Here is a 144,179-nt window from a genome sequence, read left to right as displayed (position 1 = left end):
CAATATTGATGTTCGCCAATTATTAGATTCTGGGTATAGGAAATCGATAAAAGACTTTAACGACCAAGTTAAAAAAAATCGTTACATTTTATCCCGTCGTGTCGATTGCGTAAAATCTTGTGGCGTCTTCGAAATAGCTTTGAGGGGACATGACATCAGAGTCATCAGAAAGCCTAAATCCAGGAATATACAGGGGTCTCATTGATTTTGTATCAGAAATCGATATGGCTATAAAACAACATTTGGAGGGAAATACTGTCTTTAAAGGTACGTCAAAGTCAGTTCAAAATTACATATTAGATGCTATTCTAACCGTTTGCCAGGACTAGATTAAAAAACAGGTTTCAGAGGCACGGTTTGTATCCATTCATTGTGATGAAACTACTGATGTTTCTACCCATCAGCAACTTGTCGTTATTTTAACATATGAGCGGAATGGCCAAATTTACGAACGTTTTTGGAAATTTTTAGAACCTGTTTCACATAGTACAAGTGACATAGCCACAGAAATTAAAAAAGAGTTGGAACTGCTAAATATTTCCGTAAATCAGCTAGTAGGTCAAAGCTATGATGGAGCGGCTGTAATGTCAGGAAGGGAAGGTGGCGTTCAAAGTATAATAAGGAAAATTTTTCCTTACGCATTTTATGTACATTGTTATGCACATCAATTTAATTTGATATTGCAGAAATGTGTTTGTGTTCATGCAAATGTAGCCAACTTCTTTGCCAATTGACATGCATTTCCGCCTTTTTTTTTCAAGATCAGCAAAAAGAACTAGCATGCTAGATGACATAGTTAAAAAAAGGATTCCAACAGCACCAGCGACAAGATGGAATTTTAACATACGCACTGTCAAAACAATTTTTGAAAACAAAGATCTTTTAAAAAGTTGTCTAGAGAGTATATTAGAGAGCAGCGGGAATGATTTTACCACAATAAATCAAGCAGAGACGTTACTGGGATATTTAAATAATGAAACTTGCATTTATCGGCTTACATTTTTCGCGCAAATAATGCCCCACTGTGAAATCCTTTTTAAGGAATTTCAATCTCGGTCTTTGGATGCCGTTAAAAAGAATGGATTTTTAAACAGTTTTGACAAAGCCATTTCAAATATCCGTAACTTGGATTCTCCACCTTCACCACCGAAGAAGCACCATCAGTCCGCATCATATTCTGCACAAACAAAAGAAGTGTGTGATATCCTGATTAATCAGGCCAAAGACAGATTTCATTTTAAAGAGCATCTTTTGGTTTCAAAACTTTTTTTGCTGAAAAATTCAACGAATATGAAAAAGTCTTTCCTACCGATGATTTTGATACCGTTACGCGAACTTATAACTTCTTTCAGAAAGAAAAACTTAAAAGTGAATTGTGTCTTATTTATGGCAGAGAAGATTTTCATCATGCGGGAAGTGCGTTGGCAATCTTACAACTCCTTATTGATAGAAACCTGACGGAATGTTTTAGTGAAACTGTCATGTTATTAAAATTAATCTGTACAATTCCAAAGACCAGTGTCGAAAGTGAGCGTTGTTTTTCTACAATGAAAAGAAATAAATCTTTACTAAGAAATACAATGCAGCAGAATAGATTAAATTCTCTTGCTATGTTAAGCATAGAAAAGGAATTGATTTCCACAATTTCAGACTTTAATGCTCGCGTTATCGATGTTTTTGCAAAACACAAAAATCGAAGAATGGATTTTTTGTATCAATAAAATGATTAAATTCAATAAATTTAACACAAAAATCCCATTTTTATATGATTTTTAATGTTTAAATTTTATTTCTGATTAGCTTTGATTTAATGTATTTAACGATTTTAGACCTTTTGAATACCACAACTTGATTTTTAAATTTTTCTATATATATTTGTAATAATTAATGACAACATGGATTAGGCCTAATGGGGAAACCATGCAAAAAAACGTACCTTGCATTTTACCTCAATGGTGGTGTGGAAATGAATGCATTATTTAATCGAAATTAGTTACAGATTTTATGTATACCTACCATACATAAATAACAAAAAATGATTAGTATTCCACAATATTTAAACAGGCGAAGGACTCTTGATAATTTTTCACGAACGCCTATGCATTAAGTATATATAATTTGGTCAGAAGTACGAAAGTATAATAGTTTCACTAATCCGCTGGTCCGCTGGGTTTAAGCTATTGATTCGAAATGTTGATTAAATTCGAAAATATGATTTTGATAAACTTTTATGCGATTGCGCGTCTAAATTAATCATAATTAAGAGTTGGCGCAATGATAAGAAATGACCGTTAAATTGAGACGAATCAATTCATGTAAGTTTTATTGAATTTAAGTAACATTGTATATTCCATAAGATGTGCGCGGTGTCCTTTAGACAAAAAGGGGGCGAGGTCCCAAAAATTTGTCGCCTGTGCCGCAATTGCCCGCGGCTTTTATTCACCGTTTCTTTAATTACATTCCTCAATTGAACACCCATTTTAAATTACCACGAGCCGCCACTGCGCACTAAACAGAATAACCGATGGAATGTATTATTTTATAGTAACGTTATCGTTACATGACGGTTTTTCATTGTGTTGGACCAAACCTATTATTTCGCACTTTTATGTATTTTATCGTTCTGATGTATAATGTATTTTTTTCAGCGAATAACGACAGCCTACCCGCAGAAAGCAGATGATGTGTTCGACGAAGTTTACGTGGAAGTAGACGTGGCCGTAGTCAACCACCGGTTAGAGCAGAAGGATGTAAGTACGATGTTCTTTCTAAAATGCTGTTGCCTCGGAAATTATAGCTCCTGATGGTACAGTTTGGAAGATCGAATCACTATGTAATGCATCGGCTGGTAGAAGAACACACCAAAACGTGTTCAAAGATATTTCCGGGTTTACACCATAGGCCAAACGTCATGTCGATGAAACGTGTAACAGTGCTTGGTGACTTCTTATTGACAAGAACATTTTAAAACATATCACCGACTGTACTATTCAAGAAGCACGCCGAGTTCATTCAAACACTTGGTCCCAACAATAGAGGAGTTAGAATCATTTATAGGTATAATATACAGGGTGAGTTTTTAGTGCGGGATCGGTCTATAACTCCATTATGGTATAAAATATCGAAAAAAGTTATTTAGAAAAAATGTAGGTAATGATATTCTCCAGGCTTGGAAAATATGTAAAATGCTACAGGGTGATCAGTAAGTGCGTGGTATAGCAAACATATAATTTTTTAAATGGAACACCCTATATATTTTTTCATATTTATATTCCTCCGATAATTCTTGTTCTTTTAATATAGGGTTTAACATTACTATACAGAGTATTTAAAAAGTTATGACCAATTTCATTTCGAAATCCCTATGAGATTAACACCTTGTATATAAAAAAGTACTTTATAAACAATTATTTGTTTTATACAGTAAGATAAATAATATACTGTAGTTTCTAAATTAAGTTTAATTTAAATCATTGACGAATATTTGTATACAGGGTGAACTATTAAACAACATTAAGATTTTCTCAATTTTTTTAAATGGATCACCCTGTATTTTATTTTTTTGAAATATTGCATTTATTATACTCTTTCTTTTTTATATAGCATTCCCTATACCTAAACTGATTATTTTCCGAGATATTTTTCATTGTGAGAATTCATTCAATTTTTGTAAGTAGAAATAATAAAGTATTGTGATAATATAAATAATATAACAAAATTATTTTTATTTTATAAATAACTAACAAAAAATATAAACTATAGCAATATGTAAGGAATGTAAAAATTAATATGATAAGTATTAAGGAAATAAGTCTAGAGTAAATGTTCAAAATGTATATCTTCAACGTCTATACAAGTTTGTAACCGATTTTCAAATGACCGAGACACATTTCTTAACATTAGGAAATTAGTATTAGGGAATAATATAATTAGTATTAAAATATGAAGAAAAAAAATTAAAAATTTGTGTAGTTAATCTGACGTTATTTATTTACTTCTACGAATCATCAAGGGAAAAGCAATAAAAAATGACGTTATTTTTAATATTTGTTATAATTTTAAGTATTAAAATTACTTTAATGTTTAAATAAAAATACAATTAATTAATTTTTAGTAAAACATTCCTAGTTGCCGATTGTGACGTGCAATTATTAAATCATTTGTGTCAGTTACAAAGGTGAAACAGTAGGCTTTGAAAAAATGACAGTTTTCACATTATTAAATCCTAAACCGTAGGCTTTGAAAATGACAGTTTGCATATTATAAACTTTTTAATCGGACTGTGTGGCTTGTCTGTGTGCTTTATTATTAAAAATGAATTTTTCTGTAGAAGAGTTAACAGATATGATCTGGATATTAGGTGAAAGTTTTAGAAATTCCCTACTTGCGTCTAGATTATATCATGAGCAATATCCAGAACGGAAGAAGCCAACCGCAAATGCATTTGAAAAATTAATGGATCGTTTTACTCGCACTGGGTCAGTTGCATATGAAAAAAATGGGAGAACCAAAACTATTCTGAGTGAAGAAAAAGAATATGATGTCCTTATAGCCACTACTGAAGATCCCCACATCAGTACTCGTGAAATTTCACGTCAACATGACATTAGTCGGCGGCAAAAATTCTGCGTAAACACAAACTGCATCCTTACCGCATACAGTTACATCAAGAATTGACGGCAGATGATTATCAACGCAGATTAGCTTTTTGTGAATGGTCTCAGCAGCAAGTGCAACGAGACCGATTTTTTTTCGATTATGTGCTTTTTGGAGATGAGGCTACATTTCACAAAAATGGAACGGTAAATCGGCATAATTTTCATTATTATGCATCAAGCAATCCATACCTTGTTAAGACTCATAGTCAAACTAGGTGGTCCATAAATGTTTGGGGTGGTATTGTTGGCGATCATGTAATTGGCCCACATTTTTTTGACGGCCGTGTGAATGGTGCCATATATCTGGACTTTCTAAACAATCACTTGCCAATATTACTGGAAAATGTACCTCTTAATATTCGACAACGAATGTGGTTTTTACACGATGGTGCTCCAGTTCATCACACTGCTCCTATTCACAATCATTTAAATAATAACTTTCCTGAGAGGTGGATAGGAAGAGGAGGACCAACTGTTTGGCCACCGCGATCACCGGAATTCTCCAAAATAGATTTTTTCATGTGGGGTTATATAAAAGACCTTGTATACCAGAAGCCTCCAACAACGCCAGATGATATGAAACATAGAATCAGAGAAGCTTTTAATAACATTGACGTGCAAATGTTACGAAATGTAGCTCGGTCATTTGAAAATCGCTTACAAGCTTGTATAGACGTTGAAGGTGGACATTTTGAACATTTGCTTTAGACTAGTTTTCTTAATACTTATCACATTAATTGTTAAATTCATTACATATTGCTATGGTTTATATTTTTTGTTAGCTACTTATTAAATAAAAATAATTTTGTTATATTGTCTACATAATCGCACAACTTATTTCTACTTACAAAAATTGAATGTATTCACGAAATTTGAAGAAAACTAAAAATATCTCGGAAAATAATCAGTTTAGGTATAGGAAATGCTATATAAAAAAGAAAGAGTATTATAAATTCAATATTTATAAAAAATAAAATACAGGGTGATCCATTTAAAAAAATTGAGAAAATCGTAATATTGTTTAATAGTTCACCCTGTATACAAATATTCGTCAATGATTTAAATTAAACTTAATTTAGAAACTACAGTATATTATTTATCTTACTATATAAAAAAAAATAATTGTTTATGAAGTACTTTTTTATATACAAGGTGTTAATCTCATAGGGATTTCGAAATTAAATTGGTCATAACTTTTTAAATACTCTGTATAGTAATGTAAAACCCTATATTAAAAGAACAAGAATTATCAGAGAAATATAAATATAGAAAAATATATAGGGTGTTCCATTTAAAAAATTATATGTTTGCTATACCACTCACTTACTGATCACCCTGTAGAATTTTACATATTTTCCAAGCCTGAAGAATATCATTACCTACATTTTTTCTAAATAACTTTTTTCGATATTTTATACCATAATGGAGTTATCCACCGATCCCGCACTAAAAACTCACCCTGTATGTACGAGGAGCCATGGGTGCTAAAGGTATAGATTTGGATTCGCTGTGGTCCGAGAAGTGGGGCAATGCTTTTGTAAAAGCGGCAATGTCACGTGACAAATTTCGAGAAATAATGAAATATCTAAGATTCGATGTCAAGTCTACACGATCGCAAAGACTGAAAGACTACAAGTTTGCATTAGTGTCGGAAATTTGGTACAATTTTATTGCAAATTCACAGAGCAGCTACGTTCCAGGACCATATATCACTGTCGACGAGCAACTGTTTCCATCAAAATGTAGGTTTACTCAGTTTATGGCCTCAAAACCCGATAAATATGGTCAAAAATTCTGGATGGCTGTGGACAAAGACACAAACTATATTGTCAACGCGTATCCGTATTTAGGGAAAGACGAAACGAGACCAAATAACGAGCGTCTCGGTGATGATGTAAAAAAGTTGATGCAACCATATTTAAAAAAAGGAAGACATGTTACGTGTGACAATTTCTTCACGTCACTATCACTTGCTGAATTTTTGAAAGCGAATAGTACTAGTCTCCTTGGCATTATAAATAAAGCTCGACGTAAAATCGCGGATTGTGTGAAGTACGCGAAAGAAATTTTGTACAGTACAATATTTCGAAAGAGAGGTGATATATCATTGACTGTTTATCAGGCCAAAAGTAACAAAAATGTGGTCATGCTTAGTTCAATGCGCCCAGATATACAATTTGCATCCACTGAGAAAAAGAAACCTGAAATAATTGAATGTTATAATAAGACAAAATATGGTGTTGATGTAGTGGACCAAATGGCACGCAAGTATTCATTGAAGGCATCGTCTAGGCGTTGGCCTGTTCACGCGTTTTACAATTTACTGGACTTAGCTGGAATAAACGCCTGGATCTTATATAAGTCCTTGAACAAATCGAAAATAAGTCGCATAAATTATATTCTGAAGCTAGGAGAGGAACTCTCAGAAAAACACGCCAGGACTAGAGTTGCCGCCAAACGAGCTGCCATCCCAGAGGAAGTCGATGAACCTCAAAAAAAGCGAACACGTTGTGAAATCAAATCAGAGTGCTCTGGAAACAAATCATTTGTAAAATGCCACGCGTGTAAAAAAACAGTTTGTAAAAAATGCACTTCTACGCAATATTTTATATGTTCATTATGTAGGTGAAAGCACTATCTAGTAATGTTTTATATTAGTTTTTCACTTTGTTTATTACCATTATTAATTATCAAATAAATATATCATATTTTGTTTAAAGTTTCCTTTTACATTTTCGACATATATCATATGGGTCAAAAATGACCCGCTCGCGCTTATAGGAGTAGCCGAAATGTCCCCGCTTCTAGTGTTAAGCCTATTTTCAATCCCAAAAAATCAGGAAAGGTATGTAGCAATTTTGTTATACCTTATTCTTTATCGATAGAGAAGTTTGTTATGTATACATAATGGTAATAATACTGCAGTATAGCGACACGAGTTTTGTTGAAATCATATGAGAGTGAGTACAAAGACACACACAAAATAATTTTTTTCTAATTCCACTTTAAATTTACCGTACCTTTCATCAAAACTCTTACCCAAGAAAGTTATCATTATTATCACAAGAGAGTGAGAGTAAATTAAAAATAATGTAAGGCATCTCTATACTGCAGAATTACCAACTAGGTACCTAGGTGGTACTTAAATGTTCAGTATTTTAAACTGTAAATTTGATCTTACTGTATCCTTCATTTATTACGTTATATTTGTATTTCAGGGCTGATCTGTGGTTAAGAGCTGCCAATAGGATGGACTTGATGGAAAATAGTATTGAAAGCTTGCACAAGTATTTAAAATTGTGTGAGCTGCATTTTGAATCAAAAGTCATATCATGTGGTAATGACAGAAAAACTTTATTTCTGAATGCTTGATAATTGACAATACACTCTTCATAATAGGTTTACATTCTCTTGATTGTACTTGCGCTCCAACAAAAAAAGCTAAAGGCTGCTTTCATGGGGAATATAAGCTTCTGGCCATAATGATCAAAACGCTTCCATATATGCATGATTTTTTTTTCATCTCCCATGTCCTCAATTCAAACTATTTCATCGTTACCTACATCATAAAATACGTTAGACTTTAGGGACATTTCATCGATACATAAAATGCAGGCTTGTCTTGTTCTAACATTGTCCGTGATGATATTTTCCAAATCGAACGTTCGCTATATTTGTCATACAACGCACTCAGTCGAACAGAATGTAGTGACAAACAACGCTATGAAATATTTGACACTGCAGATTGAGTTGTTTATTAAATAATATTGATTGTATATTTGATACATAATTGATTAAGGCGTGAAATTAATAAAAAGTTATTGTTTATTATTTATGGAATATCTAAGCAGAGCATAAACCAATATATCGACACCCCCATCGAACAAGGTTGTAACTCAAGTTACGTCTATTTTCATATTTTAACACATGCGAATTCAGTAAAAAATTGCGCACACGTCAATATAAACGACACAGTTAAATTCTCAATAGTTTCGCTAATACTCCGTTGAAAAAAGTTGTACTTTAACTTACGTTTATCATTTTAGCGTGAAAAAGGCAGTAACACTGTTACTCCCTATGTTATATATTTAGTTTCTATATATTTGACGATTAATAAGGTTTTTAAAGGAGTTACAGCTTTGTTGCACGTATTTTTAATTTATAAAGTCGTCAAACATACGGTGTATCCCGTAAGTCAATCTTGTTTGAATAGTTTAGCGGGGAATCCATATGCTATATGAGATGCTGCTTTATTTATGTTCGACTAGTTACAGTTCGATCATTTACGTGAATGTTACTTGTGCATTATTTAGTTTAGTTGATATTTTTACTATAATAAAAGTGTTTTAATATCGAGATATATTTTCAAAATGAATCGTAATACGCGTATATTAGAATTAGATTTGAAAAATAATGAAATAAACGCTGAACCTGGTACTGGTAAGTATACTTTTGTAGTAAAAATAAGTATTTTATATATTGTTATAGATATAGAACAATATGTATTTTCTGGCGAGATGGGCTAGATATTGTCGCAGAAGATTTTGATATCACAGAAAACCCTTTATTAGCAAATACATCATATGTATCACCCGATGAAATACTTATTTAACATGGCAATGATTTAATAGAATTTAAAAGAAACTTACGGCCTGGTTGCAGCAAATTTCTAGACTTGAATGGTAGTGATGTAGAGTCTAGTGGTCATAGAGAGCCTTTCTCTGCTTATGTGTCCGAAGATGTACCTTCCAGTTCTGAAGGTAAGATGTCAGTTTTTAGAATACCCATTTACTTTTTTAAATAACTCATACAGAAGTAAAAAGCTTCGATTTGTATACTGGTATAAAATAGTTTATTAAAAAACTTCTCAAAATGTCATCCAAATAGATTGCAAAACGTTTTCGATCTAAATTAGATCATCTTCAGTGCATTCTGCTGAATAGGTGAAACTAGCACACTATTAAAAGTGGTAACCTCAAAATATATGGTTTACATAGTATTATTTTTTTAAATATAGCGACTCCTCGATGTTAATGGGTTATATTATGCTAGGAATGATCAAAGGGCAACATGGTTCCCTGCTTAAAAAAATGTGAGGTTCTTACCAGTTCAATGGGCACAGACCGTGCCCATTTTTTTAATAAACTATTTTATACCAGTATACAAATCGAAGTTTTTACTTCTGTATGAGTTTTTTAACTATGGTATACAGCCAGCTACTGGGATTTTCCCATTGATTTTATAATTACTTTTTTCTTTTTAATAGACAACCACAATTTTCTTTTGTTACGAATTTTTAATTTCTGTTTCTATTGTTATTTTGTGCTCTTCAGGTGGATATACCAATACTTTTGTTGTAGGAAGTAGCTATTTGGATGGACCAAAAGAAAAGAATCTACAAGAAATAGATAAGGATAATATAGAACAAAATTCACATAAGAAAAAGAAACGAGATATGCCGAGAAAATGTGCTCCTGGTCGTAAGAGAACACGCAATACCAACAATTGGAAATGCAATTTGAATAAAAAACCCAGATTTTTTCACAATTTTGGGCTCTTGGGAATCATGATCATCAAGTACAGTTTGTAAATAATTATGTTGAAAGACTACCTAAAAAACAAGCAATACTTGCAACACTTGCAACTTCAAGGCGCCGCTGGTCATATATATTGTCATGATTTTAAGTAGTTATTATGATTTTAAGTAGTTATTATGATTTTAAGATACCCAAACCATAGAATAGTTAAAATAATAGATAATTTAGTAATTTTAGTACAGCCCAAAGCATGTGGATAAGCATTTTAATTATTATCACTTTTGGGGGGTATCGTTGATTGGAAGGTTGAGAAGAATAAGAATGTTAAAAAGAACTAAAGTTATGAGAGCACTTAGTAATGATTAAATAGTTGTAAGATGATTTTATTTAGGATTATAAAGGTAGAATTATATAAAAAAAAATATCAAAATAGGCAATCCTATATTAAGGAAGATATTGGAATGGCATATAAGTTAAAAATTTGTTACTAGAACCTATAATAATTTAAAAGTTGAGTCTTACCAAAGAATTACTTATAGTTGTATCACATAATAGCCTTATTTATTGGTAATAATCATCAAAATGTTCCATTTTTCCAAAAGTCACTTCGAAAGGAACTTCGTTGAGGTGGCACGTCTTGTATCACTTAGCTGCATGTGTAAATTTATGAAATTATGTTGAAATAGACATCAATCTAAAATTTAAGAACAATAGTTAGTGCAGTATTAAGATTATTAGTAGAAATTTTACCAAAATGTGGAAAATAGTTCAATAGAATCATAGTTTTGACAAGTGTCGAAACTCTATGTAATATTTAACGTATAAGAATGATATTTTGAGGAAATGGCTTATGCATATTCAACTGCTAATTTATTTGTGTGTAAATTGAAAGTTATTTCAATCCTTTGTTTGTAGTAATTGTTTAAATATTTATATTTTAATGTGCAAGTGTAAGTGCAAAAGAAACTATAAATGGAGTGTCGAACGTTGCAGAAAACGATTATAGAATTTTAATAGAAGCACCTAAGAAGAAGGAAATTATATCAAAATAAACTAGAAAGTTTAATCTATTCAATTCCCAGATTCGATTATACCCAAATAATAGAATAGAATCATGGGTTCATATTTCCAAAATTTTCATCAAAATTATCATTTTGATGAAATGTCAAAGTTGTCAGAATTATTTCATTGGTGGATTCAAATTTCCACAGCATGGATTGTTAATGTTATTTAATTTTCATTGGCTATGAAGGCACGTCAAGCCTAGAAAAATCGATTTTGAGGAGATGGTTCCAGACTGTCGAAGAGGCAAGAGCTTGGTATAGCTGCTCCTCAAAAATTTGGAGAAAAATGTGGTGAATTTAAAAAAACAATGTTAAAAACTTTTGTTATACTAACCTGAATAGGTAATCTTCGTTTTAAAAGTAATTTTGTCAAGTATGATATTCAATTTAACCAGAAAAGTGAAGTAGTATTCTGCACATGCCGGTATCTACCAGAGAATCAAGAATATCGTTGCTGTTCTGGAAACTGGGTTGGTTTTTCCTTGGATCCGAAGAGATTTTACAGCTGTATTTGATGGTTTCGTCGTAAAAGGTTGTACTGAACAGTTATTTTTATGGATCATGATCAAAATAAATATTTTTTATTATCTAGCCTTGGCATAACAAATTTTGAATAATGTATGTAGATAAGGACACACCATTAAACTTGATAAAAATAATAAACTTAAAGATAAAACCCATAACTAAATTAAAATTCATGGTGACGTTTCAATTATTACTTTAATCATCGTCAGAATAATAAGTTTCTTGAGCGGATGCTTTAAAATAATTTTAAAGGAACAAACAATAATAATGAAAACGTAAAAAATGACATTGACAATCATTGGGTTAAGTCAATAATTTCAAACACGTCATGTCTTGTTGCGTGTTTAAGGGTGGCTTCAAAAGAAATATGGATAATGCCTCCTTGATGCTGAGTTCCGTTGGAGAACTTGCATGACCAATGATTGAGAAGTCCTTACGACTAATAGGGTGGTTAGAATCAGTCATATGTTGGAATACTGTTGAATTTGGAACTGTTCTTGATCGTCTTCCTAAGTGAGGAGTGACACCTAAGTGTTCGCAACATCTGACATTAAAGTGACGTCGAATCTTCCCGACGTACGTAGCTGCACAGCTGCTACATTTGAATTGGTATATAATGTTAGATGCGAGATCACTAGGAATCATGTCTTTCACATGGAAACGAGATCCTATCCTTTCCAAAGTCGTGAAAGCAAATCTTAATTCTATAGAGGGAAATGCTTTTTTAATTATTCTACGGATGTTCCGTCGGATTTCTAAGCTGTGGTAACCAGTATAGGGAAGTTTGATATAGATATTTTCTTTGATTTCTTCTACTTTGCTGTTTGGTTGGAATTTGTTATTGAAAAAACGTCTGATGTATTTTTCTAAGAAGTTCAACGAAAAACCATTTTTACTTAACGACGTTCTACACCTTCGGCAAAGAATTAAGGATTCGCATGAAATTTTAGTATGTTATAGTTTACTTCAAAAAACTAAGACTTGATTTTTTAAAAATTGTTTTACCGTGCCGTTTAATTACTATTAAGGTTCAAAGTTAAGTTTTATCATGGGCTCTTATGGGAATTTTTAAAAAGTTAATAACTTTTGACCAAAATTTACGATTTTTAATTATTTTTGCTTAAATTAAAGGTTTCCTTGTAAGGAATAACATATTAAAAAATGAGAATTGTTTACCGTACCATTATTAACACGTTAAGCCCCATGTGTACCACACTGGCACACACTCTACAGTCGGAAAAATGAAAGAATACCCATGAACGAACATATAAAACGCGCTGTATTTTCTGTCACCGTGTCACAAAGAAAATTGCCCAGCTCAAGTACATGTAATAATAATTATTCCATCTACTTGCGCTGGCCAATTTTTTGTGTGACACGGTGACAGGAAAATACAGCGTGTTTTATATGTTCGTTCATGGGTATTCTTTCATTTTTCCTACTGTAGTTTTATCTGGGACCGTGTGTACCTATCAGGCCACAGCGAAGTGTCGTGTTCCTAATGCCGTGGCTCGTCGAGGATCGCATTTGCCGTGCTTTCTTATGTATAAATGTGTGTAAACGGTCTGTGGTAAACAAAATCAGAGGTTGGTCCGTTAAACCACGTGTTCACAAACAGGTTAGGTTATAATTTCTAACATGCTTCAGTCAGTATCGGTTCGAACGTCTAACGAGGCTAACACTATTTTCTCTTCAGTTTTTTGTTAAAAAGTGGAACTAAAAAATAAGATAATGTTCCGTAAAGGACTATCGGAAGACGAACTTCGCAGACTTGCTGAGGAGAGTGACTTTAGTGATAGTAGTATGTCTGAAAGTACGTTTTATGATTCTGATGCCGATCCAGTGTACAATGAAAATGTTACTGATGGTTCTTCAGACTCATACAGTAGTGAATATGAGTCTCGTAGAAAAAAAGCTAAAATTTGCAAACAAACACAAAATTGCAAAGAATTTACGGCAGGTTCTAGTTCTAACCAAAAGGAGGCTGATACAAGAAGGATAGGTAAATTATTTAAGAATGCACAAATTCGGTTTGTACTTTACTTTTTTTTTTGCTTTGTAGAAAAAGCTGAATCTGCAAACGTTAGCCTGGAAGCTGTTATTGACGATGTATCAAGAAATAAAATAACTGCAGGTCCTAGTTGTATCCAAAAGGAGGCTGATACAAGAAGGATAGGTAAGTTATTTAGGAATGCACAAATTCTGTTTGTAGTTTACTTTTTTTTTGCTTTGTAGAAAAAGCTGAATCTGCAAACGTTAGCCTGGAAGCTGTTATTGACGATGTTGTATCAAGAAATAAAATAACATGGAGCGATGTGCCAAATCCAGATGATCTCAATAAGTTCGAACTATCATTTACTTCAGGAATAAATCAGGAAGAACTCGCAAAACTTACAGACCACAAACCAATAGATTTCTACCTACTGTTTATCGACCGTCAAGTGCAAGATTTGTTGGTTACTGAAACTAATAAATACGCCGAACAAACCATAATCGCTGGTATTGTAAATGAGTCAATAACGAAACATTCGCTTATGAGTAACTGGAGACCAATTGACAGAAAAGAATTGCTTCGATTTTTGGCTCTCATTATTTGGATGGGGTTAGACAGAAAACCGAAACTCAGAAATTATTGGAGTAACAATTTACTTTACAAAAATGAAGTTTCTAAAATGTGTGAAATAAGTAGAAGTCGATTTGAAATATTATTACACTTCTTTCACATTTCAGATAACGAGAGCTGCCCACCTGGAAACAGACTCTACAAAATTTCTCCTCTTGTACAAATACTAAATGAAAAGTTTCAGAAAATGTGTACTCCTAGAGAATCGTTATGTATTGACGAAACTATGGTGCCATTTCGTGGTAGACTTAGTTTTTTGCAATACATTCCTGGAAAAAGACACAAATATGGAGTCAAATTGTTTAAACTTTGCGTCGCAGATGGATATACGTACGCCGTTAAAGTGTACGGTGGAAAAGAGATGCAACCATCTGAAAAGTCGTTAGCATCCAGAGTGGTGATGGAACTTATGCAACCGCTTCTAGATACAGGCAGAAGTTTATATACTGATAATTTTTATACGAGTGTTGACTTGGCTCATGATTTAAATAATAGGAAAACCCATTTAGTCGGAACATTACGTTCCAATAGGAAACATAATCCCAAAGCGGTAGTCAATGCAAAATTAAAAAGAGGTGACATGAAGTATCTACAGAGTAATACAAAAGTTGTTATCGGAAAATGGAAAGATAAACGGGACGTTTTGTTTTTAACGACCAAGGATATTCCTTTGATGATAGATGTTCAAACAAAACGTGGACCTGTTCCCAAACCATCGACCATTGTTGACTATAATTCTGCAAAATCTTTTATCGATGTGTCGGATCAAAAGGCTGCATATAATTCCCCTGTTCGACGAAGTATGAAGTGGTATCGTAAATTGGCTGTGGAATTACTAACAAATACCGCACTTGTGAACTCTTTAGTTCTCTACAAATCTGTTACTGGCAAACATCTCTCAATTACTGAGTTCCGTGAACAGATTGTTCAAAGTCTTTTAATGCCTCAAACAACTTCTGAAAACTCTTTAACAACTTCTGAAAACTCTTTAACAACTCTGCATACGTTGGACGAGAAAGAGAAAAGGGGAAGGTGTTCAGCATGTTACAAGAACTTTTCGAACCGTGAAGGAAGAGCATCAGCGATGAAGAATGCCAAAAGGGTATACACTTTTTGTCCGGCATGTGCCGTTAATACCGCATATATGTGTGTTAAGTGTTTTGTGAATATTCATACATGTTCTTTGAAAAAATAAATTGTTTTTGTATTTTTAAACTTAAAATATCTTAGGGAGAAGGTATTTGATTATCTTCCTGGTGTGAGCCAATATGGCACACATGGTCCACATTAAAACAAATTACAAAAATAATTATAAATAGACCGTGTGTACCCTGTTGGTACATGCTGTTTTTTTACTTAAAAAATGTATTTTGTTTTTATTTTAGAATAGAAATAAATAGTTATACACATTCTTATTTCAAAATTATTAAAAAAATGTTCCGGTCTGACAGAAAAATTATGTCATGATGGTCCGGGGCTTAACGTGTTAAATAAAAGTGAAAATACTGTTTCGAAAATACTGTTTCGCTCTTAAAAAGTTAATAACTTTTGACCCAAATTTACTATTCTTAATTATTTGTGCTTAAAAATTAAAGGTTTTTTTGTAAGGAATAACATATTAAAAAATGAGGATTGTTTACCGTACCATTATTAAATAAAAGTTAAAATACTGTTTCGAAATCATGTTTGGCTCTTAAAAAGTTAATAACTTTTGACCCAAATTTACGATTTTTAATTATTTGTGCTTAAATTAAAGGTTTTTTTGTAAGAAATCACATATTAAAAAATGAGGATTGTTTACCGTACCATTATTAAATAAAAGTGAAAATACTGTTTCGCTTGCATATAAGTTTCCCCCCTTTCCTCTGAGAGGCATACCCCGCAACGAAGGTGTAGAACGTCGTTAAGATCACCTTTATGTTTTCTAACTCTTCATGTAGGAATTGCCAGGTTGAACAGATAGTGAAAGCGCGGTGAACAAGTATATTGATTAAACTTGTTTTGTATTTGTTGGGAATGAAGCTATCTGCGTTTATATATAGGCCGGTGAAGGTTGGTTTTCTATGTGGATGATATTTTTCTCATCTTCAAACATACCGATCACATTCAACATTTTTTAGATTATCTCAACCAGAAACACCACAATATGAAATTTACTAGTGAAATTGAAGTCAATGGAAATCTGCCCTTCTTAGGAATTAACATCTTCAGATCACCTTCAGGTTTTTCCAGTTCAATATACAGAAAACCAAAACAAGTTTAATCAATATACTTGTTCACCGCGCTCCTTTCCTCGGTCTAATAGGATATTATCGACGGTTCATTCCGGATTTTGCAAAAATAACATTTCCTCTAAATAAATGCACAAGAATAAAAGAAAAAATTGATATTAACCTTCCAGAATATAAAGAAGCTTTTGAAAAATGCAAAGAACTAAACGTTAATTCTCTAATTCTAAATTATCCCGATTTCTCTTTACCTTTTACGTTAACCACTGACGCATCTGATATAGCTTTAGGTTCTGTTCTTTCACAAGAAAATAAGCCAATAGCTTTCTTCTCCAGAACGCTGAATGCAGCAGAACGAAACTACTCTACAATAGAAAAAGAGCTATTAGCAATTATAGATTCTGTAAAACATTTTAGACCTTACTTATATGGTAGACATTTTACAGTACTAACAGATCACAATCCCCTCGTATGGCTAGCGAAATTAAAAACTCCTAACAGTCGCTTAATACGTTGGAAAATTAAACTAGATGAGTATGATTTCGATATCAAACATTTAAAAGGTTCCACCAATTTTGTAGCTGACGCATTATCGCGCATGGAAATAAATATTCACGAAAAAGATAATGAAGATAATGAAAATAACTAAAATGATGAAACGAGTTCAATGACCCCTATGGTTAATGATGTACAAGAAGCCAATGTAGAAAATGAAGCACGAAATGAATCTCAAAGTCCTTGTGATCCTGAACAAGTCTTAGACGAATTTTTAAGATTCAGATCCTCACGTTCTTTAACTTGCGAGACGATTCATTCTCAAGAAGAAAATATTTCTGCAGGACTTCCTATTTCCGAAAAATCTGTAAATTTATTTAAAAATCAGATTATAGTAAATATTACGCGAACATCTCGATACGAGTTCGTCAAAAGATTCAATAAAAACGTATATTTAATATACTTAGAAAAAGATAATTTAGAAAATCAAATAATTAATCACCTTATAGAAATAATCGACCCCAATAAAACTTATGGTATATTTTTAACGCAAAAACGAATTTTAAGACCAATTTTAGAGAAAATTCTACGTGAGAATTTTATCTCTACAAATATTGTTCTTTGTTTAACAAAACTACTTGACATTGAAGACGAAAATGAACAAACTAACTATATTAAAAATTATCACGATTTAAATCACAACGGTATTAACGAAACCTATCTACACCTAAAGAAATCCATATATTTTCCAAATATAAAAGATATGATTACAAAATACATAAATTCATGTGACATATGTTTAAAAGCTAAATATGAACGACACCCTTACAAAATACCATTCAAAGGCCCTATGTTACCTACTAAACCTTTACATACTTTACATATTGACGTATTTCATATTAAAGCAACACTGTTCTTAACTATAATCGATCCCTTTTCTAAATACGCACAGGCATATTTAATAGAAGACCAAACAGCCATCACAATTCTAAATAAACTAAGACATTTCTTTTCGCATCATAACTTTCCAAAAAGAATAGTAGTCGACAGTGCAACCAACTTTGGATCAAATGTCATAACTGAATATTTAAAACTCTATAAAATTGAAAAACACGTTACCACCACTGCTAATTCCACTAGCAATTCACCTATCGAAAGACTACACTCTACACTCCTAGAAAAATTAAGAGTCTTACAAATCCAAAATCCCAAAGAAAGAATTGACAATTTAATGATTACCGCTATTACCATATATAATCAAAGTATTCATTCGTCTACTAATTTTACCCCATTTACTCTCTTATACGGTCCTTACGAAGACGAAGTTCTCTTCGACAATGATTTAACAATATACGAAAATTATAACGAAAATAGAAAAAACGAACTTCAACCATTCCTAGAACACGTTTATAAAAATACAAAAGAAAAAATGACACAAAACTTAACGAACGCGAATCAAAATCGACAAGAACAAATTCCCGAAATTAATCCTGAAACTACGGTATATAGAAATAAAAAACAAATAAATAAAAATACCCCTTACGAAAACGTTAAAGTTATCGACCAAAACGAAACGCAAATTACCGGCTTAACTCCCGCTAATCGCAAAATAACTACAGATATTAAAAATATAAAACGAATCAGAAAACAATAAATTCTCATTTTCTTTTCAGACTCCTTCTGTCTACTTATCTGCTATACACAACTCAAGCCCAAATTCAATGTTTCAACAATCCAAACGGATTCTTTCAAGAAGAAACAGGCTTTCAAACAGAAATTATCCAAAAACATAGATTTTTACTTTCACTTAATCTAACTCGTATAAAAAGTCTCATAAATAAATTAAACATTAAAATTAATCATCCCGTATTACAATCTCAATATTCTACTTATCTAAAAGACATTAAAGACCAATTTGCTCTTCTTAATCATAGTCGTAACAAACGTGGTTTGATAAACGGACTTGGAACTGTCATAAAATTCATAACTGGGAATCCAGATAATAATGACTTAAATTTGATTACCGACAGTCTCAATAAAAATAAATTACTAAATGATAAAATGATATCTCTTGCTCAAGAAACCCAAACTCAGTTACATCAAACAATTAAGCAATTTAATGAGAACATTAACGAGATAAAAGATGCACTTAATAATATCACCAATGTTGAAAACTCTATTATCCACTATCAGACATTAAATAATCAACTAGAACTTATCTTAGACTTTATTAGGAAAATAGTTATGACCATAACTTTATCAAAGGCCAATATAACTAACATCGAGCTCTTTGACATCAACCAGATAAATTCTCTTCAGGAGATATTGCTAAGTAAATATGATAAAAAACAAATTATTTTCTCTGATAAGTATCCCTTTAAACTCTTAGAATATTCCGAACTAATAACTTATGTTCAACAATCTGAATTAAAAATTATTTTAAAAATACCCATACTAAGTAGATTTGAGTTTAAATTATATCAGATATTTCCTATACCGAATAAAAATGCGACACTGCTCCTAGCACCTTCAAGGTATTATTCCAATGAGAAATGGTTTTCTCAATGTTGGCACTTAGAAGAAAAAACATATGTATGCCAATACCAAAAAACTGACCGATGCAATTTAGCACAACTGAATACTTGCACTTTTGCAAAAACAGATATACAACAGTATTCATATATATCCTTGGAACAGACGTCAATAAGTACGAGAAATCCATCAACACAAAGATGTCCTACATCCAAGAAGTGCGATGTTTTCGTCATGCCAGTAAACTGTTTGCAAACACAAGAGTTTACCATTCCCGATCCAAAAGAAGTGAAGATACAAGCCCACTACACGTTAAAGTTAAGAAACATTTCTATTCCCGAAGGCCACATCTTAGAATCCTTCCAAGATGACAAAATTGCAGTTCATCACTACATTTCCTGGACTTCTTTATTTTTAGTGTGTGCAATAATTTTGACAATTTTTAGTTTATGTGTTTATAAAAGAAAAAGACTTCAAATTTTGTTCCTGAAGCCACGTCCTACCAGAGAGTCCATAGCTTCCGTCTTAAGGGGGGAAGAATTAAGGAATCCAGACCTGGAAATACAGTAGACAATCAGTAGTGACCTTTGTCTACAGATAAGGGAAACCTAGCCTACAATTAGAGTGTAAACAAACTTTAGATTTAGACTTAATTCAATCTTCATATGTAATAGTTGTTCCTTTTTTTGTAAAAATAAATTTTTTAAAAACTCAAAATTCGAAACGAATTATTTAATTTTAATGACAGACAGGCGCATTCTGAAAATAATATAATATTTAGTTTTTAACGTACCAGCATAGCAAACAGATAACAGATTTAAAGTCGAAAGCGTGTTATTTTAGAGAAGGTATTTAGTGAGTCGTTTATTACTTTAACAATGGCTTTTCGCAAAAGAAGTTTAAGGATATTAGATTTGTCGCTCTCCGACATACCTAAGTCTTTAAATACAGACCCCAGATTACAAAAAGGTAAGTTTTTATCACTAATTTACTATTTTTTTTCAGTCAGTCGTGAAAAAATAAATGCAATATTTACTGCTTTTCTAAATGTTAATAAAAATATCTTTAATAATAATCATTTTATTTAAACTCTGCTTCCGTTGTAACGAAACTTTCTATTGCAGGTGAAGATAAAGAAACCCTACCACATCACGAACTTAGCGATATATGCGGCCAAGATGCAGCCATCAAATCGGCTAGTGTTGCAGAAGAAAATCACTCTAAACAAAGTTCTGTGGAAAGTGCCAACCTTTATTTAAGTGGCAGCGATGACTCAATAAAGGATAAAGATTATCAACCAGATTCGGACACTGATTCAGATGAAAGTGGAAGTAGGTTTCCTGTACCTTTATCGGCATTTCCAGAAGGTGTGCCGAGTACATCTAATGCTATACCAGACTCTTTACCTAAAAGTTGTCTCCATTGACTCATAGAAGAGAGAGAGGTGATTTAATATCTACTTACAGAATTCTTAGGGGAGAATTTTGGGGAACATCGAATTTTTTTAATATCAGCGAAGATGCTAGACTACGAGGTCATCACTATAAATTGAAAAAGGAACCTTTTAAAACTACTGTAAGGCAAAACTTTTTGGTAAATCGAGTTTTTGATAAATGGAACAGTTTAGGTGATGACATCGTAGGGGCTATTAGCTTAAATAGTTTCAAAAACAGGTTTGATGAGAACTAACTGGACATTGTATGTGTAATGTTAGCAATTTTTGTTAAAATAGTTGTTGTAAAATATAAGGATATATTTTATGTTTTTTTTTTATGAGAAAAAAAAATTTGTAATTTTTAGGTATACTTACTTTCTAGTTTTTGTATCTTTTTTAATTTGCTATTGTTGTAACAACTTTTATGAAAACCAATTCTTTTGAATATTTACTTTAATTTAATTTTTATTTTGTAAGAATTTGTTTTATGTTATATTATTTAGTTTAAGACCTACAATTATTTTTGTACTTTGAGCCATATAAGCTCTGCTTTGGCTCGATATTATTGTATAATAATAATAATAATAATAATAATAATAATAATAATAACTGTGGGAGTTTTATGTCAGTTCTTCTATCAGGCGCGGCCCCCTGCGAATGGGGGATGCTTTCTGGGTATTCGTAGCGCCAATACCCAGAGAGTAGCAGGAATACTTGCCGTGGAACAAAAACTGACACCTGGCAGTAGGTATAAAATGCACACCCATGAGAATGGAGACTAATAGTTTATGTTTAGGGCCGCTGCCTGGGGATCGCCAGGGCACGTCTGGAGCCGACGCTGGACGTGACAGCATGCGGGACGTCGGTGGCAGGGTGTTGAGGAGGCGGGCCCCTGTCACACAAACAGCTACAGCCCAACAACAAGAACAACAACCACAAGCGAGCCAAACAACAGCAAGAGCTCCACTCGCTGAAGGTGCTGCGCTGGAACATCAGCCGGCGCTCACTCAAGCGGGACGACCGAGGCAGCGCATGAAATGGACTGTGTCCATTAACGAAAGCATTTTGCGCTTCTATTATAAGGTGACAAACCTCGGTCAAGAAACGATCGGCTACAGACAACAGCTGTATGCCGAATTTTGCAGGGAGTACCCAGATATTCAAGTATCGGAGCAAAGAGTATCAGATCAATACCGGGTAATCGTAAGAAACAACCTTATCCCAGAGATTAGACGCAATACGATCAAAAGCGAAGTCGAACGGGAGATTAATAACCAAGAGCTAGTTTTAGATCAAGTCCCTAATGAAATCATTGATGAGCAGATTCCTGAGATTCCCATACCAGAAACTCAACCTGACAATACACAGCAGGAAAACAACGAAATGCGCGATAGTCTAGAGAACGAAATGGCTCGTGCCGTACAAGAGTTTAATGGAACAAATCCACTTAGCAGACCACCGCTACCACGAATAAACTCTTGTAAGAAACTAGGTGCTCTGTTACAAATTGTGAATACTGAAGTCCTACCCAATTATGTCGTAGAAGCCCACACATTGGAGTATCTGCATATGCTAATCTACTGTGCAGCTACAGCAATTGCCAATGTAATGGGCGTTAAGATCAGAACACGACGGGGGTACTAATAACGGAAGGACTGGTAACAGAATTGCACCCTGGGAAAAAAGACTTCTCGGAAAAATTGAATTACTGCGTAGGGATATTGGTCAAGTCACAGAATATATAAGAGGTGTTACAAGTAGAAAAGTCATTAAAAGAGCTGAAGAAATAATGCGGAGCACTGCAAGACACTCGAGATACGATCCAGAAAATAACACAGCCCAACAGTGTCTGGATACATTAAAACAAAAACTCTCCGTCTATTCAGGACGATTAAGAAGGTATAAAATTAGTAACAGCCGAAAATGTGACAATGCACTTTTTGAGAACTCTGAGAAGGCGTTCTACCGAAAACTCAATTCCACCGTAGAAAGTGTCGACAAGTCTTACCCAAGCCAAGAAGAAATTCATGAGTTTTGGGGAAATCAACTTTCCACACCAGCTGCTTTTAACAACAATGCTGGCTGGATAGAAGATACGACGCACAACTGTCACCACTACGTCACTGCTAACTACGAACCATTCACGACTGAAGAAGTCTCAAATGTCATCAAAGAGCTTCATAACTGGAAATCTCCTGGACCAGACGGAGTTCAGAACTTCTGGCTTAAAAAGTTTTGGAGTATTCATGAGTGCTTATCAACATTAATTAATCATGTTATTTCTAATCCGCAGGAATTACCATCATTTCTAACTCAGGGAACTACTTATTTAATACCCAAGGATCAAAATAACACCCAAGATCCATCCAAGTACCGCCCAATTACTTGTCTTCCAACTTTATATAAATTGGTCACATCCTGTGTAACCCGGCGTATCTACCAACACTGTGCTCTAAACAATATCATAGAGCCTCAACAGAAAGGATGCGCTAAGGGTTCCATGGGTTGCAAAGAACAGCTTATCATCGACTCAGTCATTTCTAACCAGGCATTCACTAAAAAAAGGAACCTTTTTACTGCTTTCATTGACTATAAAAAGGCCTTTGATTCAGTACCGCATGAATGGCTAATAGATATATTGAAAATATACAAAGTAGATGATAACATAGTGACCTTTTTAAGGCATATAATGAGAGATTGGAAGACTAAAATTCACCTCCAAATACCTGGTGAAAACAATATCGAAACCGAAAATATCGCAATCAACCGGGGCCTATTTCAAGGAGACTCGTTGAGTCCATTGTGGTTCTGTTTAGCTTTGAACCCCCTTTCCCAACTATTAAACTCCACTGACTCAGGTTTTAGCATTAAAAGCAATAATACTGTGGTAGCGAAGCTCAATCATCTGTTGTATATGGATGATTTGAAATTAATGGCTTCCACTCGAGAACACCTAGAAGAGATGCTAAAAACTGTAGAAACATTTTCTAATGATATTAGTATGCAGTTCGGTCTAGACAAGTGCCGTGTTTTGAATATAGTCAGAGGAAAGGTACAGCCCGGTGGATTCGATATGCAAAATGGCCAGAACATCGAGGCCATGGGCGACAACGATATCTACAAATATCTTGGAGTAAAGCAGGCGCGGAAAATTGACCATAAGCAAATGAAAACTGAGATAACTACTGAGTTTATAAAAAGGGTAAAACAGCTGCTTCGTTCACAGCTTAACAGTAAAAATTTGTTTAAGGCACTAAACACCTACGCTTGTTCCGCGCTTAGCTATTCATTTGGTATTGTTAAGTGGACAAAAACGGATATAGAAAATCTTCAGCGAAAAGTACGAACACACCTCACAAAGGCACAAAAACACCACCCTAAAAGTGCAGTAGAACGAACGACATTACCCCGGTATTTAGGAGGAAGAGGACTTATGGATATAGGTGAGCAATTAGATAAACAAATTGCTAATTTAAGAACTTATTTTCAGATGCAGGCTGAGACATCTACTCTACATCGCGCTATCTGCGCAGTAGATGACACAACACCGATCAAACTGAGGGAAGCAGAACTGCGCATAAACCACCTTACTAAGGACGAAAAAGTGCGCGCCTGGATGGGTAAACCTTTGCACGGGCGACATCCCAATGAGGTCAGCCAAGATTATGTCGACAATATAGCGTCGAACTACTGGTTGACATCAGGAAAGATGTTCCCTGAAACGGAGGGTTCATTACTGGCCATTCAGGATCAGGTTATACCAACCAGAAACTACCTGAAATATATCATCAAAGACGCTCAGGTTCAAAACGACAGATGCCGATATGGATGTCAAGCCCAAGAAACCATCCAACATCTTACAGGGGGCTGCCAGGCATTTGCTGCAACTGAATACAAGGAACGGCATGACGCAGTGGGAAAAATCCTTCATCAAGAGATAGCTATCAAGCTGGGACTTCTCCAAACGGACCATCTCCCGTATTATCAATACGTCCCTGAGAGTATGCTTGAGGATGGCAACTACAAGCTATACTGGGACCGCACTGTGCTCACAGACCAAACAGTGGCACATAATAGACCAGATCTCGTACTAGTTAATAAATTAACAAGACAAACAACACTAATTGATGTGGCGATACCTAACAACAATAATCTACGTAGTAAATTCACTGAAAAGATCGCCAAGTACAGAGATCTAGAAATTCAAATACGAAGGCAATGGAGAATGCAAAGTACCCAGACGATACCTATTGTTATATCTACTACTGGAGTCATTCCGAAGACCCTCCTCGAAAGCATAAAAAGGCTGGGTCTAAATGAACATCTTTACAAGACCATGCAGAAAGCTGTACTACTCGCAACGGCCAGATGTGTACGAAAATTTTTGGGAGATACTCCAGCATACCAAGTCACCTAGGGCTCGATAACACGGAAAGAGTCCCACCAGAGCTCAATCCTTTTGATACCGTAGGTATCTGGGATGAGTCAATTTTCCCCTTAGAGGGAGTGTGAGCCGTATGGCTAAATCTGGATAATAATAATAAGTCTGTGGGAGTTTTTTGTCAGTTCTTCTATCAGGCGCGGCCCCCTGCGAATGGGGGATGCTTTCTGGGTATTCGTAGCGCCAATACCCAGAGAGTAGCAGGAATACTTGCCGTGGAACAAAAACTGACACCTGGCAGTAGGTATAAAATGCACACCCATGAGAATGGAGAATAATAATTTGTGTTTAGGATCGCTGCCTGGGGATCGCCAGGGCACGTCTGGAGCCGGCGCTGGACGTGACAGCATGCGGGACGTCGGTGGCAGGGTGTTGAGGAGGCGGGCCCCTGTCATACAATCAGCTACAGCCCAACCACAACCACAAGCGAGCCAAATAACAACAAGAGCTCCACCTGCCGAAGGTGCTGCGCTGGATCATCAGCCGGCGCTCACTCAAGCGGGACGACCGAGGCAGCGCATGAAATGGACTGTGTCCATCAACGAAAGCATTTTGCGCTTCTATTATAAGGTGACAAACCTCGGTCAAGAAACGATCGGCTACAGACAACAGCTGTATGCCGAATTTTGCAGGGAGTACCCAGATATTCAAGTATCGGAGCAAAGAGTATCAGATCAATACCGGGTAATCATAAGAAATAATCTTATCCCAGAGACTAGACGCGATGCCATCAAAAGCGAAGTCGAACGGGAGATTAATAACCAAGAGCTAGTTTTAGATCAAGTCCCTAATGAAATCCTTGAGGAGCAGATTCCTGAGATTCCCATACCAGAAACTCAACCTGACAATACACAGCAGGAAAACAACGAGTTGCGCCATAGTCTAGAAAACGAAATGGCTCGTGCCGTACAAGAGTTTAATGGAACAAATCCACTTAGCAGACCACCGCTACCACGAATAAACTCTTGTAAGAAACTAGGTGCGCTGTTACAAATTGTGAACACTGAAGTCCTACCTAATTATGTCGTAGAAGCCCACACATTGGAATATCTGCATATGCTAATCTACTGTGCAGCAACAGCAATTGCCAATGTAATGGGCGTTAAGATCAGAACACGACGGGGTACTAATAACGGAAAGACTGGTAACAGAATTGCACCATGGGAAAAAAGACTTCTCGGAAAAATTGAATTACTGCGTAGGGATATTGGTCAAGTCACAGAATATATAAGAGGTGTAACAAGTAGAAAAGTCATTAAGAGAGCTGAAGAAATAATGCGGAGCACTTCAAGACACTCGAGATACGATCCAGAAAATAACACAGCCCAACAGTGTCTGGATACATTAAAACAAAAACTCTCCGTCTATTCAGGACGATTAAGAAGGTATAAAGTTAGTAACAACCGAAAATGTGACAATGCACTTTTTGAGAACTCTGAGAAGGCGTTTTACCGAAAACTCAATTCCACCGTAGAAAGTGTCGACAAGTCTTACCCAAGCCAAGAAGAAATTCATGAGTTTTGGGGAAATCAACTTTCCACGCCAGCTGCTTTTAACAACAATGCTGGCTGGATAGAAGATACGACGCACAACTGTCACCACTACGTCACTGCTAACTACGAACCATTCACGACTGAAGAAGTCTCAAATGTCATCAAAGAGCTTCATAACTGGAAATCTCCTGGACCAGACGGAGTTCAGAACTTCTGGCTTAAAAAGTTTTGGAGTATTCATGAGTGCTTATCAACATTAATTAATCATGTTATTTCTAATCCGCAGGAATTACCATCATTTCTAACTCAGGGAACTACTTATTTAATACCCAAGGATCAAAATAACACCCAAGATCCATCCAAGTACCGCCCAATTACTTGTCTTCCAACTTTGTATAAATTGGTCACATCCTGTGTAACCCGGCGTATCTACCAACACTGTGCTCTAAACGATATCATAGAGCCTCAACAGAAAGGATGCGCTAAGGGTTCCATGGGTTGCAAAGAACAGCTTATCATCGATTCAGTCATTTCTAACCAGGCATTCACTAAAAAAAGGAACCTTTTTACTGCTTTTATTGACTATAAAAAGGCCTTTGATTCAGTACCGCATGAATGGCTAATAGATATTTTGAAAATATACAAAGTCGATGATAACATAGTGACCTTTTTAAGGCATATAATGAGAGATTGGAAGACTAAAATTCACCTCCAAATACCTGGTGAAAAAAATATTGAAACCGAAAATATCGCAATCAACCGGGGCCTGTTTCAAGGAGACTCGTTGAGTCCACTGTGGTTCTGTTTAGCTTTGAACCCCCTTTCCCAGCTATTAAACTCCACTGACTCAGGTTTTAGCATTAAAAGCAATAATACTGTGGTAGCGAAGCTCAATCATCTGTTGTATATGGATGATTTGAAATTAATGGCTTCCACTCGAGAACACCTAGAAGAGATGCTAAAAACTGTAGAAACATTCTCTAATGATATTAGTATGCAGTTCGGTCTAGACAAGTGCCGTGTTTTGAATATAGTCAGAGGAAAGGTACAGCCCGGTGGATTCGATATGCAAAATGGCCAGAACATCGAGGCCATGGGCGACAACGATATGTATAAATATCTTGGAGTAAAACAGGCGCGGAAAATTGACCATAAGCAAATGAAAACTGAGATAACTACTGAGTTTATAAGAAGGGTAAAACAGCTGCTTCGTTCACAGCTTAACAGTAAAAATTTGTTTAAGGCACTAAACACCTACGCTTGTTCCGCGCTTAGCTATTCATTTGGTATTGTTAAGTGGACAAAAACGGATATAGAAAATATTCAGCGAAAAGTACGAACACACCTCACAAAGGCACAAAAACACCACCCTAAAAGTGCAGTAGAACGAACAACATTACCCCGGTATTTAGGAGGAAGAGGACTTATGGATATAGGTGAGCAATTAGATAAACAAATTGCTAATTTAAGAACTTATTTTCAGATGCAGGCTGAGACATCTACTCTACACCGCGCAATTTGCGCAGTAGATGACACAACACCGATCAAACTGAGGGAACCAGAAATGCGCATAAACCACCTTACTAAGGACGAAAAACTGCGCACCTGGATGGGTAAACCTCTGCACGGGCGACATCCCAATGAGGTCAGCCAAGACTATGTCGACAATACAGCGTCGAACTATTGGTTGACATCAGGAAAGATGTTCCCTGAAACGGAGGGTTCATTACTGGCCATTCAGGATCAGGTTATACCAACCAGAAATTACCTGAAGTATATCGTCAAAGACCCTCAGGTTCAAAACGACAGATGCCGATATGGATGTCAAGCCCAAGAAACCATCCAACATATTACAGGGGGCTGCCAGGCATTTGCTGCAACTGAATACAAGGAACGGCATGACGCAGTGGGAAAAATCCTTCATCAAGAGATAGCTAACAAGCTGGGACTTCTCCAAACGGACCATCTCCCATATTATCAATACGTTCCTGAGGATGGCAACTACAAGCTATACTGGGACCGCAGTGTGCTCACAGACCAAACAGTGGCACATAATAGACCAGATCTCGTACTAGTTAATAAATTAACAAGACAAACAACACTAATTGATGTGGCGATACCTAACAACAATAATCTACGTAGTAAATTTACTGAAAAGATCGCCAAGTATAGAGATCTGGAAATTCAAATACGGAGACAATGGAGAATGCAAAGTACCCAGACGATACCTATTGTTATGTCTACTACTGGAGTCATTCCGAAGACCCTCCTCGAAAGCATAAAAAAGCTGAGTCTCAATGAACATATTTATAAGACCATGCAGAAAGCTGTACTACTTGCGACGGCCAGAAGCGTAAGAAAATTTTTGGGAGATACACCTGCATTCCAAGTCATCTAGGGCTCGATAACACGGAAAGAGTCCCACCAGAGCTCAATCCTTTTGATACCGTAGGTATCTGGGATGAGTCAATTTTCCCCTCAGCGGGAGTGTGAGCCGTATGGCTAAATCTGGATAATAATAATAATAATAATTATAATCGCCTGTGGCGATACCTAACAACAATAATCTACGTAGTAAATTTACTGAAAAGATCGCCAAGTACAGAGATCTGGAAATTCAAATACGAAGGCAATGAAGAATGCAAAGTACCCAGACGATACCGATTATCATGTCTACTACTGGAGTCATTCCGAAGACCCTCCTCGCAAGCATCAAAAAGCTGGGTCTGAATGAACATCTTTATAAGACCATGCAGAAAGCTGTACTACTCGCAACGGCCAGATGTGTACGAAAATTTTTGGGAGATACACCTGCATACCAAGTCACCTAGGGCTCGATAACACGGAAAGAGTCCCACCAGAGCTCAATCCTTTTGATACCGCAGGTATCTGGGATGAGTCAATTTTCCCCTTAGAGGGAGTGTGAGCCGTATGGCTAAATCTGAATAATAATAATAATAATACAGTAGAAGATACTAGAAATCCCAATCGTCTAGTGACCAAAAGAAAAGTCGTCAATAAAACAAAAATAAAGCAAACATGAAAGAAACGAACACGACATGTTCTTAACTGGAAAGCGAATGAGAGAAAAAGAAACTATGCTGGTGGAAGGGCCTATGTTAGTAAGAAGGGTAAAGAATATTTACGAAAAAAGATTATAAGGTGATGTAGTGATTGAATGGTGGCTATAACTGACTATAATGGCTATTACAGCTCTTTATTTAAAAAGTATTATTGTTCAAATGTCCGTCTCTGCTGTGTTTGTATGGTTTTTTAGTATAACAATAAATCCTTTTTCTACTTTACTTTTTATCTTATATGACATATATTATGTAATAGTTCCAAATTGAAACTTTGGAAACATATTAAATGCCCTAATACCATTTCAACGGGCGGTAGAGGGCCAAATATGTTAAAATATTTCAAAACATCATTTACCTTTTATTTTTAGGATAATATAAGGTAACTTTTTGCAGGTATGGCAAAGTGAAATTTTGCAAAAAAATTATTACTCCTTTAAGGGATGGTAGATGGCCCAAGATGTTAAAATAATTCAAAACATCATTTACCTTTTATTTTTAGGATATTATAAGGCAACTTTTTGCGGGTATTGCAAAGTGAAATTTTGAAAAAAAAATTATTACCCCTTTAAGGGATGGTAGAGGGCCAAAGATGTTAAAATAATTAAAAACATCATTTACCTTTTATTTTTAGGATATTAGAAGGCAACTTTTTGCGGGTATTGCAAAATGAAATTTTGAAAAAAAAATATATCTCATTTTCACTCCACCCTAGTATGCACCCTCGGGAAACATGCAGGGTAGTTGGGGGTAGTTACCCCCTACCAATAGGGGTTGCTGAATTAAACAATATGTATAACTGCTTATTTATTACCAACTATAAATACCACAGTAAATAGTTGATGTGCTCGCGGTAAAACCATCTGCTAGAGCATCTGGATTGAGAATGTTCTTTTTTAATAATACGAATGAATTAGAATGAATCACCATACCTTCGTGTTTATATAAACAAACTTATAACATCTAGTTTGTTTATATTGTCGACTCAGCGTGGCCATGACATACGAAAATATGAATTAGTTGACTATGCAATATCGTCGACTGGTGCTTCTAACAAAACTAGGTGACCCAGTAAAAATGTAAACAAATGTGTATGTTTTGGTTTTCGTTTCTAGTACATTTAAGAATTAAATGAATATGTGTTGATCTCAATTTTGGATGTTGATAAACCCTTACAAAATGCCTGTCACTCAACGTTCTTCAGCTAGGAAGTCAACAAAAAAATAAGAATGAGCGTATCACCATGACAGATATACCTCCCGTTTATTCTAATTCTCTCGCCATATCGAAAGACAAATATAAAGATTTAAACAGCGTTTGTAAGTCAAATGTCATACCCGAAATATATCACCGTTATTATAACAATTAAAATTTTGTGACCCTAAAAATATTCAACAATCGGACTTCGAATAAAAATTTGAGATAATTATTTTATTTTCTTCATAGTATTTTGTTTGTATTTTTAGAATATTGCTGTTTTTGTAAAATTTATAATTTTCCATTAAAATTGTGAAAACTACGAGTTGATATTTTATTTAAATATAACATAAAAACTAATCTCCTATTTACATTGCCAATAACTTAAAACATACAACCATTTAATGGTAAAACGATAAAAAATAATTAACACGGATAGTGTAAAATGGTTGTTAAGCGAGTTACAACCTTTTTCTACGAAGAGTCATGTTTAATCTCAAGGTTGTAACTCAGTCAAACTGAAGATTTTCAATAGTTAATAAAATTACAAAACATATATCTCAAAGTAATCCCTATTATATTATAAATATCATATCACATTAGTGTTAAAGCGTTTAATCATTTCGCTACAAATTTTTAACAATATATGTTGTCGTTTTTTGTCTCCTGAAAACTGAGGTACAACTGAGTTACAACCTTGTTCGATGGGGGTGTCGATATATAAATACTGGTACACTGTACACTGAGCCTTCCATTTCAGCTGTTATCCCCATAATTTGTAAATTTATACCGTAAAACCGGGTGAAGTGATACAATGAGGTGAACTGATACAAACTGCAGCAGTTGTCAAAAAAATCACAGTAATTAAATTTGAAAGTATATGTTGGCAACATTGGTGTTATAGAGTCCATACAGGTCAGTATTAATGTCCTTGACAGTCACCTGATTTTTCCCGCTAACGGTCATGCACATTTTGGTTTGTTTGTTTTTGAGGTTATATTGTACAGTTTTGAAGGTGTCGGAAACTTTGCTTGCAGAACACTGACCAAGCATTTCAATAAGGCTAAATTTGTCACATCAGGTAAGGAATATATCAAAGATTCATGCTATATAATGGCAATTCCAAAATCAAAACAGGTTTTTTATGAAAATAAAATTTTGAACTTTTAGTCTCTACCGGGGTGAAGTGATACATGTATCACTTCACCCCAAAATAAAATTCAAGTAAATTAATTTTCTTTTGTTTCTTTTTTCAGATTAAACAAACATGCCAAGGTTTTACAAGAGGCTCCCTGGGACAAAACCTTTAAGAGAATACAATTCAGATGATTTAGAAAAGGCAGTGAGATGCGGAAAATTAACTTTGCGTGCTGCTGCGGAAAAATATAATATAGACAAAATGAAGATTTTCCAAAAAATCAAAAATATCCACCAAAAGCAGCATGGAGGGCAGTCAACTTTGAGTTTCATGGAGGAGTCTGTTTTGAAAGGTAGGTAAGGCTGCATAGCCATATAAACATAGACATGTTATAATAAAAAGGTTATCAAAACATTTATTTTTTCAGATAAAATCATCCTTCTCGAAGAATGGGGTTTTCCATTAACGTACTTGGATCTGCGTCTTGTTGTCAAAGGATATTTGGACAAACAAGGCAGGACTGTAAGGAAATTTAAAAATAATCTACCAGGTGAGGACTGGGCTATTTCCTTCCTCAAGAGGCACAAAGATCAGCTTAGCTCAAGAATAAACCAAAATATCAAAAGGGCACGAGCAGGCGTTTCTGCGCAAACAATAAATGAGTATTTTGACAATCTTGAAGAAACTCTTAGGGGTGTTCAGCCTTACAGCATCTTTAACTACGATGAGACAAATCTGACCGACGATCCAGGCAACAAAAAAATTAAGGGGTGAAAACCATCCGGAAAAAGTAAACGACTTTGCAAAATCTGCAATGAGTTTGATGTTTTCTTGCAGTGGTATACAAAGCCGAAAATTTGTATGATTCATGGCGTTTGGGAGGTCCTAAGGGCACACGTTATGGCTGTACAAAAAGTGGCTGGTTTGACCAAATCCATTTTGAGAACTGGTATTTTACAGTAGCATTACCATACTTGCAGAAACAGCCGCAGCCGAGAGTTCTCATAGGGGACAATCTCTCAAGTCATTTTTCCGAATCTGTTTTAACATCATGTGGAGATAACGGAATCATATTTACTATGCTTCCCAAACACTCAATTCGTCTGGCCCAGCCTCTAGATGTGGCCTTTTTTAGGCCTTTAAAATGTAAGTGGAGGTCACTGCTTCAAAAGTGGAGAAATCGGGGTAACCAGGGCTCGCTAAGTAAGATCCATTTTTCACCAATGTTAAAAAAAACTTATTGACGAGCTGAGTGAAAGTTGTGGAGACAACATTAGAAGTGGTTTTAGAAAAACAGGTATTGTTCCGTTGGACCGCCAGGAAATATTGAATCTGCTACCCAACATAGGAGTTGGTGCGAATCCCGTTCACATTGAAGAAAATATGAATGATTCTGTGATAAGTCTGCTTCGTGAGCTACGCAATGGAAAAGAAAAGCCCAGACCAAGAACTAGCCGGAAGGAAAAGCTCCAGATTGAACCAGGAAAGTGTTGCAAATCTTGAAGAGCAGGATGTCTAATGATACAGACGAAGAAGACTTTGATACAGTTGCCTTAGGAGAAAATGACGAACCAATTCCAGAAATTGATTATATGCTCATATATGAAGGAGACTTCATAGCAGGGTGGGGCAAAATCTGAGTTTTATTAAAAAAATCAAAAACCATTGATTTTTTTTTAAATCACGATTTATTTGATTTTTTTTGATTTTTTAAATTTGAATATAAAATTTGAACATTTTGATTCTTTGAAATTATTGTTAATTATTTTAATGTATAAGTATAAAAATTATAATACAATTTGCGGCTCAAAAACTTAAGACAACGCATTTGTCGCGCTTCTTGCGAGAAAATTCTTGTCGCGATTTGTTTTCCTTCTGCCCTATACACTCGCTATACAGTGCCGAGTGAGGCGAGGCACGAACACGAACGCGTTTGTTGTGTTTTTTGCAAGAATATTCCTGTCGATGCTTGTTTTCCTTCTCAACCTATAAATTGACGTTGCCCAACAATTTCACGCATTTCGCTAGTTAGGTCAGTTAAGTGAAGTGAAAACATAAATAAAAATAAAGTAAAATGAGTGGAAGAAAAGAGGACCCAATATGGCAGTTCTATATTAAGATAACAAATCCAAATAAATTGGGGTGTAGGGCTATTTGTAGAAAGTGCAGGAAAGATATTCAAGGGTTAGTCCAAAGACTTAAAGCACACCACGATGTTTGTAATTATCAAGAGAGGAATACAGGTAAATAAATTAATATTAATTATCATAGTATATACAGGGTGAGTCAAAATAATTGCAAAAAATTTAAGGACGTGATTCGTTGTTAATAATTAATAAGTATTTTCTTAATAAACATATAGGTTTGCATGTTTCCCCAAGAAGTTACATCCACTTAAAGTTGAGGAAAATAAATTATTTTTATTTTTTTTTCTCGAATATTAAGTAAAATTAAGTAATGACTGGTAGGCGGCTGTCAAGTCGGTCTGACTTTTATGTCACAGTAAAATTTGAACATTATTATCACATTGTGTATCAAATTGTTAAGATGAATAATTACACAAATGCAGAAATGACCGACATGCATTTTGTGTATGGCATGGCTAAGGGTAATTCTTTGGAAGCTACCCGTCTTTACGCAGAGATGTATCCTGGACGTGCAATACCGTATCACAGTATGTTTGCAAGGATCCACCAACGTCTTTCAGAAACTGGTACATTTAATAAGAATAAAAGAGATTGTGGTCGTCATCGCGAAGTCAGGACAGTGGCGTTAGAAGAAGCTCTTCTTAATATAATTGAAGAACATCCTGAAACAAGTACCAGGAAGATAGCTGGTGAACTTCATACAAGTCAGGCTTCAGTGTCACGTATTTTGCGCGAACAACAACATCCATATCACTTGCAACGTGTACAAAAACTTTTGCCACGTGATTTTCTTTCAACCTCGGTTACATTTTTCCCAATGGCTAATACAAAGAATTTGTGTAATTATTCATCTTAACAATTTAATACACAATGTGATAATAATGTTCAAATTTTACTGTGACATAAAAGTCAGACCGACTTGACAGCCGCCTACCAGTCTTTACTTAATTTTTATTATGAAACTTACGGAACAACCCGAAAATGCATGACTGCAAATTTTATTTATTTACTTAAAAACCACAAACTATCAAACAGACAAATTATTTTTTAAATAAATTGGGGATAATAATACATATTTTTTTATTTTTAAATTGTGTCCTGTTAAAAAGTTCTGTAAAAAGAATTGTTAGGGGTTATAAGTTTCAACCCCTTAGATAATTAGAAAGCGATTAAAAAAAATACCTGTAGATAGCCAATTTATCGATAGGAATAACTTGTAAAATTTGTTATTGTAACATCACCCATATTTGAGAAAAAAAATTAAAAAAAATTATTTTCCTCAACTTTAAGTGGATGTAACTTCTTGGGGAAGCATGCAAACCTATATGTTTATTAAGAAAATACTTATTAATTATTAACAACGAATCACGTCCTTAAATTTTTTGCAATTATTTTGACTCACCCTATATAATATATATAAGTATTCATTTATAGATATTTTAGGATATAGATTTTAGATAGGATTGTTTTTAAATGTTAGGTGAAATCTAACATCTAAATCTAACACGTGAAATCTAACATCTAACACGTGGCCTTTAATGTAACTTTTTTAACGCAACCTTTCCCAGTTTAATTAATTAAAGATTATCTTTACTCTTCTATACTTACTTAATTTTTAATTTTTTTCAACTTAAAAAAATAAATTTGCTTTTACATCTCTATTAAACATTTTCACTTTATTTTAAAATCAATAATTCAATACTATATCAATCGATATATCATCAATTAAACAATTTCAACTTTCAATTATGTTTTTCTCTTTCCAGAGAGTCGAATGTCGCTTGACAGTTTTGCTAGCACATCATCTGCCTCAAGTTGTAGTTCATTCGTGACGGATAGTTCATATGAATTTCATTATTGTGTGCAAATCAGGTTTGATGGCCCCCTTTATATGCGGATATGTTGGCCTAGGGGACCATCATACCTGATACTGATTTTAATATTTACCTACTGTTTACAACTGATACTCAGTACCTAACCTTTTTTCTTTCTATTCAAGATCATGCCTGGGACCGGAAATCAACGGCACCTCTGGTCAGAAGATAACATGAAACAGGCTATTGAGGCAATTAAGTCCAACCGTATGGGATTCAAACTCGCAGCCAAAACATACGTTGTTCCCAGAAGTACTCTCAAGAGACGATGTCGGGACCAAAATAAGATAGCTAAAAATAGCCAAAAAGGATTCTTAGGGGGTCATTTGACTGTTTTTCCAGCAGAGATTGAATCAAGTCTCGTAAGCCATATACAGAATATGTCGGATCGTCTATTTGGGCTAACTTCCTATGACATTAGGCGATTAGCTTTCCAATTAGCTGAATCATTAAAACTTAAACACACATTTAGTAGAACCAATAAGATGGCAGGATGGCAGTGGCTAAAGGATTTTTTGAAACGAAATCCGGAGCTAGGTTTTAGAACCCCGGAAGCGACATCCATTGCACGTGCCTCTGCGTTCAACAAAGTTCAGGTGGAAAAATACTTCAATGAGTTGCTGAAACTTTTAGAAAAATATAAATTTCCCCCAGAGTCGATATATAACGTGGATGAGTCGGGCTTCTCAACCGTTCAATCAAAGACGGAACGTATTCTAGCTACCAAGGGACGCAAACAGGTTGGAGTTCTGACAAGTGCTGAAAGAGGACAAAGACTTACAGCGGTTTGTGCAATGAATGCCGTTGGTAACTTCATACCACCGGCTATGATTTTTCCAAGGAAATACATGAAGCAGGAACTAATAGATAAAGCTCCAATCGGCACAGTGGGATTTGCGCAAGAAAATGGTTGAATGACAACTGAGATCTTTTTAAAGTGGCTCTCTCACTTCAAGGAATATGCCAAACCTTCAGAAACCAAAGAAGTCTTACTTTTATTGGATGGCCACAGCAGTCACAAAAATATTAAAGTGCTGGAGTATGCGAAGAAAAATCATATCCTACTATTTTGCTTCCCGCCCCACTGTACTCACAGAGTTCAACCCATTGACGTGAGTTTGTTTGGCCCTCTAACGACCTTTTATAACCAATCCATAAGAACATGGATGTTACAAAATCCCGGCCGTACACTAACCCACTTTCAAGTTGGAGAAATATTTAGCCAGGCATATGCCAAAGCTGCAACACTAGGCAATGCAACGAGTGGGTTTCAAAAAACAGGAATTCACCCCTTTAATGCAAACATATTCCCTGAGTGGATGTTTGCTCCATCAAAAACAACTGATATTTCAGATGGGATAGCAGCTGAAATGGTGAATAATAACAACTATGATCCAGAAAATTCAGGTGTTACATTAAACGAAGAAAATTCGTTTGCAGAAGATCCTGTACAAGAACAAGCCTCAACTTCTACAGTGGTCCAAGCAACTCCAAAAAAAATAAGTACGACTATGGAATTGATAGAAGAGCTATCACCTATACCAGTGGTTACTCAATCACAAAAGAGAAAAAGGACCAACAAGTCGGCTCATGGAGCTATCAACACAACACCCAATTTGGAAGAGGCCAGAAAAATTCAAAGGGAAAAGGAAGAAATCGAGCAAAGGAAAGCCGCCAAAAAGGCAAGAAAGGACCTCAAACTTGACGACGCACCTGAACAAAGGAAAGCCGCCAAAAAAGCAAGAAAGGACCTCAAACTTGACGACGCACCTGAGGATATCGAGCCATTTCTGCAACATGATGACGAGGATGCGGCTTGTATCTTTTGTAACGGCCTATATTTACAGTCAAGAAAATCTGATTTTTGGATAAGGTGTCAATTATGCAACATGTGGGCGCACACGGAATGCGCCGGTGTTAATAAGAGGGCTAAAACTTACATTTGTGACATCTGCAAAAATTAAGTTGTCTTCTACATATTAAAATATTCTATTTTGTTTATACATATTATTATCGTTATTTGACTTTATTATAGGTGAAAACAGGTATCAAAAAGTAGGTATTGTTATAGTGATAATATACGTTAAATAAAAAAGCTTCTAACCAATTATTAACCTTAATGTCCCATACATCATCATATCCATTGGAAGGGGGCCATCATATCCATGTACAGAGATATGATGCCCCTTCCAATGTTTTTTTATAAAAGCAATATATTAGAATTTGTTTCATACAACCAAAAAATGTTCTAATTACAGAAAAGAACATAAATTTATCCACCTACTGACCTTTCAAGGCCCTTTTAAGTTGAATGGTTTTCTTGTTATTTAAGAATTACGAAAAGGGGACCATCATACCCAGATTTCCCCTATTAGTATACTTTGTCATATATCGAAATCATAAAGGGGTGTCAAAGTTTGTCAATTATTGCTGTAAAGTGTTTTCGCCGATTTTTATGTAACTTCCAGTGGCGTCGCAGAAAGTGAAAACATCATATTATGTTTATGCTACTGACTATGCCCAAACTAACCCAAACTTTGACAGGATATACAGGATGTATATTTGTATATCTATATATTTTCTACCTACCCTGTGTCTGGTCTACTATAATAAGAAGAAATTTCAAGACAAGTAACAAACTTAATTAATTTGATGTAAATTGTTTTAGGTATTGAAAGCTTTGTTGTGCAGACTTCCGCAAGTGAAAAGCAGAAATTGGATATTAAAATAGCCAAATTTTTTTATGGTTGTAACATAGCATTCAATATTGCTGATAACAAATTATTCAAGGACATGATCTGCGCATTGCGACCTGGATATGATCCACCTAGCCGCAAGAAAGTATCAGGAGAGCTGTTAGATACAGTTTATAAGGAAATAGAAGAAACCCTGAAAAGTGAACTCAGTGCTGAAGACGTTAGCTCCACAATGATGCAGGATGGATGGTCCAGTATTAAGAATGACCCTATAATTGCTACGAGTATTCATACTGGCGAACATAGTATATTGATTGATGCTGTGGAGCCTTCTGATGAAAAAAAAACTGCTTTATATTGTTCTGAAATAGCTAAAAAAATATTGAATATATTAAAGAAACTTATAATAAAGATGTTTTTGCTATATGTACCGATAATGAGGCAAAAATGGTCAATATGAAAGACATTTTGAAGGAAACTTATCCAAATTTACTAACATATGGGTGTTCCTCTCATTTAATGAATTTATTAGAAACATATGTTACACCCAAAACAGTTACCAAGCACATAATTGAGGTCCATAAATATTTTAGAAATAAAACATTTACCACATGGGTGGCTTAAAGAAAAAAAGGGTCTAATGCCTCAGCTACCCAATGAAACCAGTTGGAAATCACATGAAGCCTGTCTTGCAACATTTATAAGCAACTATCACATATATGTTGAAATTAGGACAGAGAAGGAGCAAGAATTTGATAAAAATATCTCCAAAATATTAGATAATGTCGCCATATATAGAGATTTGCAAAAACAACTTGCCGTTATTGTGAAAGCTCTAGACAGATTCCAAAGCGATTCTGTAAACATTTCTGATGCAGTAGAAATATGGAAAGATGCCCTCGACCATGATTTGTTACAGTCATACAGACAAGAAATAAAAAAGAGATATGACTTTGCCATTCAACCATTTCACCTTTTTGCAAATACTATAGATCCCAAATACATGGGAAGACGACTTACAGGGGAAGAAGAGGAAACAGTCGAACAATGGGTTGCATCGAATCTTTCTGATGAGTTTTTGGCAGTGATGTTATCATTCAAGATTAAGGATACAGATATGTTCCCCGCAACACTTTTCAAAGAAGAACTTGTCAAAAAATTCTCAACAAAGAAATGGTGGAAGCTGATATCAATAAAAAATAAAAAAACAAATAAAATACCAGATGAATTTTGTATTTATGTTATCTTTGTTCTCATGTCCAGCTTCATCTGCATCTATTGAGCGGATTTTTTCTTCATATGGATTAATATGGACTAAGCTTCGCAAGAGATTAGGTGCCGATAGAGCTGCAAACTTGGTAAAAATATATAATCATTTAAGAACAGAGTCCTCGTCCTCGACCGAGTCTAACGAATAACGAATGGGAATTGGGAATGTGGCAAAAATACAGATTCTGATTTTCCTGATAACTAATATGATTTGCTGATGCTTTGTTTAACAAGAAACTTGTTTATTTTTTTATTTGTCTATATACCATGTTTAAAATAAGTGTTTTATTAGTTTAGTTTCTCTCGTTTTGTATTCACCTACTACTTACTTCATGGTATTTATGCTAGTTTTTGTTTTTATTCAGAAATAAATATATGTATATGACGTTCATTCAACTGAAAATTTGCCATTTTTGAAAAAACCCCAAAAAACCCAATAATAGTGGGTTTTATCAATTGGAAAAACCCACTGGGTTTTATAAGATGGGGAAATTCTATGCCAACCCTGATAATTAGGTAAATATCTGCAGCTACAGATTGGTGTTTAACGAGGAACAAGAACAAAATTAAGAGTATTTGGAAACCTGTAGCAAAATGACGTATCAAATAACGACTTTAGACGTTCGTAAACTGGGGTATGAAGTTTCTGTTGTAAATAAACTGAAAACGCCACAATCATAAAATTCAACAAAAATGGCAGATGAAGTTTGGCTACGGGGTTTTATGCAACACTGCAAAACAAGACAACCAGAGGCTCGTAACTTTAAGCATCTCTGTTAAGCTCAAGACTCGCTTTTTTTAATAGACATAATGTAGAAATATTCTTCGAAAATCTCCGTCATATGTTGAATAAAAACCCTTCACTTTTAATTCGAGAATGAGCAACACTGTAGAAACTATTCTGTCGAATTATAACCAATCCTTGACACTGCCTGGCATATTAAATAACGTTCGTCCTTTGAATCTCTGATGGACATGACAAAGTGCTTTATATTTCCTTGTAGACTCTTCTTACTCATACTATTCAAATTTTTCGGTTTATAATAATCATAAATTGACAATTTTGGAGTGAGTAACGCATGTTAAGTAGAAATAGTTGCGATAAGAATCCATCAGATGAGTATTTCACAGAAAAAAACAATGAGCAACCTTGTAGGAATTTTTCTATCGAATTATAACCAATCCTTGACACTGCCTGACATTAAATAACTTTCGTCCTTGGCATCTCTAATGTACATGACAACGTGCTTTATATTTGCTTGTAGACTCGTCTTATTCATACTATTCAAATTTCTCGTTTTATCATAATCATAAATTAACTTTTTCTCATAATAATAACAGGGGCAACAATCAATGTGTTAAAAAGCTAGAATAAATGCACCAGAAAGTTTTTCGCAGAGATCATAAATAATAAGCCACTCTTTACATACATCTCATTGAATAAGCATGAAATATCCATTGTTTAGCCTGATGACGAAGGCAAATCACTTCAGATTTGTGAGTTATTTTTTTTTAATGTCTGCTTCTCGTTTTACAATAATCATAAATTGACTTTTCAAATTTGAAGTCAACACTAACATAATGATTATTATAAATAAATATATATATGCAAAGGAAGTCGTCCTTGGTGTTGAAAATTCTTGATGTTGATCCATTTTTCACTGTTGCATTTTTCAAAGACGATACTGACGCGACGGAATGATTATTGATCATTGAAAATAAACTTGTGACATCTCTACATCTTGAATAGTCCATGTGGTGAGACCGCTCCCGTCTGAAAAAACATTTCTAACTCGGTTTCTCTGCGGATTCATATTCAAAAATGTCCCCTTTAAACAAATCTGAAGGGTGTCGGACGGAATTTTTGGGCAGAAATTGTTTAAACAATTTTTTTAAACAAATACATAAGATCACCTTTTATTGCTCCAAAAAATATATTTTTATGTTTTTTGGGTCATTCTAAACAAGAAAGGTTATCTTGTGATTTTTCTCAAAAATTGACAGTTTTCGAGTTATAGGCGATTTAAAATCTAAAAAATGCGAAAATACGCATTTTCGAGGCTTGAAAACTCATATTTAAATTAGTATTTTTAAGGGTGCAAATAACTGATTAAAGTTTAAACATTCCTTTTTAAGATTCCGAAGAGTGATCGGGTCTAACTTCAATTTAGACCGTAGTTTTTTAATAAATTAAAGAGCGCGCCGGTGCGGTGCGCTCTATTTCAAAAATCTCCTATATTCCTCCGAAAAATATTTTTTCTAGATTCTTTGGGACATTCTAAATAAAATAAGTTTCTTGACATTTTTCTCAAAAGTTACTAGTTTTAAAGTTATAAGCGATTTCAAATCCGAAAAATAACAAGACATTTTCGCATTTTAAATCGCTTATAACTTTAAAACTATTAACTTTTAAGAAAAATGTCAGGAAACTTATTTCATTTAGAATGTCCCAAAGAATCTAGAAAAAATATTTTTCGGAGGAAAATAGGAGATTTTTGAAATAGAGCGCGCCGCACCGGCTAAAAAATCGGATGGACATGCATAATTAACAATTAAAAAACTACGGTCTAAATTGAAGTTAGACCCGATTACTCTTCGGAATCTTAAGAAATGTTTAAACTTTAATCACAGTTATTTGCACCCTTAAAAATACTAATTTAAATATGGCTTTTCAAGCCTATATGCGTATTTTCGCATTTTTTAGATTTTTAAATCGCCTATAACTCGAAAACTGTCAATTTTTGAGAAAAATCACAAGATACCTTTCTTGTTTAGAATGACCCAAAAAACATAAAAATATATTTTTTGGAGCAATAAAAGGTGATCTTATGTATTTGTTTAAAAAAATTGTTTAAACAATTTCTGCCCAAAAATTCCGTCCGGCACTCTTCAGATTTGTTTAAAGGGGACATTTTTGAATATGAATCCACAGAAAAACCGAATTAGAAATGTTTTTCAGACGGGAGCGGTCTCACCACATAGACTAGAACCTTTTCAACAAAACTTAATAAACCTGGAACTGGATATAAAAAACAACACAACAATATTTATTATTAATACAGTAGGAAAAATGAAAGAATACCCATGAACGAACATATAAAACACGCTGTATTTTCCTGTCACCATGTCACACAAAAAATTGGCCATCGCAAGTACATGTAATAATTATTATTACATGTACTTGCGCAGGGCAATTTTCTTTGTGACACGGTGACAGGAAAATACAGCGTGTTTTATATGTTCGTTCATGGGTATTCTTTCATTTTTCCGACTGTACATTAATTAAATGTACATTTATACATTAGATGAAGATTTTGAATATTATTCGGCACTGTCTCTTTTTTCTACACACATGAGGCTGTTTTTGCTGTTTAATTTTAATCTTGTAATGGTGTTTTATATTGTATATTCATCAGTATCGATCCGATACACCAGCATATTATTCCTATGAATCCATAAAAAAGACCAAACTGAAAATTGTATCTGAAAAGCAGAAAACCAATCTCCATGACGCCTGCACTCCTTACTAACCAAAAATCCATTTATATGTATCCTGACACTGTCATGGCACGGCTTCTGCTCTTAACCTGAAAAAAAAAACAGAGTTATGAGTAAATCAGCATCCGTATGTCTAAAAATAACAAAAAATAAAGATTAGTATAAACATGATCTGGTTAAAAATGTTAATGTTGATTTATCAGAAGATTTTGGAAATTTCTTGGCGTTTTTAAGACATTTCGTAATTTTAATAACCCTTAAAGTTATTTCCTAGTCAATGGAGTCGAGAAGCATGAGTCACTTTTAAGATCATTGCTAATCTCAAGCCAATGTGAAGCAGGAGAGTTTTATAAAGGTTCCGAAAGGCCTTCTTTATGAGTTTTATGTTAAGGGTATCAGTAGAATTTTTTCCTTGCTATCAGTAGAATAAAAAATTAGGGACATTTACTCTCTTTAATGCAAATTGACTATTGTTCGTCCGCTATAACTTTTCCCATGCGTCACGATTCATTTTCAAACAAATTAAGTCAAAACATAAAGTGAAACGTACGCTGACGTGTGTAGTATATAGTATACAGTATGCAAAATGTATACAGGGTGTCCCAGACTAATTTATCCACGCTATATCTCTTAAACGGTTATAGATTTTCGAACGGGACAAAAGTGTTCTATTCTACTTATAATACACTTTAATACGGCGTAGAAAAAAATCATCCCCTAAATATTCATCCCTTAGTTACAACCCCTAACTTTAATTTTTTTAATAGAACCCTGTGTATTTTTTTATACTTTTGGATGTGGTCTTCTATCGTCTATTTAACAAATTTTTTGAAAATAAAATCGGTTCGTAATTAACCAAGAAAATATCAGTTTAGTTTTGTTAATTATGTGTCCCAGACTAACTTTTCAAGGCTATATTTCATAAACGAATAGAGATTTTCGAATGGGACAAAAACTGATCTATTACATTTGTAATACACTTTAATATGGCGTAGAAAAAAAATATCCCCTAAATATTCATCCCTTAGTTACAACCCCTAACTTTATTTTTTTTAAATAGCACCCTGTAAGTTAGGGATGAATATTTAGGGGATGAATTTTTTCTACGCCATATGAAAGTGTATTACAAATAGAATAGATCAGTTTTTGTGCCATTCGAAAATCTCTATTTGTTTAAGAAATATAGCCTGGATAAATTAGTCTGGGACACACAATTTAACAAAAATAAACTGATAGTTTCTAGGTTATTTACGAACCGATTTTATTTTCAAAAAATGTGTTAAATAGACGATAAAAGACTACATCCAAAACTATAAAAAAATATACAGGGTGCTATTAAAAAATTAAAGTTAGGGGTTGGAACTAAGGGATGTTTATTTAGGGGATGATTTTTTGTACGCCATATTAAAGTGTATTACAAGTAGAATATATCACCTTTTGTCCCATTCGAAAATCTCTATTCGTTTAAGAGATATAGCGTGGATAATTTAGTCTGGGACACCCTGTATACACATCGACGTTCGTTTCACTTTATGTTTTGACTTAATTTGGTTGAAAAGATATAGCGGATGAACTATAACATACTCTTGACATAATAAACCCATTCATTGAATTAATGGGATTTATTATGTGCCATTTGAAAAAAAAACGGATATACCCCAGGTAGACCAGGTTACCAAGGACAAAAATCTGACATATTTGAGAAAACCATTTTTATTGAAATGGAAACTAAACTGAACAAGCCATACATAGTTGTAAGTCGCAAAGATTAGAAGGAAAGGAGAAAACCTAATCACTTTAAAATTCTGTCACATTTTCTATCATAGAGAGGATGGAAATGGGAGATATAGGGTTCTTTATTAATAAAAAAATAAGATGAGAATATATCCAACCGTAAAGGTAGTATCCATAAAAGTTATGTTGGCAAAAGTCTGCCCAAACATCGGGTGACACCGACGAAGAAATAGAACAAACAGTTTTATGACCACTTGTATACAGCTGTTACAGTAGACGAACATTTTACGATGTGGTGATTTTAATGCCAAAATAGGAGTAAAGGCCAAAATAGGTATGATGATGAATGCATAACAGCAATGAAGGAGAAAAGGGCAAGCTAGGCTAAATCAGGGAGATTTACAACGAAAAGAGAATACAAGCGACTACAATCTGTAGAAGAAAAAAAAAGAGAGGCTTTGAAAAAATACGTAAAAGGAATCCTAGAGCATAACAACAGACGAGAAAGCAGCAAATTCTATAAAAGAAAGCACATAAGCATTTAGAAATTCATTAGAAATCATTTAGACCAAAATTGACGATATGCAAAGCAAGGACGGAGAACAACTAACAGTGAAGCAAAAAATTATTATAATGAAATGGAAAGAATGTTTCGAAGAAAACCTAAATACAGACAACGCAAATGATCAAAACTAGACAATATATAGCGCAGAGCAGCACATTAAAAATCCGAGTTATGAAGTGGTTCAAATATTAAACTAAAAATCAATAAAGCGCCAGGAACGGACAGAATTTCATCACAATTACTGAAACATTGAGGATCTGAACTCTGGGGAAGAATTCATTAACTAATAACATTAATATGGACCAAGGAGCAAATGCCAGAAGAACGGACAGTTGACCTTATACAGCCAATATAAAAAAAAGGAGATAAAAGAGAATGCCAGAATTATAGCCCAATTACATTGCTAAATGTAATACACAAAATTATTTCTGGCATAATCTACAATCGATTGTTAGAATACTCCGAAAATATAATTGTGTTTATCAAAATGGAATCAGACCAAATAGAGCCATTACAGATAATATATTCATACTAAGAATGATATAAGAAAAAGCTTAGGAATACTGTAACGGTCCACCCGTTATAATATCATTTTTAGCGCTGTAATTATTTTAAAAATTATTTTCTCTTGACCGCTTAATTAAATTTCTCTAATTTCTGGTAATTCTCAATTTAGAAATACTATTTTCTCTTATATTTTATCAAAATTATTTATTTTCAATACGTCACCATCAAACCAATTTAAAACTATCTTTTGGAGTTGTTGGGTTGGCAGCGGCCCTCTGGTGGTCGACATTCTTTCGCCTTCTGTGAGTTTGACATCGTACTCTTGGAAGGAGAGACGAATGTTCGTTACTTGACTTGTGGCTGTATGTGAGGTTGGATGGCGGATTTTAAAGTAAAAAGTTACCACCGAGGATTGTCTGGAGTAGGGAGACATGTGTGTGACAAAACTCCTGTTGGAGCCTGAATAGGAATCATTCGGTGAGGTTTATTTTTTGTAATAATTATTTAGGTAGCCATTGTCACGGTTTTTGTTGTGGAATATTTAAAATATTAGTCCCATTGCTAAACTTTATTAGTCAATCTATTAAGTAAAGGATGTAGATTATTTTGATCTTTATTTAGTATTCATAGGTATATTAATGTGGTTTTTGGTTTTACATAACCAAACATTTTTGAAGTCCTCAAATTAATATTGAACATAATTATCATAACTTCTATGTACGTTTTAAACTGATTGAGCATCCAATATTTTTATAAATTGTCAAATAACTATCTTTTGCCTGGTTTCATACCATTTCATGAAGGTATATAAAATGTATGTAGATGGCTATTATTATATTAAGATCATATTCTCTCAGATAAATCATATTTTATATTCCCATTTCACATTCAATGACATTATTTGTTCATGTCTTCACACTGAAAATAGTTCAAGGTTACCTGAGATTGGTTTTTGTTCCATTTTTAATGGTCGGTTTTTCTATACTATTGCTTCTAAAAAGTTCCTCAATTATTTCTTCTTCCCTTTACTTTTTGCTCATGTTTAAAATGAGAAATAAAACTGGGAATGTTTTTTAGCCATTTTGGAGAAACCATATGGTGAATTCGTAGCCCTTTGACCACCTAGGGAAACCACTACAGCCACAGTCAAGTCATCATGGGAATAGGTATATTTGGGAACAAGCTAGGGGACGTTCCAGTCCCATTTTCAGTCATCTGTACACCTGTATCTACAGGAAACATGGTTCAGCACCTCCTCTGGTGCTAATTTTATGGGTTGTAGCATCAGATTTTACCTTGAAGTCTTTCGATGAAGGGATTTTGGGAACACTCAGTTTGTTGATTTGAGTAACTTTTGTGTTTTATATTTCGGACTTTTGGTAATGCACTGTTTATTAATATTTTTTCAGATTTAGCTGCCTGTGTTTTTATATATTATAACATATTTGTTTATTAATGTATTAGGTTCACAAACTTATTTACGATCATATGGTACGTTACATTGTGCACAAGGTAATAAGCCTAGAAAATTAGGTTTTTATATTTTATTATTGGTTTGATATTTATTTTTGTAATATTACTTGCTTGTTTCCCAAATATTTTATTTATTCACTTTATTTCGTTTGTTCGGTTAATTCGTCGTTACTTTATTTCATTGCATTTGCTCGGTTAATTTAGGTCATCGTTTTGGTATTTGTCTTAACTTCATTTCTATAACTTTCATTCATTGTATATTTAAGTTTGCTTAATTCATTTAGTATTTTCCCTTAGTCAGGCTCATGCCTCTTTATATATATATATATATATATATATATATATATATATATATATATATATATATATATATATATATATTAGTCATATTTTTCGGGTTTTAATTTCGGTCGTACGTAGCAAGCGTACTATAACCATTTGGTGGAAGACTCATGTGAGTTGTACCCTATATGTAAGTAAGAGGTACTTATATACTTTTGTAACCGGTAACATTATTATTATTATCTTATATACAGTATGTCCCTGTAAGTTGTATCCATATGGAAAACTTTTTTAATATTAATTTTACGAAAAAAAGTTATTCTTTATAAAAAGCTCTGCATGGTCCAAAATCTAAGATTTAACCATCAAATATTAAATTTTTTGAATAGTATATGAGGTATGTCAAAAAGTTTGAATTTCACTCAAGAGTAAAGTAGCTTTATTTTTCGTAATATTGGAAATTGATATTATGAAAAGTTGTTTGGAATTAAAAATTATATTCTAATATGCAATTACATCCTTCTAATTGAAAAAATTTTTTTTTGAAAAATTATGGATAACTATCATTATTTTTTCAGTTATTTCAATTCTGATAACTCTTTTATTATTAATTTTACGAAAAAAAGTGATTCTAAATAAAAAGTTCTGGATGGTCTAAAACTTAAAATACAACCATCTTATATCAAATTTTATCAATTTTATACGAGGTATGTCAAAAAAGATAAATTTAGATCAAAAGTAAAGTACCTTTATAGTTCAGAATATTTCAATTAGAAGGATGTAATTACACACTGAAACATAGTTTTTAATTCTAAATAACTTTTCATAATAACAATTTTCGGTATTGTGAAAAATAAACGTATTTTACTCTTGAGCGAAATTAATATTTTTTGACATAGCTCGTATAAAATTGATAAAATTTGACATAAGATGGTTGTATTTTAGATTTTAGACCATACAGAATTTTTTATTAAGTATCACATTTTTTCGAAAAATTAATAATAAAAGAGTTATCTGAATTAAAATAACTGAAAATAATGTTAGTTATCCATAATTTTTCAAAAAAAAATAATTTTCAATTAGAAGGATGTAATTGCATACTAGAATACAGTTTTTAATTCCAAACAACTTTTCATAATAGCAATTTTCAATATTGTGAAAAATAAAGCTACTTTACTCTTGAGTGAAATTAAAACTTTTTGACATACCTCGTATAATATTCAAAAAATTTGATATTTGATGGTTAAATCTTAGGTTTTGGACCATGCAGAGCTTTTTATAAAGAATAACTTTTTTTCGTAAAATAATAAAAAAGTTTTCCATATGGATACAACTTACAGGGACATACTGTATAACTTTTGTCATGTATAACTTTTGTAAACTTTTGTCATGTTAGAGTCAGAGTATATGCTTTGTCTAACTCAGAGATTGTTAAACATCTAGTAGTTAATTTTAATAAACATTTACTTATTTTGTATATCATTTATTTTTATTATTCCTTTATGTTCATTATTACAGATTTAATTTATTAATAATTGACAGCAGTGTAAGATACCTGGGAGAATGATTGAAGATCACTTTCATGGCGCCCATGATTAGTTAGTTTTATTTATTTTGTTCATCTTTAGAAATTATTCATCTTCATTCATTTTCAGCATATTATTCTTATCTTATTATTTCACCTTTTAGTCATCATTACTATCTACTTAGAGCAGCGATACTCAACCTTTTTTTTCCCTGGGCCACATAGTAGCTATTGCCACAGCTTGCGGGCCGCAATCTAGGTGAAGTAATATACAGTATGATACAAGTGAAAGGAAATTAGTTATTTCGTAAATTGGCGACTATAAGGAAAATCCTGAAACAAGTCGATTTTTTATTTTTAAACTAGCTGACCCGGCAGACTTCGTACTGCCTCAATAGATAAAAACAAACTGTTGTATACAATAAACTTAAAATTAACAAAAGGAATTCGTAATTAATAAACAAAAATGCTCGATGTGAATGAGGTTTTATTATTATTTTTAATTAATTACACATGATGTTTGAAATAATAAAGTTTAGTTAGAAGTAACAAAATAAAGTTTGTAGTGCAACAGTTACAATCTTAAATTTGTTTATCTTATAATGAATATAACAGCTTTATTATATCTACATTCAAAACAACCATCTATTTATTATTAGGTTCGGGGAGATTCCAAGTCTATAGGTGTTGATTAAATAAAATTAAATTCAATTAAAATTAAATAAAAAGTAAATGAAGTAAATTAAAATTAAATGAAATTGAATAAACGTAAATAAAAATAAAAAAAACTGAATAAAATTAAATACAAATAAATAAAATCATATTAACTTAAATACAATTAAATAAAGTTAAAAAAGAATTAAATAAAAATAATAAATAAATTAAAAAATAATAATAAAATTAAATAAAAGAAAATATAGTCTAATAAAAATAAATAAAATTTAATAAAATGAAATAAAATAAAATAAACAAAAATAAATAAAATACTTAAACTAAATAAAATTAAACAAAATGAATTAAAATTAAATAAAATTTTATAAAATAAACAAAAATAAATAAAATACTTAAACTAAATAAAATTAAACAAAATGAATTAAAATTAAATAAAATTTTATAATTTGCTGCTTGTTCTTTTCGTGTGCTCAGAATTTTTCTCCTGCTTACGGTTCCGTTTAGAGATATTTTTTGAAAATTTCGCAAAATTAAAAAATTCATATTTTGCCCAATTTGAGTCCCAAAGTTAAACTGTGCCACTCCTCTTCTATGAAATTTGTCGCTCGTTCTTCTTCTGTCCTCAGAATATTCCTACGGCTTGAGATATTGTATTTCGGACACCGATTGTGCTAGACAAAAAATTTTAGTACGGTTCTGCTCGGAATTCAGCAAGGAGTCTACCTACTTAATTTCATATTTTTCACGTCATTATTGTGAGAGTTACGGCGTCATGGGCAACCCCCTAATGACATACGGGTATGAAATATAGACAGCAACCTACTCCCAGTACAGTCCAATATACCTGCAAAATTTCATAAAAATCGGTTAAGTCGTTTCGGAGGAGTATGGTAACAAACACTGCGACCGGCGAATTTTTATATAGATGTAAAATATTTAAATGGCTATTAAAAAATAACGGTCTGAGATAAAAAATTGAAAATTTAGGATTGTATGTATCTTTTGCTTCTACATCTCATAAAAATAGTAAAAAACGGTTTTTCCAAAAATTAAAAAAATATATCAAGGGGGGCAACACCCCTTATGACGTACGGGTATGAAACTCCATATTATCCTATTCCCAGACCGCTAGAATATACATGTAAAATTTCATAAAAATCTGTTCAGTCGTTCTCGAGTTATAAATGGTGTAACTAACACAACCTCGACTTTCTTTTATATATATAGATGTAAAATATTTAAATGGCTATTAAAAAATAACGGTCTGAGATAAAAAATTGAAAATTTAGGATTGTATGTATCTTTTGCTTCTACATCTCATAAAAATAGTAAAAAACGGTTTTTCCAAAAATTAAAAAAATATATCAGGGGGGGCAACACCCCTTATGACGTACGGGTATGAAACTCCATATTATCCTATTCCCAGACCGCTAGAATATACATGTAAAATTTCATAAAAATCTGTTCAGTCGTTCTCGAGTTATAAATGGTGTAACTAACACAACCTCGACTTTCTTTTATATATATATAGATGTAAAATATTTAAATGGCTATTAAAAAATAACGGTCTGAGATAAAAAATTGAAAATTTAGGATTGTATGTATCTTTTGCTTCTACATCTCATAAAAATAGTAAAAAACGGTTTTTCCAAAAAATTAAAAAAATATATCAGGGGGTGCAACACCCCTTATGACGTACGGGTATGAAACTCCATATTATCCTATTCCCAGACCGCTAGAATATACATGTAAAATTTCATAAAAATCTGTTCAGTCGTTCTCGAGTTATAAATGGTGTAACTAACACAACCTCGACTTTCTTTTATATATATAGAGATGTAAAATATTTAAATGGCTATTAAAAAATAACGGTCTGAGATAAAAAATTGAAAATTTAGGATTGTATGTATCTTTTGCTTCTACATCTCATAAAAATAGTAAAAAACGGTTTTTCCAAAAATTAAAAAAATATATCAAGGGGGGCAACACCCCTTATGACGTACGGGTATGAAACTCCATATTATCCTATTCCCAGACCGCTAGAATATACATGTAAAATTTCATAAAAATCTGTTCAGTCGTTCTCGAGTTATAAATGGTGTAACTAACACAACCTCGACTTTCTTTTATATATATAGATGTAAAATATTTAAATGGCTATTAAAAAATAACGGTCTGAGATAAAAAATTGAAAATTTAGGATTGTATGTATCTTTTGCTTCTACATCTCATAAAAATAGTAAAAAACGGTTTTTCCAAAAATTAAAAAAATATATCAGAGGGGGCAACACCCCTTATGACGTACGGGTATGAAACTCCATATTATCCTATTCCCAGACCGCTAGAATATACATGTAAAATTTCATAAAAATCTGTTCAGTCGTTCTCGAGTTATAAATGGTGTAACTAACACAACCTCGACTTTCTTTTATATATATAGATGTAAAATATTTAAATGGCTATTAAAAAATAACGGTCTGAGATAAAAAATTGAAAATTTAGGATTGTATGTATCTTTTGCTTCTACATCTCATAAAAATAGTAAAAAACGGTTTTTCCAAAAAATTAAAAAAATATATCAGGGGGGGCAACACCCCTTATGACGTACGGGTATGAAACTCCATATTATCCTATTCCCAGACCGCTAGAATATACATGTAAAATTTCATAAAAATCTGTTCAGTCGTTCTCGAGTTATAAATGGTGTAACTAACACAACCTCGACTTTCTTTTATATATATAGATGTAAAATATTTAAATGGCTATTAAAAAATAACGGTCTGAGATAAAAAATTGAAAATTTAGGATTGTATGTATCTTTTGCTTCTACATCTCATAAAAATAGTAAAAAACGGTATTTCCAAAAATTAAAAAAATATATCAAGGGGGGCAACACCCCTTATGACGTACGGGTATGAAACTCCATATTATCCTATTCCCAGACCGCTAGAATATACATGTAAAATTTCATAAAAATCTGTTCAGTCGTTCTCGAGTTATAAATGGTGTAACTAACACAACCTCGACTTTCTTTTATACATATAGATGTAAAATATTTAAATGGCTATTAAAAAATAACGGTCTGAGATAAAAAATTGAAAATTTAGGATTGTATGTATCTTTTGCTTCTACATCTCATAAAAATAGTAAAAAACGGTTTTTCCAAAAATTAAAAAAATATATCAGGGGGGGCAACACCCCTTATGACGTACGGGTATGAAACTCCATATTATCCTATTCCCAGACCGCTAGAATATACATGTAAAATTTCATAAAAATCTGTTCAGTCGTTCTCGAGTTATAAATGGTGTAACTAACACAACCTCGACTTTCTTTTATATATATAGATGTAAAATATTTAAATGGCTATTAAAAAATAACGGTCTGAGATAAAAAATTGAAAATTTAGGATTGTATGTATCTTTTGCTTCTACATCTCATAAAAATAGTAAAAAACGGTTTTTCCAAAAAATTAAAAAAATATATCAGGGGGTGCAACACCCCTTATGACGTACGGGTATGAAACTCCATATTATCCTATTCCCAGACCGCTAGAATATACATGTAAAATTTCATAAAAATCTGTTCAGTCGTTCTCGAGTTATAAATGGTGTAACTAACACAACCTCGACTTTCTTTTATATATATAGAGATGTAAAATATTTAAATGGCTATTAAAAAATAACGGTCTGAGATAAAAAATTGAAAATTTAGGATTGTATGTATCTTTTGCTTCTACATCTCATAAAAATAGTAAAAAACGGTTTTTCCAAAAATTAAAAAAATATATCAAGGGGGGCAACACCCCTTATGACGTACGGGTATGAAACTCCATATTATCCTATTCCCAGACCGCTAGAATATACATGTAAAATTTCATAAAAATCTGTTCAGTCGTTCTCGAGTTATAAATGGTGTAACTAACACAACCTCGACTTTCTTTTATATATATAGATGTAAAATATTTAAATGGCTATTAAAAAATAACGGTCTGAGATAAAAAATTGAAAATTTAGGATTGTATGTATCTTTTGCTTCTACATCTCATAAAAATAGTAAAAAACGGTTTTTCCAAAAATTAAAAAAATATATCAGGGGGGGCAACACCCCTTATGACGTACGGGTATGAAACTCCATATTATCCTATTCCCAGACCGCTAGAATATACATGTAAAATTTCATAAAAATCTGTTCAGTCGTTCTCGAGTTATAAATGGTGTAACTAACACAACCTCGACTTTCTTTTATATATATAGATGTAAAATATTTAAATGGCTATTAAAAAATAACGGTCTGAGATAAAAAATTGAAAATTTAGGATTGTATGTATCTTTTGCTTCTACATCTCATAAAAATAGTAAAAAACGGTTTTTCCAAAAAATTAAAAAAATATATCAGGGGGGGCAACACCCCTTATGACGTACGGGTATGAAACTCCATATTATCCTATTCCCAGACCGCTAGAATATACATGTAAAATTTCATAAAAATCTGTTCAGTCGTTCTCGAGTTATAAATGGTGTAACTAACACAACCTCGACTTTCTTTTATATATATAGATGTAAAATATTTAAATGGCTATTAAAAAATAACGGTCTGAGATAAAAAATTGAAAATTTAGGATTGTATGTATCTTTTGCTTCTACATCTCATAAAAATAGTAAAAAACGGTTTTTCCAAAAATTAAAAAAATATATCAAGGGGGGCAACACCCCTTATGACGTACGGGTATGAAACTCCATATTATCCTATTCCCAGACCGCTAGAATATACATGTAAAATTTCATAAAAATCTGTTCAGTCGTTCTCGAGTTATAAATGGTGTAACTAACACAACCTCGACTTTCTTTTATATATAGAGATGTAAAATATTTAAATGGCTATTAAAAAATAACGGTCTGAGATAAAAAATTGAAAATTTAGGATTGTATGTATCTTTTGCTTCTACATCTCATAAAAATAGTAAAAAACGGTTTTTCCAAAAATTAAAAAAATATATCAGGGGGGGCAACACCCCTTATGACGTACGGGTATGAAACTCCATATTATCCTATTCCCAGACCGCTAGAATATACATGTAAAATTTCATAAAAATCTGTTCAGTCGTTCTCGAGTTATAAATGGTGTAACTAACACAACCTCGACTTTCTTTTATATATATAGAGATGTAAAATATTTAAATGGCTATTAAAAAATAACGGTCTGAGATAAAAAATTGAAAATTTAGGATTGTATGTATCTTTTGCTTCTACATCTCATAAAAATAGTAAAAAACGGTTTTTCCAAAAATTAAAAAAATATATCAAGGGGGGCAACACCCCTTATGACGTACGGGTATGAAACTCCATATTATCCTATTCCCAGACCGCTAGAATATACATGTAAAATTTCATAAAAATCTGTTCAGTCGTTCTCGAGTTATAAATGGTGTAACTAACACAACCTCGACTTTCTTTTATATATATAGATGTAAAATATTTAAATGGCTATTAAAAAATAACGGTCTGAGATAAAAAATTGAAAATTTAGGATTGTATGTATCTTTTGCTTCTACATCTCATAAAAATAGTAAAAAACGGTTTTTCCAAAAATTAAAAAAATATATCAGGGGGGGCAACACCCCTTATGACGTACGGGTATGAAACTCCATATTATCCTATTCCCAGACCGCTAGAATATACATGTAAAATTTCATAAAAATCTGTTCAGTCGTTCTCGAGTTATAAATGGTGTAACTAACACAACCTCGACTTTCTTTTATATATATATAGATGTAAAATATTTAAATGGCTATTAAAAAATAACGGTCTGAGATAAAAAATTGAAAATTTAGGATTGTATGTATCTTTTGCTTCTACATCTCATAAAAATAGTAAAAAACGGTTTTTCCAAAAAATTAAAAAAATATATCAGGGGGTGCAACACCCCTTATGACGTACGGGTATGAAACTCCATATTATCCTATTCCCAGACCGCTAGAATATACATGTAAAATTTCATAAAAATCTGTTCAGTCGTTCTCGAGTTATAAATGGTGTAACTAACACAACCTCGACTTTCTTTTATATATATAGAGATGTAAAATATTTAAATGGCTATTAAAAAATAACGGTCTGAGATAAAAAATTGAAAATTTAGGATTGTATGTATCTTTTGCTTCTACATCTCATAAAAATAGTAAAAAACGGTTTTTCCAAAAATTAAAAAAATATATCAAGGGGGGCAACACCCCTTATGACGTACGGGTATGAAACTCCATATTATCCTATTCCCAGACCGCTAGAATATACATGTAAAATTTCATAAAAATCTGTTCAGTCGTTCTCGAGTTATAAATGGTGTAACTAACACAACCTCGACTTTCTTTTATATATATAGATGTAAAATATTTAAATGGCTATTAAAAAATAACGGTCTGAGATAAAAAATTGAAAATTTAGGATTGTATGTATCTTTTGCTTCTACATCTCATAAAAATAGTAAAAAACGGTTTTTCCAAAAATTAAAAAAATATATCAGAGGGGGCAACACCCCTTATGACGTACGGGTATGAAACTCCATATTATCCTATTCCCAGACCGCTAGAATATACATGTAAAATTTCATAAAAATCTGTTCAGTCGTTCTCGAGTTATAAATGGTGTAACTAACACAACCTCGACTTTCTTTTATATATATAGATGTAAAATATTTAAATGGCTATTAAAAAATAACGGTCTGAGATAAAAAATTGAAAATTTAGGATTGTATGTATCTTTTGCTTCTACATCTCATAAAAATAGTAAAAAACGGTTTTTCCAAAAAATTAAAAAAATATATCAGGGGGGGCAACACCCCTTATGACGTACGGGTATGAAACTCCATATTATCCTATTCCCAGACCGCTAGAATATACATGTAAAATTTCATAAAAATCTGTTCAGTCGTTCTCGAGTTATAAATGGTGTAACTAACACAACCTCGACTTTCTTTTATATATATAGATGTAAAATATTTAAATGGCTATTAAAAAATAACGGTCTGAGATAAAAAATTGAAAATTTAGGATTGTATGTATCTTTTGCTTCTACATCTCATAAAAATAGTAAAAAACGGTATTTCCAAAAATTAAAAAAATATATCAAGGGGGGCAACACCCCTTATGACGTACGGGTATGAAACTCCATATTATCCTATTCCCAGACCGCTAGAATATACATGTAAAATTTCATAAAAATCTGTTCAGTCGTTCTCGAGTTATAAATGGTGTAACTAACACAACCTCGACTTTCTTTTATACATATAGATGTAAAATATTTAAATGGCTATTAAAAAATAACGGTCTGAGATAAAAAATTGAAAATTTAGGATTGTATGTATCTTTTGCTTCTACATCTCATAAAAATAGTAAAAAACGGTTTTTCCAAAAATTAAAAAAATATATCAGGGGGGGCAACACCCCTTATGACGTACGGGTATGAAACTCCATATTATCCTATTCCCAGACCGCTAGAATATACATGTAAAATTTCATAAAAATCTGTTCAGTCGTTCTCGAGTTATAAATGGTGTAACTAACACAACCTCGACTTTCTTTTATATATATAGATGTAAAATATTTAAATGGCTATTAAAAAATAACGGTCTGAGATAAAAAATTGAAAATTTAGGATTGTATGTATCTTTTGCTTCTACATCTCATAAAAATAGTAAAAAACGGTTTTTCCAAAAAATTAAAAAAATATATCAGGGGGTGCAACACCCCTTATGACGTACGGGTATGAAACTCCATATTATCCTATTCCCAGACCGCTAGAATATACATGTAAAATTTCATAAAAATCTGTTCAGTCGTTCTCGAGTTATAAATGGTGTAACTAACACAACCTCGACTTTCTTTTATATATATAGAGATGTAAAATATTTAAATGGCTATTAAAAAATAACGGTCTGAGATAAAAAATTGAAAATTTAGGATTGTATGTATCTTTTGCTTCTACATCTCATAAAAATAGTAAAAAACGGTTTTTCCAAAAATTAAAAAAATATATCAAGGGGGGCAACACCCCTTATGACGTACGGGTATGAAACTCCATATTATCCTATTCCCAGACCGCTAGAATATACATGTAAAATTTCATAAAAATCTGTTCAGTCGTTCTCGAGTTATAAATGGTGTAACTAACACAACCTCGACTTTCTTTTATATATATAGATGTAAAATATTTAAATGGCTATTAAAAAATAACGGTCTGAGATAAAAAATTGAAAATTTAGGATTGTATGTATCTTTTGCTTCTACATCTCATAAAAATAGTAAAAAACGGTTTTTCCAAAAATTAAAAAAATATATCAGGGGGGGCAACACCCCTTATGACGTACGGGTATGAAACTCCATATTATCCTATTCCCAGACCGCTAGAATATACATGTAAAATTTCATAAAAATCTGTTCAGTCGTTCTCGAGTTATAAATGGTGTAACTAACACAACCTCGACTTTCTTTTATATATATAGATGTAAAATATTTAAATGGCTATTAAAAAATAACGGTCTGAGATAAAAAATTGAAAATTTAGGATTGTATGTATCTTTTGCTTCTACATCTCATAAAAATAGTAAAAAACGGTTTTTCCAAAAAATTAAAAAAATATATCAGGGGGGGCAACACCCCTTATGACGTACGGGTATGAAACTCCATATTATCCTATTCCCAGACCGCTAGAATATACATGTAAAATTTCATAAAAATCTGTTCAGTCGTTCTCGAGTTATAAATGGTGTAACTAACACAACCTCGACTTTCTTTTATATATATAGATGTAAAATATTTAAATGGCTATTAAAAAATAACGGTCTGAGATAAAAAATTGAAAATTTAGGATTGTATGTATCTTTTGCTTCTACATCTCATAAAAATAGTAAAAAACGGTTTTTCCAAAAATTAAAAAAATATATCAAGGGGGGCAACACCCCTTATGACGTACGGGTATGAAACTCCATATTATCCTATTCCCAGACCGCTAGAATATACATGTAAAATTTCATAAAAATCTGTTCAGTCGTTCTCGAGTTATAAATGGTGTAACTAACACAACCTCGACTTTCTTTTATATATAGAGATGTAAAATATTTAAATGGCTATTAAAAAATAACGGTCTGAGATAAAAAATTGAAAATTTAGGATTGTATGTATCTTTTGCTTCTACATCTCATAAAAATAGTAAAAAACGGTTTTTCCAAAAATTAAAAAAATATATCAGGGGGGGCAACACCCCTTATGACGTACGGGTATGAAACTCCATATTATCCTATTCCCAGACCGCTAGAATATACATGTAAAATTTCATAAAAATCTGTTCAGTCGTTCTCGAGTTATAAATGGTGTAACTAACACAACCTCGACTTTCTTTTATATATATAGATGTAAAATATTTAAATGGCTATTAAAAAATAACGGTCTGAGATAAAAAATTGAAAATTTAGGATTGTATGTATCTTTTGCTTCTACATCTCATAAAAATAGTAAAAAACGGTTTTTCCAAAAAATTAAAAAAATATATCAGGGGGGGCAACACCCCTTATGACGTACGGGTATGAAACTCCATATTATCCTATTCCCAGACCGCTAGAATATACATGTAAAATTTCATAAAAATCTGTTCAGTCGTTCTCGAGTTATAAATGGTGTAACTAACACAACCTCGACTTTCTTTTATATATATAGAGATGTAAAATATTTAAATGGCTATTAAAAAATAACGGTCTGAGATAAAAAATTGAAAATTTAGGATTGTATGTATCTTTTGCTTCTACATCTCATAAAAATAGTAAAAAACGGTTTTTCCAAAAATTAAAAAAATATATCAGGGGGGGCAACACCCCTTATGACGTACGGGTATGAAACTCCATATTATCCTATTCCCAGACCGCTAGAATATACATGTAAAATTTCATAAAAATCTGTTCAGTCGTTCTCGAGTTATAAATGGTGTAACTAACACAACCTCGACTTTCTTTTATATATATAGATGTAAAATATTTAAATGGCTATTAAAAAATAACGGTCTGAGATAAAAAATTGAAAATTTAGGATTGTATGTATCTTTTGCTTCTACATCTCATAAAAATAGTAAAAAACGGTTTTTCCAAAAATTAAAAAAATATATCAAGGGGGGCAACACCCCTTATGACGTACGGGTATGAAACTCCATATTATCCTATTCCCAGACCGCTAGAATATACATGTAAAATTTCATAAAAATCTGTTCAGTCGTTCTCGAGTTATAAATGGTGTAACTAACACAACCTCGACTTTCTTTTATATATAGAGATGTAAAATATTTAAATGGCTATTAAAAAATAACGGTCTGAGATAAAAAATTGAAAATTTAGGATTGTATGTATCTTTTGCTTCTACATCTCATAAAAATAGTAAAAAACGGTTTTTCCAAAAATTAAAAAAATATATCAGGGGGGGCAACACCCCTTATGACGTACGGGTATGAAACTCCATATTATCCTATTCCCAGACCGCTAGAATATACATGTAAAATTTCATAAAAATCTGTTCAGTCGTTCTCGAGTTATAAATGGTGTAACTAACACAACCTCGACTTTCTTTTATATATATAGAGATGTAAAATATTTAAATGGCTATTAAAAAATAACGGTCTGAGATAAAAAATTGAAAATTTAGGATTGTATGTATCTTTTGCTTCTACATCTCATAAAAATAGTAAAAAACGGTTTTTCCAAAAATTAAAAAAATATATCAAGGGGGGCAACACCCCTTATGACGTACGGGTATGAAACTCCATATTATCCTATTCCCAGACCGCTAGAATATACATGTAAAATTTCATAAAAATCTGTTCAGTCGTTCTCGAGTTATAAATGGTGTAACTAACACAACCTCGACTTTCTTTTATATATATAGATGTAAAATATTTAAATGGCTATTAAAAAATAACGGTCTGAGATAAAAAATTGAAAATTTAGGATTGTATGTATCTTTTGCTTCTACATCTCATAAAAATAGTAAAAAACGGTTTTTCCAAAAATTAAAAAAATATATCAGGGGGGGCAACACCCCTTATGACGTACGGGTATGAAACTCCATATTATCCTATTCCCAGACCGCTAGAATATACATGTAAAATTTCATAAAAATCTGTTCAGTCGTTCTCGAGTTATAAATGGTGTAACTAACACAACCTCGACTTTCTTTTATATATATATAGATGTAAAATATTTAAATGGCTATTAAAAAATAACGGTCTGAGATAAAAAATTGAAAATTTAGGATTGTATGTATCTTTTGCTTCTACATCTCATAAAAATAGTAAAAAACGGTTTTTCCAAAAAATTAAAAAAATATATCAGGGGGTGCAACACCCCTTATGACGTACGGGTATGAAACTCCATATTATCCTATTCCCAGACCGCTAGAATATACATGTAAAATTTCATAAAAATCTGTTCAGTCGTTCTCGAGTTATAAATGGTGTAACTAACACAACCTCGACTTTCTTTTATATATATAGAGATGTAAAATATTTAAATGGCTATTAAAAAATAACGGTCTGAGATAAAAAATTGAAAATTTAGGATTGTATGTATCTTTTGCTTCTACATCTCATAAAAATAGTAAAAAACGGTTTTTCCAAAAATTAAAAAAATATATCAAGGGGGGCAACACCCCTTATGACGTACGGGTATGAAACTCCATATTATCCTATTCCCAGACCGCTAGAATATACATGTAAAATTTCATAAAAATCTGTTCAGTCGTTCTCGAGTTATAAATGGTGTAACTAACACAACCTCGACTTTCTTTTATATATATAGATGTAAAATATTTAAATGGCTATTAAAAAATAACGGTCTGAGATAAAAAATTGAAAATTTAGGATTGTATGTATCTTTTGCTTCTACATCTCATAAAAATAGTAAAAAACGGTTTTTCCAAAAATTAAAAAAATATATCAGAGGGGGCAACACCCCTTATGACGTACGGGTATGAAACTCCATATTATCCTATTCCCAGACCGCTAGAATATACATGTAAAATTTCATAAAAATCTGTTCAGTCGTTCTCGAGTTATAAATGGTGTAACTAACACAACCTCGACTTTCTTTTATATATATAGATGTAAAATATTTAAATGGCTATTAAAAAATAACGGTCTGAGATAAAAAATTGAAAATTTAGGATTGTATGTATCTTTTGCTTCTACATCTCATAAAAATAGTAAAAAACGGTTTTTCCAAAAAATTAAAAAAATATATCAGGGGGGGCAACACCCCTTATGACGTACGGGTATGAAACTCCATATTATCCTATTCCCAGACCGCTAGAATATACATGTAAAATTTCATAAAAATCTGTTCAGTCGTTCTCGAGTTATAAATGGTGTAACTAACACAACCTCGACTTTCTTTTATATATATAGATGTAAAATATTTAAATGGCTATTAAAAAATAACGGTCTGAGATAAAAAATTGAAAATTTAGGATTGTATGTATCTTTTGCTTCTACATCTCATAAAAATAGTAAAAAACGGTATTTCCAAAAATTAAAAAAATATATCAAGGGGGGCAACACCCCTTATGACGTACGGGTATGAAACTCCATATTATCCTATTCCCAGACCGCTAGAATATACATGTAAAATTTCATAAAAATCTGTTCAGTCGTTCTCGAGTTATAAATGGTGTAACTAACACAACCTCGACTTTCTTTTATACATATAGATGTAAAATATTTAAATGGCTATTAAAAAATAACGGTCTGAGATAAAAAATTGAAAATTTAGGATTGTATGTATCTTTTGCTTCTACATCTCATAAAAATAGTAAAAAACGGTTTTTCCAAAAATTAAAAAAATATATCAGGGGGGGCAACACCCCTTATGACGTACGGGTATGAAACTCCATATTATCCTATTCCCAGACCGCTAGAATATACATGTAAAATTTCATAAAAATCTGTTCAGTCGTTCTCGAGTTATAAATGGTGTAACTAACACAACCTCGACTTTCTTTTATATATATAGATGTAAAATATTTAAATGGCTATTAAAAAATAACGGTCTGAGATAAAAAATTGAAAATTTAGGATTGTATGTATCTTTTGCTTCTACATCTCATAAAAATAGTAAAAAACGGTTTTTCCAAAAAATTAAAAAAATATATCAGGGGGTGCAACACCCCTTATGACGTACGGGTATGAAACTCCATATTATCCTATTCCCAGACCGCTAGAATATACATGTAAAATTTCATAAAAATCTGTTCAGTCGTTCTCGAGTTATAAATGGTGTAACTAACACAACCTCGACTTTCTTTTATATATATAGAGATGTAAAATATTTAAATGGCTATTAAAAAATAACGGTCTGAGATAAAAAATTGAAAATTTAGGATTGTATGTATCTTTTGCTTCTACATCTCATAAAAATAGTAAAAAACGGTTTTTCCAAAAATTAAAAAAATATATCAAGGGGGGCAACACCCCTTATGACGTACGGGTATGAAACTCCATATTATCCTATTCCCAGACCGCTAGAATATACATGTAAAATTTCATAAAAATCTGTTCAGTCGTTCTCGAGTTATAAATGGTGTAACTAACACAACCTCGACTTTCTTTTATATATATAGATGTAAAATATTTAAATGGCTATTAAAAAATAACGGTCTGAGATAAAAAATTGAAAATTTAGGATTGTATGTATCTTTTGCTTCTACATCTCATAAAAATAGTAAAAAACGGTTTTTCCAAAAATTAAAAAAATATATCAGGGGGGGCAACACCCCTTATGACGTACGGGTATGAAACTCCATATTATCCTATTCCCAGACCGCTAGAATATACATGTAAAATTTCATAAAAATCTGTTCAGTCGTTCTCGAGTTATAAATGGTGTAACTAACACAACCTCGACTTTCTTTTATATATATAGATGTAAAATATTTAAATGGCTATTAAAAAATAACGGTCTGAGATAAAAAATTGAAAATTTAGGATTGTATGTATCTTTTGCTTCTACATCTCATAAAAATAGTAAAAAACGGTTTTTCCAAAAAATTAAAAAAATATATCAGGGGGGGCAACACCCCTTATGACGTACGGGTATGAAACTCCATATTATCCTATTCCCAGACCGCTAGAATATACATGTAAAATTTCATAAAAATCTGTTCAGTCGTTCTCGAGTTATAAATGGTGTAACTAACACAACCTCGACTTTCTTTTATATATATAGATGTAAAATATTTAAATGGCTATTAAAAAATAACGGTCTGAGATAAAAAATTGAAAATTTAGGATTGTATGTATCTTTTGCTTCTACATCTCATAAAAATAGTAAAAAACGGTTTTTCCAAAAATTAAAAAAATATATCAAGGGGGGCAACACCCCTTATGACGTACGGGTATGAAACTCCATATTATCCTATTCCCAGACCGCTAGAATATACATGTAAAATTTCATAAAAATCTGTTCAGTCGTTCTCGAGTTATAAATGGTGTAACTAACACAACCTCGACTTTCTTTTATATATAGAGATGTAAAATATTTAAATGGCTATTAAAAAATAACGGTCTGAGATAAAAAATTGAAAATTTAGGATTGTATGTATCTTTTGCTTCTACATCTCATAAAAATAGTAAAAAACGGTTTTTCCAAAAATTAAAAAAATATATCAGGGGGGGCAACACCCCTTATGACGTACGGGTATGAAACTCCATATTATCCTATTCCCAGACCGCTAGAATATACATGTAAAATTTCATAAAAATCTGTTCAGTCGTTCTCGAGTTATAAATGGTGTAACTAACACAACCTCGACTTTCTTTTATATATATAGATGTAAAATATTTAAATGGCTATTAAAAAATAACGGTCTGAGATAAAAAATTGAAAATTTAGGATTGTATGTATCTTTTGCTTCTACATCTCATAAAAATAGTAAAAAACGGTTTTTCCAAAAAATTAAAAAAATATATCAGGGGGGGCAACACCCCTTATGACGTACGGGTATGAAACTCCATATTATCCTATTCCCAGACCGCTAGAATATACATGTAAAATTTCATAAAAATCTGTTCAGTCGTTCTCGAGTTATAAATGGTGTAACTAACACAACCTCGACTTTCTTTTATATATATAGAGATGTAAAATATTTAAATGGCTATTAAAAAATAACGGTCTGAGATAAAAAATTGAAAATTTAGGATTGTATGTATCTTTTGCTTCTACATCTCATAAAAATAGTAAAAAACGGTTTTTCCAATAATTAAAAAAATATATCAAGGGGGGCAACACCCCTTATGACGTACGGGTATGAAACTCCATATTATCCTATTCCCAGACCGCTAGAATATACATGTAAAATTTCATAAAAATCTGTTCAGTCGTTCTCGAGTTATAAATGGTGTAACTAACACAACCTCGACTTTCTTTTATATATATAGATGTAAAATATTTAAATGGCTATTAAAAAATAACGGTCTGAGATAAAAAATTGAAAATTTAGGATTGTATGTATCTTTTGCTTCTACATCTCATAAAAATAGTAAAAAACGGTTTTTCCAAAAATTAAAAAAATATATCAGGGGGGGCAACACCCCTTATGACGTACGGGTATGAAACTCCATATTATCCTATTCCCAGACCGCTAGAATATACATGTAAAATTTCATAAAAATCTGTTCAGTCGTTCTCGAGTTATAAATGGTGTAACTAACACAACCTCGACTTTCTTTTATATATATAGATGTAAAATATTTAAATGGCTATTAAAAAATAACGGTCTGAGATAAAAAATTGAAAATTTAGGATTGTATGTATCTTTTGCTTCTACATCTCATAAAAATAGTAAAAAACGGTTTTTCCAAAAAATTAAAAAAATATATCAGGGGGGGCAACACCCCTTATGACGTACGGGTATGAAACTCCATATTATCCTATTCCCAGACCGCTAGAATATACATGTAAAATTTCATAAAAATCTGTTCAGTCGTTCTCGAGTTATAAATGGTGTAACTAACACAACCTCGACTTTCTTTTATATATATAGAGATGTAAAATATTTAAATGGCTATTAAAAAATAACGGTCTGAGATAAAAAATTGAAAATTTAGGATTGTATGTATCTTTTGCTTCTACATCTCATAAAAATAGTAAAAAACGGTTTTTCCAAAAATTAAAAAAATATATCAAGGGGGGCAACACCCCTTATGACGTACGGGTATGAAACTCCATATTATCCTATTCCCAGACCGCTAGAATATACATGTAAAATTTCATAAAAATCTGTTCAGTCGTTCTCGAGTTATAAATGGTGTAACTAACACAACCTCGACTTTCTTTTATATATATAGATGTAAAATATTTAAATGGCTATTAAAAAATAACGGTCCGAGATAAAAAATTGAAAATTTAGGATTGTATGTATCTTTTGCTTCTACATCTCATAAAAATAGTAAAAAACGGTTTTTCCAAAAATTAAAAAAATATATCAGGGGGGGCAACACCCCTTATGACGTACGGGTATGAAACTCCATATTATCCTATTCCCAGACCGCTAGAATATACATGTAAAATTTCATAAAAATCTGTTCAGTCGTTTTTGAGTTATAAATGGTGTAACTAACACAACCTCGACTTTCTTTTATATATATAGATGTAAAATATTTAAATGGCTATTAAAAAATAACGGTCTGAGATAAAAAATTGAAAATTTAGGATTGTATGTATCTTTTGCTTCTACATCTCATAAAAATAGTAAAAAACGGTTTTTCCAAAAATTAAAAAAATATATCAAGGGGGGCAACACCCCTTATGACGTACGGGTATGAAACTCCATATTATCCTATTCCCAGACCGCTAGAATATACATGTAAAATTTCATAAAAATCTGTTCAGTCGTTCTCGAGTTATAAATGGTGTAACTAACACAACCTCGACTTTCTTTTATATATATAGATGTAAAATATTTAAATGGCTATTAAAAAATAACGGTCTGAGATAAAAAATTGAAAATTTAGGATTGTATGTATCTTTTGCTTCTACATCTCATAAAAATAGTAAAAAACGGTTTTTCCAAAAATTAAAAAAATATATCAGGGGGGGCAACACCCCTTATGACGTACGGGTATGAAACTCCATATTATCCTATTCCCAGACCGCTAGAATATACATGTAAAATTTCATAAAAATCTGTTCAGTCGTTCTCGAGTTATAAATGGTGTAACTAACACAACCTCGACTTTCTTTTATATATATAGATGTAAAATATTTAAATGGCTATTAAAAAATAACGGTCTGAGATAAAAAATTGAAAATTTAGGATTGTATGTATCTTTTGCTTCTACATCTCATAAAAATAGTAAAAAACGGTTTTTCCAAAAAATTAAAAAAATATATCAGGGGGTGCAACACCCCTTATGACGTACGGGTATGAAACTCCATATTATCCTATTCCCAGACCGCTAGAATATACATGTAAAATTTCATAAAAATCTGTTCAGTCGTTCTCGAGTTATAAATGGTGTAACTAACACAACCTCGACTTTCTTTTATATATATAGAGATGTAAAATATTTAAATGGCTATTAAAAAATAACGGTCTGAGATAAAAAATTGAAAATTTAGGATTGTATGTATCTTTTGCTTCTACATCTCATAAAAATAGTAAAAAACGGTTTTTCCAAAAATTAAAAAAATATATCAAGGGGGGCAACACCCCTTATGACGTACGGGTATGAAACTCCATATTATCCTATTCCCAGACCGCTAGAATATACATGTAAAATTTCATAAAAATCTGTTCAGTCGTTCTCGAGTTATAAATGGTGTAACTAACACAACCTCGACTTTCTTTTATATATATAGATGTAAAATATTTAAATGGCTATTAAAAAATAACGGTCTGAGATAAAAAATTGAAAATTTAGGATTGTATGTATCTTTTGCTTCTACATCTCATAAAAATAGTAAAAAACGGTTTTTCCAAAAATTAAAAAAATATATCAGGGGGGGCAACACCCCTTATGACGTACGGGTATGAAACTCCATATTATCCTATTCCCAGACCGCTAGAATATACATGTAAAATTTCATAAAAATCTGTTCAGTCGTTCTCGAGTTATAAATGGTGTAACTAACACAACCTCGACTTTCTTTTATATATATAGATGTAAAATATTTAAATGGCTATTAAAAAATAACGGTCTGAGATAAAAAATTGAAAATTTAGGATTGTATGTATCTTTTGCTTCTACATCTCATAAAAATAGTAAAAAACGGTTTTTCCAAAAAATTAAAAAAATATATCAGGGGGGGCAACACCCCTTATGACGTACGGGTATGAAACTCCATATTATCCTATTCCCAGACCGCTAGAATATACATGTAAAATTTCATAAAAATCTGTTCAGTCGTTCTCGAGTTATAAATGGTGTAACTAACACAACCTCGACTTTCTTTTATATATATAGATGTAAAATATTTAAATGGCTATTAAAAAATAACGGTCTGAGATAAAAAATTGAAAATTTAGGATTGTATGTATCTTTTGCTTCTACATCTCAAAAAAATAGTAAAAAACGGTTTTTCCAAAAATTAAAAAAATATATCAAGGGGGGCAACACCCCTTATGACGTACGGGTATGAAACTCCATATTATCCTATTCCCAGACCGCTAGAATATACATGTAAAATTTCATAAAAATCTGTTCAGTCGTTCTCGAGTTATAAATGGTGTAACTAACACAACCTCGACTTTCTTTTATATATATAGATATAAAATATTTAAATGGCTATTAAAAAATAACGGTCTGAGATAAAAAATTGAAAATTTAGGATTGTATGTATCTTTTGCTTCTACATCTCATAAAAATAGTAAAAAACGGTTTTTCCAAAAATTAAAAAAATATATCAGGGGGGGCAACACCCCTTATGACGTACGGGTATGAAACTCCATATTATCCTATTCCCAGACCGCTAGAATATACATGTAAAATTTCATAAAAATCTGTTCAGTCGTTCTCGAGTTATAAATGGTGTAACTAACACAACCTCGACTTTCTTTTATATATATAGATGTAAAATATTTAAATGGCTATTAAAAAATAACGGTCTGAGATAAAAAATTGAAAATTTAGGATTGTATGTATCTTTTGCTTCTACATCTCATAAAAATAGTAAAAAACGGTTTTTCCAAAAAATTAAAAAAATATATCAGGGGGTGCAACACCCCTTATGACGTACGGGTATGAAACTCCATATTATCCTATTCCCAGACCGCTAGAATATACATGTAAAATTTCATAAAAATCTGTTCAGTCGTTCTCGAGTTATAAATGGTGTAACTAACACAACCTCGACTTTCTTTTATATATATAGAGATGTAAAATATTTAAATGGCTATTAAAAAATAACGGTCTGAGATAAAAAATTGAAAATTTAGGATTGTATGTATCTTTTGCTTCTACATCTCATAAAAATAGTAAAAAACGGTTTTTCCAAAAATTAAAAAAATATATCAAGGGGGGCAACACCCCTTATGACGTACGGGTATGAAACTCCATATTATCCTATTCCCAGACCGCTAGAATATACATGTAAAATTTCATAAAAATCTGTTCAGTCGTTCTCGAGTTATAAATGGTGTAACTAACACAACCTCGACTTTCTTTTATATATATAGATGTAAAATATTTAAATGGCTATTAAAAAATAACGGTCTGAGATAAAAAATTGAAAATTTAGGATTGTATGTATCTTTTGCTTCTACATCTCATAAAAATAGTAAAAAACGGTTTTTCCAAAAATTAAAAAAATATATCAGGGGGGGCAACACCCCTTATGACGTACGGGTATGAAACTCCATATTATCCTATTCCCAGACCGCTAGAATATACATGTAAAATTTCATAAAAATCTGTTCAGTCGTTCTCGAGTTATAAATGGTGTAACTAACACAACCTCGACTTTCTTTTATATATATAGATGTAAAATATTTAAATGGCTATTAAAAAATAACGGTCTGAGATAAAAAATTGAAAATTTAGGATTGTATGTATCTTTTGCTTCTACATCTCATAAAAATAGTAAAAAACGGTTTTTCCAAAAAATTAAAAAAATATATCAGGGGGGGCAACACCCCTTATGACGTACGGGTATGAAACTCCATATTATCCTATTCCCAGACCGCTAGAATATACATGTAAAATTTCATAAAAATCTGTTCAGTCGTTCTCGAGTTATAAATGGTGTAACTAACACAACCTCGACTTTCTTTTATATATATAGATGTAAAATATTTAAATGGCTATTAAAAAATAACGGTCTGAGATAAAAAATTGAAAATTTAGGATTGTATGTATCTTTTGCTTCTACATCTCATAAAAATAGTAAAAAACGGTTTTTCCAAAAATTAAAAAAATATATCAAGGGGGGCAACACCCCTTATGACGTACGGGTATGAAACTCCATATTATCCTATTCCCAGACCGCTAGAATATACATGTAAAATTTCATAAAAATCTGTTCAGTCGTTCTCGAGTTATAAATGGTGTAACTAACACAACCTCGACTTTCTTTTATATATATAGATGTAAAATATTTAAATGGCTATTAAAAAATAACGGTCTGAGATAAAAAATTGAAAATTTAGGATTGTATGTATCTTTTGCTTCTACATCTCATAAAAATAGTAAAAAACGGTTTTTCCAAAAATTAAAAAAATATATCAGGGGGGGCAACACCCCTTATGACGTACGGGTATGAAACTCCATATTATCCTATTCCCAGACCGCTAGAATATACATGTAAAATTTCATAAAAATCTGTTCAGTCGTTCTCGAGTTATAAATGGTGTAACTAACACAACCTCGACTTTCTTTTATATATATAGATGTAAAATATTTAAATGGCTATTAAAAAATAACGGTCTGAGATAAAAAATTGAAAATTTAGGATTGTATGTATCTTTTGCTTCTACATCTCATAAAAATAGTAAAAAACGGTTTTTCCAAAAAATTAAAAAAATATATCAGGGGGGGCAACACCCCTTATGACGTACGGGTATGAAACTCCATATTATCCTATTCCCAGACCGCTAGAATATACATGTAAAATTTCATAAAAATCTGTTCAGTCGTTCTCGAGTTATAAATGGTGTAACTAACACAACCTCGACTTTCTTTTATATATATAGAGATGTAAAATATTTAAATGGCTATTAAAAAATAACGGTCTGAGATAAAAAATTGAAAATTTAGGATTGTATGTATCTTTTGCTTCTACATCTCATAAAAATAGTAAAAAACGGTTTTTCCAATAATTAAAAAAATATATCAAGGGGGGCAACACCCCTTATGACGTACGGGTATGAAACTCCATATTATCCTATTCCCAGACCGCTAGAATATACATGTAAAATTTCATAAAAATCTGTTCAGTCGTTCTCGAGTTATAAATGGTGTAACTAACACAACCTCGACTTTCTTTTATATATATAGATGTAAAATATTTAAATGGCTATTAAAAAATAACGGTCTGAGATAAAAAATTGAAAATTTAGGATTGTATGTATCTTTTGCTTCTACATCTCATAAAAATAGTAAAAAACGGTTTTTCCAAAAATTAAAAAAATATATCAGGGGGGGCAACACCCCTTATGACGTACGGGTATGAAACTCCATATTATCCTATTCCCAGACCGCTAGAATATACATGTAAAATTTCATAAAAATCTGTTCAGTCGTTCTCGAGTTATAAATGGTGTAACTAACACAACCTCGACTTTCTTTTATATATATAGATGTAAAATATTTAAATGGCTATTAAAAAATAACGGTCTGAGATAAAAAATTGAAAATTTAGGATTGTATGTATCTTTTGCTTCTACATCTCATAAAAATAGTAAAAAACGGTTTTTCCAAAAAATTAAAAAAATATATCAGGGGGGGCAACACCCCTTATGACGTACGGGTATGAAACTCCATATTATCCTATTCCCAGACCGCTAGAATATACATGTAAAATTTCATAAAAATCTGTTCAGTCGTTCTCGAGTTATAAATGGTGTAACTAACACAACCTCGACTTTCTTTTATATATATAGAGATGTAAAATATTTAAATGGCTATTAAAAAATAACGGTCTGAGATAAAAAATTGAAAATTTAGGATTGTATGTATCTTTTGCTTCTACATCTCATAAAAATAGTAAAAAACGGTTTTTCCAAAAATTAAAAAAATATATCAAGGGGGGCAACACCCCTTATGACGTACGGGTATGAAACTCCATATTATCCTATTCCCAGACCGCTAGAATATACATGTAAAATTTCATAAAAATCTGTTCAGTCGTTCTCGAGTTATAAATGGTGTAACTAACACAACCTCGACTTTCTTTTATATATATAGATGTAAAATATTTAAATGGCTATTAAAAAATAACGGTCCGAGATAAAAAATTGAAAATTTAGGATTGTATGTATCTTTTGCTTCTACATCTCATAAAAATAGTAAAAAACGGTTTTTCCAAAAATTAAAAAAATATATCAGGGGGGGCAACACCCCTTATGACGTACGGGTATGAAACTCCATATTATCCTATTCCCAGACCGCTAGAATATACATGTAAAATTTCATAAAAATCTGTTCAGTCGTTTTTGAGTTATAAATGGTGTAACTAACACAACCTCGACTTTCTTTTATATATATAGATGTAAAATATTTAAATGGCTATTAAAAAATAACGGTCTGAGATAAAAAATTGAAAATTTAGGATTGTATGTATCTTTTGCTTCTACATCTCATAAAAATAGTAAAAAACGGTTTTTCCAAAAATTAAAAAATATATCAGGGGGGGCAACACCCCTTATGACGTACGGGTATGAAACTCCATATTATCCTATTCCCAGACCGCTAGAATATACATGTAAAATTTCATAAAAATCTGTTCAGTCGTTCTCGAGTTATAAATGGTGTAACTAACACAACCTCGACTTTCTTTTATATATATAGATGTAAAATATTTAAATGGCTATTAAAAAATAACAGTCTGAGATAAAAAATTGAAAATTTAGGATTGTATGTATCTTTTGCTTCTACATCTCATAAAAATAGTAAAAAACGGTTTTTCCAAAAAATTAAAAAAATATATCAGGGGGGGCAACACCCCTTATGACGTACGGGTATGAAACTCCATATTATCCTATTCCCAGACCGCTAGAATATACATGTAAAATTTCATAAAAATCTGTTCAGTCGTTCTCGAGTTATAAATGGTGTAACTAACACAACCTCGACTTTCTTTTATATATATAGAGATGTAAAATATTTAAATGGCTATTAAAAAATAACGGTCTGAGATAAAAAATTGAAAATTTAGGATTGTATGTATCTTTTGCTTCTACATCTCATAAAAATAGTAAAAAACGGTTTTTCCAAAAATTAAAAAAATATATCAAGGGGGGCAACACCCCTTATGACGTACGGGTATGAAACTCCATATTATCCTATTCCCAGACCGCTAGAATATACATGTAAAATTTCATAAAAATCTGTTCAGTCGTTCTCGAGTTATAAATGGTGTAACTAACACAACCTCGACTTTCTTTTATATATATAGATGTAAAATATTTAAATGGCTATTAAAAAATAACGGTCCGAGATAAAAAATTGAAAATTTAGGATTGTATGTATCTTTTGCTTCTACATCTCATAAAAATAGTAAAAAACGGTTTTTCCAAAAATTAAAAAAATATATCAGGGGGGGCAACACCCCTTATGACGTACGGGTATGAAACTCCATATTATCCTATTCCCAGACCGCTAGAATATACATGTAAAATTTCATAAAAATCTGTTCAGTCGTTTTTGAGTTATAAATGGTGTAACTAACACAACCTCGACTTTCTTTTATATATATAGATGTAAAATATTTAAATGGCTATTAAAAAATAACGGTCTGTGATAAAAAATTGAAAATTTAGGATTGTATGTATCTTTTGCTTCTACATCTCATAAAAATAGTAAAAAACGGTTTTTCCAAAAATTAAAAAAATATATCAGGGGGGGCAACACCCCTTATGACGTACGGGTATGAAACTCCATATTATCCTATTCCCAGACCGCTAGAATATACATGTAAAATTTCATAAAAATCTGTTCAGTCGTTCTCGAGTTATAAATGGTGTAACTAACACAACCTCGACTTTTATATATATAGATGTAAAATATTTAAATGGCTATTAAAAAATAACGGTCTGAGATAAAAAATTGAAAATTTAGGATTGTATGTATCTTTTGCTTCTACATCTCATAAAAATAGTAAAAAACGGTTTTTCCAAAAATTAAAAAAATATATCAGGGGGGGCAACACCCCTTATGACGTACGGGTATGAAACTCCATATTATCCTATTCCCAGACCGCTAGAATATACATGTAAAATTTCATAAAAATCTGTTCAGTCGTTCTCGAGTTATAAATGGTGTAACTAACACAACCTCGACTTTCTTTTATATATATAGATGTAAAATATTTAAATGGCTATTAAAAAATAACGGTCTGAGATAAAAAATTGAAAATTTAGGATTGTATGTATCTTTTGCTTCTACATCTCATAAAAATAGTAAAAAACGGTTTTTCCAAAAAATTAAAAAAATATATCAGGGGGGGCAACACCCCTTATGACGTACGGGTATGAAACTCCATATTATCCTATTCCCAGACCGCTAGAATATACATGTAAAATTTCATAAAAATCTGTTCAGTCGTTCTCGAGTTATAAATGGTGTAACTAACACAACCTCGACTTTCTTTTATATATATAGAGATGTAAAATATTTAAATGGCTATTAAAAAATAACGGTCTGAGATAAAAAATTGAAAATTTAGGATTGTATGTATCTTTTGCTTCTACATCTCATAAAAATAGTAAAAACCGGTTTTTCCAAAAATTAAAAAAATATATCAAGGGGGGCAACACCCCTTATGACGTACGGGTATGAAACTCCATATTATCCTATTCCCAGACCGCTAGAATATACATGTAAAATTTCATAAAAATCTGTTCAGTCGTTCTCGAGTTATAAATGGTGTAACTAACACAACCTCGACTTTCTTTTATATATATAGATGTAAAATATTTAAATGGCTATTAAAAAATAACGGTCCGAGATAAAAAATTGAAAATTTAGGATTGTATGTATCTTTTGCTTCTACATCTCATAAAAATAGTAAAAAACGGTTTTTCCAAAAATTAAAAAAATATATCAGGGGGGGCAACACCCCTTATGACGTACGGGTATGAAACTCCATATTATCCTATTCCCAGACCGCTAGAATATACATGTAAAATTTCATAAAAATCTGTTCAGTCGTTTTTGAGTTATAAATGGTGTAACTAACACAACCTCGACTTTCTTTTATATATATAGATGTAAAATATTTAAATGGCTATTAAAAAATAACGGTCTGAGATAAAAAATTGAAAATTTAGGATTGTATGTATCTTTTGCTTCTACATCTCATAAAAATAGTAAAAAACGGTTTTTCCAAAAATTAAAAAAATATATCAGGGGGGGCAACACCCCTTATGACGTACGGGTATGAAACTCCATATTATCCTATTCCCAGACCGCTAGAATATACATGTAAAATTTCATAAAAATCTGTTCAGTCGTTCTCGAGTTATAAATGGTGTAACTAACACAACCTCGACTTTCTTTTATATATATAGATGTAAAATATTTAAATGGCTATTAAAAAATAACGGTCTGAGATAAAAAATTGAAAATTTAGGATTGTATGTATCTTTTGCTTCTACATCTCATAAAAATAGTAAAAAACGGTATTTCCAAAAAATTAAACAAATATATCAGGGGGGGCAACACCCCTTATGACGTACGGGTATGAAACTCCATATTATCCTATTCCCAGACCGCTAGAATATACATGTAAAATTTCATAAAAATCTGTTCAGTCGTTCTCGAGTTATAAATGGTGTAACTAACACAACCTCGACTTTCTTTTATATATATAGAGATGTAAAATATTTAAATGGCTATTAAAAAATAACGGTCTGAGATAAAAAATTGAAAATTTAGGATTGTATGTATCTTTTGCTTCTACATCTCATAAAAATAGTAAAAAACGGTTTTTCCAAAAATTAAAAAAATATATCAAGGGGGGCAACACCCCTTATGACGTACGGGTATGAAACTCCATATTATCCTATTCCCAGACCGCTAGAATATACATGTAAAATTTCATAAAAATCTGTTCAGTCGTTCTCGAGTTATAAATGGTGTAACTAACACAACCTCGACTTTCTTTTATATATATAGATGTAAAATATTTAAATGGCTATTAAAAAATAACGGTCCGAGATAAAAAATTGAAAATTTAGGATTGTATGTATCTTTTGCTTCTACATCTCATAAAAATAGTAAAAAACGGTTTTTCCAAAAATTAAAAAAATATATCAAGGGGGGCAACACCCCTTATGACGTACGGGTATGAAACTCCATATTATCCTATTCCCAGACCGCTAGAATATACATGTAAAATTTCATAAAAATCTGTTCAGTCGTTCTCGAGTTATAAATGGTGTAACTAACACAACCTCGACTTTCTTTTATATATATAGATGTAAAATATTTAAATGGCTATTAAAAAATAACGGTCTGAGATAAAAAATTGAAAATTTAGGATTGTATGTATCTTTTGCTTCTACATCTCATAAAAATAGTAAAAAGCGGTTTTTCCAAAAATTAAAAAAATATATCAGGGGGGGCAACACCCCTTATGACGTACGGGTATGAAACTCCATATTATCCTATTCCCAGACCGCTAGAATATACATGTAAAATTTCATAAAAATCTGTTCAGTCGTTCTCGAGTTATAAATGGTGTAACTAACACAACCTCGACTTTCTTTTATATATATAGATGTAAAATATTTAAATGGCTATTAAAAAATAACGGTCTGAGATAAAAAATTGAAAATTTAGGATTGTATGTATCTTTTGCTTCTACATCTCATAAAAATAGTAAAAAACGGTTTTTCCAAAAAATTAAAAAAATATATCAGGGGGTGCAACACCCCTTATGACGTACGGGTATGAAACTCCATATTATCCTATTCCCAGACCGCTAGAATATACATGTAAAATTTCATAAAAATCTGTTCAGTCGTTCTCGAGTTATAAATGGTGTAACTAACACAACCTCGACTTTCTTTTATATATATAGAGATGTAAAATATTTAAATGGCTATTAAAAAATAACGGTCTGAGATAAAAAATTGAAAATTTAGGATTGTATGTATCTTTTGCTTCTACATCTCATAAAAATAGTAAAAAACGGTTTTTCCAATAATTAAAAAAATATATCAAGGGGGGCAACACCCCTTATGACGTACGGGTATGAAACTCCATATTATCCTATTCCCAGACCGCTAGAATATACATGTAAAATTTCATAAAAATCTGTTCAGTCGTTCTCGAGTTATAAATGGTGTAACTAACACAACCTCGACTTTCTTTTATATATATAGATGTAAAATATTTAAATGGCTATTAAAAAATAACGGTCTGAGATAAAAAATTGAAAATTTAGGATTGTATGTATCTTTTGCTTCTACATCTCATAAAAATAGTAAAAAACGGTTTTTCCAAAAATTAAAAAAATATATCAGGGGGGGCAACACCCCTTATGACGTACGGGTATGAAACTCCATATTATCCTATTCCCAGACCGCTAGAATATACATGTAAAATTTCATAAAAATCTGTTCAGTCGTTCTCGAGTTATAAATGGTGTAACTAACACAACCTCGACTTTCTTTTATATATATAGATGTAAAATATTTAAATGGCTATTAAAAAATAACGGTCTGAGATAAAAAATTGAAAATTTAGGATTGTATGTATCTTTTGCTTCTACATCTCATAAAAATAGTAAAAAACGGTTTTTCCAAAAAATTAAAAAAATATATCAGGGGGGGCAACACCCCTTATGACGTACGGGTATGAAACTCCATATTATCCTATTCCCAGACCGCTAGAATATACATGTAAAATTTCATAAAAATCTGTTCAGTCGTTCTCGAGTTATAAATGGTGTAACTAACACAACCTCGACTTTCTTTTATATATATAGATGTAAAATATTTAAATGGCTATTAAAAAATAACGGTCTGAGATAAAAAATTGAAAATTTAGGATTGTATGTATCTTTTGCTTCTACATCTCATAAAAATAGTAAAAAACGGTTTTTCCAAAAATTAAAAAAATATATCAAGGGGGGCAACACCCCTTATGACGTACGGGTATGAAACTCCATATTATCCTATTCCCAGACCGCTAGAATATACATGTAAAATTTCATAAAAATCTGTTCAGTCGTTCTCGAGTTATAAATGGTGTAACTAACACAACCTCGACTTTCTTTTATATATATAGATGTAAAATATTTAAATGGCTATTAAAAAATAACGGTCTGAGATAAAAAATTGAAAATTTAGGATTGTATGTATCTTTTGCTTCTACATCTCATAAAAATAGTAAAAAACGGTTTTTCCAAAAATTAAAAAAATATATCAGGGGGGGCAACACCCCTTATGACGTACGGGTATGAAACTCCATATTATCCTATTCCCAGACCGCTAGAATATACATGTAAAATTTCATAAAAATCTGTTCAGTCGTTCTCGAGTTATAAATGGTGTAACTAACACAACCTCGACTTTCTTTTATATATATAGATGTAAAATATTTAAATGGCTATTAAAAAATAACGGTCTGAGATAAAAAATTGAAAATTTAGGATTGTATGTATCTTTTGCTTCTACATCTCATAAAAATAGTAAAAAACGGTTTTTCCAAAAAATTAAAAAAATATATCAGGGGGGGCAACACCCCTTATGACGTACGGGTATGAAACTCCATATTATCCTATTCCCAGACCGCTAGAATATACATGTAAAATTTCATAAAAATCTGTTCAGTCGTTCTCGAGTTATAAATGGTGTAACTAACACAACCTCGACTTTCTTTTATATATATAGAGATGTAAAATATTTAAATGGCTATTAAAAAATAACGGTCTGAGATAAAAAATTGAAAATTTAGGATTGTATGTATCTTTTGCTTCTACATCTCATAAAAATAGTAAAAAACGGTTTTTCCAATAATTAAAAAAATATATCAAGGGGGGCAACACCCCTTATGACGTACGGGTATGAAACTCCATATTATCCCATTCCCAGACCGCTAGAATATACATGTAAAATTTCATAAAAATCTGTTCAGTCGTTCTCGAGTTATAAATGGTGTAACTAACACAACCTCGACTTTCTTTTATATATATAGATGTAAAATATTTAAATGGCTATTAAAAAATAACGGTCTGAGATAAAAAATTGAAAATTTAGGATTGTATGTATCTTTTGCTTCTACATCTCATAAAAATAGTAAAAAACGGTTTTTCCAAAAATTAAAAAAATATATCAGGGGGGGCAACACCCCTTATGACGTACGGGTATGAAACTCCATATTATCCTATTCCCAGACCGCTAGAATATACATGTAAAATTTCATAAAAATCTGTTCAGTCGTTCTCGAGTTATAAATGGTGTAACTAACACAACCTCGACTTTCTTTTATATATATAGATGTAAAATATTTAAATGGCTATTAAAAAATAACGGTCTGAGATAAAAAATTGAAAATTTAGGATTGTATGTATCTTTTGCTTCTACATCTCATAAAAATAGTAAAAAAACGGTTTTTCCAAAAAATTAAAAAAATATATCAGGGGGGGCAACACCCCTTATGACGTACGGGTATGAAACTCCATATTATCCTATTCCCAGACCGCTAGAATATACATGTAAAATTTCATAAAAATCTGTTCAGTCGTTCTCGAGTTATAAATGGTGTAACTAACACAACCTCGACTTTCTTTTATATATATAGAGATGTAAAATATTTAAATGGCTATTAAAAAATAACGGTCTGAGATAAAAAATTGAAAATTTAGGATTGTATGTATCTTTTGCTTCTACATCTCATAAAAATAGTAAAAAACGGTTTTTCCAAAAATTAAAAAAATATATCAAGGGGGGCAACACCCCTTATGACGTACGGGTATGAAACTCCATATTATCCTATTCCCAGACCGCTAGAATATACATGTAAAATTTCATAAAAATCTGTTCAGTCGTTCTCGAGTTATAAATGGTGTAACTAACACAACCTCAACTTTCTTTTATATATATAGATGTAAAATATTTAAATGGCTATTAAAAAATAACGGTCCGAGATAAAAAATTGAAAATTTAGGATTGTATGTATCTTTTGCTTCTACATCTCATAAAAATAGTAAAAAACGGTTTTTCCAAAAATTAAAAAAATATATCAGGGGGGGCAACACCCCTTATGACGTACGGGTATGAAACTCCATATTATCCTATTCCCAGACCGCTAGAATATACATGTAAAATTTCATAAAAATCTGTTCAGTCGTTTTTGAGTTATAAATGGTGTAACTAACACAACCTCGACTTTCTTTTATATATATAGATGTAAAATATTTAAATGGCTATTAAAAAATAACGGTCTGAGATAAAAAATTGAAAATTTAGGATTGTATGTATCTTTTGCTTCTACATCTCATAAAAATAGTAAAAAACGGTTTTTCCAAAAATTAAAAAATATATCAGGGGGGGCAACACCCCTTATGACGTACGGGTATGAAACTCCATATTATCCTATTCCCAGACCGCTAGAATATACATGTAAAATTTCATAAAAATCTGTTCAGTCGTTCTCGAGTTATAAATGGTGTAACTAACACAACCTCGACTTTCTTTTATATATATAGATGTAAAATATTTAAATGGCTATTAAAAAATAACAGTCTGAGATAAAAAATTGAAAATTTAGGATTGTATGTATCTTTTGCTTCTACATCTCATAAAAATAGTAAAAAACGGTTTTTCCAAAAAATTAAAAAAATATATCAGGGGGGGCAACACCCCTTATGACGTACGGGTATGAAACTCCATATTATCCTATTCCCAGACCGCTAGAATATACATGTAAAATTTCATAAAAATCTGTTCAGTCGTTCTCGAGTTATAAATGGTGTAACTAACACAACCTCGACTTTCTTTTATATATATAGAGATGTAAAATATTTAAATGGCTATTAAAAAATAACGGTCTGAGATAAAAAATTGAAAATTTAGGATTGTATGTATCTTTTGCTTCTACATCTCATAAAAATAGTAAAAAACGGTTTTTCCAAAAATTAAAAAAATATATCAAGGGGGGCAACACCCCTTATGACGTACGGGTATGAAACTCCATATTATCCTATTCCCAGACCGCTAGAATATACATGTAAAATTTCATAAAAATCTGTTCAGTCGTTCTCGAGTTATAAATGGTGTAACTAACACAACCTCGACTTTCTTTTATATATATAGATGTAAAATATTTAAATGGCTATTAAAAAATAACGGTCCGAGATAAAAAATTGAAAATTTAGGATTGTATGTATCTTTTGCTTCTACATCTCATAAAAATAGTAAAAAACGGTTTTTCCAAAAATTAAAAAAATATATCAGGGGGGGCAACACCCCTTATGACGTACGGGTATGAAACTCCATATTATCCTATTCCCAGACCGCTAGAATATACATGTAAAATTTCATAAAAATCTGTTCAGTCGTTTTTGAGTTATAAATGGTGTAACTAACACAACCTCGACTTTCTTTTATATATATAGATGTAAAATATTTAAATGGCTATTAAAAAATAACGGTCTGTGATAAAAAAATTGAAAATTTAGGATTGTATGTATCTTTTGCTTCTACATCTCATAAAAATAGTAAAAAACGGTTTTTCCAAAAATTAAAAAAATATATCAGGGGGGGGCAACACCCCTTATGACGTACGGGTATGAAACTCCATATTATCCTATTCCCAGACCGCTAGAATATACATGTAAAATTTCATAAAAATCTGTTCAGTCGTTCTCGAGTTATAAATGGTGTAACTAACACAACCTCGACTTTTATATATATAGATGTAAAATATTTAAATGGCTATTAAAAAATAACGGTCTGAGATAAAAAATTGAAAATTTAGGATTGTATGTATCTTTTGCTTCTACATCTCATAAAAATAGTAAAAAACGGTTTTTCCAAAAAATTAAAAAAATATATCAGGGGGGGCAACACCCCTTATGACGTACGGGTATGAAACTCCATATTATCCTATTCCCAGACCGCTAGAATATACATGTAAAATTTCATAAAAATCTGTTCAGTCGTTCTCGAGTTATAAATGGTGTAACTAACACAACCTCGACTTTCTTTTATATATATAGAGATGTAAAATATTTAAATGGCTATTAAAAAATAACGGTCTGAGATAAAAAATTGAAAATTTAGGATTGTATGTATCTTTTGCTTCTACATCTCATAAAAATAGTAAAAACCGGTTTTTCCAAAAATTAAAAAAATATATCAAGGGGGGCAACACCCCTTATGACGTACGGGTATGAAACTCCATATTATCCTATTCCCAGACCGCTAGAATATACATGTAAAATTTCATAAAAATCTGTTCAGTCGTTCTCGAGTTATAAATGGTGTAACTAACACAACCTCGACTTTCTTTTATATATATAGATGTAAAATATTTAAATGGCTATTAAAAAATAACGGTCCGAGATAAAAAATTGAAAATTTAGGATTGTATGTATCTTTTGCTTCTACATCTCATAAAAATAGTAAAAAACGGTTTTTCCAAAAATTAAAAAAATATATCAGGGGGGGCAACACCCCTTATGACGTACGGGTATGAAACTCCATATTATCCTATTCCCAGACCGCTAGAATATACATGTAAAATTTCATAAAAATCTGTTCAGTCGTTTTTGAGTTATAAATGGTGTAACTAACACAACCTCGACTTTCTTTTATATATATAGATGTAAAATATTTAAATGGCTATTAAAAAATAACGGTCTGAGATAAAAAATTGAAAATTTAGGATTGTATGTATCTTTTGCTTCTACATCTCATAAAAATAGTAAAAAACGGTTTTTCCAAAAATTAAAAAAATATATCAGGGGGGGCAACACCCCTTATGACGTACGGGTATGAAACTCCATATTATCCTATTCCCAGACCGCTAGAATATACATGTAAAATTTCATAAAAATCTGTTCAGTCGTTCTCGAGTTATAAATGGTGTAACTAACACAACCTCGACTTTCTTTTATATATATAGATGTAAAATATTTAAATGGCTATTAAAAAATAACGGTCTGAGATAAAAAATTGAAAATTTAGGATTGTATGTATCTTTTGCTTCTACATCTCATAAAAATAGTAAAAAACGGTATTTCCAAAAAATTAAAAAAATATATCAGGGGGGGCAACACCCCTTATGACGTACGGGTATGAAACTCCATATTATCCTATTCCCAGACCGCTAGAATATACATGTAAAATTTCATAAAAATCTGTTCAGTCGTTCTCGAGTTATAAATGGTGTAACTAACACAACCTCGACTTTCTTTTATATATATAGAGATGTAAAATATTTAAATGGCTATTAAAAAATAACGGTCTGAGATAAAAAATTGAAAATTTAGGATTGTATGTATCTTTTGCTTCTACATCTCATAAAAATAGTAAAAAACGGTTTTTCCAAAAATTAAAAAAATATATCAAGGGGGGCAACACCCCTTATGACGTACGGGTATGAAACTCCATATTATCCTATTCCCAGACCGCTAGAATATACATGTAAAATTTCATAAAAATCTGTTCAGTCGTTCTCGAGTTATAAATGGTGTAACTAACACAACCTCGACTTTCTTTTATATATATAGATGTAAAATATTTAAATGGCTATTAAAAAATAACGGTCCGAGATAAAAAATTGAAAATTTAGGATTGTATGTATCTTTTGCTTCTACATCTCATAAAAATAGTAAAAAACGGTTTTTCCAAAAATTAAAAAAATATATCAGGGGGGGCAACACCCCTTATGACTAAAGACTGGATTATATGCAAAATGCATATGCATATATATGCTGCATATTTCTCATGTTTTTCATAAATGCATATGCCTTGCATATTTGGAGATTTAAGAGCATATAAATGCATATTTTGATGGGAATTTACTCTACCCCATTTAAAAATAAGGTATATATTAGTAACATCAACATCCATTAAAATAAAATGTGAAAGTAAATATTTTGCTGTTAAGCTCCTTTGTTGTTGTACCCATAAACATAATGGGCGTTATTTATAGCTGCAGGTATCATTATCCGGATATTTAAGATTTATAGACTTCTCAGAATTTACAAATTACCTAAGTAAATACCGATTATATTTTGAATAACATTACAAATATTACCTGTACTTTCTGCTGGTGTCGGCCAACTATGAATTATTCTGGGAAAACCAACCAAAACGAAATTTTAAGGCAGCGTTGCCAATTTAGCTTATTTTATGCTAGATTTGGCATATTTTTGTGTTGTTTAGCTTATTTATTTCTTGTTTAGCATATAGCATATTTTCTAGCATATTAAATAATATAAAAATTATTTAGTAAAAATCGAAAATCTTCTAATTCAGAACAAATTTTTATGTTGGCCTTACAATTACTAAAACAACTTAGGAACTCTCTCACAGGAACTTGAAACTGATATCAGTGAGTCAAATCTGATTCCTAACAAAAAATGTTTAACCATTCACACATACACACCTACATCAGCAAATCCCTTCGCCTTCAATAATGTTTATATTAGTACTTATGTCTGTGGACCATGAGATTACTATTAACTACAGGATCATGTTTCAGCATTTTTTAAAACAAATAATTTATCTGTACTGGGTTATGCTTGCTATAGGGATTTTTTATTAGTTGATAATGGAATACCTACTGTTGAACTGATCATTCCATCATTCTTGTGAGGTTTGGCAAATACTATATTGGTCGAGTTGGCAACACAATGGTTAGTCTTAAATCAATCGCCGATTATTCAACTTTTGTGATTGCAAGTTATTGACTATACTGTGTAAAAAAATCATTTTATTATTATTGTGAAAATGCCTAAAGTAGCAAGGGAAAAATCAAGTCTTCTCAGAAGTTGGATTGGAAGTAACAATCATCTAAAAGTTATCGACAGTGAAAGTATGTTTTGCACCATTTGTGATAAAAAGGTAAGTTCTCCACTTCAATAGATTTTTAAACTTATCAAACTTCTTTGCACATCTATGTGTCTGTCTATTCTAAAATGACAAACCGTCCCATTTCTTCAAAAACTGTTTTTTAAAGTTCGCAACGGTTTGGCTTATACAGAGCGAGGTGTTGAGAGTGGCCCACCCTGTATACTACGGTACACTGACTGTACTTTATTGTTTGACGATTTCAATTTCACTTTGAGAAATAAAAAAAAATTGGGGGAGGTTTAAAAAGTTTGATCATTTTAATGTAGGTATCTATTTACGAAAACATCTAAAACATCATTATCATTATATTCCAGATTCCATGTCAAAAGAAATTCCAAGTAGTTCAACACATAAAAACTTCACTTCACCAAACTAAGCTATCAAAAAATGATAATAAACCTCGCCAGCAGATTCTACAGAACAGTTTGCAGATTCAGAATACGTCAGTTGGGCAAGAAACCTTTGCAAAGGATTTATGCCATTTTTTTTTTGAACTGCAATATCCCTCTGCACAAGTTAGAACATAAATCGTGTCAAAACTTTTTAAAAACTTATTGCAAGATTAAAGATAAACCAGCTCAAATACCAAGTTCTTCAACTCTTCGGAAAAAATATGTCAGTGCATGTTACAAAGATGTGATGACGAGTATTAAAAATCAGTTAAAAGCCGATTATCTTTGGATTTCCGTCGACGAAACAACGGATACAAAGGGTCGACAAATTGCGAATCTAATTGTTGGAGTTCTTAACGACTCTGGCGATTTTAAAAACTCATACTTAATTAGTGTAAAATGTTTGGAAAAAACAAACTATGCTACAATAGCTAGATTTGTTAACGAATCCCTAACAAATTTTTTTTTACCTGATCAAGTACCATTTGAAAAAATATTATTAATGCTTAGTGATGCCGCCTCATATATGATGAAAGCTGCATCCAATCTTAAAATCTTTTTCCCTAATTTAATTCACTGTACATGTTTGGCGCACGGCCTAAACAGAGTTGCAGAGAAAGTTAGAATTGAATTTCCCAATGTAAACACCTTAATAAATAATGTAAAAAAAGTATTTCTGAAAGCACCACTACGTGTACAGGTATATAGGGAGATGCTTCCCGATATTCCTTTACCACCAGAACCAGTATTAACCAGATGGGGAACTTGGCTTAAAAGTGCTATATTTTTATCTGAACACTACGACGACATCAAAAGCGTTATTTCAAGTTTTGATCCGACTTGTACCGCTATTGATAACTGTCAAAATATTTTTAAAGAAAAGTCTATTAAAAATCAATTGTTGTATATAAAATCGAATTTCGATATCATTGAAAGTTCAATTACAAAATTAGAGGCTCAAAATTTATGTCTTCACAATAGTATGTCTATTGTTGATTCGGTTAAACAGAAAATAACAAATCTGAATGGGGAAATTGGAGTAAAAATTAAAGATAAACTTGATGACGTTTTAAACAAAAATGAGGGTTTCACTTTATTGCGTTCAATAAATAATATAATCAATTTTGGAAACTTCGATGAAAATATTAATATGGATCCGTCTCTAATAGCAAAGTTTAAATATGCCCCAATTACATCTTGTGACGTTGAGAGATCTTTTTCTGCCTATAAACAAATATTAACAGATAGAAGACATAATATTAGTTTAGAAAATATGAATCAATATATGATTATTTATTGTAACAATAAAAATATGTAAATTTGTTTTATTGTACTCTTTTTATAATATTAGTTTAGAAAATATGAATCAATATTGTAACAATAAAAATATGTACATTTATTTTATTGTACTCTTATTTATCTTGTGGTCAAAATAAAATATTTTGCCGTTTTATTTGTCACAAAACCTGAAGTTAAAAAAATATATTAAGAAATAATAATACAATTTGGTTTAAATTCAAACCTATTTATTTATTTTTATTATTTTTTATTTATTTATGTATTTAACGTAAACCATAAAATTATTCATATAAAAATAAGTGCATATATAAATGCATATTTGCATGTTAATTGTGCATATTCAGCTTGTTTTAAAATGCATATTGCATGCATATTTTAGACATTTTTTAGTGCATATTTTCCAGTCTCTACTTATGACGTACGGGTATGAAACTCCATATTATCCTATTCCCAGACCGCTAGAATATACATGTAAAATTTCATAAAAATCTGTTCAGTCGTTTTTGAGTTATAAATGGTGTAACTAACACAACCTCGACTTTCTTTTATATATATATAGATGTAAAATATTTAAATGGCTATTAAAAAATAACGGTCTGAGATAAAAAATTGAAAATTTAGGATTGTATGTATCTTTTGCTTCTACATCTCATAAAAATAGTAAAAAACGGTTTTTCCAAAAATTAAAAAAATATATCAGGGGGGGCAACACCCCTTATGACGTACGGGTATGAAACTCCATATTATCCTATTCCCAGACCGCTAGAATATACATGTAAAATTTCATAAAAATCTGTTCAGTCGTTCTCGAGTTATAAATGGTGTAACTAACACAACCTCGACTTTTATATATATAGATGTAAAATATTTAAATGGCTATTAAAAAATAACGGTCTGAGATAAAAAATTGAAAATTTAGGATTGTATGTATCTTTTGCTTCTACATCTCATAAAAATAGTAAAAAACGGTTTTTCCAAAAATTAAAAAAATATATCAGGGGGGGCAACACCCCTTATGACGTACGGGTATGAAACTCCATATTATCCTATTCCCAGACCGCTAGAATATACATGTAAAATTTCATAAAAATCTGTTCAGTCGTTCTCGAGTTATAAATGGTGTAACTAACACAACCTCGACTTTCTTTTATATATATAGATGTAAAATATTTAAATGGCTATTAAAAAATAACGGTCTGAGATAAAAAATTGAAAATTTAGGATTGTATGTATCTTTTGCTTCTACATCTCATAAAAATAGTAAAAAACGGTTTTTCCAAAAAATTAAAAAAATATATCAGGGGGGGCAACACCCCTTATGACGTACGGGTATGAAACTCCATATTATCCTATTCCCTGACCGCTAGAATATACATGTAAAATTTCATAAAAATCTGTTCAGTCGTTCTCGAGTTATAAATGGTGTAACTAACACAACCTCGACTTTCTTTTATATATATAGAGATGTAAAATATTTAAATGGCTATTAAAAAATAACGGTCTGAGATAAAAAATTGAAAATTTAGGATTGTATGTATCTTTTGCTTCTACATCTCATAAAAATAGTAAAAAACGGTTTTTCCAAAAATTAAAAAAATATATCAAGGGGGGCAACACCCCTTATGACGTACGGGTATGAAACTCCATATTATCCTATTCCCAGACCGCTAGAATATACATGTAAAATTTCATAAAAATCTGTTCAGTCGTTCTCGAGTTATAAATGGTGTAACTAACACAACCTCGACTTTCTTTTATATATATAGATGTAAAATATTTAAATGGCTATTAAAAAATAACGGTCCGAGATAAAAAATTGAAAATTTAGGATTGTATGTATCTTTTGCTTCTACATCTCATAAAAATAGTAAAAAACGGTTTTTCCAAAAATTAAAAAAATATATCAGGGGGGGCAACACCCCTTATGACGTACGGGTATGAAACTCCATATTATCCTATTCCCAGACCGCTAGAATATACATGTAAAATTTCATAAAAATCTGTTCAGTCGTTTTTGAGTTATAAATGGTGTAACTAACACAACCTCGACTTTCTTTTATATATATAGATGTAAAATATTTAAATGGCTATTAAAAAATAACGGTCTGAGATAAAAAATTGAAAATTTAGGATTGTATGTATCTTTTGCTTCTACATCTCATAAAAATAGTAAAAAACGGTTTTTCCAAAAATTAAAAAAATATATCAGGGGGGGCAACACCCCTTATGACGTACGGGTATGAAACTCCATATTATCCTATTCCCAGACCGCTAGAATATACATGTAAAATTTCATAAAAATCTGTTCAGTCGTTCTCGAGTTATAAATGGTGTAACTAACACAACCTCGACTTTCTTTTATATATATAGAGATGTAAAATATTTAAATGGCTATTAAAAAATAACGGTCTGAGATAAAAAATTGAAAATTTAGGATTGTATGTATCTTTTGCTTCTACATCTCATAAAAATAGTAAAAAACGGTTTTTCCAATAATTAAAAAAATATATCAAGGGGGGCAACACCCCTTATGACGTACGGGTATGAAACTCCATATTATCCCATTCCCAGACCGCTAGAATATACATGTAAAATTTCATAAAAATCTGTTCAGTCGTTCTCGAGTTATAAATGGTGTAACTAACACAACCTCGACTTTCTTTTATATATATAGATGTAAAATATTTAAATGGCTATTAAAAAATAACGGTCTGAGATAAAAAATTGAAAATTTAGGATTGTATGTATCTTTTGCTTCTACATCTCATAAAAATAGTAAAAAACGGTTTTTCCAAAAATTAAAAAAATATATCAGGGGGGGCAACACCCCTTATGACGTACGGGTATGAAACTCCATATTATCCTATTCCCAGACCGCTAGAATATACATGTAAAATTTCATAAAAATCTGTTCAGTCGTTCTCGAGTTATAAATGGTGTAACTAACACAACCTCGACTTTCTTTTATATATATAGATGTAAAATATTTAAATGGCTATTAAAAAATAACGGTCTGAGATAAAAAATTGAAAATTTAGGATTGTATGTATCTTTTGCTTCTACATCTCATAAAAATAGTAAAAAACGGTTTTTCCAAAAAATTAAAAAAATATATCAGGGGGGGCAACACCCCTTATGACGTACGGGTATGAAACTCCATATTATCCTATTCCCAGACCGCTAGAATATACATGTAAAATTTCATAAAAATCTGTTCAGTCGTTCTCGAGTTATAAATGGTGTAACTAACACAACCTCGACTTTCTTTTATATATATAGAGATGTAAAATATTTAAATGGCTATTAAAAAATAACGGTCTGAGATAAAAAATTGAAAATTTAGGATTGTATGTATCTTTTGCTTCTACATCTCATAAAAATAGTAAAAAACGGTTTTTCCAAAAATTAAAAAAATATATCAAGGGGGGCAACACCCCTTATGACGTACGGGTATGAAACTCCATATTATCCTATTCCCAGACCGCTAGAATATACATGTAAAATTTCATAAAAATCTGTTCAGTCGTTCTCGAGTTATAAATGGTGTAACTAACACAACCTCAACTTTCTTTTATATATATAGATGTAAAATATTTAAATGGCTATTAAAAAATAACGGTCCGAGATAAAAAATTGAAAATTTAGGATTGTATGTATCTTTTGCTTCTACATCTCATAAAAATAGTAAAAAACGGTTTTTCCAAAAATTAAAAAAATATATCAGGGGGGGCAACACCCCTTATGACGTACGGGTATGAAACTCCATATTATCCTATTCCCAGACCGCTAGAATATACATGTAAAATTTCATAAAAATCTGTTCAGTCGTTTTTGAGTTATAAATGGTGTAACTAACACAACCTCGACTTTCTTTTATATATATAGATGTAAAATATTTAAATGGCTATTAAAAAATAACGGTCTGAGATAAAAAATTGAAAATTTAGGATTGTATGTATCTTTTGCTTCTACATCTCATAAAAATAGTAAAAAACGGTTTTTCCAAAAATTAAAAAATATATCAGGGGGGGCAACACCCCTTATGACGTACGGGTATGAAACTCCATATTATCCTATTCCCAGACCGCTAGAATATACATGTAAAATTTCATAAAAATCTGTTCAGTCGTTCTCGAGTTATAAATGGTGTAACTAACACAACCTCGACTTTCTTTTATATATATAGATGTAAAATATTTAAATGGCTATTAAAAAATAACAGTCTGAGATAAAAAATTGAAAATTTAGGATTGTATGTATCTTTTGCTTCTACATCTCATAAAAATAGTAAAAAACGGTTTTTCCAAAAAATTAAAAAAATATATCAGGGGGGGCAACACCCCTTATGACGTACGGGTATGAAACTCCATATTATCCTATTCCCAGACCGCTAGAATATACATGTAAAATTTCATAAAAATCTGTTCAGTCGTTCTCGAGTTATAAATGGTGTAACTAACACAACCTCGACTTTCTTTTATATATATAGAGATGTAAAATATTTAAATGGCTATTAAAAAATAACGGTCTGAGATAAAAAATTGAAAATTTAGGATTGTATGTATCTTTTGCTTCTACATCTCATAAAAATAGTAAAAAACGGTTTTTCCAAAAATTAAAAAAATATATCAAGGGGGGCAACACCCCTTATGACGTACGGGTATGAAACTCCATATTATCCTATTCCCAGACCGCTAGAATATACATGTAAAATTTCATAAAAATCTGTTCAGTCGTTCTCGAGTTATAAATGGTGTAACTAACACAACCTCGACTTTCTTTTATATATATAGATGTAAAATATTTAAATGGCTATTAAAAAATAACGGTCCGAGATAAAAAATTGAAAATTTAGGATTGTATGTATCTTTTGCTTCTACATCTCATAAAAATAGTAAAAAACGGTTTTTCCAAAAATTAAAAAAATATATCAGGGGGGGCAACACCCCTTATGACGTACGGGTATGAAACTCCATATTATCCTATTCCCAGACCGCTAGAATATACATGTAAAATTTCATAAAAATCTGTTCAGTCGTTTTTGAGTTATAAATGGTGTAACTAACACAACCTCGACTTTCTTTTATATATATAGATGTAAAATATTTAAATGGCTATTAAAAAATAACGGTCTGTGATAAAAAAATTGAAAATTTAGGATTGTATGTATCTTTTGCTTCTACATCTCATAAAAATAGTAAAAAACGGTTTTTCCAAAAATTAAAAAAATATATCAGGGGGGGGCAACACCCCTTATGACGTACGGGTATGAAACTCCATATTATCCTATTCCCAGACCGCTAGAATATACATGTAAAATTTCATAAAAATCTGTTCAGTCGTTCTCGAGTTATAAATGGTGTAACTAACACAACCTCGACTTTTATATATATAGATGTAAAATATTTAAATGGCTATTAAAAAATAACGGTCTGAGATAAAAAATTGAAAATTTAGGATTGTATGTATCTTTTGCTTCTACATCTCATAAAAATAGTAAAAAACGGTTTTTCCAAAAAATTAAAAAAATATATCAGGGGGGGCAACACCCCTTATGACGTACGGGTATGAAACTCCATATTATCCTATTCCCAGACCGCTAGAATATACATGTAAAATTTCATAAAAATCTGTTCAGTCGTTCTCGAGTTATAAATGGTGTAACTAACACAACCTCGACTTTCTTTTATATATATAGAGATGTAAAATATTTAAATGGCTATTAAAAAATAACGGTCTGAGATAAAAAATTGAAAATTTAGGATTGTATGTATCTTTTGCTTCTACATCTCATAAAAATAGTAAAAACCGGTTTTTCCAAAAATTAAAAAAATATATCAAGGGGGGCAACACCCCTTATGACGTACGGGTATGAAACTCCATATTATCCTATTCCCAGACCGCTAGAATATACATGTAAAATTTCATAAAAATCTGTTCAGTCGTTCTCGAGTTATAAATGGTGTAACTAACACAACCTCGACTTTCTTTTATATATATAGATGTAAAATATTTAAATGGCTATTAAAAAATAACGGTCCGAGATAAAAAATTGAAAATTTAGGATTGTATGTATCTTTTGCTTCTACATCTCATAAAAATAGTAAAAAACGGTTTTTCCAAAAATTAAAAAAATATATCAGGGGGGGCAACACCCCTTATGACGTACGGGTATGAAACTCCATATTATCCTATTCCCAGACCGCTAGAATATACATGTAAAATTTCATAAAAATCTGTTCAGTCGTTTTTGAGTTATAAATGGTGTAACTAACACAACCTCGACTTTCTTTTATATATATAGATGTAAAATATTTAAATGGCTATTAAAAAATAACGGTCTGAGATAAAAAATTGAAAATTTAGGATTGTATGTATCTTTTGCTTCTACATCTCATAAAAATAGTAAAAAACGGTTTTTCCAAAAATTAAAAAAATATATCAGGGGGGGCAACACCCCTTATGACGTACGGGTATGAAACTCCATATTATCCTATTCCCAGACCGCTAGAATATACATGTAAAATTTCATAAAAATCTGTTCAGTCGTTCTCGAGTTATAAATGGTGTAACTAACACAACCTCGACTTTCTTTTATATATATAGATGTAAAATATTTAAATGGCTATTAAAAAATAACGGTCTGAGATAAAAAATTGAAAATTTAGGATTGTATGTATCTTTTGCTTCTACATCTCATAAAAATAGTAAAAAACGGTATTTCCAAAAAATTAAAAAAATATATCAGGGGGGGCAACACCCCTTATGACGTACGGGTATGAAACTCCATATTATCCTATTCCCAGACCGCTAGAATATACATGTAAAATTTCATAAAAATCTGTTCAGTCGTTCTCGAGTTATAAATGGTGTAACTAACACAACCTCGACTTTCTTTTATATATATAGAGATGTAAAATATTTAAATGGCTATTAAAAAATAACGGTCTGAGATAAAAAATTGAAAATTTAGGATTGTATGTATCTTTTGCTTCTACATCTCATAAAAATAGTAAAAAACGGTTTTTCCAAAAATTAAAAAAATATATCAAGGGGGGCAACACCCCTTATGACGTACGGGTATGAAACTCCATATTATCCTATTCCCAGACCGCTAGAATATACATGTAAAATTTCATAAAAATCTGTTCAGTCGTTCTCGAGTTATAAATGGTGTAACTAACACAACCTCGACTTTCTTTTATATATATAGATGTAAAATATTTAAATGGCTATTAAAAAATAACGGTCCGAGATAAAAAATTGAAAATTTAGGATTGTATGTATCTTTTGCTTCTACATCTCATAAAAATAGTAAAAAACGGTTTTTCCAAAAATTAAAAAAATATATCAGGGGGGGCAACACCCCTTATGACTAAAGACTGGATTATATGCAAAATGCATATGCATATATATGCTGCATATTTCTCATGTTTTTCATAAATGCATATGCCTTGCATATTTGGAGATTTAAGAGCATATAAATGCATATTTTGATGGGAATTTACTCTACCCCATTTAAAAATAAGGTATATATTAGTAACATCAACATCCATTAAAATAAAATGTGAAAGTAAATATTTTGCTGTTAAGCTCCTTTGTTGTTGTACCCATAAACATAATGGGCGTTATTTATAGCTGCAGGTATCATTATCCGGATATTTAAGATTTATAGACTTCTCAGAATTTACAAATTACCTAAGTAAATACCGATTATATTTTGAATAACATTACAAATATTACCTGTACTTTCTGCTGGTGTCGGCCAACTATGAATTATTCTGGGAAAACCAACCAAAACGAAATTTTAAGGCAGCGTTGCCAATTTAGCTTATTTTATGCTAGATTTGGCATATTTTTGTGTTGTTTAGCTTATTTATTTCTTGTTTAGCATATAGCATATTTTCTAGCATATTAAATAATATAAAAATTATTTAGTAAAAATCGAAAATCTTCTAATTCAGAACAAATTTTTATGTTGGCCTTACAATTACTAAAACAACTTAGGAACTCTCTCACAGGAACTTGAAACTGATATCAGTGAGTCAAATCTGATTCCTAACAAAAAATGTTTAACCATTCACACATACACACCTACATCAGCAAATCCCTTCGCCTTCAATAATGTTTATATTAGTACTTATGTCTGTGGACCATGAGATTACTATTAACTACAGGATCATGTTTCAGCATTTTTTAAAACAAATAATTTATCTGTACTGGGTTATGCTTGCTATAGGGATTTTTTATTAGTTGATAATGGAATACCTACTGTTGAACTGATCATTCCATCATTCTTGTGAGGTTTGGCAAATACTATATTGGTCGAGTTGGCAACACAATGGTTAGTCTTAAATCAATCGCCGATTATTCAACTTTTGTGATTGCAAGTTATTGACTATACTGTGTAAAAAAATCATTTTATTATTATTGTGAAAATGCCTAAAGTAGCAAGGGAAAAATCAAGTCTTCTCAGAAGTTGGATTGGAAGTAACAATCATCTAAAAGTTATCGACAGTGAAAGTATGTTTTGCACCATTTGTGATAAAAAGGTAAGTTCTCCACTTCAATAGATTTTTAAACTTATCAAACTTCTTTGCACATCTATGTGTCTGTCTATTCTAAAATGACAAACCGTCCCATTTCTTCAAAAACTGTTTTTTAAAGTTCGCAACGGTTTGGCTTATACAGAGCGAGGTGTTGAGAGTGGCCCACCCTGTATACTACGGTACACTGACTGTACTTTATTGTTTGACGATTTCAATTTCACTTTGAGAAATAAAAAAAAATTGGGGGAGGTTTAAAAAGTTTGATCATTTTAATGTAGGTATCTATTTACGAAAACATCTAAAACATCATTATCATTATATTCCAGATTCCATGTCAAAAGAAATTCCAAGTAGTTCAACACATAAAAACTTCACTTCACCAAACTAAGCTATCAAAAAATGATAATAAACCTCGCCAGCAGATTCTACAGAACAGTTTGCAGATTCAGAATACGTCAGTTGGGCAAGAAACCTTTGCAAAGGATTTATGCCATTTTTTTTTTGAACTGCAATATCCCTCTGCACAAGTTAGAACATAAATCGTGTCAAAACTTTTTAAAAACTTATTGCAAGATTAAAGATAAACCAGCTCAAATACCAAGTTCTTCAACTCTTCGGAAAAAATATGTCAGTGCATGTTACAAAGATGTGATGACGAGTATTAAAAATCAGTTAAAAGCCGATTATCTTTGGATTTCCGTCGACGAAACAACGGATACAAAGGGTCGACAAATTGCGAATCTAATTGTTGGAGTTCTTAACGACTCTGGCGATTTTAAAAACTCATACTTAATTAGTGTAAAATGTTTGGAAAAAACAAACTATGCTACAATAGCTAGATTTGTTAACGAATCCCTAACAAATTTTTTTTTACCTGATCAAGTACCATTTGAAAAAATATTATTAATGCTTAGTGATGCCGCCTCATATATGATGAAAGCTGCATCCAATCTTAAAATCTTTTTCCCTAATTTAATTCACTGTACATGTTTGGCGCACGGCCTAAACAGAGTTGCAGAGAAAGTTAGAATTGAATTTCCCAATGTAAACACCTTAATAAATAATGTAAAAAAAGTATTTCTGAAAGCACCACTACGTGTACAGGTATATAGGGAGATGCTTCCCGATATTCCTTTACCACCAGAACCAGTATTAACCAGATGGGGAACTTGGCTTAAAAGTGCTATATTTTTATCTGAACACTACGACGACATCAAAAGCGTTATTTCAAGTTTTGATCCGACTTGTACCGCTATTGATAACTGTCAAAATATTTTTAAAGAAAAGTCTATTAAAAATCAATTGTTGTATATAAAATCGAATTTCGATATCATTGAAAGTTCAATTACAAAATTAGAGGCTCAAAATTTATGTCTTCACAATAGTATGTCTATTGTTGATTCGGTTAAACAGAAAATAACAAATCTGAATGGGGAAATTGGAGTAAAAATTAAAGATAAACTTGATGACGTTTTAAACAAAAATGAGGGTTTCACTTTATTGCGTTCAATAAATAATATAATCAATTTTGGAAACTTCGATGAAAATATTAATATGGATCCGTCTCTAATAGCAAAGTTTAAATATGCCCCAATTACATCTTGTGACGTTGAGAGATCTTTTTCTGCCTATAAACAAATATTAACAGATAGAAGACATAATATTAGTTTAGAAAATATGAATCAATATATGATTATTTATTGTAACAATAAAAATATGTAAATTTGTTTTATTGTACTCTTTTTATAATATTAGTTTAGAAAATATGAATCAATATTGTAACAATAAAAATATGTACATTTATTTTATTGTACTCTTATTTATCTTGTGGTCAAAATAAAATATTTTGCCGTTTTATTTGTCACAAAACCTGAAGTTAAAAAAATATATTAAGAAATAATAATACAATTTGGTTTAAATTCAAACCTATTTATTTATTTTTATTATTTTTTATTTATTTATGTATTTAACGTAAACCATAAAATTATTCATATAAAAATAAGTGCATATATAAATGCATATTTGCATGTTAATTGTGCATATTCAGCTTGTTTTAAAATGCATATTGCATGCATATTTTAGACATTTTTTAGTGCATATTTTCCAGTCTCTACTTATGACGTACGGGTATGAAACTCCATATTATCCTATTCCCAGACCGCTAGAATATACATGTAAAATTTCATAAAAATCTGTTCAGTCGTTTTTGAGTTATAAATGGTGTAACTAACACAACCTCGACTTTCTTTTATATATATAGATGTAAAATATTTAAATGGCTATTAAAAAATAACGGTCTGAGATAAAAAATTGAAAATTTAGGATTGTATGTATCTTTTGCTTCTACATCTCATAAAAATAGTAAAAAACGGTTTTTCCAAAAATTAAAAAAATATATCAGGGGGGGCAACACCCCTTATGACGTACGGGTATGAAACTCCATATTATCCTATTCCCAGACCGCTAGAATATACATGTAAAATTTCATAAAAATCTGTTCAGTCGTTCTCGAGTTATAAATGGTGTAACTAACACAACCTCGACTTTTATATATATAGATGTAAAATATTTAAATGGCTATTAAAAAATAACGGTCTGAGATAAAAAATTGAAAATTTAGGATTGTATGTATCTTTTGCTTCTACATCTCATAAAAATAGTAAAAAACGGTTTTTCCAAAAATTAAAAAAATATATCAGGGGGGGCAACACCCCTTATGACGTACGGGTATGAAACTCCATATTATCCTATTCCCAGACCGCTAGAATATACATGTAAAATTTCATAAAAATCTGTTCAGTCGTTCTCGAGTTATAAATGGTGTAACTAACACAACCTCGACTTTCTTTTATATATATAGATGTAAAATATTTAAATGGCTATTAAAAAATAACGGTCTGAGATAAAAAATTGAAAATTTAGGATTGTATGTATCTTTTGCTTCTACATCTCATAAAAATAGTAAAAAACGGTTTTTCCAAAAAATTAAAAAAATATATCAGGGGGGGCAACACCCCTTATGACGTACGGGTATGAAACTCCATATTATCCTATTCCCTGACCGCTAGAATATACATGTAAAATTTCATAAAAATCTGTTCAGTCGTTCTCGAGTTATAAATGGTGTAACTAACACAACCTCGACTTTCTTTTATATATATAGAGATGTAAAATATTTAAATGGCTATTAAAAAATAACGGTCTGAGATAAAAAATTGAAAATTTAGGATTGTATGTATCTTTTGCTTCTACATCTCATAAAAATAGTAAAAAACGGTTTTTCCAAAAATTAAAAAAATATATCAAGGGGGGCAACACCCCTTATGACGTACGGGTATGAAACTCCATATTATCCTATTCCCAGACCGCTAGAATATACATGTAAAATTTCATAAAAATCTGTTCAGTCGTTCTCGAGTTATAAATGGTGTAACTAACACAACCTCGACTTTCTTTTATATATATAGATGTAAAATATTTAAATGGCTATTAAAAAATAACGGTCCGAGATAAAAAATTGAAAATTTAGGATTGTATGTATCTTTTGCTTCTACATCTCATAAAAATAGTAAAAAACGGTTTTTCCAAAAATTAAAAAAATATATCAGGGGGGGCAACACCCCTTATGACGTACGGGTATGAAACTCCATATTATCCTATTCCCAGACCGCTAGAATATACATGTAAAATTTCATAAAAATCTGTTCAGTCGTTTTTGAGTTATAAATGGTGTAACTAACACAACCTCGACTTTCTTTTATATATATAGATGTAAAATATTTAAATGGCTATTAAAAAATAACGGTCTGAGATAAAAAATTGAAAATTTAGGATTGTATGTATCTTTTGCTTCTACATCTCATAAAAATAGTAAAAAACGGTTTTTCCAAAAATTAAAAAAATATATCAGGGGGGGCAACACCCCTTATGACGTACGGGTATGAAACTCCATATTATCCTATTCCCAGACCGCTAGAATATACATGTAAAATTTCATAAAAATCTGTTCAGTCGTTCTCGAGTTATAAATGGTGTAACTAACACAACCTCGACTTTCTTTTATATATATAGATGTAAAATATTTAAATGGCTATTAAAAAATAACGGTCTGAGATAAAAAATTGAAAATTTAGGATTGTATGTATCTTTTGCTTCTACATCTCATAAAAATAGTAAAAAACGGTTTTTCCAAAAAATTAAAAAAATATATCAGGGGGGGCAACACCCCTTATGACGTACGGGTATGAAACTCCATATTATCCTATTCCCAGACCGCTAGAATATACATGTAAAATTTCATAAAAATCTGTTCAGTCGTTCTCGAGTTATAAATGGTGTAACTAACACAACCTCGACTTTCTTTTATATATATAGAGATGTAAAATATTTAAATGGCTATTAAAAAATAACGGTCTGAGATAAAAAATTGAAAATTTAGGATTGTATGTATCTTTTGCTTCTACATCTCATAAAAATAGTAAAAAACGGTTTTTCCAAAAATTAAAAAAATATATCAAGGGGGGCAACACCCCTTATGACGTACGGGTATGAAACTCCATATTATCCTATTCCCAGACCGCTAGAATATACATGTAAAATTTCATAAAAATCTGTTCAGTCGTTCTCGAGTTATAAATGGTGTAACTAACACAACCTCGACTTTCTTTTATATATATAGATGTAAAATATTTAAATGGCTATTAAAAAATAACGGTCCGAGATAAAAAATTGAAAATTTAGGATTGTATGTATCTTTTGCTTCTACATCTCATAAAAATAGTAAAAAACGGTTTTTCCAAAAATTAAAAAAATATATCAGGGGGGGCAACACCCCTTATGACGTACGGGTATGAAACTCCATATTATCCTATTCCCAGACCGCTAGAATATACATGTAAAATTTCATAAAAATCTGTTCAGTCGTTTTTGAGTTATAAATGGTGTAACTAACACAACCTCGACTTTCTTTTATATATATAGATTATGATTTTTTGACATATATGTTATACTAGTGACGTCATCCATCTGAGTGTGATGACGTAATCCATGATTTTTTTAAATAAGAATAAAGTTCGTCTGCTAGCTCATTTGAAAGGTTATTCAATGCTCTATTCAGCAATTTAAACATTTTTTGCATATTTCATTTTTGAATATGAAGATTCGCACAAGTATGATCAAGCAAACAACGTGAAAAGCAAGTAAGCGCAACTTATAGTTATTCGGTGTTAATTTCCAGAATTCTCATTATTGATTTGCGTCTCTTTTTTCTTTAAAAATTGCCTCCAGATTTGTATCATCTTTAAAATCAATTAGTTCATCTGACAACTTTGCGCTATTAAATCCCAATGCCGCAAATTGTGTAGTAGCGGCTACTTCTAAGTGCCGGGGATTTTCCACGAATAGAAGATATTTCCTAATTTTTCGCAAATCATTAAATCTTTCCTGAAATTCATCGCTCAAGAAAACTAAGTAATTAGAAATAGTAGTAAAGTTTTCTGGAGATACATCAATTCCATCTTGTTGACTTTTTACCGATGTCGAAAAGTTATACAGATTTTTTATATTAATTTCCTCGATATACCTACATCTTTAGCTTGTCCTTGAAAGCAAATACTTTATTCTTTAACTGCGAAATAATTTTATGTTTACCTTTTAATTTGTAAACGACGTAAAGTTCGCCAAGTTTTCCTGGTATGTCGCAAATAAATGCTAAAAGCCACCACCAACTATCTTACTCAAGATCAAAATAATTTGATCGTTTACAGAGCCCTTAAGTTAGCCTTCGGGCCACATAAAAAACTCAAGAGGGCCGCATGCGGCCCGCGGGCCGCAGGTTGAGTATCACTGACTTAGAGCTACTGTTCTTCAACAGGCATGCAAACGAGCCGTATCCATCCTTGAGTGTCAAGTTGTTCTCTTGCATCTCTTGCTAGCCATTTCTATTCAGCTTGCCTCTGTCTATTCATAATTCTACTTCTATCCCTTTTAATATTCCCTTCCACTTTCCTCCACTAATACTACCGTAAAGTAGTATTTTTCCTACTGCGGCTTCTCAACGTAGAAGCCACTTCACTCTCTTCTTTACATCCCATCTCTCTACATTCTTGTCCCATTAGCAAACCACTAGTGACTTCTTGTTTTTTCCTTACTTCTGTTGGAATATATCTTTCTTTTTACTTTCACTCCAACAGAAGTTTTCTTTATATTATTACATTTTTTCCGCCATTATGGCTCCAAAAGTTCGTCGACCGAACCGACTTCCAGCACACTTAACAGCCAAGTAAAGGACGATCGCCTTGTCAAATTTTCAGAACATGCAACAATATTTCTCGCTACCAACTCACGAAACTCACAGCAGTTTTAAGCGTTTTGGGGTATGGCGTCATACAAGTCAACCAGTGATACCACACATAATTAGGTGTGGCATCGTCGCAAGAAATTTTAAATATGAATATAATAATCAGAAATGGTAAATTACGCGAAAATTAGGGAATTTAATTAAGAGATCACGAGAAAATAATTATAAAAATAATTAAAGCACTAAAAATGATATTACAACGGGTGGACCGTTACATGTAACACACTTAATAGTTTGGACATAGAACTATAAACTATATAATATTATGTGGGTACTCATATAGACTTTAAACAAGCTTTTGATAGTGTGAAAAGAAACATAATGCTAGAAGACCTTCATAATCTAGGCATACCCAGATTATTAGGAACGAACAGTGGACCTTATACAGCCAATAATATAAAAAAAGGAGATAAAAGAGAATGCCCGAATTACAGGCCAATACAAAGTTCGTTCTGGTATAATCGACAATGGATTGTTAGAATACTCCGAAAATATAATTGGTGTTTATCAAGATGGAATCAGACCAAATAGAGCCATTACAGATAATATATTCATACTAAGAATGATATAAGAAAAAGCTTAGGAATACGACATAGAACTATAAACTATAACCGTTGATTGATAAATACGGAAAGATACGAAACCCTATGCATTATTTTGTTGTCTTTAAAACCTGCCCGTATAGTGGCGCGCCTAGCTTAAATTTGTTGGAACTAGCCTTAGAGGGAAGTGTAAAATTCTCCCTACTCAAGGAACTAGCCAAGAACACGCGGTTATTTCACGTGGCCCGTATTCAAAATTTTAACGCAGCAGTCACTATCATATTAATCTGTATTATTTTTTTTTGTTTTTGTTTCTGCAAAAATGTTGAAAATATAAATTGACTATAGAGTTTTTTTCACTACTGTTGACCTCACAAGTAAATACTCTTCGAGTTATTTGCGAGTGAATATATTCATTTCTCAAAAAATAGTACGTTTTTAGACGGATTTTCGCAAATAACTAAAAAAGGAAGTATTTCACCAAAAAAACATTCATAGCAAAAATACAGCTTATCAAAAAGTGAAAAAAATGTTTTATATAAATATGACATATTATGAAGTCGTAGACCCAGTAAAAGCAGAGTTGTAGCTAATGAAAAGTAGGTTCTTATTATTTGTCAAATTCAAAATTGAATATTTCTACATGAAATAACCAAAAAATTAAGAACTTTTCGGGGAAAACTCATCATAACTTTTTTAAAAAGTTTAAAATAAGCTTTATTTTTTTGAGTTTCTAGTATCAGAAGTAAACAAGTTGCGCACAAAATAAAGTTGATCCTTTTTTTTTGTAAAAAATATCTAAAAATCACCTCCTAATTAGCATCTCAAATGAAATTAATCAGTAGCGCTTCATAAGTTACTTTACGTATGTATGCTTATTATAGAGGATCTGTAAGTTTCATCGGTTCATAGTGCTTATTTTTGAAACGCTGTAGTTAAAGGGGCTTCAATGAGTCACTAATCACGAGTATATGCAAATTCGGAACAGCCATATCTTAACCAATTTTTGTATTACAGAAAAACAAAATATTCAGAAAACCAAAACCTTTAAACTTTGGGATATTTCGTATCACAAGTTATTTAAAAACAAGGCATTTTTTTCAAAATAAAAAAAATACTGTAAAACTAAATTTACAGATCATGTGTATTATAAACAATACATAAGTAAAGTCACTTGTGAAGCGGTAACAATAATTTGATTTTATTCGTCTTGAGGGGCCAAACGAAAAACACAAACTACTTTTTTTCTTTTTAAATCGTGTGCTGTTGTGATTTATCGCAAATTTATAGCATCTCTTTCGAAATAAAAATTTTATGCAAGTTCCCTTTTAGAGGGTGATTTTCACGCTTTTTTAAAACTATTTTTACAAAAAAGGACCAACTTTATTTTCAGCGTAACGTGCTTACTTTATGCTAGAAACATTTTTAAAAACAAAAACAAAGCTTTTTAAACACTTTAAAAAAGTTGCGATGAGTTAGCAAATTTATAGCATCTCTTTCGAAATAAAAATGTTATGCAAGTTCCCTTTTAGAGGGTGATTTTCACGCTTTTTTAAAACTATCTTTTACAAAAAAGGACTAACTTTATTTTCAGCGTAACGTGCTTACTTTAATGCTAGAAACTTTTTTAAAAACAAAAACAAAGCTTTTTTTAAAGAAATGTGCTTTATTGTTTGGTTATTTCACGTTGAAATATTCGATTTGGAATTTGACGAATAAGAACTTACTTTTTTAGCTACAACTCTGCTTCTACTGAGTATAAAGATTTTATACAGACATTTTTTTTAAATTTTTTATAAAGTATATTTTTATTGAATACCTTTTTCGATAAAATACTTACTTATTGTGTTATTTGCGTAAAACCGTCTAAAAACGTGTATTTTTTTGTTAAAAAACGAACATATTCACTCTCAAATAACTCGAAAAGTATTAGCTTAGTCAAAAAACTCAATGGAATAAAACTTGCTACAATTAATCAGTTTATCCACTTGATAGATACTAGATAGTATTAGACTTATTGATATTATAGCTACCTAGCCTTATACAAAGTGGATTTAGAAAGTCCACATCTACATTAGACAACCTAGTGGATATTGAATCTGTAATTCATGGGTAATTTGGATGTGATAAAGTATGTTTGGCTTATGGCTATCTTTTATTATATTGTATAACGCGTGCCATTTGGGGATTAGATATAAGAATTCTATTAAGTTGGTCAATTCCAGGAAACATAAAATTTATTAGTAATTTCCTGTATAGACGAAACTTATTCGAATAGATAACGTCCTTTTAGACTCAAAAATCCAATTAAACGACATTCCTCAATGGTCTACTCGTTCCACTTTTCCTTATTGCAATCAATGACATCGCTAAATCACTTAACCCACTAGTCATTTAGAAATTAGAGAATTGGTCAAACACTACTGGCCTAGAATTTTCTCCCACTAAAACGAAAACAATAATCTTCAGTAAAACTCCAAAGAAGCACATTATACTACCAAAAATCTACCTAAAGAATTTCTTCTTCAATTGTCATTCCATCTTTTCCTTGGGCATCCTATACTTCTTCGGCCTAACAGTGACTTGTCCCTGGCTATTCTTATTATCCTTGATTCAGACATCCTGCTTATGTGTTGATTCCACTCTTCTTTTCTATTCTTTACCCAGGTATTTATATTGTCTACCCCACATATGCATCTGATTTCCTCACTTCTTGCCCTGTCCCGTAGTCCTTTTCCAGCAATCCTTCTTCTTCTTCTTGTAGTGCCTATCCGTTTCGGATGTTGGCGACCATCATGGCAATCTGCACTTTGCACACTGCTGCTCTGAAAAGATTTGTAGTGGTTGTATTGAACCACGTTCGTAGATTTTTCAGCCAGGAAATCCTTCGCCTTCCTGGTCCTCGCTTTCCCTCTACTTTTCCCTGCAAGACCAGTTGCAGCAGTCCATATCTCTCACTGTTCCTCATGATGTGACCGAGGTATTCGATTTTGGCTGTTTTTATTTTGATTAACAGCTCTTTTTCTTTTTTCATTCTCAGCAAAACACCCTCATTAGTAATGTGGTCGGTATAAGATATCTTCAGGATTCGACGATAAAGCCACATCTCAAAAGCCTCAATTTTCTTGCAGGTGGCGTCTGTGAGAGTCCACGACTCAACTCCGTACAACAGTATAGGAAATATATAACATCGTAGTAATCTGACTTTTATGGGTATCGACAAATCATGACATTTGAACAACTTTGCCATTTTTTGAAATGCAGATCTTGCTTTCTCTATCCTACATTTGATTTCTATAGAATGGTCCCAATTTTCATTGACGTTCGTACCAAGGTAGGTGTATGTTTTTACTCTTTCTATTTGTTGACCATTCACACTGATTCGTCCAAATTGCTGTTCATTCTTAGAAATCATCATACATTTGGTTTTCTTAGTGTTTAGTGAAAGTCCGTATCTCTGACTGACTTCTGCGATTCTGCTCATTAACTCCTGTAGGGCTTCAGAACTGTCAGCGAATACCACAGTGTCGTCTGCGTATCTTATGTTATTGATACATTCTCCGTTAATTCTAATTCCGGCTTCAACATCATCCAATGCTTCTTGGAAGATTTCCTCAGAGTAGATGTTAAACAGCAGTGGGGATAGTATACATCCCTGACGGACCCCACGTTTGATTTTGATATCGTCGGATTCTCCTGCCTCTGTCCGGATAGATGATGTTTGATTCCAGTATAGATTGCTGATAATCCTTAAATCACAGGTGTTTATTCCAATATTGGTTAATATCTCCATCAGCTTGTCGTGCTTTACTGTATCGAACGCTTTATGGTAATCAATGAAACATGCATAAATATCGCAATTCACGTCTCTACATCGTTGAAATAGCACTTGTATACTAAATAGAGCCTCTCTTGTACCCACTGCATTTCGAAAACCAAACTGTGTTCGGCTGATTTTTTCTTCGCACAGTCTATATATCCTTTGATGTATAATTTTTAGAAATAGCTTTAAAATATGGCTCATTAAGCTGATGGTTCGGAAATCACTGCAGGATACGGACTTTGTTTTCTTTGGTAAAGCAACAAACGTCGACTTCAACCATGCTTTTGGTATTACTCCGCTTAAATATATGTCGTTAAATATTTTGGTTAGGCGTTGAGTACCGTCGGTGTCAAATAGTTTTATGAGTTCAGCATATGCATTGTCAGGTCCAGAAGCTTTGCCATCTTTTAGTTGTGATATTGCTCTTTCCACTTCACCTGATGTGATTGGTAAGTGGTCATCACATATGTAGGATGGAGGTTGTTCGGATCTAGTATCATCAAAAAGTTCCTGTATGTATTTTGTCCATATGCAGATTTCTTGATTTCTGTCTGTGATGATATTCCCCTGTTGGTCTCGCAATTTGCTAGCTGTGTTGGATTTCTGAAGACCAGCTGCTTGTTTCACCTTTTTATGCATGTTAAACGTATCATGTTTTTGCTCTAACGACTCTATCTCTTCACACTGTGATTTTAACCAATTTTCTTTGGCCTTTCTTATTTCAGTTCTTATTTGTCTCTGAATCGTGTTGTACATTATTTTGTTGTTTTTTGATTTTCTTCTTTCTTCCATAAGTTGTAGTATATTGTCGTTCATCCAACTTTTTCTCATCTCTTTCTTTTCTATTAGATGTTCTTCTCTGATGTTGTTAAAGGTTTCACATATATTTTGGAGTGATTCTTCGGCATTATATGTTTGCTCCATATTAATTAGCTTCTCTGAAAGAATCTGTGCGACTGTCTCTTTTGTTTTCTTATCTTTTAGTATTCTCATATCGCACTTTTTGTTGCTGTTCTTTTTTGCAACCTTCTTGAATCTAAACCTAAATTTACCAACAACAGGAACATGATCTGATGATACGTCAGCACCGGGGTAACCCTTAACCGATAGGCATCCATTACGGAATCTCTTGTTCACCATTATGTAGTCAATTTGATTCCGTATTACGTTTCCTGGTTGATCTTGCGGGGAGACCCAGGTGTACAAGCGTCTTGGTGGTAGTTTGAAGAATGTGTTTAGTATTGTAAATTCTTCTTCTTCTACAAACAGTTTTAATCTGTCTCCCCTTTCATTTCTCTGTCCTAGACCAAAATCACCTATGAATTCACCGCTTCTCCCTTTACCAATTTTCGCATTGAAGTCACCCATAATGATAGTTATATCTTCTTTTTTAAGTCGTTTAAGTGACTTTATCAACAACTCATAGAATTGCTCTAGATCTTCTTCTGGTTTATCGCTCGTGGGGGCATACACTTGTAATATATTTAATTTGACGGGGCTAGTATTCAGTTGGATTATTATTAATCTTTCAGAAATAGGTATAACATTTGTAACATATTGACGTAATTGGGGAGACACGATTATTCCAACCCCATATATATGTTGACCATCGTCATTTCCTGAGTGGTATACCATATGGTTGTCAACAATACAAGCACCACTATTTGGCCACCTCATTTCGCTTATGCCCATTATACCGATTCCGAGTCTGGTCATTTCTTGAATGGTATTATGAATTTTTCCAGCCTGATACATTGTCTTCACATTCCAGGTACATATTTTAATAATCAACTCTGCTGTTCTTAGAGACACTTTTCCAATTCTGTCACAGGGGTTTCGCTGGGTTACGACCTGAGAGGCCCTGTGGTCTAAAGGTGGATCACCTCCCCTGCCGAATCTTGGCTTCCGTATTCCATGATTAGTAACTATTTCCACTTTAGTTGGATTTGCCATGATAGCTTTTCTAGAGATGTCATCAGGAACCTTTAATGCAGTGGTTTCTCGTTGCCTTCTGCATTCTGATGCCGCTTGACCACTTTCTTGGTTCTTCCGCCTTTGAGACCAGTTTCCCAGTCTCAGGACAACAGAGTGCCCTTCCATTTACCAGCTCGTCCGCCCGAAGCCGTTGGCCAGTAAATGGTGGATTGCTTATCCCGGCAAACACTCGGACGTCAGAGCCTCGTTAGTTGTCTAGCAGGATGTACCAGATGACCGTGATCTAGATCACCATCACAATCCTTCTTAAAATCTTCATTTTGTTGGTATCCAGACATCTTTGTATTTTGCTTGCATCTGGTCTTGTTTCGGCAGTGTAAGTCATAACTGGTCTACTAACTTCAGTCAAATGACTTATATATTCGGTCCTTTGATTCCACTCTAAGTTATTTGTTTTTCCAAATTGTGTCGTTTAGGCATCGGGCCGTTCTACTGGCATTAATTATTAGTCTTTAACCTCTTCTTCGATATTATTGTCGGCTGATAGATTAATTCCCAGGTATTTACTTTTATTGTCTAAGTCCAATTGGCATCTTATTGGTTCTTTGGATATTACTAAGCTTTTTGTTTTTGGGCTGATATTTTCATATTCATTCCTTTTGCGTTAATGTTGAATTCGTGCAGTAATCTTTGTAGGTCGTCTTCGCACTCTGCTACTAACACGGTGTCATCAGCGTAACAGAGTATTTTTATCTCTTTATCGCCCATTTTTTACCCTCTTTTTTCTTCACTTGTTTTATCATTGCATCCAGCGTTATGTTAAACAGTAGAGGGCTTAGTGAATATCCTTGCTTGATTCCTGTGTTTGCTTCTATATGGGTTCTGTTATTATTCCATTGACTTCATTTCTATTTTATTTCGTACATAAAGGTTTTCTATCAGTTTTATAATATCCAGTGGTAAATTTTTGTCATATAGTAGGTGTATCACGTCTTTTAATTGTATTCTATCAAACGCTTTCTCTAGATATATAAAACAGAAAAACCCTCGCTTGTTATACTCTAATGATTTCTCCGCTATTTGTTTTATCACAAAAACTGCATCGTTATGATCTTCCCCTTCTAAATCCTTGTTGTTCAACCGATATATTTATGCACGCCATTATTTTCTTCATCAGTATTTTTGTTGGGAGTTTCAGTATAGTGCTCCGTAAATTAATCCCTCTATAATTACTGGGGTCTGCCCTATCACTTTTCTTAAATAACGCTATCATCTGAGTGGTACTCCATTCTTCTGGAATTCTTCCTGTATTTATTATTTTACTTATCAGGATATTCAGTTCTTTGTGAAGTCTCTCTCCTCCGTATTTTAAAAGTTCATTAGCTATTCCATCTTTCCCTGGTGCTTTTCGATTTTTCATCTGTTTTAAGGCGTTCGTTATCTTCCTCTTTAATTTCTGTTTGCTCATCCGATTCTAATCCTGGTTTCCCAGTTCTTCATGATTAGCTGTTTGATACAGGTTTTCTAGGTAAGTTGTCCATGTATTTGTATCAATATGTTTTACTTCTACTATCAATTCCTTCATCTCTGCTGTTTGACCTCTTATCATTTTCCACATTTCCTTTTGCATCCCGTATAAGTCGTGCTCCATCTCTTTTGAAAATGCTTACCAATGTTCTGTTTTCTTCCTTCTTTTATACTATTGAGTTTAACTCATTTCAAACTCTTTTATATTCTTCACATATGTTTGTCTCGTTCTTTTGAATTTGTATTCTAGCTAAATTTTCTTTTTTCTTGGCATTTTATTTTTATTTCTTCACAGATCCATGGGGTGTTCTCCTTTTCTTTCGTATATGTTTACTTATCTTACGTTCTCCAAATGCGTCCGTTGCTGCCATTTTGATATTATCTCTAATCTTCCTCCAAATTTCTTCTATGTCTTCATCTGGTGTTATGTAGTTTTCGTTCAGTACTTTTTGCAGTCTTCTCTGGTATAGATCTCGTGTTGACAAGTCTTGTAGCTGTTTTACCTTTATTCTTGTCTCACATTCAATAGGGTCTTTTTTCCTGTTTTTTTTTTTTGTAGATGTATTCTGATTTTTCCAAGTACTAGGTTGTGATCACTTCCGATATTAGCTGCACTTAAACATCTTATGTCTAGTACTTGAGAATGATGGATGTTTCTGTTTGTCAATATATAATCAATATCGGATCTGTGTGCTCTTGTATTTTTGAATGTATATTTTTCTTGATCTTTGTGTCTGAAGAACGTATTGTTTATTCGAAATTCGTTCTGAGAGCAAAAGTTAATAAGTAGTTCCTAAAGAGTTTACAATAAATTATTCATAATTGATTAACTTCTTGGGAATAAAACTGGATAATCAATCGTCTATCTTGGTAAGACAATCGAAATGAGATCTAACCAGGGAGAAATAAAGAGATTTAATAGCTGAGATGTTTGTAAAGTCTCTAGTGGTTCTTTTTATAAAGCCAAGCATCTTCATAGACTTCTGTATTGTACTGTAAATGTGTGATTTATAGCTAAGGGCGGAGTCAAGGATCACACCTAGATCCCTAGTTTCAGAGGCAGAATGTAAGGTCAGATTATTTATACTATATTCGAAGATGATTGGATGATGAGTTCGGTGGAAACGAAGAATATGGCATTTGGATGCATTCAAACACATACCATTTTGCATACACCAGTTAGATAGGCGATCAATATCACCTTGTAGACTAAGTGAATCAGCCTCAGATGTGATTATTTTAAAACATTTTAAATCATCAGCGAATAACAAAGTTTCACTTACTTGGAAACAGGGTATTAGATCATTGATAAATATATTAAACAACAGAGGTCCCAAGTGTGATCCCTGTGGTACACCTGAGTTAACAGAGATGGTATGAGAATAGTGATGATTAACCCTGACAATTTGCGATCTTTGCGTAAGATATTGCTCGTATATTTCTCTATTATACCTAATTATACCTAATATTTATATACCTTTTCATCGGACAAACTATGGTATGCATTCGCCCATTGAGCGAACACTAAAAATTATAAACGAGAATAACTTGGAAATGTTTGGTGTCTCCTTGGCTGGTTTTAAGAATCGGATTAAAAGAGCTTGACAGGTACTTTTTGTTTATTTGAACTGATTTGTGTAATAGATGTAATATGTGTAATGGATAACTATTAATATTTCGTTTTTGTTTAATAAGTATGTAATTAAGATTTATTTTACTCTAGTTTAGTAGATATTACAGAGATTGATTTTATACTGTATGTGTTGTAATGGGGGTAATCCCGTAAATAAATAAATAAATAAATAAATAATTCGCCAGTTGTTATTTTCCCTTATTGGGCCCAGTATCCTATGTAATACTTTTCTTTCAAACACATCTAATGCATTGGCAGATTTCTGTGTCACCACCCATGTTTCGCAGCCATAACTTACTATGGGACTGATTATTGTTTTATATACCCGGAGTTTTGTTTTCCGGTGTACGTCTCGCGATTTGAATATGTGGCCCATCGCGAAATAGGCTTTATTTGCCAGCACAAGCCTTCTATTTATTTCCGGTTCTTCTTCATTGCTTGCAACCAGATCCATTAGTAGGTACGTGAATCTATTCACATGTTCTATATCGTCAATAAAGTGTTGTTGCGCCTGTCTGTTTGATCTGGTTTGTATGAGTAGTTTTGTTTTATTTGTGTTTATTGCTAGCCCTACTGCTTCTGCACTCTGTTTCAACTGAAGTTAATGACGGTCCTCACAAAACTAGCCTTCAGTCCGGATGCCGACAGCGGTCCACCTTTTGGTGACCTCTGCTCTACTGTATGTATCAAGAAAAACAAAAATCAGAATTTATAAGACTGTTATCAGACCTACAGTAACATACGAAACATGGAAGAGAAAAATGTAAAGATCAATATATGAAGGTGTGAAAATAGGTCAGTGGAGAAGAACCCATAAAGAATTGGAAAAAATATATAAAGAAATAACAATCAAGACAACGATTAAAACACAGAGAAGATATTTGGGGTCCATCGAGAGAATGGGAAGTAAAAGAATGCCAAAACTGGTACTCTCACGAAGACCAATACAAAAGAGAATGAAAGATAGGCCACAGAAAAGATGGAAGCACAGTGTGTACCAAGACCTAAAGAAAAGTAACATTGAGAGATAGAAAGAACTAGCATGGACAGTAGGAGATGAAGGCAGGTGTCTATAAGAAGACTGAAATATAATTAAATAAAATTTATAAGATTAAAATGAAATGTAATAATTAGAAATGTAAACATTTTAGCCCTATTCCTGTTGAGCTTAATAAATAAAAAAAAAATGAAAAATATCTACTAGCGTCAGTGAAGTTTCATGCTCTATTTCTAATTAAGCTATTTACCATTGGAGAAGATCTTGTATTACCTATTTAAAAAAAATTTCTTTGTCGAATGACACTATCTATAGATAGGTATTAACAATTTTAGTGCAACTTATTACAAGAGTTAAAGAAAGCCCAAAATTTTCAATTCAGTTGGACAAAACAACTGATATTACTAAATTCTTTCAGTTGTTCGTATATGTCAGGTACATTTATAAAGAAAGAATTGTTATTTTGTCGTCTTATGAAAACCATATTACAAGGAAAGACATATTGTAAAGTTGATGAATTTTTATAAAACTGAAGGTTCAGAATGGAAAAATTAGTGTGGAATATGAACAGATTGTGCAAAAGTGAAGACAGGCAAAAATATTAGTTTTCAATCATTTTTTAAGCTAGGGACTATCATCATAGAACTTTTCACTCACTGCTTTATTCACAGAGAGGGCCTTGCAGCAAAAAATTGGCACAAGAATTGAAGAATGTGCTTCAAGATGCTGTTGATTATAAATTTTATTAATGCCTGGTTGCACCAACAGATATTAAGCTTAAGACATACCTAAGCTTAACTGTAAATCCTTATGCTGGTGCCACACTAGCGTCTAATGCCGTTAAGGATAATTATCGCATTATTTGACATATTTCTAATCCAAATATGATAATTAAGGTTATTAGATGCTAGTGTCGCCCCAGTACTAAAGCATAAGTTGAGCTTAGCTAAACTGGAGCTCGAGAAAGAGAACTGTTGGTGCAACCAGGCATAAGAACCATGGGAAGGATACGGATAAGGATACGAATTCCAACCACACAACTTCATCTTTATTGTTAGACTCGGACAAACATAAGTTTGGGAATATGATTCAAAACTCGATGATGCGCAGTGGTTCTTGTTTACTAGCGTTACCATGGAAACGGCCAGTTTGCTGATCGCCAGTGTCGTAGTTAGAAGTGCATTACGTATCGCAGAGAGTGTTTAACTTATTGGTTTGATCGTGTTGGATATTTTATTAATAGTTTTTAGCTTAGTGTTTGGTATATTAGTAGTAGTAATTAGTGTATTCAGACATTTAGTGTATCTCTAGTGCGTTAAGTTAAGTCATTAGTTATTTAACAATATGCGTCATAAAAAGATAGGAATCAAAGGGCTGGGATTGAATAGCCAAGTAAAGGCAATCATTTATAATGTTACTACATTTATGGAACAAGAGGCAGCACATTTCAAAACAACCGAAAACCTGTTAATACCTTTAAGTAAATTGACGTAAGTATTGTTAATGACATTTTATTTTCTTGATATTGAAGTTACTATTATTCTTACTTTCTTATTATAATTGTATTTATGAAGTTTCATCAGATTCTTCTTCTTCTTCTTTAGCCCATTTCTATCCACCTTTGGACATAGGCTTTCCCCAAATCTTTCAATATCTGTCTGTCCTTGGCTGCGCTTTTCCAGTGAGTTCCTGCAGCTGCGTCCACGGTCTCCTGTTTTGTATTTCAGCATTCCATCTTTTATCTTCCTGTCTCGCATTGTGGCCTGCAAATCTCCACTTTAACCCTGAATATGCTGAGTTACATTTTTTACGTTTGTTTTCTCTCTTATCCATTTGTTTGGTTTTCTGTCTTGAAGTGTTACTCCCAACATGGAATAAAACATGAATTAATACAATAGATATTTTCTGTGAGTCCTTTCTATTTTGTTTATTTTGGCCTTTGTTAATGTCCATGTTTATGAGCCATACGTCCTAACAGGAAGGATGCTCTGATCAAATACACAAGTTTTTAGGCACTGTTTCTTCTTTCACGCCAATCTTTTGAAATTGTTTTCGCAATATTTTCGTTTAGTAACATTTAACATTGGTAATTGTAGGGATAGGATTCTAGCAGCGACGGGTATAAGCAAAAACACCTTAACCAAAATAAGAAAAGAAGGTAGAGACGTAAATAAAAATGGAGCGACTAGTTTATCTTTTAAAAGCCCAAAAAGAAAACGTTGTCGTTCCAAAAAAATTGAATTGAGCAGTGGACAAGTGAAAACCATCAAAAATATTATATACGACTTCTACACCATCGAGAAAAGATCCCCTACAATTAATGGTAAATAGTATAAAAGTTAAAAAATTATTAGTTAATGGGAAATTGATACCTATATTTTTTATGGTAAATAAAATAGAGTAAGTAAAATTATAAAACAATTTTTTGTACCCGTTTAGAACGAAATAAAAGTTTTTTCGTAAACACACTGATATATAGATATATTTTTAACAAAAATGGTAGATAGATACAATTCTTTTACGATTTTATTTACGTATAAAAGAAGATTTACTTTCCAAATATTTTAACGATTTCTAGTTATTTAAGATATCTATCAAAAACTAAAGAACAAACAAATGGAATTTCCAGGGTCAAAGGAAACATTAAGGAAAACGATAATTGGATTAGGCTTTATTGCTTTAGGTAACATAGTAAAAGTAATTATTCAGCTTAAAAAATAAAATTATATAATGGATAATGTATTTTAAATTGATATTTTGTTGACATCGTTTTAGTTCAACTTTCTACAATTTACGGTTATGAAGAATGTTTTTTCAAAAGTACCAAGTATTTATAATCGATAATTTGTTTAGATTTCGATTTCCGAAAAACTGTAAACAAAAAATAAATCTCTCCAAGGTTACATACGATTCTACATAATTTTTTATTTTTCTCAAATGAATTGTTCTCACGTCTGTATGTTTTGAAACATTTAAAATTTAAACCATCATACTTTTGAAAAGATATTTTTCAAATTATCTCGAACAAATTACAGGTGGAGAAAAACCGAAGATAATAGGAGTGTCCTAATGGAAAGTTATGACGTTCGTTTAAAACGAACATTTTGCTCATTATTTTATAAAATGCAACTGATTATAAGTTTCATAATTATTAAAAACTATGAAAATAAAAAGAAACAAATTCATTCTTCGCTTTAATTAAATATAATTTAGGTACTATTATAATTTACTTATAAAAATTTATTTCAAATCTGCCTGTTTTCGTCCGCCACTGGTAGAAATGGTTTGCTTGTCTGCGCGAAACGCTACGTCGCAATCCCAAACTTATGTTTGTCCGACTCTACATGCAGAAGTAAGATGGTTATCAAAGTTTAACACTAGAAAGTCGGAGGGGCCAATTTGGCCCCTGTTGCGATTTTAAGTTATTGTAGTTTTTTTATTTGAAGCAATAATAATTTCATATTTTATGACTTTTAATATTTTGATACAAAGACTTATTTAACACAAAAAAATATTGTTTACTAAATTTATCACATGGGTTTTCTAACAAATCTACCATAGAAGTCTAAAGGCGCCAAATTGGCCCTGTGTAAGTTATTATCGTTTTCTGGGAAATTCGAGGAGCCTTTCTTTCAAATTCCTGTCGGATGGGTAAAATTATATTTATGTATGTTTATTGTAAATGTTTACCCTTATACTGGTACTGATCATCTACATAATAAAGATAAAATTGTTGATGAACACAAAGATACAATTGTGGGTGTAGAGGACCTTAATACTACAAAAGTAACTTCAAGACGATGGCCTATGTACTATTTTATAATACTCTTGACTTGGAAGCAATAAATACATGGATTATTTATAAAGAAATAACTGGAAGTAGACTCAGTCTTTGTAAGTTTATTCTTCGGCTGTGTGAAGAATCATAATATGGGCCCCATACCTTGCCTCCTGAAATCTGGAACTACCCCTAGCAACACCAGGTCTACCAACAACTATCACTGTTACTATACAAAAACGACAAAAATATCAGTTGAAAATATTTTGTAAAGGAAATCATGCTTCCAATCATTGCCGCGGCTGTAACAAGGCAATGTGTGGCAAATATCAAAAACTGCAAACTGTATGGTGTTCCGAATGTTTTTGATAGGCAGCGAATGTGTTAAACAATGAAAGTAAAAAATAAAATATGATTCTATCGTCTAGAGTAGATTTAATTTCTTTAAACTGAGTTTTAATTGATTAAAGAACGTGGGGCCAAAATGATCCCTTCCGGCTTTCTAGGTAGGTAAGCTAAGCCGGACTTTCTAGTGTTAAGATATATAGTTACTCTAGTTACAATACAAAATAAAGAAAAAAATTAGGAATACGATTAATGCAGTTATAAATAAAGAAATAAGCATATTACTTACATTTCAGTTGTGGAGCATACATTTACATTGAGCCAAGTAAAAATTCAATGGTTTGATTATAGATTCATCTTTTACAGCGAATATTATGTCTGCAGATTTAACATTTATTCATTCGCACTTTAAAACAGCGTATTATCTCTCACCATTACCTACACTCATTACACTTAACACAATGCCGGAGTCACTATTCATTTCATAAGATCATTCTTGCACTTTTGCTGCTGCTGCTACCCAAAAACATGCCAAAAACCAAAAATGGCCGTCTTCCGTCGCGCCCAGTGTTGCCATGATAGTCAAGGAAATTTCACCACATTAGCTACACAAAATATCACCACTTTTCACCACAGTTAAAAATGGCGGCAAATTTGAAATATTGTTGACATAATAAAGAAAGAAAGAACTTCAATTTAATACTAAGGACTTCCTCAAACATATTTATTTACCTAAAACTTTATAATTGCCAGGATGCAATTAATTGTGAAATTTTTTTGCGCTGTTTTTCATACAATTTGGTTATATTTTTAGTAACTTTTACTTTTAAGGCTACACTCTGTGTTTTTTAATTATCTGTCAACTTCTGATGACATTGACATATTGATTGACAATCGACATTCTGTCCTGTCATTGTCATCCTCTCAAGTTTGATATTTTTATTTTACCAATATGATTTTAATTTTAATAATAACCAAATAATAACACTTTAGGTAACCTTTAAACCTTTTATATTCTAAGACTTATTTAAGTAGATAACTATGAAAGTATGATAAAATGTTAAATAATCAGTATAAAATGAATATGTTTTTAACCTTTATTTAAGTAACAATTTAACAGTATTATGGTAATTATGAAAAAAAGTCAGCTGAGAAGGAAATGGAGCCACTCTAAATAAAAGCAGGTTAAATCAAATAAGACGTTTTAGAGTTTTTTCTCTGTTAACTGCCGAAGAAATTTCTGTCAGTTTATGCCATTGTTTGCACAGTGTAATCACTTTATTGTGATAAGTTATTTTGCAATTTATTGCAGAAGTTCTTGTGCAATTAACTTCACAATTACTTGCATCCTGTAAAGAGGCTATAGAACAGTTTATTTTTTGATAATTAAATTTAATTTTTTCACCACTTTCCGAAACTTTATAAGCGAAATTCACCACATCACCACAATTTCATCACCTCAGCTGCGATCTTTTCATTTTTCACCACATGTGCTGAAATTTCACCACTGATGGCAACCTTGGTCGCGCCCCGTCGTGTCAGGCGTCAGGATTGGCATCTGTTTGGCCATAGCATAGCCACCTTTACTTTACAAGCCATGAAGAGAAAAAGGCAACGTCGCAATTGATGACGTCCGTAGTCTGACTTTCGGACTACCGCTTTCGAAACTACGATTTTAAAGTACAAATTCTGGTAAAATTTATAGTATTTTTTGAGTCGAACAAGAAAATATTATTAATTGGAAGTTTGTACAAAATAATATTAAAAGTAATTCCTTGTAAGTAACGTTTATTATACAAAAAAAAACCAATAACAAGAATATAAACGGGATTCATTTTTTTCGAATCCTAAGAAAACTAATAAGTATTTTTCAAAAATTTAAACGCAGAGTGAAAGGTTACGTTAGGACCAAGGACCCAAAGTCCCTGAAAACTTCTATGTTTATTTTAATAAGTTACAGGGGTGAAAAACTAAGAAAATTTAGTGTGATTTTTAGTTTCAAGTATGTCATTAAAAAAAACTTTCTATTTATTCTAAGGGATTTTTGGCCCTCGGTAATAAAGTAATGTTTTATTCTGCGTTTAAGTTCTTCAAAAATACTTATTAGTTTTTTCAGAATTCGAAAAAAATGATTACCTTTAAAATACAGGCGTCAAAATTTTTCATTTGGTTCCTTTCCCCTTAAAGTTTGTCGCACTTATTTAGAAACACCCTGAATTGATAAAGAACGAATCTAGTTGTTAAAGATAAGCGAATTAATCCAAAAAACAGAATATTCAGAAAACCGGAGTCTATAGTTGGGTTTTAATTTCAGTATTTTATAAATGCCCTGTACACCATAAAAATTTAACTATTTAGCAACAATATTATTACAGCGGTATTGTTAAAGAATTAGGCTATAACATATTATAAAAATCACTTAAATCTGCCAACAGGTTTAGGAAATATGAGACATTAAAAATGACAAAATTTTTAAGTGGACGGATTTCTATATGCACGCAAGTTTATATAAAAATATATTATATTGAACTAAAATCATCTTAATAACATACCTTTTAATGTTCTTTATAATTTGGAGCACGAAATATTGTAAAATATTTCAGTTTCTCTGTAAATAAAGTGAAAATTATTTAAAAACAAATGAGAACTGTCAGAATTAATCGGTCTACCAATAGATGTTGCCAAGTTTCAACTTCATGGCTTGTTAAGTAAAGATGGCTATGGCCATAGAATAGAATATCTCGGGAAATATTAAACTAAATTAAATTATGAAAACGGCATTCGAAAATCAGCGGCAGGACGCTTCTTTTAAAAGAAAAAATGTTTAATTATTACGAGTAGTTCCGGAGATACAGTCGGTCAAAGTTGACCGAAATTTACGGCAAAGATATAAAAAATAGGATCATAATTTTCAAACCATCACCTTTTTGTTTTTGTCCTCTTTCTCCACACCAATTTTCATATCTTTAAAATACTTATAACATATATTATTATAATAAAAACTATCGATAATACGTGTGAAAATTGCCAAAAATAGCAAAATTCCAATCAAAAATTAGGTTGGAGAAAATGTAACCCTCAAAGTTCAAAATCGGTATATGTTAAAAAATGCATTTTCTCGGCTTCCCATAGAGCAATTTCCTTCATTCTTTCTTTGTTCCCTAATAACTCGAGTAGAGCCATCGAAATAACGCATTATTAAATGTCAAACTTGCTTTTGTTTTGTTATAATAGATTAATTTATTTATAAGAAGAGAAAACTACATGTTTTTTCCAGTTGTAGGCTTTTTTTAGATAAACTTACTACAAGTGTCCCTTTTAAAGGTAAAAACATAAATATCCTCATTTGAAAGCAGTATAATTATTTAAACAATTTTTATTTAAACAAATTAAAATTTTGTGTTATAATAAATAAATAAATTTATTATAACAAAATAAAAGCAAGTTTGACATTTAATAATGCGTTAGATCGATGGCTCTACTCGAGTTACTTATGAACAAAAAAAGAATGAAGGAAATTGCTTCATGGGAAGCCGAGAAAATGCATTTTTTTAACGTATACCGATTTTGAACTTTCAATGTTACATTTTCTCCAACCTAATTTTTGATTCGAATTTTGCTATTTTTGGCAATTTTCACACGTATTATCGATAGTTTTTATTATAATAATATATGTTACGAGTATTTTAAGGATATAAAAATTGGTGTGGAGAAAGAGGACAAAAATAAAAAGGTGATGGTTTAAAAATTATGATCCTATTGTTTATATCTTTGTCGTAAATTCCGGTCAACTTTGACCGATTGTATCTCAGGAACTGCTCATCATAATTAAACGTTTTTTCTTTTAAAAGAAGCGTCCTGTCGCTATTTTTCGAATACCGTTTTTACAATTTAATTTAGTTTAATATTTCCCGAGATATTCTATTTGTTTATAAGCCAAAAAATTCTTTATAATTTTAAGATATTCCTGAGGCCGCTTAAATAGTCCAATTTCAGTTCTGTAAAGTACATTAGATAGGTATAGTGCCTTTTTATGAAAAAATTATAGTTATTCTTATGCACCATAATTATTGTCGTTATTATAGCGACAGTAAATTTTTAGTTAACAATTCAATTGTTGCTAAACTGTTTATTCAATTTCCATCGGCTTCTGGAATTATAATCTATACAAAAAGGGCTTTTACATTACCAAGTTATTTAATTATTGATTAACAATTACTTATCTAAAATTTTAGTTGGAAATTAAAGATTTTGTTGGAAAAACCCGCCTTTTCCGGGGAAAGTTTTCGTCGAAGTGAATCGGGAAAAGCACGTCTCTATGCAGAATTTAATTACGGTGAATTTTTATTTGGGTGTTTTTGGTGTAAAATTAAAATCTTTGGAGTTATAGAGGAAAAATTGGAAAAAACACGATTTTCGGGCGCCATTTTGTTTATAAAAAAGTAGCACACTATCTGCGGACTTTGCATACCTATATTATTAATATATACCATCATAAGATTCGATTCCAGCAATAAAATTGCTGGTAAATAACTTTTCCCAAAAATGGTCTATTCTCCGATAATCAGCTTAGACTAATAGAAGTTTTTAGGGACTTTGGGCCCTCAGTCCTAACGTAATCTTTCACTCTGCGTTTAAATTTTTGAAAAATACTTATTAGTTTTCTTAGGATTCGAAAGAAATGAATCCTGTTTATATTCTTTTTATTGGTTTTTTTTTTTGTACAATAAACGTTACTTACAAGGAATTACTTTTAATATTATTTTGTACAAACTTCTATTTAATAATATTTTCTTGTTCGACTCAAAAAATACTATTAATTTTACTAGAATTTGTACTTTAAAATCCTAGTTTCGAAAGCGGTAGTCCGAAAGTCAGACTACCGACGTCATCAATTGCGACGTTGCCTTTTTCTCTTCATGGCTTGTTAAGTAAAGGTGGCTGTGCCACAGCGAACCACAGCCACAACAGCACAGCTGTGCCATAGCCACCTTTACTTAACAAGCCATGAAGTTGAAACTTGGCAACATCTATTGGTAGACCGATTAATTCTGACAGTTCTCATTTGTTTTTAAATAATTTTCACTGTATTTACAGATAAACTGAAATATTTTACAATATTTCGTGCTCCAAATTATAAAGAACATTAAAAGGTATGTTATTAAGATGATTTTAGTTCAATATAATATATTTTTATATAAACTTGCGTGCATATAGAAATCCGTCCACTTAAAAATTTTGTCATTTTTAATGTCTTATATTTCCTAAACTTGTTGGCAGATTTAAGTGATCTTTTTAATATGTTATAGCCTAATTCTTCAACAATACCGCTGTAATAATATTGTTGCTAACCAGTTAAATTTTTATGGTGTACAGGGCATTTATAAAATACTGAAATTAAAACCCCACTATAGACTCCGGTTTTCTTAACATTGTGTTTTTTTTATTAATACGCTTGTTTAACAACTAGATTTGTTCTTTATCAATTCAGGGTGTTTCTAAATAAGTGCGACAAACTTTAAGGGGAAATATACAAAATGCAAAATTTTGACGTCTGTATTTTAAATGTAATCATGTTTTTCGAATTCTGAGAAAACTAATAAGTATTTTTGAAAAATTTAAACCCAGAATAAAAGATTACTTTATTACCGAGGGCCAAAACTCCCTTAAAATGAATAAAAAGTTTTTTTTTAATGACATATTTGAAACTAAAAATCACACTAAATTTTCTTAGTTTTTTACCCCTGTAACTTATTAAAATAAACATTGAAGTTTTCAGGGACTTTGGGCCCTCGGTCCTAACGTAATCTTTCACTATGCGTTTAAATTTTTGAAAAATACTTATTAGTTTTCTTAGGATTCGAAAGAAATGAATCCTGTTTATATTCTTTTTATTGGTTTTTTTTTGTACAATAAACGTTACTAACAAGGAATTACTTTTAATATTGTTTTGTACAAACTTCTATTTAATAATATTTTCTTGTTTGACTCAAAAAATACTATTAATTTTACTAGAATTTGTACTTTAAAATCTTAGTTTCGAAAGCGGTAGTCCGAAAGTCAGACTACCGACGTCATCAATTGCGACGTTGCCTTTTTTTCTTCATGGCTTGTTAAGTAAAGTCCACTTTACATCAACAATAAATTGGACAAGAAATTGACCAAGTTATTCAAGGCCAAATTTGACGTGTAAAAGCACACTTTGACATCTAAGTTTGTTCGTTATAAACTTCACGTGAAGAAATTGACGAAAAAGAAAATTGTTCTATTTTTTCATTTATTTGGCGTGAATTCAGTGTCACCAACCTGTGTCCATTTGGCGGGAAGTGGAAGTAGAGCTGTAGAGCTTTTTGTTTATTATTATTTGTTGAGGTTGAGTCTTTCATGTTCATGACAACATTGACAACCTAAAAATTTTGATTGGAAAATGCATATAAGATAAGGGGGTGGGAAAATGGAAATTAGTGGCTTTTTTGCAGTTCTGTCTGTTAGTTTTGCTCTGGCTGGGTCTCTTTTGTTTAAACAATTATGTAAGTATTATAAAAACGTTTTCAATTTTCTGTATTCTTTAGGAAACGAATTATTTATGCATATTATTACCTGTAAATAGTAGTACCTATTTCCTATTTCTTTTGATTTTTAATTGTAAAGAATAGAAAAATTACCATTCATTTTAATTTTTTAGAATCAGCTGAAAGTGGTCTACAAAAAAACCAGGAAGGAAACGTATTATAGCCTTGTTGTGGCTATGAAAGATACCTATAAAAAGTGTATTGACTAGTTGGAAGAAACTCCACATTGTCGATGCATAATAAGATATTACTTTATAAACAAATATCAAGACCTAGGAATGGAACCTGGATAATATAGTCATCAAGAAGATAGCAGGAGGTCATGAGCAACAACAACTTCATAAGTATGAGAATATTGAGGAAATCCAGCTCCTCGATATCTACTACTGGACAAACTAGAAGATTGAAGAGGACAAAGCCTTTTGAACTAGTTTGAGTGATAGGTGATAGTGAAAAGCAGAGCGTAGTGCTTGTGTGCCTGTGTATGTTAGAATAGTGCACGATCTTGTTAGATTAGATAAGAGACGCTATAGGGTAAGCTCTTCATTTTAAGGAACAGTAGTAATTTAGGTTAAATTAAAATTGCTCATTGGTCAGTTATGACCAGATTGTAATTCTCTGATGTTTGGCAAAAAGGGCTGAAGTCAGAATTGCACATCAATAATGTTTTGATGATTTCTGGACCATAAAAAAAGTGTTGCAGACTTAAACTGTATGTACCAATAAAAAGAGCCGATTTTTCTGGTCCAGAAATCATCAAAACATTATCGATGTGCAATTCTGACTTAAGCCCTTTTTCCCAAACATCAGAGAATTGCAATGTACAATTCAATACAAATGAATCATCATCGTAGTGATGATTATGGAAAAAAATATATATATATATATATATATATATATATATAGAAATATATATGTTTTGTGCAATAAAAATGTTTATATTTATCAAGGATGTATTATTTGGTATGGCCACATATACTTCTGGTATATCGTCGGTGATGTGACAATACCTCCTATCTGCTTTTTCATGAATTTTGTAGGAGACGAAAAACCATTTTTAGGGTCATCTGTTTTCACATGTAAATTTTGACATGTTTTGTAGTAAATAGATAATTGAATTTACTACAAAACATGTCAAAAAATATCATATGAAAACAGGAGGTGACTGTAAAAAAAGTTTTTAGTCTCTCTTACAAAATGGTTAACAGTTAATAGAGAGACAGATAATCGAGGTTCCACTGTATAGTGAAATTTGGACACCCGACACCCCATACAAATTTTATGGGGGTTTTGTTCGTTTAAACCCCCCCCCCCCCAAACTTTTGTGTAAGTTACAATTGAATTATTATTGTGGTACTATTAAACACAATGTTTTTAAAACTTTTTTGCCTCTTAGTACTTTTTTGAAGTCAGTTTTTATCGTGATATTTTGAATATTTGTCAAATCCACCACATATTTGTATATGGTTAAGTACGATTGTAGAGACTAATAATATGAAAATTTATTTATGATTTACATTTTTAGGTATATTTTGAACCATTTTAAAAAGAAGCCATATCTTGATAAAAAGAGCTTTATCGAAAAAATAGAAAGAGGTAAAAAAGTTTTAAAAACACAGTGTTTAACTAATGGTACCGCAGAAATAATTTAATTGGAACGTACCCAAAAGTTTGGGGGGGTTAAAGGGAACAAAACCCCCATAAAATTTTTATGGGGTGCACAAATTTCACTATAATTTTTCTTTAAGATGTTACTGCAATAATATTGCTTCATGTCCATTTTCAATAAAAAATCTTTAATAGTTTTCGATATATTCGAAAAAATCGAATTTTCATTTTGTATCTTCAAAGGGCTGTAACTTTTTTTGTGTGCATATTTGTACTAAGGTAAGTTAGGTTCATTCAAATTATTTTTGGTCCCAGAATATGTGATTTAATTTACGACCAATCTTTTCGGGACACCCTGTATAATAAATGGGATTAGCTGGCTTAAAAATTCATAATCTACGTTCTGTAGAAAATATACAGTTTTTGGTTTCTTTTTAACTAGATCTTAATATCTAACCAAGCATTTTAAGACCTTTTTATTATTTTTTCGATGATATATTCATGTTTTTAGTTTGTTCAAAATATTCTAGATGATTGTACACTATAATAGATAGCCAACTAAATAAACACAAAAATTTTATTTTTGTTACAGCCTGTATATAAGTTTACCTATATATACAGTGCATTACGCACCACCTTAAAAATTGGGCATTTTTGATGTCTCGAATTTCCTAAACCTGTTGTCCCATCTAAGTGATTTTTTTATAATAATATAGCCTGAGGCTATAGGTTACTGCCTTATGCTTGTCATGCACGGGGAGCTATACTGTAATATATATTATATCACGTCGCTCTCTATAGTAATGAGTGAGCCTGCACATATGGAACCATTAGTTCCCTGTCTGCAGGCTCACTCATTACTATAGAGAGCGATATGATATAATATACATATATTACAGTATAGCTACCAGTGCATGACAAGCTTAAGGATGTAACCTATAGCCTAGGCTATATTATAAAAAAATCACTCAGATGAGACAACAGGTTTAGAAAATTCGAGACATCAAAAATGCCCTATTTTTAAGGTAGTGCGTTAATTTCTTGGAGAAGTGTATTGTAATTTAATGTAAATAATGTAATATCCAATAATTGTAATTTAATATAAGATGTAATATAAGTTCCTTAAAAATATATTTTTTATTTCCCACCATACATTCTCCACAGGTCTAAATATCGATGCTAGACGTCCACCGGAGGTCCTCTCAGGACGTTAGATGGATGTTCGGCAGCAAGACATTGGACCAAACTGGGACATCCTATGAAGGTCCAATTGACATTCACTGAAAGTCCCCTCGGACGTTAGGTAGACGTCCATTGGACGTTTGGCAACGTGGCATTTGGACCAAAATAGGACGTCCTGTTAAGGTCCAATTTACGTCCCCTAGGACGTCCGATTAAGGTCCAATGTACGTCCCTTCGGACCTTAAGTGGACGTCCAACAGACATTCGGTAGCGCGACATTTGGACCAAAATAGGACGTTCCTTGGACGAAAACGGACCTCCCTAAAGTCTGTGAAGGACATCCTTGTGCTATTAGGGATGTAGGTATATAGTATCTTTATTCTATTATATTCTACTCTATTTCAAACCTATTCTATATAAGTATCTACACATTACACCTATTATCATCATCATCATTCTCTTTGCCTTATCCCTATGCAGTGTCGGCTTCCCTAATTGCATTTCTCCACACAATTCTATCTTGAGTCATATCAATGTTAATCCCCTTTACCAACATGTCCTGCCTTATCGTCTTCTTTGGTCTTCCTCTCCTACTCCTTCCAGGAATCTGCACTTCAGCTATTCTTCGTATTGGGTGATTAACGTCTCGATGTTGAACATGACCAAACCATCTTAACCTATGCTCTCTCATTTTGGCATCAATTGGTGCCACACCTAGACTTCCCCTAATATACTCATATCTAATTTTATCCTTCTTTGTCACTCCACTCATCCATCTAAGCATTCTCATTTCCACCACATGCATTCGTTGTTCTGCTTTCTTTTTCACTGCCCAACATTCAGTTCCGCGCATCATAGCCGGTCTTGTGGCTGTTTTATAGAATTTTCCCTTCAGCTTCATTGGAATTTTTCTGTCACAACACACCACTCGCTTCTTTCCACTTCATCCATCCAGCCCTAATTCTACTGCATGCATCTCCATCTATTTCTCCATTACTCTGTAATACCGATCCTAGGTACTTAAAACTATTGCTTTTCACAATCATTTCACCTATTATATTATATTTTACTTTATTCTATACTATATATCTATTCTAATCTATCTATATATTTCATTTAATCTGTTACATTCTACTCTATTCTGTTTTAAATCAAATACTTTATTAGTAAGTATCTACATATATATTACATCTATTCTATTATATTCTACTCTATTCTATTTCAGTTTATTTTATACTATATATCTATTCTAATCTATCTCTCTATTTTATTTATTTTATTAATCTGTTCTATTCTATTCTGTTTCAAATCAAACACTTTACTCAAACAAAGAAACAAACGACATTCAAAAGCTTCTAATAAAAAAATCATTGCATTGGTACTACTGAAAATATTGACATTTTTACAACATTTATTCCAAGTTCCTTCAATTTTTTTGAGGACAAGAAAATTTTGCTTTCAAGAAATTCACGAATTTATTGGCGTCAAGTTAATAACGAACAAACTTGGATGTCAAATTGTGCTTTGAGAACACGTCAAATTTGGCCTTGAATAACTTGGTCAATTTATTGTTCAATTTATTGTTGATGTAAAGTGCACTTAAAGGTGGCTGTGGCTGTGCCATAGCTACTTAACAAGCCATGAAGTTGAAACTTGGCAACGTCTAATGGTAGACCGGTTAAGTCCGTCAGTTTTCATTTGTTTGTACATAATATTCACCATATTTACAGAGAAACTGAAAAATTTTATAATGTCTACATTACATTAACAATAAATTGAACAAGAAATTGACAAAGTTATTCAAGGCCAAATTTGACGTGTACAAAATGTATGGTTTGTAAAAGAAAATGAAGGAATTTGATGAAATAGAACAATTGGATATGTTTTATTTTGTAAAATTTCTCTATTTTCTTTTTATTCACGGCAAAATTGGATGTAGAATTGTGTTTTGTATAAGTCAAATTTGACCTTGAATAACTTGTTGTCAATTTCTTGTTCATTATTGTTGATGTAAAGTGGACTTAATGTTTCGTGCCACAACTTATAAAGAGCTTTAAAAGGTATGTTAATAGAGAGATATTGCCAATTTAACACAGCCTACGTTGCGCTATTTACACCGCGCTATGTTGACAGAATTGACATTTCTCAGACGTTTCATAAATGCAGATATTGCTTAACATTTTGGTTGCGGTATTTTACGGCTCGATTAAGATTAGTTGTTGTTTATCTAATTTGTACTCAAAATCCAGAATTTAATTTAGATGGAAGAAAGGTTTGTATTTTCTTCCAAATATCGAGCAAGAGAAACAAATGATCCTTGAATCCTTGATCCTCTTCATGTTTTCCTGATCTAACGTAAAATTTTCTGGAGAAGTCAATGGATTTTGACATAAAACTTGTTTTAATAAACACAAATCGTCATCAGACGTAAATCTACTTTGCTACTGTCTGAGGTACCCATTTTAGCAAATTATTACGAATAAATTTGGTTTAAATGAAAGGTAAACAACAAACATAACCTGAAAACAAAATAGCGCAACGAATACCGCACAGCGTAACGACTCCCCTAATAACGGCAGGCCGTATTTCCAATAACGCAGCGTAAGCTAGATATCACATCTGCGCATGCTCTACTGTCAAAATAACGCGTGCTGTAATACAGCAAGTGCAAAAAAGACTCAGCAATATCTCTCTATTAAGATGATTCTAGTTCAAACAGCTTGTTTTTTGCAGTAAAGGAGAGACAACTGGAGCAGATTACTATGATTATTTGCAAAGCAGGGATGGTTTGTGCTTAGTTAGCAACGGAATCAGTAAAATGTATTTATGATCACCTTTGTTTAACATTTGAATTTATTATTAACAATCCCAATCTTAAAAAATTATTTTTGCAAAACAATTATTGTAACTTGATGTTATTATGATCTTTGGTAAAAATGAAAAGTTTACAACATCATGAAGGATTTCACTTAAATTTTGAATTTTAGTGTGAATGTAGGGATAATGCCTTCAAAGTTTATTCTGCTGTTATAAAAATTATGTGTAATATTGTTTTAAATAATTATACAAAACTATCAGCCATCAAAGTAATGAATCTTCAAAAAAGTATAAAAAGAAAAATAAAGATAAGGGCGATAACAAAAAAGAATGTTATCTACTCTATATAAACCCCAACAAGGCACATCAAACATTGTCAGCAATTGTTTTTATAGTTATTTCTAGCGATATTTTGCATATAATTTAAAATAAGGTTATTATTAAAATAAAGTATGTTACACATTTTCTTGTGATTGTTTCTTTTTTTTTTGTATAATAAACGTTACTTACAAGGAATTACTTTTAATTTGATTTTGTAAATATTTTCCTGTTCGACTCAAAAAATACTATAAATTTTACTTGAATTTGTAATTTAAACTCGTGGTTTCGAAAGCGGTAGTCCGAAAGTCAGACTACCGACGTCATCACCCAGATAGCACATGACATCCCGAGGACGTCCGTTTCAGGTCCCAATTAAGTCCGAATGTACGGGGACCTCAATCGGACGTTCCCAGGAATTACAAATCCAGACGTCTCCAGGAAGTACGAATACGGACGTCCCCAGGACGTCTGTTTTAGGTCCCGCTAAGTCAGAATGTAATGGGACCTTAATCGGATGTCCCCAGGAAGTACGATTACGGACGTCCCTAGGAATTACGAATCCAGACCAGTTCAGGAATGGATCTAATAACCTTCAGTTATTTGGCATTTGCTGTGTTGCCATACTTTATTTGTTTGATTCTTGTATAATTCCAATCAATAGTATAATATACAAGAATAGTAAGATTGTATAAGAACGTTTAATATATAGAGATATATTTATAGTGTAAACAAAATTTATACAGTTTATCTTCATTTATGATCCGACGCCCTGAAGGACACTAAGGATTATGAGAAAGAAGAAGAAGAAGAATCTTCATTTATCAGTTGATCTTCCTTTTTATAAAAGTGTTAGGTAACTTTGAATATAATCTACTGAATAATTTTAATTTCAATTAATGTTTTAATAGTAATCATTCATAAAAAGAATTTAAAATATCTTTTGATTTAAAAACATTTATACAGTTGATCTTTATTTATCTTTTTTGTAACAATTTTAATTAACTTTGATTTAAAATGCCTCTTTTGAGTTTTTTCTATCCACTATTTACACTGATATTGTACTATTTACTTTTCCAAACTTTATTTTTTTGGTGCTTCAAAACTATTGAAGCAGCTATTTTTAAATGTAACTTTATGTGACGTGGTTATGTTTGTGAGAAAATTGAGGATACGGCAACGATGTCATATTATGTCAAGCGTAGAACCCTGCCTGGCCAATCATAGGATAGGGGGTAGATTAACCGTTATAGAAGGAAATGTTATGTTCTGTTCATTGCACAAAGGATTAACTTTCTACTTTCTATCCAAACAGAGGAAGATACAGCTAGATACAATGCTTCAGCAAGAACCCGATTAACCATGGCATAAGTGTTTTTATATAAGGTAGGAACTTAGGTATATTCTTTTATCTACGATTGTAGGTAAAAGGAATATCAAAATTTGGAGCAAGCAAAGAAGAAAATAAAAAGACGTATTATTGTTTGTTAAATTTTAATAAAAATTTGTTTGATAGTATATAGGTAATATGTGTTTTTCATTTTAAATGCAGATTTCATCTTTTAAAAAAATATGAGTAATTTATATAAAATAATTTTAGACTTTTTCAACATTGTTTAATAGTAATTAAACGCCATGCTTAAAATTTCTGAAAACATTTTACATAATTCCCTAAAAAGGTTTGGTCGGAGGTCCCAAGGAGGTTTTGGACGACCGTCCCAAGGAGGTTTTAGTCGGACGTCTCCAGGAGAGTTTGGTCGGACGTCCTGGGCACGGATGATTTTGTAACATCGAACGTCCTCGGTACGTCCCGAGGATGTCCCAGGACCTGAAACGTACGTCCTCAGGACGTACGAATGTCCTAGTGGTACATCCCGAGTACGTCCCAAGGATGTACTTGCGCTGTTTGGGCAATTGCGACGTTGCCTTTTTCTCTTCATGGCTTGTAAAGTAAAGGTGGCTATACCTGTGCCGTAGTGGGAAATGGTAACGCCAGCCAGGGATGCCACCGTGAAATAATTATGGTACGCTGTTGCCAAAATTTTCGTTTGTTATTGAAAATTATCGAAATTATGATAAAAATGCGAATAGTAATAATGATTTATTTTCATAAAAAAAAATAAAAACAGTACGAAAATAATAAAGAAACATTAACTTCGGTAAAAAATATGAAACATGATATTAAAACTTATTTAAGAAAAAATAGGCTAATGATTACAGTTTAACCGTAAAACCTCTGTTAACCGAAACCTTTTGATCCTAAACATCGTTTAACCGATACATCTGATTTCGTTAATAAAAAGTAACTTTTTATCGCAAAACGGAAAAAATTCGATGTTAGTTTATCAACATCGTCAACATTGCTTTCATACAACTAAAGACTTAATTAAATATACAATACATTACGAAATCTTGCCAACTTTGACCAAGAATACTATATGTAATTTGATACAAGAAATTTACAAAAAATAATTTTGCTTTTATAAAAAAAGAACTTTTTTATAATAAAACGTGTTTATTATTTATAGGAGAGAATATAAAATAATTTTACGATACACTGGCGGGCAAAAAATTTAGGTCACTAGATATTATAGGGCGCATATGAAATGCCTCCCGAAGAAGGGTTTCTTACTTGTCGCTAAAATGGTCATATACGAATTGCCTCCCAAGCTCTAAATAAATTACATGCTTCTAATCTTTATGTGAAGGTGAGACGTTGCCACATCTTCGTCCCTTTGTACATTTTTGGTAAAATTGGTATTTTGTTATTTAATTTATTTTATTTTCAACCTTTATGTATAAACATTATTGACACTAGGCAGTATTTATAAATTTCAACTAACTTATACATACATAGTTAGTTTTATAACCATTATAATATAATAACCATTATTTTGTGTTATTAATAATTTGACAAAAAATACAAAAACATAAAAAGTATTTTATAAATGTATTAAAAATAACATCACAAAAAACTTATTTGGAAAATATTACAAAATGTGTATAGAAATATAAAGGTACAAAATATTTTTCCTGAATTTATAATATGATAGGTACTACTTTGACAAATTAATTCTAATCTATTTAGTTTACATTCTCTTAATTCTAACATTTTTTCATTTAAAAAATTTATTTTTGCTGTACTTTCCGCAACAATTTTTTTTTGGTGTCGAAACAGAATTCATTTTAATGTAGGTATTTATTTGAAATTATAAAATTATATCAATAAAATTGTTACACAGGTTTACAAAAAAAAATAAACTGTGGACTATTTGACGAAACCATATGACAAGGTTGTTTTTGGGGTCGTTGATCACGAATCCGGGATCCGATGATCTCTATCAGATCAGTTAAAAGTCATTTCAAGGTCAAATCAAGATAAATCAATAATCGCTCTGAAAAAGTATATTAGGGGGTTTTTAGCGTCTAGCTAAAGGTCATTTCAAGGTCAAATCAAGATAAATCGACACAATCGCTTGAAAAAGTATATTAGGGGGTTTTGGGGGTCGCTGATCACAAAACTGGGGTCCGTTAAGCTCTACTGCGTCAGTAAAGGTCATTTCAAGATCAAATCTGTTTTGTGATCAGCGACCCCAAAAAAACCCTAATATACATTTTCAGAGCGATTTTGTCCATTCATCTTGATTCGACCTTGAAATGACCTTGAGCTAGACGTGAGAGGTCAGCGGACCGCTAATTCGTGATCAGCGACCCCAAAAACCCCCTAAAATACTTTTTCAGAGCGACTGTCGATTTATCTTGATTTGACCTTGAAATGACCTTTACCTGATGTGATAGAGATCAACGCACCCCGGATTCGTGATCAGCGACCCAAAAAACTCCCTTGTCATATGGTTTCGTCAAATAGTAAACAATTTATTTTTTTTGTTGTAAACCTGTGTTATTAATATTAGAATGAGGGCAGCAGAAAGAAGAATTATTGGAATGAAAACTTTCTCATGGATTTGTGGTTCTTTGTAAGGATGAAGAGAGCTCAGCCCAAAGATGTGGAAGAAATGTCGAATTTTCAGATATGTAATTATCAACTTAGATATCAAGATTTTAGCGGTCACGCTACTAATTAAATTAATTTAATTAAAATTGGATGAATAATACCCCTTTAAGATTTCCCTTAACTACGCTTATGCTCTTGATCTAATGTCGGACGACATCAGGTCGAACATCGAAGAGAGGCGAGGGTCAGCGCTGGCGAAGCAAGAATGACAACGAATCAGTTGGTCAAAAATCTCTTTAGAAGGTAACATGCCTCCATTATTTAAGTGAAAGAAGTTTGAAGCGGAATTACAAGTAAAATCTAACTAAAAGGAAATCGAACATCAGCCAATAACATGTGCAACAAAATTGTAAATCAGAATTAACTATATCTGGGGACTTATTCATCTAATAAAAGAATTATATTTGCCGACTGCGTGGCGTGTTACTCGTTTCAAGTAAGTAATATATTGATATTTGTATCATTTCTTTGTTGGGAAATCCAATGCATCATTGTAGTTAGGTATTTCGTTAGATTAATTTACCACATAAATTCCAAATTATAGCTCATATTATCCTTTAAATATTTGCAAAGGACCGAGGGTCAAGTTTTTATTGTCTAAACCTAAATACCAATGTATCTTATGCCTTATCATTAGGCTTTTTGCCTTAATGTTTTTTTTATATAAAAAGTTTCCACAAATATTAAACAGCTTTCTGTATTCTGCGCATGTTCATTCTTCGCGCAAGCCTGTCATGACTTCATTGAAGGTAGATTCAGAAAGTCTTGACATGACATATGTATACCTAACCTGAGTTTTTTTTTGGTTCCAGTACAGTGACCCTGTGCTGTATAAACATAGTGTTATAAAGAGTAACTAAATTTGATAAAATTTCTTTTAGGTTCCGTCACTTACTTACATAGCCACTTAGTTACATAGCCACTTAAGTAACTGTACAGCAACAGTTCGGCCTATTTTCCCATGTAAAATCCCATAAGAAATCGCTAAGGTCCATTCTGCTCGTTTTTGACGCGTATTGTGGTAGAGGCGCGAAGTCTCGTAGGATCGTGACGTGCGTTAGAGTTATCTCCGTTGTTATTGATCCGATCGTCGCGTGAGACGGCTTGCAGGAAAGGGGAGGTGGTAACGAATATATTAACACAAAAACAAAAGTCATTGGTCCGCTCGTGACGTGTGAGGTATGGAAAGGGGGCATTGACGCAAAGACATGGGATTATTCGCATACGTTGTTATTTGTGTATACCCTCACCACTGTTGAATCTAAATTTATAACACCACACTCGTTTTTATGAATATTTTTAGGTAGCAAGTCTCAAAAGTCAAAAGCAAGTCACATTGTCAAAAAAGTTGCTATTTATGCGATTTTAGCTCGAGATTGGCTAACAGAGAAGAAACAAATATTACAATATTGCCAAAGATATCTACGTTATTAACGTTTGAGGTGTCAAAGAGGGATTAGAGTGCAGTTCTTCGTCTCGTCAAAAAAATCGCTTTCTCATGTCTCTACAACCTGTAAATATATGTCATCATAGCATCTATATGACATCGTAAAAAGACACCCATTCTCTCTCTCGACACAATTCATAAAAGATACAGATGAGGTGTCGTGGATATAATGTACAGCAGCGTGTGAGGTAATACTAGAAATAGAATATGATTAATCGACGAACGTATACCATTCTTATGACCAAACCAAGCAACATCCATCGTCTTCTCTGATTCCATGAATCTCCCTCCAATCATACACTTGTTCCTTACAAAGAACATATACTATTCTTGCGGCCAAACCAACAAACATTCACCGTCTTCCCTGATTCCCAGGATCTCCTACCAATCATAAACCTGTTCCTTACAAAGAACATATACAATTCTTGCGGCCAAACCAACAAACATCCACCGTTTTCTCTGATTGAGTACTACTATACATGGATCACCCGCCAATCACACACCTGTTCCTTACAAAGAACATATACCGTTCTTGCAGCCAAATCAACAAACATCCTCAATATAATCTTCTCTGATTCCCTAGATCTCCTTCCAATCATACACCTGTTCCTTACAAAGAACATATAACATTCTTAAGACCAAACCAACAAACATACACAATATAATATTCTCTGATTGAGTACTACTATATATGGATCTACCTCCAATTATACACCTGCTATTTACAAAGATTGTAAGTTGCATACTTTATTTTATCTACGGCAAGTTGGGTAATATTATGTTTTGTAGATAGGTATTATACTTCTCGTGTAAAAAAATGGAATTATATGTTTTATTAGAAAAATCGTTAAACAATATAGCATAGCACAAACAATTGTTTGATATATATATATATATATATGTATATAACAAGGAGAGGTTAACGCGAGTTAATAGATATCGGCATGGCTCGCAACAATGAAAATACAAAATATGCATAAGATGGAATGCAACCACAGACACGTGTTTCTGACTTATTAGTCGTCATCAGTATGGTATAGCCAAACAGGAGCATATATATATATATATATATATATATATATATATATATATATATATATATATATATATATATAGGGTGTCCCAAAAGTAGTGGAACGGTCGAATATTTCGCGAACTAAACATCGGATCGAAAAACTGAAAAATACGTGTTCAATCATTTTTAAAAATCTATCCAATGACACCAAACACCAACCCCCACTACACCCCGTGGAGGTGGGGTGGACGGTAACTTTAAAATCTCAAATGGAAATCCCTAGTTTTTCTTGTAGATTTGGATTCGTTACATAAAAGTAAGTAACTTTTATTCAAGACATTTTTTCGAACTGTGGATAGATGGCGCTATAATCATAAAAAACGATTTATCCTGAAACCATAGGTAAATTATAGAAACGGTCTAATATCTCGAGAAATACACTTCCAAATGAGAAACCAAAAAACAGGTTTTTAATATTTTTCGAAAACCTATCGATAAACACCAAAAATTACCCTCCAACCCACCCCCTGGAGACGGGGTGACGGGTAAATTTAAAATCTTAAATAGCAACCCCCACTTTTTATTGCAGATTCGAATTCGTCATGAAAAATTAAGCAACATTTATTCGAAACATTTTTTAAAATTACTGATAGATGGCGCTAATAAATCGTATTTTTCCAATTAAAGCGCCATCTATCAACAATTCTAAAAAATGTTTCGAATAAATGTTCCTTAATTTTTCATGACGAATTCGAATCTGTAATAAAAAGTGGGGGTTGCTATTTAAAATTTTAAAGTTACCCCCCACCCCACCTCTAGGGGGTGGGTTGGAGGGTCATGTTTAGTGTTATTCGATAGGTTTTTGAAAAGTATTAAAAACCTTTTTTTTGGTTTCTCATTTGGAAATGTATTTCTCGAGATATTAGACCGTTTCTATAATTTACCTATGGTATCAGGATAAATCGTTTTTCTCAATTATAGCGCCATCTATCCACAGTTCGAAAAAATGTCTTGAATAAAAGTTGCTTACTTTTACGTAATGAATCCAAATCTGCAAGAAAAACTAGGGGTTTCTATTTGAGATTTTAAAGTTACCCTCCACCCCACCTCCAGGGGGTGTAGTGGGGGTTGGTGTTTGGTGTCATTGGATAGATTTTTTAAAATGATTAAACACGTATTTTTCAGTTTTTCGATCCGATGTTTAATTCGCGAAATATTCGACCGTTCCACTACTTTTGGGACACTCTGTATATACAAAATCTCTACATTACACAGCGCAGAGTAGAAAAATACTCAGTTTCAGTTCAATAAATCATAAATTTAGACAAAAAAATGTATCGATAATGCTAAAATTACGTAGTCTACTCGTATATAATTACTAAATAATCAAATGTCTGAATGCATCGATATTTTTCAAAGTCTATTGTAAAAAAAATAGATTAGCTATATTTTTGGTACCTTTCTAATATAGAACTAAACAAGAAAAAGTTCTGTTCTTAAAACGGTCGAAGATATTTAACAAATAAGTAAGATAAATCCTTTCTTTATTGTTTATAACCAAAATCTTACTGTTTGTTATCAATTTAAAAATGTTTATGTACAATTTATCTTTATTGACTGTACCTTGAATAATTGAAAATTATTTTACCAAATTTAGCTAATATTAACCGAAGTCATAGAATAGACAAGACAATAGATAGAACAGTACTTACTCAATAGAGTAAACATAGAATAACAGAAAGTAATTTACTGGAATTATTTATTGTAATACCTTAATTTCATTTAGTTTACTCAAGAGCTGTACACAAGTTATTTAGTAAAATATGTCAAATATGATAAAATTAAAAATTCCGAAACAAGTCTGAACTCGATAACCAATTAAATGTTATAATAGAATTAATCATATTCGTAATGCAGATATTAAGATATTAAGCATTGTAAACAGATGTTGAGCAGTCTTGGAGAGGAGCATAGGGCGGTTAGGTGTTACCTAAACTCATATTGAATCAGTATTGTGAGTTCTCGTGCCGGTGATAGGTATACCTAGGTAAGTATATCTGCATTATTACAATTAATAAATAATTTCTGAAAAGTAGTCATATCTAAATATTTTAAAACTACTGACGAAGATAAATACACATAACATTAAACGCCTTATTAATAATAGACATTTCATATATTGGTAATAATTATTCTGATAGCTTTTTGTATGAAAGTAAATTTCAGTAGCTATACGTACGTCATATTGAGATTTTCAGCCGGGTGGTTTTGCACACTGGATATCTTTGTACACTTTTATAATTGTTATAATACGTAAAAATTAAGAGAATGTGTACAATCAAACAGCCTTTCCGAAAATAAAACTAGAACCCCTCATAACTTTATCAATTAAGCTGTTCAGTAATATATCGATATTAAAAAAAATTGTATTTCTCTTGTGTTTTCACAGAACATAATTATTATGTATCTATTAGTATTTCTTACAAAATTTAAAGATTAAACATATTTTTATTTTTATAGTTATTTCGAATTTGTTATTGTAGTCTCATTAAAACATCGTGTTATGTATGTACATACTTACCTGCTACCATTCTTCATCAGCCTGTTTGCATCCACTCCTGGACAAAGGCCTACCCATGAGTTCTCCAGTCTTCTCTGTTTTATATTATTTGGAGCCAGTTTCTCCACATTTTTTGCTTTGATGTCGTCTAGCCATCGTTTTGTGGCCTTCTTCTCCTTCTACCGTGAGGTATTATATTTCATTCATAGGGCAATCGTTAATCATTTTCCATATAGACAGTATTTGTAAAAGTGTTTTCCTGAAGTAAATATACGTATAGACATAATCATCATAAATAATCTTCGCTTGTCCACAGCTGAACATAGATCTACCTCATAATTTTCCATCTATTTCGAGGTTGTACCTTCTGCATCCAATTCCTATGAGAAAGTTTAGATCGTCAATTCGTCAGTTAAATTGTATCCGTTTATCCATCTGTCCTGGACATAATATATGGAAAAGATTTAAATTTTTAATCATTTAATGCTCTTAGTAAACTCCTTATACTTGTAGAATAGCTCAAACTTAAAAAAATACAAAACCCATTTATGTATCTAAAATACACCAAAGTTAATTCATAAAAATTTATGGGTAGTAAATGCTGTATTCATTTTTCAGATAACACATTCGTCTATTTGAAATAAATAACACTGATTCTGTAATATTTTTTCCTTATGCGAGACGAATGTAGTTATTCTCTCAGTTGTGTGATGTTCACTTATTAAGTTAAGGGTATTCCAATGTATGTTTTCTTTTATAACTAGGAGAATCCTCTTCTTTCTATCTTTGTATAACTCTTCTTATTTTCATAGATTCATTACTGACAACGTTAATTACGATTTAGTATGCAAAGGTTGTTTTTATTTTTTGTTCTGATAAAAATTTAATTTTCAAAACTCATTCGTAAAGTAGTGAAGGTTTCATATATTTTTCTTTCTTTCTTTCTTTCTCCCCTTCCTTATACCCTTTCAGGTGTCGGATTTGGGTTTAATTTAGCTACATATTCACCCATCTCTTCCATTCTTTTCGGTCCTGTGCTATTAGTTTCATTTCTTCTAGCGTTTTCTGTTTGATTTTTCCTGCTTCTACTATTTGCTGTATCCATTTTTTCTTCGGCCTGCCTTTTTTCTTTTTTGTAATATTCCTTGTTTCGTGAATTTTCCTTGCTAGTCTACTAGGTTTCATTCTCATCAGATGTCCATACCAGTTTAATTGCCTCTTTATTATTTTATTCATTATTGGTTCCTGTTTAGTTATCCCTCTTATTGTCTCATTTCTTATTCTATCCCATGTGGTCTTTCCGGCTATAGCACGTAAATGTCTCATTTCAATTGCATTTATCCTACTATTATGCTTTTTCTGTAAAGTCCAATTTTCGCTTGTATACAGTATCGTCGGTATCACAATCGTATTATATATTTTAATTTTTGTTTCGTGGGGCAATTCTTTTTTCCTCAGAATTGGCGCTAGTGCGTAGTACAGTTTATTTGATTTTTTAGTTCTGTTTGTTATTTCGAGGTCTATTTTCCCATCATTGGTAATAATACTTCCAAGATAATCATATGCTGTAACTATTTCCAGTTGAGTATTTTTGCATTTTATAATTACTTCATTTTCTTCCTTTTCGCCGATGACCATTATTTTACTTTTCTCGATGTTTATTTCCATTTTTAATTTCTCTATTTCTTCTGTCCATATATTTATGAGTTTTTGCATTTTTGTCACGGAATCTTCTATAAGGACTATGTCATCCGCATACAATAGGGCTTCTATTTTTATTGGCTGTAATCTTTGGTATCCTATTGTTGTCTGTATTTGGTTCGTTCTTTCTCCAGTATTTCTAGTCAATTCATTCATGACTATTATGAATAGTAGCGGACTAAGACTGTCTCCTTGCTTGATACCTCTTTCCCAATTGAATTCTTCAGATCTTTCTCCTGCTATCTGTACACGTCCTTTTACTACTCCGTATATATTTTCAATTATTTTTATCAGTGTACTTGGTACTTTCATGTTCTGCAAGCATTTCCATATAATTTGTCTTTCTATAGAGTCGAATGCTGCCCTTAGATCTATGAATGCTAGAATGAGCTTTCCCCCCGAGTCAATACTTCTTTCTATTATATTTCTAATGATGTAAATGTTATCGTTTGTCTGTCTTTCTGATCTAAACGCTGCTTGTTCTTCTCCCAGTTCTTTTTCTACCTCTTGTCTTAGCCTCTTCTCTACTATTTTCGTGTATATTTTAAAACATACCGATGATAAACATATTGCTCTATAATTTTCGCAGTTGACGTGTTCTCCCTTTTTGTATATTGGCACTATAAGGTTACTTTGCCAGTCTTTTGGGATTTGCTGCTTTTCCCATGCCTCTTTGTATATTTTCAACAACCAGTTTATCCCTTCTTCTCCCATGTACTTGACCATTTCCGGGTCTATGTCATCATCCCCTCCAGCTTTACCTATTTTTACGTTTGATACTTCCAATATTACTTCTTCTCTATTTATTTGCTCCAATTCTTTGTTCTCGTTATCTTGATATGTTTCATTTCTATCATCTATTATTGCATTTCTAAATTTGTTTTCATAGTATTCTTTCCATACTTTAGCTATTTGTTCTGGAGTTGTTTGGATTTGGTTTGTTGTATCCCTTACGGCTGTTATTTCTTTATGTTTTCCTTTCTTCATATGTCTAATTGTTGTCCAGAAGCTTCTATTATTTGTTACATAGTTTTGTTGTAATTCTTCTCCAAACTCTTCCCACGTTTTTGTTTTTACTTGTTTTATGGTGTTTTTCGCTAATCGTCTCAGCCTTTTGTATTCTTCTTTATCTTCTTCCAGTTCGGTCTCAATGTATTTTTTCCATGCTATTTTCTTTTTCTTCACTGCTGTTTTAACTTCATTGTTCCACCATCTCGTTCTTTTATGGAGTTTGTTATGTTTTCTGATTCCACATATTTCTGTTGCTGTAGACTTTATGACTACTTTGAAGGCGTTCCATCTTTCTTCCAGTGTCTATGCCTCTTTTTGGTTTTCTAGTTGTCTTAATCTTCTATTTGTTTCTTTTTTGTAATGTTCTCGCACCTGTTCTAATTTGAGCTTATTTACTTTTACTCTTTGGTAATCTTTTCTTTCCACCTCCTTTATTTTTTCATCCTCGAGTTTTGCAGTAACCATCCTGTGCTCTGTAGCTAGTTCCGGTTCCTTTTCAGTTAAGACGTTATGTATTTTATCTTCTAGGTTTATCGTATAAACTATGTAATCTATCAAACTTTTCGCTCTTCTCTCTTCCGCCACGAACGTATATTTGTCTTCGATGTTTTGGTTTGTAAATGTGTTTCCTATTAGTAGGTCATTTGCTTGGCAGAAATCTAGCATTTTGACACCATTCCTGTTCAAACATTCCTCTCCGTATTTTCCAATGCATCCTAATCCTTTGTTGACATCCTTGCCCACTCTTGAATTCCAATCTCCTAAAATTATGATTTTCTCTCTCGATTCTCTTAATTTGTCTAGTGCTCTTTGGAGTTCATTGTCATCGTTTCTTCATCTCTGCCTTCAGTTGGTCCATATAATTGTATGAATCCTATTTTGTCTTTTAGGTCCATTTGGATTGTTATAATTCTAGATGATAATGTTTCATAGTGTGTTATTCTTGATTCTAGTCTCTTATTTACTATTATACCAACTCCTTCCTTTGCTCTTTGTCCCTGCGGTACTCCTGAATAATAAAGACTATATTCCTCATTTAGATTTATGTGCCCTCCTCCTACCTTTTTTGTTTCACTTATTCCCATTATTTGGATACCCATTTTTTCCATTTCTTCAGTTATTTCTATTTCCTTTCCATTTAGAGAGGTCACGTTCCATGTTGCTATTCCTACTTGTTCTGATTCTTCATTTACAAAACTAGTATTTGATTTTCCATTATTGTTATTACTACTACTACTACTATTTATACTACCTATACTACCAATATTTCCACCACCCATCCTATTTCTATTATTATGTTTAACATTTGAACTCCTAAACCTAATCTTATCACTAATCGAGTCTATACTTTTATTTTCATTGTCCAGTGTATTCGTAATTTCCTTGTTTTCTGATCCTTGTCTGGCATCTACTTCGTCTCTTCTCTGTCGCTCTGCTAGTTTTTTGGACTCGCTACCTCCACTACCTTTTCCTCATTGTAGTTCCATCTCCATTCCTTACCATCCACTGTAATTTTGTTGTACCCAATTTTCACTGTTTTTCCTTTATCTCTCATTTCCCTTGCTTTGTCTCTTAGATATTTCATTTTTTCTCTCTCTTTTTTTGTAAGGTCCTCTGTTATCCATATTTTCTTGGGTTCAACATTCTTTAGTTTGTTCCTATTTCGTAGAATGGCTGTTTTTTCTTTGTGATTCTGTAATATTTTTCCTTATGCGAGACGAATGTAGTTATTCTCTCAGTTGTGTGATGTTCACTTATTAAGTTAAGGGTATTCCAATGTATGTTTTCTTTTATAACTAGGAGAATCCTCTTCTTTCTATCTTTGTATAACTCTTCTTATTTACATAAATTCATTACTGACAACGTTAATTACGATTTAGTATGCAAAGGTTTTTTTAATTTTTTTGTTCTGATAAAAATATAATTTTCAAAACTCATTTGTAAAGTAGTGAAGGTTTTATATATTTTAAAAATTATTAAAATCTTATATTGCTTGACCATCTTGAATATTATTCACGCTAAATAATGTAACATTTTCATTCAAAATTTGTTTATACATTATCAAAGATTTTTATCGTTAGAATGTTCTAACGCTGCACCTTATTTCATGTATTGGAATATACAAAAACCTACTGAGGTAGGTACCACGATATTCATTCAAATTAATTTCTACTGGAGTACCTTCTAAGTCAGGAAATGTAGCGAGTCCTAACATACGGTTATCGTGGGTGTTATTTATTTAGTATGATGTACATGATCGAAATAAATCTATATATATACACACACTGATTTATTAAAGATCCTCTTTTAAAGTAATAGCTCTCTTAAAAATAATACCCTCTTAATATCTCTAAATATACTCTCAACTGCGTCTAAAGAGATGATTAACAGTAGTAAATTTTACATCTCATAAGGTTTTACCTGTTCCCGATCTGATGTAAAATAATCTCCCTTCTGGTATATCGTAGACAGGTTCTTCAATATTTGGTTTCTTTATTAAATCCCAGTTAACCCGTTATATCCCAGTTATTTCTTTACGTAAAGAAACCGAAAACAAAAACTACCACTAATAACAATTCACTATTTATTTTGAGTTTTAAATCCATAATGGCTGACTAGTTTTTAGGATTTTATATGATATACTGGATCCGTAAACCGTAATTGTCTGAAATTCCGGAAAGTTTGGCAATTATCTATCATGTAATCCAATATATTTTAATATCATGTATTACTTAAATTGATAAATGATATCGGATACGGATGATAGCACCCTGTAGGGGCCCCTGCCTAGGGTACAG

General features: G+C 32.0%; 2 protein-coding genes and 1 long non-coding RNA gene across 3 annotated transcripts in view; 2 read left to right on the top strand and 1 right to left on the bottom strand.

The window, feature by feature from the left end:
- The window catches only part of LOC126891414 (piggyBac transposable element-derived protein 4-like), a 16,915-nt gene extending 1,030 nt beyond the window's left edge, over window positions 1-15,885 (top strand). The window contains exons 2-8 of the mRNA XM_050660587.1: window positions 472-554; window positions 2,649-2,734; window positions 7,877-7,995; window positions 9,290-9,418; window positions 9,992-10,138; window positions 13,529-13,960; window positions 14,020-15,885. Of these exons, the coding sequence (XP_050516544.1) occupies window positions 472-554; window positions 2,649-2,734; window positions 7,877-7,995; window positions 9,290-9,418; window positions 9,992-10,138; window positions 13,529-13,960; window positions 14,020-15,602 (2,579 nt within the window). The 3' untranslated portion in view covers window positions 15,603-15,885. The remainder of the gene's footprint in view (window positions 1-471; window positions 555-2,648; window positions 2,735-7,876; window positions 7,996-9,289; window positions 9,419-9,991; window positions 10,139-13,528; window positions 13,961-14,019) is intronic.
- Window positions 15,886-43,458: 27,573 nt separating this feature from the next.
- LOC126892229 (uncharacterized) lies at window positions 43,459-118,714 on the bottom strand. Its single transcript, XR_007700734.1, has 2 exons — window positions 117,425-118,714; window positions 43,459-44,019 (listed from the first exon to the last, which is right to left on the bottom strand). It is a non-coding gene; the product is annotated as an uncharacterized LOC126892229 (long non-coding RNA).
- On the top strand, window positions 114,047-115,382 carry LOC126892228 (uncharacterized). Its single transcript, XM_050661729.1, has 2 exons — window positions 114,047-114,502; window positions 115,109-115,382. The coding sequence occupies exons 1-2, from the start codon at window positions 114,357-114,359 to the stop codon at window positions 115,341-115,343; spliced, it is 381 nt and encodes a 126-aa protein (XP_050517686.1). The 5' UTR covers window positions 114,047-114,356; the 3' UTR covers window positions 115,344-115,382.
- Window positions 118,715-144,179: the final 25,465 nt, after the last annotated feature.

This window comes from Diabrotica virgifera, chromosome 9 (genome assembly GCF_917563875.1).
Source record: "Diabrotica virgifera virgifera chromosome 9, PGI_DIABVI_V3a".
NCBI classification, from domain to species: Eukaryota; Metazoa; Arthropoda; class Insecta; order Coleoptera; family Chrysomelidae; genus Diabrotica; species Diabrotica virgifera.
This window is presented reverse-complemented; position numbering and strand designations above follow the sequence as displayed.

Bases quoted from the DNA above. Each gene is read 5' to 3' on its own strand.
- LOC126892228 (XM_050661729.1), top strand. From the start codon at position 114,357: ATGCGTCATAAAAAGATAGGAATCAAAGGGCTGGGATTGAATAGCCAA. The intron at 114,503-115,108 runs GTAAGTATTGTT...TGGTAATTGTAG, and splicing joins ATACCTTTAAGTAAATTGAC to GGATAGGATTCTAGCAGCGA.